The 106,324-nt window shown below is 36.1% G+C and overlaps 14 protein-coding genes and 2 long non-coding RNA genes across 27 annotated transcripts; 10 read left to right on the forward strand and 6 right to left on the reverse strand.

Annotated features, from left to right (window-relative positions):
- Nucleotides 1–1,140: 1,140 nt before the first annotated feature.
- Nucleotides 1,141–15,759, forward strand: LOC119071779. 2 transcript variants are annotated; one of them, XM_037176835.1, is made up of 3 exons: nucleotides 1,141–1,390; nucleotides 14,339–14,462; nucleotides 14,537–15,759. In XM_037176835.1, the coding sequence occupies exons 2-3, from the start codon at nucleotides 14,439–14,441 to the stop codon at nucleotides 15,440–15,442; spliced, it is 930 nt and encodes a 309-aa protein (XP_037032730.1). In that variant the 5' UTR covers nucleotides 1,141–1,390; nucleotides 14,339–14,438; the 3' UTR covers nucleotides 15,443–15,759. The 2 variants fall into 2 exon arrangements, with proteins under 2 accessions (XP_037032730.1, XP_037032731.1); XM_037176836.1 differs by having other exon boundaries at nucleotides 1,390–1,574.
- A 7,792-nt stretch (nucleotides 15,760–23,551) lies between these two features.
- On the reverse strand, nucleotides 23,552–25,701 carry LOC119071755 (facilitated trehalose transporter Tret1-like). 2 transcript variants are annotated; one of them, XR_005086715.1, is made up of 8 exons: nucleotides 25,449–25,701; nucleotides 25,155–25,387; nucleotides 24,969–25,099; nucleotides 24,718–24,910; nucleotides 24,501–24,648; nucleotides 24,016–24,431; nucleotides 23,674–23,947; nucleotides 23,552–23,629 (listed from the first exon to the last, which is right to left on the reverse strand). XR_005086715.1 is itself a non-coding variant. In XM_037176794.1 (7 exons), the coding sequence occupies exons 1-7, from the start codon at nucleotides 25,519–25,521 to the stop codon at nucleotides 23,747–23,749; spliced, it is 1,395 nt and encodes a 464-aa protein (XP_037032689.1). In that variant the 5' UTR covers nucleotides 25,522–25,701; the 3' UTR covers nucleotides 23,557–23,746. The 2 variants fall into 2 exon arrangements, 1 of the variants encoding a protein (XP_037032689.1); XM_037176794.1 differs by having other exon boundaries at nucleotides 23,557–23,947.
- Nucleotides 25,702–29,018: 3,317 nt separating this feature from the next.
- Nucleotides 29,019–31,626, forward strand: LOC119071735 (97 kDa heat shock protein-like). The gene is made up of 6 exons (XM_037176766.1): nucleotides 29,019–29,192; nucleotides 29,260–30,379; nucleotides 30,441–30,521; nucleotides 30,729–31,028; nucleotides 31,186–31,318; nucleotides 31,384–31,626. The coding sequence occupies exons 1-6, from the start codon at nucleotides 29,086–29,088 to the stop codon at nucleotides 31,518–31,520; spliced, it is 1,878 nt and encodes a 625-aa protein (XP_037032661.1). The 5' UTR covers nucleotides 29,019–29,085; the 3' UTR covers nucleotides 31,521–31,626.
- A 2,778-nt stretch (nucleotides 31,627–34,404) lies between these two features.
- On the reverse strand, nucleotides 34,405–41,134 carry LOC119071727. 2 transcript variants are annotated; one of them, XM_037176748.1, is made up of 6 exons: nucleotides 40,894–41,134; nucleotides 40,712–40,808; nucleotides 39,397–39,662; nucleotides 36,606–37,032; nucleotides 36,161–36,540; nucleotides 34,405–36,097 (listed from the first exon to the last, which is right to left on the reverse strand). In XM_037176748.1, the coding sequence occupies exons 3-6, from the start codon at nucleotides 39,616–39,618 to the stop codon at nucleotides 34,868–34,870; spliced, it is 2,259 nt and encodes a 752-aa protein (XP_037032643.1). In that variant the 5' UTR covers nucleotides 39,619–39,662; nucleotides 40,712–40,808; nucleotides 40,894–41,134; the 3' UTR covers nucleotides 34,405–34,867. The 2 variants fall into 2 exon arrangements, with proteins under 2 accessions (XP_037032643.1, XP_037032642.1); XM_037176747.1 differs by having other exon boundaries at nucleotides 40,712–41,134.
- LOC119071827 lies at nucleotides 37,981–38,777 on the forward strand. Its single transcript, XR_005086731.1, has 3 exons — nucleotides 37,981–38,167; nucleotides 38,220–38,271; nucleotides 38,333–38,777. It is a non-coding gene; the product is annotated as an uncharacterized LOC119071827 (long non-coding RNA).
- A 5,305-nt stretch (nucleotides 41,135–46,439) lies between the features above and the next one.
- LOC119071763 (ATM interactor) lies at nucleotides 46,440–48,343 on the forward strand. Of its 2 annotated transcripts, none has more exons than XM_037176807.1 (3): nucleotides 46,440–46,598; nucleotides 46,947–47,022; nucleotides 47,089–48,343. In XM_037176807.1, exons 2-3 carry the CDS (start codon nucleotides 47,015–47,017, stop codon nucleotides 48,278–48,280), a joined length of 1,200 nt encoding a protein of 399 aa, XP_037032702.1. In that variant the 5' UTR covers nucleotides 46,440–46,598; nucleotides 46,947–47,014; the 3' UTR covers nucleotides 48,281–48,343. The 2 variants fall into 2 exon arrangements, with proteins under 2 accessions (XP_037032702.1, XP_037032703.1); XM_037176808.1 differs by lacking the exon at nucleotides 46,440–46,598 and adding an exon at nucleotides 46,686–46,789.
- Nucleotides 48,344–52,844: 4,501 nt separating this feature from the next.
- On the reverse strand, nucleotides 52,845–54,793 carry LOC119071765. 2 transcript variants are annotated; one of them, XM_037176811.1, is made up of 4 exons: nucleotides 54,443–54,793; nucleotides 54,096–54,260; nucleotides 53,279–54,032; nucleotides 52,845–53,214 (listed from the first exon to the last, which is right to left on the reverse strand). In XM_037176811.1, exons 1-4 carry the CDS (start codon nucleotides 54,566–54,568, stop codon nucleotides 53,096–53,098), a joined length of 1,164 nt encoding a protein of 387 aa, XP_037032706.1. In that variant the 5' UTR covers nucleotides 54,569–54,793; the 3' UTR covers nucleotides 52,845–53,095. The 2 variants fall into 2 exon arrangements, with proteins under 2 accessions (XP_037032706.1, XP_037032705.1); XM_037176810.1 differs by having other exon boundaries at nucleotides 53,279–54,035.
- A 4,725-nt stretch (nucleotides 54,794–59,518) lies between these two features.
- LOC119071790 (sodium/potassium-transporting ATPase subunit beta-2-like) lies at nucleotides 59,519–65,383 on the reverse strand. Of its 4 annotated transcripts, none has more exons than XM_037176851.1 (6): nucleotides 64,862–64,962; nucleotides 64,581–64,798; nucleotides 64,097–64,473; nucleotides 63,903–64,028; nucleotides 63,677–63,842; nucleotides 59,529–59,674 (listed from the first exon to the last, which is right to left on the reverse strand). In XM_037176851.1, the coding sequence occupies exons 2-6, from the start codon at nucleotides 64,591–64,593 to the stop codon at nucleotides 59,571–59,573; spliced, it is 786 nt and encodes a 261-aa protein (XP_037032746.1). In that variant the 5' UTR covers nucleotides 64,594–64,798; nucleotides 64,862–64,962; the 3' UTR covers nucleotides 59,529–59,570. The 4 variants fall into 4 exon arrangements, with proteins under 4 accessions (XP_037032750.1, XP_037032748.1, XP_037032746.1 ...); XM_037176852.1 differs by lacking the exon at nucleotides 59,529–59,674 and adding an exon at nucleotides 63,173–63,606; XM_037176855.1 differs by lacking the exons at nucleotides 63,677–63,842; nucleotides 63,903–64,028; nucleotides 64,097–64,473; nucleotides 64,581–64,798; nucleotides 64,862–64,962 and adding exons at nucleotides 60,124–60,289; nucleotides 60,350–60,475; nucleotides 60,538–60,914; nucleotides 65,308–65,383 and having other exon boundaries at nucleotides 59,519–59,674.
- A 484-nt stretch (nucleotides 65,384–65,867) lies between these two features.
- Nucleotides 65,868–67,073, reverse strand: LOC119072016 (sodium/potassium-transporting ATPase subunit beta-2-like). The gene is made up of 5 exons (XM_037177134.1): nucleotides 66,919–67,073; nucleotides 66,441–66,817; nucleotides 66,265–66,378; nucleotides 66,044–66,209; nucleotides 65,868–65,971 (listed from the first exon to the last, which is right to left on the reverse strand). Exons 1-5 carry the CDS (start codon nucleotides 66,929–66,931, stop codon nucleotides 65,868–65,870), a joined length of 774 nt encoding a protein of 257 aa, XP_037033029.1. The 5' UTR covers nucleotides 66,932–67,073.
- Nucleotides 67,074–68,346: 1,273 nt separating this feature from the next.
- On the reverse strand, nucleotides 68,347–72,367 carry LOC119071838. The gene is made up of 3 exons (XR_005086742.1): nucleotides 72,358–72,367; nucleotides 69,145–69,146; nucleotides 68,347–68,383 (listed from the first exon to the last, which is right to left on the reverse strand). It is a non-coding gene; the product is annotated as an uncharacterized LOC119071838 (long non-coding RNA).
- Nucleotides 70,075–77,749, forward strand: LOC119071756. Its single transcript, XM_037176795.1, has 10 exons — nucleotides 70,075–70,385; nucleotides 73,662–73,769; nucleotides 75,994–76,027; nucleotides 76,092–76,324; nucleotides 76,390–76,526; nucleotides 76,589–76,856; nucleotides 76,915–77,013; nucleotides 77,072–77,173; nucleotides 77,230–77,487; nucleotides 77,548–77,749. The coding sequence occupies exons 2-10, from the start codon at nucleotides 73,731–73,733 to the stop codon at nucleotides 77,647–77,649; spliced, it is 1,272 nt and encodes a 423-aa protein (XP_037032690.1). The 5' UTR covers nucleotides 70,075–70,385; nucleotides 73,662–73,730; the 3' UTR covers nucleotides 77,650–77,749.
- Nucleotides 77,750–81,350: 3,601 nt separating this feature from the next.
- Nucleotides 81,351–83,873, forward strand: LOC119071796. Of its 2 annotated transcripts, XM_037176862.1 has the most exons (5): nucleotides 81,352–81,624; nucleotides 81,723–81,937; nucleotides 82,021–82,171; nucleotides 82,236–82,426; nucleotides 83,836–83,873. In XM_037176862.1, the coding sequence occupies exons 1-4, from the start codon at nucleotides 81,422–81,424 to the stop codon at nucleotides 82,393–82,395; spliced, it is 729 nt and encodes a 242-aa protein (XP_037032757.1). In that variant the 5' UTR covers nucleotides 81,352–81,421; the 3' UTR covers nucleotides 82,396–82,426; nucleotides 83,836–83,873. The 2 variants fall into 2 exon arrangements, with proteins under 2 accessions (XP_037032756.1, XP_037032757.1); XM_037176861.1 differs by lacking the exon at nucleotides 83,836–83,873 and having other exon boundaries at nucleotides 81,351–81,624; nucleotides 82,236–82,448.
- Nucleotides 83,874–84,771: 898 nt separating this feature from the next.
- Nucleotides 84,772–93,364, forward strand: LOC119071799. 3 transcript variants are annotated; one of them, XM_037176865.1, is made up of 4 exons: nucleotides 84,772–85,041; nucleotides 85,126–85,337; nucleotides 92,920–93,070; nucleotides 93,129–93,364. In XM_037176865.1, exons 1-4 carry the CDS (start codon nucleotides 84,839–84,841, stop codon nucleotides 93,289–93,291), a joined length of 729 nt encoding a protein of 242 aa, XP_037032760.1. In that variant the 5' UTR covers nucleotides 84,772–84,838; the 3' UTR covers nucleotides 93,292–93,364. The 3 variants fall into 3 exon arrangements, with proteins under 3 accessions (XP_037032760.1, XP_037032759.1, XP_037032758.1); XM_037176864.1 differs by lacking the exon at nucleotides 85,126–85,337 and adding an exon at nucleotides 92,628–92,839 and having other exon boundaries at nucleotides 84,775–85,041; nucleotides 93,129–93,346; XM_037176863.1 differs by lacking the exons at nucleotides 84,772–85,041; nucleotides 85,126–85,337 and adding exons at nucleotides 92,282–92,530; nucleotides 92,628–92,839 and having other exon boundaries at nucleotides 93,129–93,346.
- Nucleotides 93,365–99,409: 6,045 nt separating this feature from the next.
- On the forward strand, nucleotides 99,410–100,618 carry LOC119071791. The gene is made up of 4 exons (XM_037176856.1): nucleotides 99,410–99,696; nucleotides 99,785–99,996; nucleotides 100,098–100,248; nucleotides 100,310–100,618. The coding sequence occupies exons 1-4, from the start codon at nucleotides 99,485–99,487 to the stop codon at nucleotides 100,518–100,520; spliced, it is 786 nt and encodes a 261-aa protein (XP_037032751.1). The 5' UTR covers nucleotides 99,410–99,484; the 3' UTR covers nucleotides 100,521–100,618.
- Nucleotides 100,619–101,869: 1,251 nt separating this feature from the next.
- On the forward strand, nucleotides 101,870–102,917 carry LOC119071795. The gene is made up of 4 exons (XM_037176860.1): nucleotides 101,870–102,104; nucleotides 102,180–102,391; nucleotides 102,470–102,620; nucleotides 102,675–102,917. Exons 1-4 carry the CDS (start codon nucleotides 101,899–101,901, stop codon nucleotides 102,832–102,834), a joined length of 729 nt encoding a protein of 242 aa, XP_037032755.1. The 5' UTR covers nucleotides 101,870–101,898; the 3' UTR covers nucleotides 102,835–102,917.
- A 1,918-nt stretch (nucleotides 102,918–104,835) lies between these two features.
- On the forward strand, nucleotides 104,836–105,888 carry LOC119071800. Its single transcript, XM_037176866.1, has 4 exons — nucleotides 104,836–105,090; nucleotides 105,187–105,398; nucleotides 105,451–105,598; nucleotides 105,659–105,888. Exons 1-4 carry the CDS (start codon nucleotides 104,885–104,887, stop codon nucleotides 105,819–105,821), a joined length of 729 nt encoding a protein of 242 aa, XP_037032761.1. The 5' UTR covers nucleotides 104,836–104,884; the 3' UTR covers nucleotides 105,822–105,888.
- Nucleotides 105,889–106,324: the final 436 nt, after the last annotated feature.

The raw sequence follows: 106,324 nt of genomic DNA on the forward strand, positions 1-106,324 counted from the left end.
GCTTACACTTTCCAAATTTACTCAATGGGTAATGTAAATCAAAGTGTAATAGCCTTGACAGATGCATTCAAAAAGGATCTACCATTCTCAATATAGGTAAACAAAAGGAATCAATTATCAATTTCAGACAGTTTAATCGCGAAGTCAAAATATCAACTCATTGTACGGGTATAACCCGCAATCTCAGTGTTATAATGTTGAGATGCTATGAGTGTATAGGTAAACGTAAATGGCAGAAGAAACATATTGGCGAAAAAAACGAAGCTTGAGGTGTCTTTTGACTCATGTTTTTGATAGTATACGTTTCTGTATCAAAGGGGCTGTTCACATATTACGTCACGCCATAATGAGGGATACAACGAAATGTGACGGTTCTAACAAATTTGGGACAAAATTGACACTTTTTACGTGACGGAGGGGGGAGGTGGTGTCAAAAATTAGATAAAATAACGTGACGGAATTTGTGAACAGCCCTTAAGCAATGTCGTTCATCTAAAAAATTAAAATTCTCCTGGAAAATTACAGCCGGTGAAGAACATTAGATAAACAAATATATAAATTTAACGGTTGTGCTATCGTCGTTGTAGTAGTATGTCAACCGGCGGTAAGTAATAAAAGCACTGGAGGCACTCGAAGCCAGTCGGCTGGCTCAGACATTAGACAATTATAATTTGTAAGACATTTATAGCCGAAACTGAAGCTAAGAAACAAATGTCAACGTATACTTGCCCTTGCCTTTTATGAAAAATAAAAAGCTTCAATCAAGGACATCACCTATGTTTAACATAAAATACCTATGCTCCTCATGTCGAACCAGATTTCTATGAGAAAAGTTTAAATGAAGGAAATTCTATTTGTGTGTTGACCTCGCATAAATGCCATTAACAAATATCACAAGACAGCAGCATCATGTCCATCATTTGTCCCTTCGAATTTCACCCGTATCATTCACACAACTACGATACAACAAACAAGCAAGCAAACACACAAAAAAATGTAAAATCTCGTTTTATCCGGTTGTCAACATTCGCCATGTCAACCAATCTTTTTATGCATTACACGATTGCACGAAAGCACAAGTTCAAAATATCAGCCATATACATAACTCGATATACAATATATATGAAAAAGCACCAGTAAAGCAATGCGAGAAGTGAACACTGGAGCTCAGTATGGTTTGTAATGTGGAGTACAACTAACGTGAATTTATAAAACGAGAACGAATTTATTTTTGTGTGTGTTTATTAGGCTGTGTATCCACACACAGCACAATATCATTTGCTCTAGAAGTACTTGAATTTTATAGAATAAGAAGAAAAAAAAAGTATTTTTTTTGCTTTTACCTGTGTTACGAAAACCGATATCCAGAGAGTGTATCTTTTATTTAACAGTGAGTTGGTGAACTTTTATTTTTTTTTGGTTTTTTATTTTAATTTAACAGAAAAAAGAAGTTAAAAGAATAATTTTTTTTTTTGTTTCATTGATCACTAAAATGTGGTAGCTTCGTTCTGTTTAAATTTCAACTTTGAAATTTAATTTAGGGAAAAATATAAATTATTCATAGTTTTCATGTGGTGAGTAGGTATAACACCGAATTACCTTGTATGGACTGTTTCTTTTTATTTATTTAATTTAAACATTGTTTTAAACATATATCAATGTATTGTGCTTATTTTGCCTATAAACTTCGGTTTTTGTTGTTTTATTTTAATTTCATTTCTGTATAATAGTTTTGTGTGATATAGTCCAACTTTGTATACATTTAAAATGCTGTTGCCCATTTTTATATATAAATTTTATTAACAAGAAACATACATCTATAACCATATATATGCTGCAGCAGCATTATGGTGCGAATAAGTCGTTCACAGTACCGTTTTTGACATGATAATACCAATATATATTTATGTATAAACGTTGGTTGGTTTCATTTTTGCTATTCGTAATTATAATACCAATTTAACATTCAGACAAGTGGAATATAATATAAAAAGTAAACTTCTTGTTACACCACTTCTGTCTTTATGGAACCAGCTTCACCGATATACACAAATTTACACACAAAATAAAATATAAAATTTGTGTGAGATAAATTGATTAAAATAAAAAAAAAGATTTAAAATAATTCGCTGTGTGTTTCGTCGCTTTTAATTAGATTTTTGTTGTTGTTGTTTCCGAAACAATAAAATGAAAACAATTTTCGATTAGTGTGCAACCATTGAATGTTTAATATGGCTAAAGAATGGTGAATATACCTAAAAAGGTTACAAAATTAATGTAACTTTTGTTGTTTTCTTATTTTATTTGCGAAAGAGAATTTTATTGTTAAAAATAAATGAATTCTTGTCAGCAGCATAAAATTGTAATAAACATTGTCTGAGTGTTGTGTGTGTTGTTGAATATATTTTTATTGACGATTCGCTCTCTCCGTCTGTGTTTTTCTCTCTCTTCAGGTGTAAGTGTAAGTTATATACCCATTTGTAAAAGACATTGCGTAACTTTACATTGTTATTTTTATATTTAAAAAAAAAAAGAATTATTTCAACGCCTTACCTGGGACATATTGCAATTTCTTAGCGCTTTTAATAAAATCAGAATGAAATAAAAAAAATTACATTTCCATTGTATATATCAAACTTATGGGAATTTACTTTTCATTCCACTCTTGTTCATACATTTATACAACATTTTCGCGTAATAGTGAACTTGTTTTCAAACTAATGATGCGAAAAGCAACATATGGCTAATGAATCAACCATTTAGTTTAAACCCGTGTGTGTGTGTTTAACGTGTAATATATAGAAAATCGCACGCATAATGATAACACGAAACGGGCGACAAAATGGGACATTGACATAATGCTGATGATGACTACAACCAGGGGTCTTTAATCAAGCAGAATAATTGCTAAGGATGTGAGTTTATATTGAACGAAAACACAGGCTTTTGACAAGCTATCAAATTCATGTACCTGGATATAAAGTGGACAAATTAAATCACTTCAATGTTCCTCTTCACAGCTCATTTTGCAGCGTTGTGTGGTCAAGGTTTCGTGTTCGTTTTTTTTTCTTCTTCATTCTGAATCGAATTATATGGAACACATATGGTTGTGTGTCCGATGACTGTAACGACAATTTGATATTATTCTCACGCAATTCTGTTTGTGTTTAATTCAGCCCTTGCTTCTTTTTCGAACAAACAATTCGTCGATGGACAATTATTGTGGTTTTAGTAAAAAGAAAATGTCTGGTTCGCCCACAAGAATCGTCGTACCAGTTATTTTTATTAATCATTTTTCTTGTGTGCAATTGAGCATTTTACCTGCAATATTCAAGTGGCACAGCACAGACGTGTATACAATTATAATACGAATATTTCCCCAGATAATTGGGATAATTTTATTGAAATAAATCGTCATGAATACTTGTCAGGATTAGAAAGGTTGAATATTATAATATCTGTTCACTGTGCTGAAACTTTGGCGGTTAAAAGGTACGCATGCTGTGGGGGAAAAAATGGGATATAAAAACACCTCGGTCAGTTATTCAGTTTATTTGGGAGATTACTCGGGCGATGAGCTTTTATACCATAAAATTTCCCTTATCACGGCAGTTACCGAATTCGTAAAGATTTATTAGATTTTAATATGGTTTAATAAACCACCTCGGTTCGGTTTATGGTAACATGTATATATGCTGTGGTTTATTGGTTAATTCAATTTTCGTTGTTGCTAGGATCCCCTCAATAAGCCATATTTATTTTATGTTTGTAGGCGAAAATGGCCGTATAAGGATACATTTATGTGAACACCTGTGAACACACGCACGTTTTTTTTATGTAAAATTCAATACAATGTTGTTACGAACATACTTATTGTTGATGAATATGGAACATTTGTAAGAATAAGGTATGAAATTGGCCTCGTTGATCGTTACACCATAGTTCATGAAATTGTAAAGGGAAAATAAAAAATTTCTTTGGTATTCCTTTGACGAGTTTACGTAAATTGCTAGGTAGATTTCTTCAACCTATTTTATCGAGAAATGTTAGGGGACATTCATAAAGTACGTGTGTATTTTAGGGTACAGGGAGTGTCTGGCAGCAGCGAACGCTTCATACAGTTTCGAAATTTTCTGCAGAGATTTTGGCTACGTACGCCAAATACAGATATAGAATCTAGAATTCGCAACCGTCTTTTTTCACGCATACTTTGGGAATGACTCTTCATCTCCTGTATTATTCAACATGTTTACTTTGAATACAATTACTGTGATTGTCTTTCAATTGTAATTTAAAAAGTCATCTAAAGACTGAAGCTCTTTTCAACTACTTTTCTTAATCAAATAAAAATGTTCAATAGGAGCTCACTTGCGAGAAACAATCGGTACGTAACACCGTTCCCTCATTGGAATTCAATTTTCAATCTTATTCAACACAGCTGGAATTTTCGTAACATTTTCTTGTTACATTGTCGCTTAATTGAAATTCTTTGAAAATATGATTCGAGGTACGGGTCATGGATTTTACTTTAGAAATTCAATCGGGAGATATTCATAGGAAAGCACCCGACTCTTGATGAACCTTTTCAATGGAGCAATTATATGTCTTAATCGGATTTTAGATGAAGTTTAAGAAAAAATTTCGTTTTCATTTTTCAACCTTTTTTGTAGTGCCTTACCATAGAAGGTAAAAAAAGGTAACATTTTACTTGATTTAATAGAGCTGGTTACGATTAATATTTCGTTAGGACGGAAAATACTTTGAAAGTCTACCTATCAAAATAGGACTCATTTCGTCTGGGATGGCTATACACATGGCTTGAACGGACCAGTAGACAGACCTAAGATAGTCTCGAGCTACACCTGGTTGCTGGTGGAAGATCTCCGAAGATGGAAAAGAGTGTTTTTTAGACTCATTGAGGTCATGCCTAGTTTGAGAACATCCATTGATATATGTTGTAAAAAAAGTACAGCAAAAATTTTCCCTGCGAACTTCAAATAGGCATTCCGCATTCCATCGATATGTAGTGCTGGTGATTGCCCACAAAACAGATTTTTATGTTAGTACACCCGCTACTCGTAAAATTCATCAGCATTCACCAGCACTGCACTATGAGATGTCAATGGAAAGCTTAGATAATGTACGTCCACCACCAACCAGGTGTAGCACAAGACTCTCTGAGGCCTGTTTTGAGGTCTACTGTCAAAGACCTTTTAAGCCAGTAGATATCCATCTCAGACGATCCGATTTCTGTGTGGATTTTCAAAAGAATCCCTCTTTGTGTTAGCAAAAGTATTCAAAACGTAGAAATTGTCTACCCTCTCATTGCATCGAAGAGATAGATATTCCGAATTCTACAGATAAACTGCTCGTTCGACTGGGTAGAACTAGAAACATAATGGAGGAATTATGGTGAGACTGGGTGAAGGAAGTTCCACGATCTATTTATGCATTTGTTAAAAATTATCCGTGCTTATGATATATGGGTAATTCCATGGTTAGTTGCGTTACAAATTTCGTTATCTGTGAGTCATAAAGTTAATTGTGCTGGCTATGTTTTGCGGTAACAAATCAGTCTATAAATTTTCTAATACTCAGGAGACATAGTGCTTTCATACCAACAAGAATTGGAATTTTTAGCCTGCGAAGTCTGACTTGTGTGATCGCAAAAGTCGGCGGTTAGTTGCGTTACACGTTTGTGACTTTTCGAAATATTTTCACCAAATAAAAACTGATTTCGGTAAACGTTTTTTTTTTCCTGAAAGCTATGGTCAAGACGCGCAGTTTAAGCCCAATATGAGGTTGGTAACCCAAAATTTGGGGGAGATATGTCTAAAAAAGTGATATTTTTCGGAGGTCATAAATAGCCAGAAATATTTTTTTCGCAATTGGTGGTTGTTACCCAACAGAAAATGTTTCTTTGACTCAAAACCGTTTAAAAAATGGCTAGAAAATTTATCGAGATAACCTCGACGAGTTAAAATTCGAGGATGACACTTATCACCACTGGGAAGCTGTTTTCGCCTACTACACTCATCCAACTAACCTGATTGACCCAAAGTTATTTTTCTCGTGAAGTCATATGCTGTAGCTTTCGAATGACACCGATCTTCAGTTTTTATTTGAAAAAATGTAATTTCGGCAACGTTTGGGTTGAAGTGATTTTACCTTACTTCGAAGCAAAATGAACCAAAAATCTTCAAAAAAATTAATTTCGTGTCATTTGGAGCAATTGTGGAATTATATGGTCCACATCTACAGGAAAACAAATTTACAAAAATCATTTGAGATTTATTGAGAATATCTCGGAATGTCGAATACAAACAAACACTTTTTGGTCATGTCTCCCCGAGACCGCATTTTACAATAACCTCATATTGGTGTCAAACTACGCGTCTTGTCAATAGCTTTCAGCAAAAAAAAAGTTTAGTGAAATCGGTTCAGGTTTCGTGAAATAAACTAGAATTTTCAAAAATTTTCTGAAAACAAGCATACATTTTTATGGTTGTATCTCCCCGAGATTTTTGGCCAAAGACGTAATATGGGGCTTAAACGACGCGTCTGGTCAACAGCTTTCAAGGAAAAAAAAGTTTGCCGAAATCGCGTTTCAATTGGTGAAAATATTTCGAACAGTCACAAATTAGCTGGAATTACCCATATAGAGGAATAAAAGTGGTTAGCACGAATGCATTTAAGTAATACTTAGCAAGTTTAAAAACTGAATGGCACTTGCCATTCTACTGACTTAGAAAACAATTTCGTGCCGTCATATATGTAAATGGTTATCTCGTCTTTTCTCACATTGTACTACTTTCAAATCCCCGTCATCTAAGTGAAGTCCTTTATAAACAAACATTTACGACTTCCGGACTCACTGGTACAATTTGTCCTATTTTCGTGTACTCGCAGGGGTCACAACTAATGTACGATCTCTAACTAAATTGCGGTTATGTTGAAAGAGCCTGAAAATGTACAAACATTTCGGAAATTATGTTGCACACCAATTCATTGTTTCCGTAGCTTTTACGCATAGTAAAGCAAAATGGTAGGTTTGACCTATGATACCATCAAACCAATTAATTGAGTGATGTTAAGTGGAATCCTTTTGCGGTAATTAATATTTCAAGACCAAATATGTTCTAACCTTTTGCCTGGGAAGTACAAACGCATCGTCTTCATTTCATTGTCCTACATTAAATATTCAATTGGCTTGATAATAATTAATTTTTATCGTTTACATTATGCGAAACGAAACACTTTCGAGACGATAAGAATCTAATTAGCTTGAATAAGCAACTGCCAAAAATGAAAGGAACACCCATAAGAAAATGGTTAAAATCTTCTCTCTTTTGCCATTAAGCGGAAGCTAACATAAAATCATTGTAACGATGGATGTTAAAAAATTAGTGAATTAATCTTTTGATCTTCGCAACACTCTTTGTTGTTCAACAAACAATGGATGGTAAAACGTTTCACAACATTTTCTGAGAGTTTCATCTCAACATCAATTCAAGCCGACCCTTGAACGGATTTTCTTTTTCTTCTCTCCAGTAAAAGTCAAAATCAATCCATCGAATAACTGATGTCGAATATCTGGTTCAATAAATTATTCTAATGTGGTGTTTAACGAGCCACACCATATCGAAATCGAATCCAATCATTGATTGATATGCAAATAGATATCATCCTAATTTGCGTCGGGTGGGTGGGAAACATATATATACATTTGTCGGAATGCAGAGTTGGGCATCAATTTATGGTGGTCGTTAATGTTTGCAATGTCGCAGTTTGTGGATTGGATTGTGACGATTTATATGTAATCGATATCGTCGATAAGTTATAGATGGTATAGTCTAACCCGAATCTCGTAACTACGTAATCGAAATTCATTTTATTTGCTGGTAGAAGGTCAATCAGTTATTATTTGCCCAGAAATGGTACAACGTCTAATTTAAGTGTTCCATTCCAAGTTTTATTACGAAATAATCTTTTCAACGTTCTGCAATTATCATTAATCATCCGTACAGCGCGCGAATAGTCTAAAAGTGTCCTTTTGTCAGCTATAAATTGTAGAAAATTTACGACAGTACAGCAGTCCAACAAAGCAGTTATTACAGTGGATGAGCTTTACACACGCAGAGTAGACATTAAAAAATTTCCATGCAACCCGTAACGTAACGAAGGGAGACTTGAAATAAAAAAAGATAAAAAAAAACTTACGTGTACGCTGTTGTACACCTATATCATCGTATACCATAACGACCTGAGCCATAACACTCCGATATGTATCGTTGGCTTTTGATGAGAACATATAGCCAACTGTTTATTTTAATTATGATAATTACTTTGGTTTGTTTGTTTGGAAATTTGCACCTGTATAGTGTGTATAAACAACAGAGAGTGCTGTAGCTGTATGTATGTACATTATCTTGGACCACAAGAATTTCGTTGGCTATATGAATGAGTACCAAAACATAAAGATTCAAATGAATTTCCCTTTGAAAGTACACTTTCCACGGATTATTTACCCTGCTCTCGTAGTTTTTTTATTTATTTTATTTTGTGTGTTTATTGTGAAAACATAGGCTCTGAGACAGTACAACACACAGTGTGTTCCCTTTTTTTTGTTTACCCAGGCACGAAAAAAAATGGAATTAAATATTTACAAGTGTGTTTATTCTTATACCCCAACTTTTACGTGTGTTATTCGCATGCTTTATCGATTATTTTATACGTTCATACCGCAGTTTATATACACAGAGTGTGGAAGTAAGTAATAGCATTACCATTTTCAGAAGGTTGTAAACAAGTATGTCTACAGGGTTGTCGTTTTAGCGGATTGACGACGAAAAGATGAGTTTGGTTTGAGTTAGAATTAGGAAAGGTATTAATGTCTTCTGAAGACTCTAAACTCTAAAGCCAGTAATACCACGGTTGTTCGTTGCCGTAGAAATGTTTATCGTGTGAGAGAATAACATCGCGTTTTGATGTTTAAAAGAAATCGACAGCAATTGGAGATAATTCCAAGATTTATATACCTATAGTATACCCTGTCTGTACACTGTACATATTGAAGACACAACACATTAGAGAAAGCGTTCGGCTTTATACATTAAGCCTCGCAATCTTTTAAATCTTCCTCTTTCTAGTCGCATGATTTCTTAAGTTTTCGTCAGCACGGAAGCAGTTACTCCGGCGTTTCACAAATTGTGTATATATTCACAACATTTATTTATAATTATCCTTTGGAAACCCCCTGTTTTGCGTATATCTCAGACGTAGACGTATAGCTCAACAAGTTAACTTTTGAACAAAAATCGGTAAATAAAAACATAGCTAACGCCGACCCGTACGAAACACCTATTCGTATCAAAAGCCTTTAATGTGAAACTCTTCATTTCTCTTACTTCATTTTCTTCTCTGCTGAAAAACTATTCTCCCTTTAAAATCACTTACATTATCCACTCTTTGCCTTGTTATCATATACAACTAAATTGCCGGAGGCAATATAGACAGCCCCGTACGAAGACAAATTTCATAAATTCCTATTTAAACAGCTATATACCGCTATATTTAACTATATTTCACTATAAATAAACATTTCACAGATAAATATATGCTATTATATAGCTCTATATGCCTGTATATAGCTCAATATAGCTGTAAAAAGGTATATATAGATGTCCGTATATGGAATCCCTGAAACCCCACACACATAACAAATTATTTCCATGTTAACAGAAACTCTCTAAGTATCATTTTTCCCAAGATATTTCTATTTTACTAAAATCCAATATGGCCGCCGGCAGCCATTTTGTTAGGAGACCGGAAATAGTACCGACGCTTTACATTCGTTAATACCTTTCAAACAAAAAAAAATTCATGAAATTCGGTCAAAATTTACTCGAGATATTGTCAAAATACACCACGTTCACTGTACTTCCGAGTAGCCAGATAAGAGCTCACTCCAAGAGAGCTAGCTCACGCTCCGGAGAACATAATTTCATAAAAAATTTTTTCCCTGATTGGTACGGTCAATACCTATCTAATAAACCTAAAACAGACGAAATATGTTCAAATGTGGCCGACCTACAAGCAAAAACTGCTTGCCGCCCTGTGCCTGTTCCACACCAAGGGGTCTAACTCACGAGTCGGTCATCCGATTTCCATAAACTTTTTTTTTGTCGATCGGTATTGTAAATACCTTTTATTTGACGTATCACTTACAAGTTTAACGTTTAAATGTCCGGAGATATCTTCGAAAAACCGTAAAGCACTTATTGGGCCACAGCTCGGGAGGGGTCGATCCAAAATCACTCATCTTCGAACTTAGCCTGTCTTTTGACATTACCAAACGGGAAAAAAAAGAATTTTCAAAATCGGATGCGTTTTACTCAAGTTATCGTGCAGACAGACGGACAGACGGACAGACAGACGGACAGACGGACATTTTTTTTTCGCGGATTTGGCATCTCTAGACAACCACAATAGGTTTCCCCTTACTCAGGGAGTCCAATTCGACGTGTTACAAACGTATGCGTAAACCCATAAGACCCCAGTACTTCGTACGGGTCTAAACAGCTTTGTTCGGTAATGCGGACTGAAACTTCTGCAAACCATCAAACGTTTTATTTTATTTTATTTTTTTACACATTTCTATGTTGAAATGCTCCATTACAGTTTCATGTTGTTCATGTAAACTTTGCTGGAAATATTTCATCCAGTAAATGCTACAGATATATCAGAAATCGTATCACGAAACACGAAACATTATGCTAAGCGCCCAAATAGCTAGGGGAAACCACTCTGGGGGGGGGGAATCGTGTAACAACATTTACAAGAATTGCTGTGCATTCTCTGGACATATATACTCAACAATTACTTTCTGTTTGTTTCTAATACACTTTCTCTCCGTATTTACCAGCATTAATTAGCATTTTCCCAAGTCGGTTACTCTTGCATTATATCATGATTTCAAGAAACGTTTAGCCCTTTAAGAGTAAATTCGCAAAAAATATTTTTTCACATTACTTGTGACATATAATGTTTTCAAAAAGATTACCTGCAGATGGTAATGTTACGAAAAGTTAGCTAACACAGGTAATGTTATAGAAATAAATTATCTGTGACTGGTAACGTGCCCCAAAGCTTCCTGTAAGTAGGCTATCTGTGAAGCATTACATGTGACAGATAATGTATCCGTCAAATGTTAGCTGTGGCAGGTAATGTACATTATCTGTGGTGGGTAACCTACTTTAGCTGTGACTGGGTAATGTTTTAGCTTATATCCACAATAAAACTATGAAACGTTACGTACTGAATGGATCAGTGACATCGCACTAGACTCATGATCTGAGGGTCCCCGGATCGAATCCAGCGCGAACAACTTTTTTTTTATTTGCAAATTAACTGTCGAAGGTCCAGGTAGGTCAATCGGTAGAGCATAGGACTCATACCCAAGAGGTCCCGGGTTCGACTCCCGGTGCAAAAATGCTTGCCTGGTTTTATTCTAATCACTTGGTGATTAAGCACTCGCTATTAGTTATCTAATGGCTGTACGACCGTAACAAAGTCGCAAATTTCAAAGAAATCCAATATTCGATTTCTTCGCAACAATCACGCCATATTGACATAATGTCAATGACACAATTCACAATATACAACAGACTGTAGGATAAGCGCCATCTATGATCGACTAGTCGCTCATTGGGAAAATGCATGAGTCATTAGTGATGGTTGTGGTCTTCGCATACTACACGTGGCTCAGAGAATTCACAACGTATGGGACGTTTACACGGTCGATTTGTGAGCTATCTGAGTCCGAAGAGATATGATGAAAAATCACAATTCATATGGTCAAGTGACTTGTGCAATAGCACAACAGGCCCACTAGAGGCTTAGGTGCTGGGCTAACCCCCTTCCCATCTAATCCAATCCAATCCAACTGTCGAAGTTAAGCTTTTACATTACCAGTCACAGCTAATTTTATAAAAGATTACCTGTCACAGATAATGTTATGAAAATACATTACCTGGGGACGTACATTATCTGTGACCGCTGTTTATTTTTCTGTCAGTGAAATTCGCAAAATTTCGACTAATTAAATTTCGACCGCGATCCGAAATTACAGAATTATTTCTGTCCAGAAAGTCTCGCATGTCAAAGTCTTGGTGATAGGGTGGCCTAACTCGAAAATGTCATTTTAAAGCATACTGCTTAAGTGCGAATAATGTTATGTGTGGTATCCACGGAAAGGTGATAGATGAGAGATGGAAACAAAGTTGATAATTTTGAGTTTAAGATTTTCACATACATGTTTCAAATGTGTTGTCAGAAGCACCAAGAAGGATTTTCCAAACCAAATGTAACAGTATTCGGTAGTATTAATGATGCTGGTAAGATTTGTTAGTGCTGTGAGGAAATGTAAATTTTTTCACTTTATAAATGCTTCTGTATCCGTTCAGTCGGTTAAATGGAATGTTTATAATTTGAAAATAATGGAACTATTAAATGGGTCCACACATGTCTATCAATATCATCCCAATCCATTCTTCATAAGATATAGAACGAAAACGCTTTTCAAGATACCTGCGCTCGCCTGCGCTGTGTCCCTATTTTCAAATATGGGAGATGGATCTGAAATAGCGAATGGTTTTTGCCACTGTTTCGATCTGTGAGAAGTATGAAGTACGTCTTTCGATGTTTTGCATTAAATGCTGCTCAACAATACCACTTTCACATCAGGCCATGGCGACAGTGGCAAGGAAATGACAAACATCTGGGAAGTAAGTCATACATTTGTACATGTACATCTTCAGCGAATCATAAACGAAATGTTTGTACATTTTCGTATGAAAATAAACTTCCAAACCATTTCATCACCAAACATGTTATCACATGCGGGAATGTGGTGGGCCACCACTAAATCTGGGTTTTAACGAACATAATACAAGTACATAGTACAAGTGTAGGCAGAACAAGTGTCTGGAAAATGATGTCACTTTAGTACGAAAAATGACGTAATTTTCCAGGTAGATCTATCTTCCATGATTGAAAACAGGGACCCTGATATATTTTCACACGTTGCTACATGAAAGACTTCATGGACAAAAGTCATTCTGTAGCTCATGTGAGTCCAATATATCCTTACCAACAATGGATAGAATATTGAAATCGTTTCACTGTTGAGTTTCATTTTCAAAGAATTGGTCAAAGTGTTCGAAGAGCGAATTTGCTCTTAAGATATGCACAAGTTGTAATGTTGGATTAACATTCAAATTTCTTGTTGTAGTTTAGTTATTTACATTCATAATGCATCTACAGAAACAAGCACTGTTACTGACATGAACACATAATAATTGCTAAATTCGAACCACTTCGAGATAATATCTAACTCAATTAATGTCAGGTTACCACCGTTCCAGACGCTTTGATCTTTCTTAAAATTTCAAAATTCGCACATAAAATGTGAAATAGAATATCTCAGCTCAACTGTCTGGATGAAAAAACTTTTTAATTAGAAGAACGTGGCCCAGAGGATGCGAAATCAAATCTTATATAATCTTTACGATCCAATTTCATTTCGTGTCTCGACCAAATTTTCATTTCGTAAAACTTTCAAAGTGCCTGTCCTCCTATTTCATAATAATGAGAAAAGAAAATTGACCCGTCAGTTCAAGCAACAAAGAAACAGAATCTCAACTCAAAAGAATAAAATCCAAACCTCTAGATTCGTAAAATCAATGAATGACGTAAATCTTTCCCATCTGGTGCCTATACATAATTGCAATCGAATATCTTCGAACAAAAATATCTTACCTTCATTGCACTTGTACCATGTCGAGTATAGTATTACAAAGCAGAGCCCAGCACAATGTGATGTGTTCTTCACTACATTTTTCATTCCAAAATCCGTATCTCCTACACAATGCATGTTGGCTGGCATTACATTACACCACAAATATCCTGTTCCTGTTGCGATGTAGAACATAAACAATATCGTTTCACTAGCTACCTTTCCCGGTAGCTTAATTAAATTGTCACACATACAGTCTCATTCTCATTAAGAAAATGTAATTACATCAGTCAATATTATGCACTGCTAGACAGAGACATCATGTAGACTATTCGTTGAAAGTTTTTCGCTTTATACTTTAACGTAGAACTCTTCATTGTGCGCTTCAGCAAGGCTAATAATTATTAAACTGTTGAATAGCTTTTGAAACGTCTCAAACAGAGGGCGATGTCTTGAAGTTTTAATTAAAATTTTTTTTAGATTGAAACTGCAATTCAACGAGATAAGCAGCTAACGAAATTCTTCTTTTGTCTCTATTTTCAGATGTTGATTAAAGAATCTTGATTTTTTGGTTCGATTACCTTCCTACTATTTTCAAGACTGATTAGAATCCACCAACAACTCAACACTGTAGATCATCAATATGTGCAATATGACCTTGACCGAGGTAACATTTTTTGTGAAACTTTTTTCTACGCAATCTTGACTGACACTAATTGTTATTCATTTTCCTACATTCAGCAAGAGCCTTCAGACCTTCCAACGGCTAAGCTCATCATAAATGAACTTCGGCGTAAATATCGCCTTCAAACCGAACAAATCATGACTTGGAAGAAAGCGTTCAACATCAAAGAGCAGCAACACTACAAAGAGTCCCGGCGTCAAACTGAAGAGTTGAACTCGCTGACCAGCCAATTGATTCTGCTGGAATCGCGACTGAAACGAAAACAGAAACAAATAGCTAATATGCTGTACCAACGTGAACTGACAATAATGCGTCAACAGAAGTTTATTGAGGCATTATCGAATCGACTTGTTGATCATGGTATCGATACAGTGGAACCGGTCTATGATTTCGACAGTTTTAATGATTCGGATTCAGCGGTTGTTCTGGAGGACATTGATTCTGACTGCAATAGTTCGTACATAATGCGTCGTCGAAGTGGGAGCGGCGGTGAAGTGACAATCGTACGGTCGATTTCGGACGCAATCGAAACGAATTTGAAATATTCATCGACTAGAAGGTCCAATTGCTATTTGCGCAGGCCTGACATACTCGAGACGGTGTACAGTGTGGAAGAGGATCCCGAACCGGACATAGCAGAGAAGCGTGACAAATTCAAAAATCGCTCCGAGCGAATCGTATGCGAAGATGGCGACAAATCGGCATCGGAACCGGTCAATGAGGATAGCGGTGACCAGGATAAAGTGTCACCGAATCGTAGTGCTAAGCAAACACAAGTGACAAATTACAATCGAGTTATGTCCAATCATCGATCGGTAACGAAACCGAAAGACGTCAAATACAAGCGGATTAACAAGGCGAAATCGAAAAGTTTGGAAGAATTGCGGGGGCGATTAAAGGTGTGGGTGGAAAAGGGAAATGTTCCTGCGGAGTGTCCGAGACGCATTCAAAACACCACATGACAAATAGAGAAGCCCTTACAACGGGGTAGCATTTAAACAGAGAGAGAGAGAGAGAGAGAGTCCATTCTAAATGGTAACAGAAATTTTTATTTATTATTTTAGTCACTTTGATCGAGTGCATGTTGATTATAAGTTTACTGATGATTACATTAATGTATTTAATATAAATATTTAAAAAAAAAATGGTACCGGCCTATTTGTACCTTACGTAAAGAGAGAAAAAAAAGCTAAACTGTGTTAATCTGGCATGCAAGCCAAAACTGTTACCTTACTGTTTTTGTATAAACATTAACTGTATTCTACATAAATTTTAATATTAAAAAAATGAATTTGAGCTTAAGAAAAGAAGAAAAACAAAAATTCTGAGCCCTTCATTGATGTGAGGGATTCTTTTGAAAAACAGCCGACCGAAATTGGACGTATTTTCCAGTGGAATTTTTTTTATGTGCCCAGAAAGATATTCGACCCTAGAAGCCAAAACCACTTTCAAAAAAATTCTTCGAATTTGAAGATTGCGTAGGTAGTGTGAGGTAATCTAAAACCGAAAGCATGCACTTTTCTTGCAGTTTCTCGAGGCACACGAAATGTACATGGTCGTGTGGGGTGACATTATAACGGTAATTTAATTCTGTACTTTTTGATTTAATTCAAGACCAAATCGGGCCAATAAAACACTTTTCTTTAAATTGTGCTTCAACTTCAAAGAAAAGTGTTTTATTGGCCCGATTTGGTCTTGAATTAAATCGAAAAGTACCGAATTTTGTAATTGTGCTTTGTTTTCGCGCCCCTTTGTTTGTTTATATTCGAATTCCTACAGTGAACGACATCTCAAATGTCTCACTGTCAAATTTTTCTGAGAATTTTATTGTGTCATTGCAAATTCACAATGACATTCTCTGAAAAAAATGACAGTGATACATTTGAGATGTCGTTCACTGTAGTTTTTGCGAATATAACAAAATGAAAGAAAAACCAAAAGGTAATTACATGTAATTTTGTGGCAAATAGGGCTTATGGGATGGGGGTTAGGAAGCATCTACGATGAAATGTTTATTTGCTCATATTTCATCGTAGATGCTTCCAAATCCCCATAAGACCCTAATTGCCCCAAAAGTACATGCAATTACCCTTCTAATGACACCCCACACGACCATGTACGTTTTTTTGTACCTCAAGAAGAGGTAAGAAAAGTGTTCGTTTTCATTCTTTTTTCGGCTGAAAACTTCAACTGCACATATCTCAGTGTGGCTGATTTTTAAACCCAATAACACTTTATTTGCCCCGGAAGTACATGCAATTACCATTCCAATGATACCTCAAATGACCCTGTGCGGCTCGTACAACTGGAGATATTTCTGTAAGAAAATTGCATGTTTTCGATTTTTTAATAACACGCTAGCGGCTAGCCACACAAGCTTCGAAGAATTTTTTTGAAAGTGGCTTTGGCTTCTAGGATCGAATACCTTTTTGGGCCCGTATAAAAAATTACACTTGGAAATGCGTCCGATTTATGTCGGCTGTTTTACAAAAGAATCCCCTCTGTGAAGAAATGTAAAATCTTGAAAAACTATTAAAAGAAGGACAAAATGGGAGATGATTCTACTTGTAAGTACCTAATTAGTGATGAATAAATAATTAATATATTTTGTGACTTAATGGTTAGTGTTGACATAACTATACATAAAACGCTCTGGAATTGTACGTGAAATTTGTTGTTAGACAAATTCAAGGTGATGTTCACACTGAAAACGAAAAATTATCCACCACAGCCCCGACGTATCTAGGGACATTTGCCATTTGTTCATATATTTTAATGCTTTTACGCGAGTCATTTGTGATGCTCTGAGCTGGTTAAACTCACAAATAACTTGTGACTGTCATTGGACTGACTGTGTGGTGTATTTTTTTTCGTTTAAGGATTTGTAGGAAATGGTAACTAGTGCCGGACAACAACCGGTGGTAAAATAAAAATTCAAACGGAATCGAAATTTCCGAATGAGTTTTCAGAAAGATTTTACAAAAGATTGGTGCAATCGCAATTCGATCCATCATCGGTGATCTTAATAGTCTATGGACACATTTTTAGAAAAAAAATGACATTGAGCTTTTTTCAGACTAATATAGTCCATAAGAAGGTAAAAGAAACTTATCAGGATGAGTTAGTTGGTGATAGCAATAGTAGATTATGCACTTCCGTCTAAAAAATGTTCATTTTGACCGTTTGGAAGCTATGTTTCCAGTCGAAGGCATACATAATCCAAATTTGCAAATCGTCGAAATAAACATTTTAGACAGAAATATATAGCCACCCACATTTGCCCTGGAAGGATAACATCGTCATAAATGAGATCAATATTAGCAACAACCAAACAGGGCCCATTTTAAGGAATTTAATTTCCAAAAAATTTACAAATTTCACAAAAATTCTTAAAATTTCCAAATTTCGTTTTCTGTTAGATCTCATTCCGAAGTAAATCAGTTAAGCTCAAAGACATGAAAAACAACTAAAAAGGCAGTAAAAACAACATTTACGGTGCAATCTGTTGTGTTTTTAGATGAAATGACGAAAAGTGATGGAAAAATTTGAGAATTTTTGGAAATTTAATTTCCTTAAAATAGGCCCAATAGCTACGTATAGCTATGTATCGAAAAAGTCTCAGTCTGAGCCCTGAGGGGAGAATTCAAGGCAGAGTTTTTGATTGGCTATCGACAATTTGGTTAAAGTGTTCGTAAATTCATTCTTTCAAATGTACTGAAAAGCTAGGAGTACCAGTAAAGGGCTCTTAAAAGGTACTGAATTTTGGCGATATATTTACCCACCGTTATACCATCTTCATTGTTGTCCGCATCTTATGATATTTTTTTTCGACGAGTTTCTAAGACTTGTATTGTGTAGAGCGACGAATTTCGTTTCATAGTAAAACAAACGTGATATTTGTAATGAACTCAATATTTTCAATTTTTTTTATTGTTACGAGACTTTATTTGTGGAAGACACTTTTGCTGAATTACCGGAGATTTTGATTCGGAATTTTACATCTACAGGAGTAGAGTCCATTTTTGAGAATTAAATCCTATTAAATTTCTAAATCTTTTTGAAAAATTTCTAAAAATTTAAAATAAAAATTCCTTAAATGTTAGAATTGTAGGAATTTCGAGAGTTGTAAGAACTTCTAAGGATATAATTCCTATATATTCTCAAAGTTCTTACAAATTTTATTAAGAGCAATGGACCCTTTGCAAATTTGTAGCCTACATTTAGGCGGAAAATGTTCGCTTTTTGATGATTTCTCTGAACCAAAATATTTTCTTGAAAGAGTAAAACCAAATTTTCCTTTTAAAATTAACACGTTTTTTGTGCGGAAATGGTTTTACTATTTCAAGAAAAGATTTTGGTTCAGAAAAAACATCAAAAAACGAAAAAAAATTCCACCTAAATGTAGGCTTCAAATTTGCAAATTTGTTCTCAAAATTCTCAAATATTCATAAAATTCTTAATTAATTCCTAAAATCCCCGAAATTCATTCATCTTCATTCATTAATTCTTTAAAAAAATCTTTAAAAAATCTTGAAATTCTTAAAAATATCTTTTTTTTATCTAAGACATGGAAACTCAAACATCCAGAATGACTTGTAGACTTGCAAGACACTCCGCCTAAATTAGCCACGAGTTTCTTTTGTTGACTTCTCTCGCCATCAGTCAGTCGTTGTTTAGAAATGGTTATCATTTCTCGCAACACCCACACCGAACAAACAATTATAAATAAATATTTAACAATACGAATAATGTAACGCAAATAACTCTATTTATTGATACAATTTTATTGTCCTAAAATGTAAAACTTTCCAATTGTCCCGACATATCACTTGAACTTTTCAAATTATAATTAATAACAAAAGAAAATCGTTTTCGAAAGAAAAATACTGAATTTATATAAATACTTAATCCAAAATCATTTCGAGATGCTTGTTATTTATTCAATTTATTATATTGACAATCAATTTAAGTGCACAGACCATTTGGAAGAGACGAACAAAAAGAAAAAAAATTGAAATAAGACAATTAATTCGCCAAAGTGTAATCATTTTATTGTGTTTATGTGCACGCCAAATATTTATATTAAAATAAAAACAAAAACAAAAAAAACTTACAGCTGCTAGCTAACTATTATTATACAAATGTAATATATACAATTTAAACATTTAAATTTAAAATAAATGGAATGCCAACGTGTAAATTTTTGAGTTTCATTCTGATCCTAAATTAGTTTCGTTTTGATGCACAACATCGTCGGGGTATTAAGCAAAGATGGAATGAATGAAGCATGAAGCCATAAAATGCATTCAACAAAATTCGTAAAATATAAATTACTTCCATTCATAGAGTTTACATTCTATGCTTCAATTTATTGAAACAAAATTCAACTAACTTCCATTAGGATTAAGAAATAATTCCATACCAGTACCGAGCGCTTGGTATGATTACCTTTATTGGAGTTAATGGGTTACTTACGACGTATTTACTTGGCGTTTATTATAAAATCGATTTTGTATGGAAGTTGGAATTTATAAATTGTGTAAGTTAGGAGTTCTATATGGGTGGACGAGGAATATTATTATTATATTTTGCTGATAGGTCCGTTTCATTCTTTAAGAGTTTATAATCGAGAACTAAGAATGTTTATGCTCTTAAGCAAAATGAACAATAGTCTGAAACGTAAAGTGTTCGATACGTGTGTCCTTCCTGTCCTCACATATGGTGCAGAAACGTTAACGTTAACAAAAGCTTCCGAAAATAAACTAAGAATGGCACAAAGAGCCATGGAACGGAGTTACGCTCAGAGATAGAATGACAAATCAATGGATTTGATAACAAACAAAAGTAGTTGATGTCATAGAAAGAATATCATGTTTAAAGTGGAGCTGGGCGGGACATATTGCAAGAAGGATGGACGAACATTGGACCAAAAAGATCATGAACTGGAGACCACCTAAAACAAGACCTAGAGGTAGACTACCAGAGAGATGGAATAATGGTATAAAGAGAATTGCAGGCGTAAATTGGCAACAAGTGGCAACGGATCGTTTGAAATGGAAGAGAATTGGGGAGGCCTACGTCTAGCAGTGGATAGAAACAGGCTGAAAAAGAAGAAGAAGAAGAAGACTGAAACATCGAGAGCAACCGTTTTTCGTGATTCTTTTTGTGTGTGTTAGAAACAGATGGGAGTAAAAGAAAGAGTACTGGCACTGGCCTAAAGAAAAAAAATATATCGAAAATACGTAAACTATCCCCATTTGTTAGACCGTCCATGAATTTTATCGTGTTTAGTATCAATCGAAAGGTAATATCAATAGCTTTCAAACGAGCCACATGTTGCTATGCTTCGACTGCTCTTTATGGCCGTCCAAAGCCAGTGAACGGTATCGGACTTCTTTGTACTCTATAATTCTCCCATCTATTCCTTACACAACAAAAAAAAGAATTACGAAAAACGTCTTTACGTCATTTTTTCGGATTTTTAAAACACTGTGCTACACACAGATTCGTTTTCGGACATTATTACCACGTAGGTCAAAAATATATCTTTTTGGTCCTAGTGACATCATATACTATTTTAGGCACACGATGTGCATTGTCGAACTTGAGTGACACTCTACATATCTAATCTAGTTAATTGTTTAGTGACAAAATTGGAACTTGCATTTTCTAGGGTGACTTTTAACTCTCTTCTACTCGCTGAAACAACACCTTAAAAATGCAATTTCCAACTTTTTCACTCTGTGAACAAATAACTGGATGTGTAGAGTGTCACTCAGGTTTGACAATGCCACGATATGCATTTTGACAATAGAACCAAAAATGAGACGTTTTTGGTCGGAGCTATATAAACTATTTTGTATTCAAGAGTACTAAAAAGTCGCATTCTGAACAAGAATTGACAAAACTGGGATGAAAAGTGGGAAAAAGTGTTTTCGTTTTCATTTTTTATCAGATGAGATAATTTGACGCCTCTGGTTGGCATGAATATAAAAGCATTTTACCAAGTTGCATTGAAAGTTTTTCTTAAATAAAGTTTTACTTTCTAAAATATTTATCTTTCGTGTTAAATTGGTTGTACGGCGACGACAATACTGCGTCTCAGCTATATTAATAGAACACGACCCATTTATTTACTTACATCGCAAATAGCATAATACATTCAACATGCATCATACTCATCCAATATCCATCAGGTCCTCAAAACTACCATCATGACTATTATTACTCATACATATTTTTACGAAAATATTACCAGGAATTCATAAACGTAAACGTAAATCGAATCATTCGAATTGTATACAATTTACAATGTCCTCAAAACTACCTCTTCATATAATGCCATCAGGTCCTCAAAATCATCGTTCCATGTGATGAAAATATACAGAGATTTTGACTCATTTTTATGTGCTCCTGTTCAGAAATTCGTACATGTATGAAAGCCAGCGTAGAAATGGTTGTTTTGAGGACCCGTTGTTGTTTCTATTTTATAGATGAAACGATGGTTTTGAAGACTTGGATGTATATACAAATTTGACGCTGTGGTTGTTTTCATGTTAGTGTACCGTCATCATCGATTAAAACATTTAGTGATAACGTCCAAATTGTTTAATAATTTGAATGGAGAAATGTCATTTGGGCAACCCTTCCCAAAATGTTGCAAATCTTTCTGATAGAAGGTTGCCTCAACGTTAACTGTTTTGTAACTTTTCGGACGTTATCTTCCACTTCCACGATTTAATAGTAAAATCGAACTAAATATTGTGAGTGATGTAAACTTAAACAACTTAAAAACAAGCCATAGGCGATTTTTGGAGGGTATACATTAATTGAATCGGGGGACAATCCTGAGTCATTTGCAAAAAAAAAAATCCTCGAGGTAATTATGTTTTCACGCCAGAAATCATGAAAAAATGGTCTTCACTAGGGTGACCAAAATAGTTTTTGTTGCATATTACCTACAATAAGTAAAGGCCAACACACACTAGCATCTAGTTTCAGTTGGGAATATGATATTTCTATTGTTAAAACCGGTTTTAACCGATTTTAGCTGATTTAAAAACGAAAAAAAACGAAATTTCCCCAAGCGTAAGTTGGCAGTAAGTCCAGCGCTGTCTCATATGTAAGGAAAATTAAAATAGACGCGAAGAAAAGTAAAATTCTAGAGAATTTGTGTTAGTGCACTTCAATCAAAATTGAAACTCAACGAAAGTCGTGCCGCGGTAGGTTTATGGTGTCATTGATAGTAGAGGTTACTACCTACCCAACGACACTCATATCTTCCAAGTCTATCATTGTAACTTGTTTTAAACACTCTCCAAAAGTTGGAATTTTTATCCCCTAAAAGAGCTGCTGGACGACTTACACGAAAACTTTCTAAATTTTTTAAAGGTCAACATATGCGTCCTCAACACCTCTGCCAACCACCATAATTTCAGATAAATGTATTGTCGGTGATATGCAACAAAAACTATTTTGGTCACCCTAGTGAAGACCATTTTTTCATGATTTCTGGCGTGAAAACATAATTACTTCGAGGATTTTTTTTTTGTTGCAAATGACTCAGGATTGTCCCCCGATTCAATTAATGTTCTACCCTCCAAAAAGCGCCTATGGCTTGTTTTCCTGTTTCATAAAACTTGTTCGAAGTTTTGACAAATTGACTCTTAAACAATGCAAGGATGGTGTATGACGTGTAGGATGGTAATAACACCGATCTGGTCCGTCTTGTAATTTACCTTCTCCTTATTTGAATATGGAAATTGGTTAAGTTTTGATAAAGTTGATGATTACTAAGGGGTCATTCACAAATTACGCACACGGTTAATTTCTAAAACTAAACTAACTAAACTAAACTAATTTCTGACCCCCTCCCCCCCGTTTCGCACGCGTTTTTCATATAAAAATATCAAATTCCTGGAACCCCCCTCCCCCCTTAGGTGAGTGCGTAATTTGTGAATGGCCCCTAAGCAAATATTTTTCCCTTAATTTGAGATCCGAATTTTCAATAATTTAGACGCATAGACGCGACGCAAAGGTTGTTTATGGGACAGAAAACGATAAGTGTTGGCGCTGAAAATTTTATTTTCAAAAATAAATTCTAATTGACCTGTACAATCGAGCTTTGTAAATTCGAAACTATTTTTTGTCTGGCTGCTATAGGCATATTATACAAAACAACTGATTTTAGCTTAAACAAATAATAATAACTTACCAACAACGGCATAAATTACCATTCCTCATCGGATACAATAGGCCTCAGAGATTCATTCAACATTTATGTTCTTTCCTTTGGTCTCTTCCAGCATAAACAAACCGAATAGCACTCCTAACACGCTTATCGCCGAAAATATCCACATGCACCAATGTAAATGAATAATGGCCGCCAATGTGGGATAGAATTTAACGATTGTGAACAAAAATACACTGACCAGCAACAGGCAGTACGATGTGCCTAATGAACGGATCTACGAAATTGTTGCAAGGAAATATTAAAATCTTTTTAAAAGACTCCAGAATATCGTCATTTCTTCACCTTCACCGGGAGAACTTCCATCAAAAGAACGAATAGCAACGGCACCAGTCCAATGTAAGCCATAAACACACAAAATGAGATACTGGTCACGGGCACCCAATCATATCCGTCCAATTCGTACTTGTTATACGACAGATAGGCGTACGCTCCCATCATAGACAGACCAATGGAAGTGCCCAGTGACGAAACAATCAGTAGAAATCGTCGTCCCACATTATCGATCAAAGTTGTGGATATTGTCGTTGCAATCAATTGTATCGTAATCATGATGATGGACGACAAACTTGGGTCTAGTTTCGATCCGGAGTCTTTGAAAATGATGGTGGCGTAATTCATTAGAACCGCTGAACCGCTGAACAGATTCAAACCGATGATACAGAATGCTTTCAGTAGTCCGATGCGGGCTTCTTGAGTACCTGAAACAATAGTGGGATGTTTGTTTTACTCGGTTCATGGTTGTTGTAGATGTAGGTTGGCACACTCACAGAAATCACCAAGCGAAACTTTCTCGCCTCTGTCTAAGGATTGTCTAGCTATCAGTTCAACATTATCCCATTCTTTCAGGAATCTCTCGTTTTCTTCTTTGGTGTCTTTGTAGCAGTTCTTGTAAAACCGTAGTGACTTCGCTGCATCCTTAGTGTATCAGACACTTATTAACACTTGTTATGAGAACGGAAAAGCTATTCCGAGAGGTCAACTTACATCGAATCGTTTCTGCTTCATCAAATCGTTTGGAGATTCCGGCAACAGTAGAAATGAGATCGTGAATGCTATCGGAAATATCATTATAACATACGGTGTCGTGCTATAAGTTAAATACGCGCCAGCGATGTAGGAAATCATTACTCCAAAGCAAGTAGAGATGATCAGAAAAGATCCCAGAACACCTCGAATGCTGATGGATAATAAAATGGACGCTCAATGATTGGGTCTAGAAGGTCGAGTTAACTTACTGATCGTCAGCGATTTCTGCCACAAATAATGGGACACAAACAAAAGTTCCGCCGCATGATAGTCCGGCTAAAAAACGACCTAAACACAACAGTTCAATCCGAGTAGTAATTGTTACGGTGATCCAGAATGCCTTAAAACAAAGAATTAGAAAATTGTGTGAAAACGATCCAACTGACGCAGCTCACCAAATTAGGCAACGCCAGTACACAAAAAGTTTTCTTTCTGCCGAAATATCTCAAAATTGCCATAAAAATAAAGTTTCCGCAAAAGCCTCCAATGTAGGCAGATGCTCCGAGCCATGATGCCATTTCATTGTTTATGGGACCATTGATGAGCGGAGTACTATCCGATTGCAATACTAATAGAGCAGGTGAAAGCCATCCCGATGATCCACCATGCGCCACACAAGCTAGATTTGCTGGATTTAGGATGTCCTTTCGATTATTGCATGACATTTAAAACGTTGACAATAATTTTACCACAAATCACAGCTAGGAACTGGTTCTTTAGATGACAAAATTTTATGATTTTAGACGAGCTAACGGAAGACATTCTCTTTTTGTTGGGCTACAGCTTTAGGCACATCCTCATTTCCTCAATAATCTTTAGGTTGAGGCCGCAATTTCGTGATAAACCGGAAATTTCGGCTGTTTAGAATAGACGAAATTGACTTGAAGAAGAGTGACGGCAAAAGGAACTGTGTTCTGTCATATTTGACGGCACGTATTCAGTACCAATCAGTGTCCATAGATGGAGGCGTGATGAGCGCGTGTGCAAATTATGTGTATCCGCGGTATCCAGGATACCGGGAAATTTTTCCGGAAAAAATTCGGATACCGGGAAATCGAATGATAGCTGAACAAACCAGCGGGAAATGTATGTGCGGGAAGTCACTTTTACATTTTTGGATACTGGGAAATTTCGACTCGGATACCGCAAAGAAAACATAACTTGCATACGCGGCATACGCGGTGATGAGTTGCATGCACCTCCTCAAATATTTATTATGTCTTCGTTTTATTTGCTGAGAACGATGATAGCAAGGATTAAAGTTGGAAATTTAGTCGTCGCATCACATCGAATGTTATAAATCTCTTCTTTGATCAAGTTCTAGACTTTCGTTAAATTCTTGAAAGTTTTTCTTTTTAGCCCCGTACGAAGTACGAAGGGGCTTATAGGATTACGATGCCGTGTGTAATTGATGGAATTCGAAGCAGACGGTAAGGGCAAAGTGTTTGCCTATGTTTATAGATGACGAATCCGCAATAAAAATTTTGGCCGTCTGTCCGTCCGTCTGTCACGTCGATATCTTGAGTAAATCCAATCCGATTTCAAAATTTTTTTTCCCTGAAAGATAGTCAGAATAGTGAGGCTAAGTTCGAAGATGGGCGATTTTGGGTCGACCCCTCCCGAGCTGGGGCCCCATAAGTGATTTAACGTTTTCCGAAGATATCTCTGGCCATTTAAAGGCTACACTTGTAAGTGATACGTCAAATGAAAGGTATTTACAATACCGATCGACAAAAAAAAAAGTTTATGAAAATTGGATGACCGACTCGTGAGTTAGACCCCTTGGTGTGAACTAGGTACAGGGCGGCAAGCCGTTTTTGCTTGTAGGCTGGTCAAATTTGAACGGATTTAGATATATTTTGCTTTATTAGATAGGTATTGACCGTACCAATCCGGGAAAAAAAAGTTTATGAAATTCGGTTTACCAGAGCGTGAGCTAGGTCTCTTGGAGTGAGCTTATATGTGGCTACTCGGTACAGTGAAGGTGGTGGTTTTTATCTCGAGTAAAATTTGACCGAATTTCATGAATTTTTTTGTTTGAAAGATACTAACGAATGTAAAGCAGCCGTACTATTCCACCTCCTAACAAAATGGCCGTCGGCCGCCATTTTGGATTTTTGTAAAAACAATATAAATCGATGAAAATGATAATTACAAAGTCACAGATCAGTGAGAAGTGCAGTTTGTGTTACATGTGCTATGCGCAATTTTTAAGACGTACACATTTCATAAGAATTTAGGGCTAGGGTCACGTGCGCAATCGATTTACGGGTTTGTACGGGGCTCAGTCGCAGCAAACGCTCCGACTGTTCTGACGGCTCGTTTTTAACGAAATTTTCCATAAATTCAACGAATTTTTGGTAGACTGCAGGATATTCAAGAAGTCGAAGAATTGTTACAATCTCCAAGATTGTAGAAAGAAAGAATTCAAATGACGGAGTTTTAGTTAAGTCAACGCATTTCAAGCATGAATGATCAAAGTGGTCAGCTGCAGAAAGTACTCTATTTTACATGAAAATGTTTGTAAGTTTTACGTTTGTATGATACACTCAGTACTCTATTTAGAGTACCACTCATGCTTGAAGTGCGTTGGTCAGTGAATGTATCATTCTCTGCCCACAATTAGACAAACTTTCCGACCCAATCCACTATTTTGCTTACGTTTCTCAGACTCTTTTGTAAGCGTTATCGCAAAACATATAGTCTATTCCATCTCTGTTTGTGTTCTTATAAGAATAAATTCACGAGTGTTTGCACGTACCCTTATGGTTACTCTTCATTCGTAATGTTTATTGGATAGTCAAATTTCAACATTATGAACTCCTAGCATACAAATCTGAAGTGAAAGAATATTTCCTAATTCTTCTGCGGTTTGGTTTGAACTAGCAATATCTGGCTGGCGAATCCAACAGCATATTCAACTCTGGCACTGAGACGATCAAAAATGTAAGGTAAATATAGTGGGGAGAGGTAATGTCATGTATAACCTATTTTGGGAAACACAAGTAAATCGTAGACAACCATTTTAAAGAAAGGTGTCATTACACTGACAAAAAAGTTTCGAAAAACTCACCTGCAGCAGGTAACTTTGTCTCCAGGTACCTCAAGTTATCTGTAGTAGGTGAGTTTTTCGAATCTTTTATGTCAGTATAGCATCGAACTTATGTGTTAGGCCGCGCGTCTCACAGTGTTTCCAAAAGTTTTCCACAGTGTTTTCTGAAAAACGGCGTGAGTAAAATATCAGGGAAAAATCAACCGTTTTTCATTATTCTTTTTTTGTTTGCACCTTAGGTGCCGGCACTGGCACAAAAATATATCGAAAATACGAAAATCATCCCCTAAATGAAATGATTATATAGTTAGATGTGGTGAAATTTCAGCATTAATATGCTTCACTTGAGACTGTTCATTAGAGGTGTGCGGGCCGATGTTTTTTTGAAGCCCGTCCGGCCTGAAGCCCGGTCCGAAATTCATTTTTAAAGCCCGGCCCGTACTGGCCCAACGTATTTATAGCCCGTCCGGCCCAAGACCGATCGGGCCGGATAAAAACTCGGACGGGCCGACATTTTCGGGCGGCCCGATAGCAAATTTCATATGAAAAAGTGCGCGAAACTTTGAAAATCGGGCCAAAAATTTGATTTTTTAGGTCCGATCCAAGCTCGGCCCGACAGATTTGAGGCCCGCCCGGCCCATGCCCGGTCGGGCCGGATAAAACCCGGGCGGCCCGCACATCTCTACTGTTCATTACTTCTTTACACGTCGGGCGGCCCGCACATCTCTACTGTTCATTACTTCTTTACACGGTTTAACCAATGCCACGCGCGTGCAACTTCTACCGCTTAAACAAGGATAAACAAAGCCGTTTTGATTGTATGTGTGAATCAGCTGAAAAACAGCAGAAGCAAATTCAAGCTGAAATTTCGTTGCCTCTAACTGTATAAAACCAAAAAAAGAGACTTTTGTACTACAAAGTCTCAAGACTATATTGTCCCTTAATGACTCATCGAAGATTTGTATGAAAAGTAGAAGTACATATCGATATCTCATGTGTCTCATTAATCCATTTACAAATTATTTCAGTAGTTTTATGGTCGACAAAATATCTATTCAAATATTTGCTGAACATCTGCTCAACTGTTATTCTGAAGACAAATTTACAGATAATGATACTTTAATGACTCACCCCCGACGCCAGTTCAACCCGAAGAAGAACTAATCCACCATGACCGTAATTATCTCTTATTCGTTTTAACTACCCCGAACGCAAATATTTTCTGCAAACCATTGCTGAATGAAAGATCAGTTTAGCGTTGTACTCGGTTCGCAATGGTTGTGATTGGAATTGATTTTGGAAACGATTCGTGTGTAGTGTCAGTATGGCGAAATGGACGCATCGATATTGTAACGAATGAATCCAGCGGTCGTTACACTCCGTAAGATTAATTAAAATTCACGCAGGAATCGTGTTTGAAGTAATAGTAAATGATCTCTTTGATGTAGGTCAGTGGTTGCGTTCGATGAACGTATGCGACTCTTTGGAGTTTCTGCCAGGAAGCAATGGCCAGCAAATCCCAACCACACTATTGTCGACTTCAAGGGGGTATTGGATGTGAATAAGATGAGAAAATGGAAACTTGATGTGTGCAATTTCACCAAAAATAAGCGATACTCCACGCTAACGTATAATACACAATTAATGGGAGAGAAGCTTAGCTTGAGTCCATGTCAAATACTATCGATGCTGTTCGTAAAAATCAAAGCTGAAGCTCAGGCATTCATGCAAATAAATGAACGAATACTTGGATGTGTTATTGCTGTGCCAGCACATTTCAATAATCAAGAACGGAAGGGTGTTCTAATGGCAGCCGCAATCGCGCGATTAGATTGCCATTTTCTCATCAAAGATACGACAGCCGTTGCGATCAACTATTCTCTTTACAAAAAGTTTGCGAAACCGATCACTGTGGTGTTTATCGACTTTGGTCAATTTTCAATTCAGATCTTTGGATGCAAATTTTATGAAAGAAGACTGGAAATGACTGAGGAAATATCCGAACCGATTGGCGGTAGAGATATCGACGAAACAATAGCTCTGTATCTTAATAGAACTTATGAAATATATGGTAAAAACAGCAGAGAGAAAGACTTCTACTCCCAGCTACTGTACGAAGCGGAAAAATTGAAAAGGAAGATGAGTTCCAGTGTTCAGCGTCATCAACTGATGAACATGAAACAAGTACACTCTGGCGATCCAATTTTTATGTGCCGATCAGACATGGATAGGATATGTGAGCCAATGTATGTGAAGATCGAAAGCTTCATGAGACGCTTTTTGCAAAATACCAACCTACAACTTGACGAGATCCATTCAATTGAATTGGTTGGCGGATCGAGTAACATTCCGATTATGCAAAAAATGGTTGAAAATGTCTTCAACCAACTACCAATTGCAACAATGAACCGCGATGATGCTGTGGCCCGTGGTTGCCTATTGAAGTCAATGTTAAATAAGAAGAGAAGGGGCTACAAAATCATGGATAGACCGTTTGCTGATGCAGTTGATAATTTCGATGGTAATTTTAATGAAAGATCAATGAAAGATCTTGTCAGGGTGTTTCAGGTAGAGATTTACTTTTACTTGGTTCAAATGGACAAAAAAAATTAAGATTTCATTTCACCAGGTCCACAGATTTCTAAAATGCGACCGCCGCGATTCATTCCAAATAACAGAAGCTGAGTTCATGGGATACAGCGAAATGGAGGTAATTTCAAGACTCACTTTGAAACCAGTTCTTCAGACGCTTGGACTTTCTTTAATTATTTATTTAAATCCACCACAATATTTACCAATTTTAAAGCTAAAAGTGATCTCTTCCTAAGAACTCCACCCATAGCTCCCATAGTTGTAATTTGTAGTTGTCCTTTCGATATTTGAGACTCGAAACATAACTTCGATTTTACATCTTCAGAGAAAACTAGCCAGATACGACATAGAAGAGGGAAAGCGACGGAAGGCACGCGACGACCTTGACAAATATATATCGGAGCACATGAAACCTGGTGGAGTGCTGGAAAATTGTAGTGAAGCCATCAGAAACGAAATAAACAAAACGAAGGTGTGGATGTACGGCACAAAAGAGCAGTATGAAGACCTGATTTACTATTGGCAACAAAAGGTAGAAAAAATGAATAAAAAACAAGTGATGCGACAAGTTGAAGAGGAGAGTGTCGATGATGCGGATTGCGTTACCATCGATGTTACGACACACGTAAGTAATTCGAATTTTATATTTTCGTAAAACTGGTTGATTCTTCCGTAACTTTTGTGACTATTATGGTCTCGATAGTCCAGTTTGGACTGTCCAATACAATAATAAATTTTGGACGACACTTTTACAATACCACCGCAAATCTAATATCTTTCAGAGCCTAGTCAACCGGTGCAGTTCAATTTTTGTTAAACGACTAACCTTTAGCGACTGTGATGAGGTGACACTAATTGAGTCGAATCGAAGCAACAATGCCAATTCAGAATACGGATCGCGAGTCCATCGACAAGGTAGATAATTTTGTGATAATCACCTGCATTTTGCTGTAGTAAACACATTCACTGTTCATTTGTAGGTTTTCGTTCTCGCTGCCGTCGACTGAAACGTAAAGCAAATCAGAGTCACGATGCAGTCCTTGGAAACAGTGATCAACCGAAGATCTCATTGTGTGGTCAAAGGGGAAAAGGAGTCCCGTGGTGTTGTTTTTTGTAGGTTATCGATACGGTGCACTCATTTGTATGAGAGTTTTTTTTAACGTGGATGGCATTTCAAACTTACTTGAAAATGATCCACGAATAAAAATGATGAAGCTAGTGTTAGCGATCGAATATTTGTTATTTAATATATTTTTATGAATACAAAATTTGACGTTTCTTTTATTGGGGGAGAGAAGACTTTGTGTAATTTATACCAGATCGTTCAGTCCATTTTTAACGGATGATTTTTTCCTAATTTTATGGAGCAAGAACAAATTGAAACTTTCATTAAAATAATGTCTGTCTTAGACTGGAGAGCCGTGATAAAATTGAAGGCATCGTCTAGCCGTTGAAAAAAGGTCGGCGGCTGGCGGCTAGCTCGGCTAAGCCGATGAAAAAACGATGGCGGCGGCCAGAACCGCCGGTAAAAAAGTCGGCTGGCGGCGGCTAAATGAACATTAAAAAAATCTTTTTCTGGCCTCTGCTGAAAATTGTTCCGATAGTTCAGCAAGTCTGGGTGTTGATGTTATTTTTTGTGCGATACCATATTACCTTAGCGTACCTTTCTAGGACGTCGGGATCCAGAGACATTCCCGTTTTAAGTTAAATGGGAGTTGCACTGATGCGAGCGAGATATGGTGACATATTTTCTTCTCGCTTCCACTAATGCATTTAAACCGGGTTTATCTCATGATCCTGACGACCTAGGATGTAGTGCTTTAGTGATTTAGAATCGGCATGAAAAAGTGCCTGCATGTTTTCGAACTCGTAACTGCTACGTACGAGGTGGCGAGTAGTGAACCGCTTTGTTGAATATTGAGTGTGATACCTAAGCGATTGGATGTTCTTCTATCGAATTTTTCATTTATTTTAAGGATAAAGGTAAAGTATTACAAGCATTACAAATGAAGCTGCATTTATTAAAAAATCAGCAAGAACAATTGAATCTTTAAAGAAAACTTGAAATTTTTTAAATTGCATCTCCGTGAAGAAAAGTGAAATCAAGAATCCGAATTTTCCAGAGGACGAATTAAAGAAAAAAAAATTAGAGCGCGGGTAGTCTGTCGAGCGATGCAAGGTATCAGGCAATTTACGTTAAAAAATTGAGTTGTTTAATAGATTTAATCTAACAAAATTACTCCAGCCGCCGAGTCAGCCGACCTTAACCTCTGGCGGCGGCTAACGGCGGCTAGCCGAACTCCGCCAACTAAAATCCTCGACGGCGGCGGCGGCCCTTTTAGCCTTCAGCTGCCGTTTTTCGGCGGCTAAAAATCGGCGACTCTCCAGTCTGTAGTCTGATGCATAGAATCTGGGAAACCGAAGAAATAAAAAAGGAAAGGAAGTCAAAGCACCTAGCATAGTAGTAGAATATTGCTTATGTTAAATAGAGTAATAAATTACGACAGTAATACCGTACCATGTAATTTTTACATTGTTCCAAGGTCATATCACTATGTTTAACATAAGAAATATTCTACTACTATGCAAGGTGAGACGAAGAAAGAAAACACTAGATGTGTCAGGTCAATCGACAATTCAATAGCGTAGTGTATTGACAAAGATGCGTACTGAGTTGCTAGTTCACCCTATGCTTCTCGTCCTCTCGTTGTTCTAGGCGGTATATGTCTAGTATATCGTTTGTATTGTCATTCAGTCAGTTAGGCCAAAGCACCTTGCAGAATAATAGAGTTTGTACCACGTCAAATAGAACAGTATTTTGATACCAATAATACCATTAGTAGCCTTAATGGTAATTTTGCAATAACATTATGAAAAAAGGAATGGAAAATGCAAACAGATTTCAATACAAGTCCGACATAGTAATGTAAACCAGGCAGAACCAATCGATTTGACGAGGGATATAATCTCGGGTAAGTTGTATTACCGCACTTGATATTCTCGGATTTTTCAAGTAATTTTCATCTTCGATTCAACGACTGCGGTTGAGTAATTTGAACAATTTTTGTATATAAAAGTTTTCGTGTTAGAGCAAGAGTGTCTGACCGGTGAAAACTTCTTTGCACGACTAGCTCGAAAAGTGTTTTTCTGTTAACTTCCGCAAAATAATTCCGAACTGAATACACTTTTAGTAAATTTTCTCACAATTATAGCGGAGTTTCGGATGGATTATAGCGGTTAAATTTTTTTTATCTACCTATCTATCTTCGCTCATGCAATAACTCCCCAAGTGTCTAAATAAACATGTGGACAGAGGTGAATAATTTACTAATAGGAACATAGGGTAGACGAACAGTTCTGACACTATAGGAGAATGATGTTTAGAAACTAAGAAGAAATGTAATAGAGTTTTTCCATATTTTAGTACATTCTGTCTAAAAATTACTGCTGTCACTGCGCTTATTTTCATGTGAACGATGTGAACCAACATCTGTAATAACAAATATGAACAAATATTGGTTCACAAGAAAATAAGCCGCAGAGAATGAAGTAACTATGAAAAAAATGTGGCGCCTCTACAGGCCAACCCACTTGTCCCATAGATCATATTATGGTTGTTATATATTCACAGTAAAACTTATGTTTAATTGGATGAAGTAATAGATTTTGCGTCGATCACAACATCGTGAATACATGATGTACGCTCCCTCGTCAAGTTAGTTACTACCTTACTGTGTATATTTACCATGTCGTAATCAATCTGTTGAAAACATTTAGACCGAAAGATGTAGCAGATTTTATGGATGGTATACAGCGATAAGCGTATTGCTGTTTCTACTTCGTGCGAAGCTAAAAATTGAAAAAATTCGTCTCTTGTAAAAGGATCAGAGGCATTTCATTCGCATTTTCAAGGAATTTCCAAGTGATGATCCACGATGTTCACACTACACACAAGAACAATGAAAGAGACAATTTAATGAAGCAATAAAATTTATTGTTCTAATGAAACAAAAACTGGATAATTCGTCACTGGAGATGCATTCATTATAAATAAATTTGAAGGAAAACAAATGCAATTCACAAAATAAATAAATTTAAAAATTAAATAGAACTATCTACCATCAATGCACGCACATCTGCTGTAAGAATGATAAAATTTTGATATATTTGTTTTGCTATTATCTTACGTTGACCGATCGTATACATACATTGCTCTCATTTCTCAATAAAGAAATATTATCCGGATATGACATACGATCATCCAATGAAAAGACAATAAAAATGAACTCGAACTGAAACAGTTCGTAATTTTGAGGCACAAATTTACTTGTGACTAGCATGAAAAATTCATCCCAAAAGCGAATTGTCACTCCTGTTCCATATTCTCAGCACCATAAACAGTTAACATAAGTCCCATTTGTTGGACAGAACTTCCCCCCGTGTTACACACCGGTATATCATGTATCAAACAAACGGCGCCGTGTAGTAAATCTTCCGCTTTCTCGGCAACGGCTTTGTAGTCAGTCCCGTGTCGTCCAGAAACGTTTGAAATGATTTCTTCTTACTGATGCAGGGATCGGTTGAATTGTCATTTAACGTTTCGCTCTCGTCCTCCTCATGCACTGACACCACCCCATTATCCATATTAAATTCCATGTCTAAATTGTATTCAATTCCTACGTTGTTGTTGACATGGCCGTTCTGAGAGTCCAGTTCCAGCAAAATATCGGCATCCTTCGTAGCACCATTTTCCGTCGATTGGGTGAATTTTCCGTATTCAGCGTCCAAATTGTACCAGTCGAATTCTGCCTGGATCGGTAGGTCATTGCTTGCAATAGCAGTGTGTGGTGGAGTAGATGCCGGAGCAGCAGTTAATTTAATATCCACCGTAGTCATCGCTTTAGGTGTTGCGGGCTTAATTGGAGTCGGTTTTTTAATTCGTATGTCCACCAAATTCATCGAATTCGGTGGTCGGTTTTGAATCGGTAACTGTTTCGCTGGCGACTTTGTAATGTAGTTGTCCTGCGATATAAATGTACTGGAACTAGTCTTCTTCGGTGAAATGATTGCCTTGACATTCGGTAATTTCGGAATATCGGCAAATGATTCGTCCGTCATCTCGGTGTGGGTATCACTGCTTACAGATATTGAATCGGCACTCTTATGCACGTCGACTACAATTTTCACCGTTTTTATATTGTCCACTTCTGAAATGGAACAGTAATCCGGCTCAGTATGGTAATCTGGCTCGGACTCCGCGTCTGGCTTCAGCTTATTTTCCAGTTGTTTGATCGGTACATTATTGTCGTTTCGCATGCCGAGTACATGCTTAAGTTTCATTAAGTTTGCTGGTTTCGGTGGAAGAGCCGGTGGTATCTTCGATTTTTCAATTTTTTGCGCTTCCTCGTTGGACGACTTATGTTCCATGTCCACATAATGGTGGGACGACACATTTTCCGATCCAATCGGTTCATATTCATTGCTATAAACGCTCTCATAGCTGAACGATTGCTCCCTCTCGCGAGATGGAGTCAGATGATTCTGGTGATTCTGGTTGTCACGAGGAACTTGTAGCATACTATTCTGAGTGGAAAAATGAACTCGCTTCTGACGAAGGTTTACATCCTTCGGTAAACTGTCGGGTGCTTCGTTGCTCTTTTCCATCATACCGTCAAAAGATTGTTGGAGTAGAATCTGTGAAGCAGAAACGTTGAAAACACGGGTGACGATACCGTTTGAAGGTCTCATATTTCATACCTGATTGACACACTCAAGCACGGGGTTCACAGCATTCGTTCCGTATGGTTTCGATAGAGCATTGTCGGAATCATCCATGTCACTTGCACTGGCATACCAATCTTCAGTGGATTCGAATTGCGTTGTCTTTCCCAACGTGTTCGATTTGAATGGTTCTACGTTTCCTTCGGTTTCAATAGCGGATGGTTGTTGGATGGATGAACTGCTGTCTTTTGTGGCATTGGCATCAGTCAAATTCACACTTCGTGAGCGGGCATATTCTTTGAATGTCCCGGAAGTGCGTTTACTGGTGTATCGCTTGCTGCGTCGTGCCTCAAAGAATGAAGGATTACCATCTTCGCTGGTTGACATGTAGTCAACGCTAGGCGTAGATGACTCATCTGAAGGAAGGAATAAGAAAGATCAATTAGACTAACCACTCCGTCATAGTGTTGAACAGACTTACCGTCAATTTGACTCTTTCGACTCTGTGTACACGCATTAGCCATTTCAGATCTGTAGTATTGTTTACGGCATGATAAACAGTATTGAGCTGCCTCACTGACACTGATCTTGCAGTTTAGTCCATACTTTTCGCTCAAAATTACCAGCTCACTAGCCAGTCTGTTTATTTCGTTGTCTTTTGTGTAGAGTTGATTCAGAATGATTTTCTGATCGTTTCGCAGTTTCGTTTCGAAGCTCATCAGAGCTTTAACGATTTTCGACAGTTGATTCGTTCGCCATGACTTCTCGTGTTCCAGTTCGTCGGTAAGCGTTTGAATTTGATTGGTGAAGAACAGAATTAGATTCTCGCATTTCTTCACCTGAACGGACAGACTCTGCTCGGTTGTTTTTAGCTTTTCGCGAAGATTTTGATTTTCAGCGGACATCATCTGGGTGAAGGAAATGTGGAAAGAATATTAGTGAACGCGGGTCAAAAGATTCGAACGTATTGATGGATTATTATCGGAGAAATAAATCGTTTTAATTAGTAGAACGATTGAAAACAATTTTTACATCAACGTTACTGGTGTACCTTCGTTATATACCTGCACACAGTTGTAAAAATGTTAAAAGCTTTTTCTAGTCGAAACCATTGCTATCAAAAATTTAAATTGATTTGATTTTCATTAAGATTTAACACACAAAAGTAGGGTGTCATGCAAAGAGAACCGAGTTGGAAAATTGACAATTTTCATTGCGTCGCTGTTAATAGTACATTATGACCCGACCTGAAGGGGAGGGCTGTATTCCCATTCACACTCGTCAAAAGTAAAAATTCGAACGTACTGGTGGGTAAATGCAAAAAATGTATTCAAAAAATTGCATTTACCGACCAGAAGCACGGAAAAATTTTTAGCCTCCCGCTCCCGCACGAAAATGTTCAAAATTTATCTAAATTTTCTTGAACACTCAGCTTGACGTCATTTGTTTACGACCCCCATAAGTTTACATTTTTCTTCGTCTGGAATTTCCCAACGAAGTATCTACATCTACAAGTGTTGTGCAAGAAAAAATTAACGACAAAACCTACTTCTGCTCTACACTTTGTTTGAATGTTGAAACAACGAAGTGCTTCTATATTGTTGGTTCAATTGGTTGTGTTTATATACTTTCGGTTCAGTTAACCAGAATGTTTACTAAATTAACATCGCTTTTGGAAAATGAAGGCGCAATACACAAAACGTTCAACGATACACGGTGCCACAAAGCCGATAAATGAATGATCGAATGCTGTTCGAATTTATCAAAAATGAACAAAATTTGGCTTTTCCAATAGAATTATGTGACACCCTAAATAAAAGCAATTCGTATACTCTACATTTCATATGCAAGTGCAAGTGTAGACTATGGCTGAAATTGATAAGTTATTAGGTTTTGAATTGTCGATCATTTAGAATAAATTACAAAATTGCAACGACTACAATCGTGGCTTGCTAGTCACCAAATTATAATCATTGTAATGGAAAATTCACTGTAAATTAGAACGGCAATGCCAATAAATCTGTCCCAGTCTGTTTCAAAAATGTAAAAAATTGCTTTATTGATTCAGACATATTTTACATTAATTACGTTGCAGGTATAACAATCACGCAAACAGACATCATGGTTCAATAGCAGGGAATATTTTCGTAAGTGTTGTACGGCTTCATTTACCCTCTAAATGAAAACTGCATTGATTTTTTCTATCAGAAGACAGACTGGGTATAGTGGCTGCTGTGTCCATGATATTATCGACCCATATTGCGATACGGAGAAATATATTCGGAGGCAGAGAGTTGAATTTATGGAAATTAGATAACAAAACTAACAGTCGTGGTTTATCACTGATAAAATCCTTTCTTAACACCAGTGCTGTTAAGGATTTGCACCAAACACTAAGCGATACTTTTGGGTAGTAAAAGTCACAGGTTTATCGGTTCACGGTGAATATAATTGTTTTTTGTGAGGACTAGTCTTCAGCTGAACCTCATCATTATGATTCTACTAGAGAAGCCAGTCAAAAAATTATTAGACATGAGTCAAAGTTTCAGAAGACAACCTCTGAAAAATGTGGCTTTAAACAGCAGAAAGAATGTTATTGAAAATTGAAGTAAAGGATTTGAAATCAATTTCTTGAAAATACTTAGTTTAAATGAAGATTCGCTAGAAAAACTTTTGATATTAAAAGATATAGAGAAATTTAGAAAATTGAGTGTGTAGTCTTGACTACTAGAACACAATTGTCAATTATTCCAATTGTCTGCCCTGTTGACTGTCATATCTATCATCAACAAAACTCACGAAAGAACTACAACATTCCAATTTGGTTTCTCCCCATTATGTTCAAATCAAAATTTTCCATTTCTTTGCCAAAATACTGCAAAATTGCAATGCGAATAAAATGTGTTATTCACCCGTACATGTAGATTCGACTTGATATAAAAATAGCGAAGATTCACTTCACGTATGTATCTTATCAACAAAAGAGATTACGACTTTCCTAAGTGGCCGTAATCTACATTTGTCTCTTAGATAGCAAGTAAAAAGCTATGAGTAATGCATGCCTAACCTCATCTCAGTGAATACAATTGTTGGTTCTGAACTAGAAATTTTCGTTGAGGAAATTCTAAACATTGACGATCTACAATTTCCCTGGAAAAAGCATCACAACACGTATACTGAAATTAAGTTATTTTCCACGCACATTCGTTTATTGTGTGTTGAAAACGTGAAGGCCTTGAACGTAATATTAAAGAATTATGCGGATAAATTACCTCATCATTTGTGATTGCATTTGAATCCGTGTAAAATGTACTCTTCCGATCTTCTCCAGAATACAAGGCTGTGTTGTAAACGAAATTGTTGGTCCATTTGAAGGAATTTTTGCCATTGTAATTGTAATTGTTGAGCACATTCTCCTTTATGCGCTCAACCAAATTCATCTTACTGTTGGACACTGCTTGATCGTAATATTGCATGTTAGGTGTGCCGAACATTTTGTACCTGTGATTCCGTTTCTACGTTCGTTGCGAAGGTTGTCCTAGAAGACACCGGAGAAGTTAATTAGATTTTTATTAACACCAATGGTGATGTTTATTAGGTGCTTGAAGATCTTGTGGAGGCGTTGGACAAAAGAAACCAATGTCTACAATGTCGATTCAAGGCGAATGAGTAATGGTCATAAACGATTGCAGTAGTAGCCATAAATTAATCTTTGCTTAATCAAGCATAATCCGAGAGTAGAAGTTCTCTTTGATAAAGAATAAGGCCGATTTTATCGTGTCGAGGTTACGCATCAGTTTCAGTTTCGCTTTATTAAAATTTTGAGTCAATAAACACACGTCTAACCGAAAAAGGTTTTTGGTAATTAAAATTTGAAGAAAAGAAACTTGAAGAAGATGATTCTCTCGTCTTAAGACTCGATATAAATTCACTGAACGGTTACACACACACACACCATTCGATTGAACGTGCATGAACAAGTCATTGTTTGTGCAATTTTCAAATGCCAACTAAACGTTGAATTAATTATTTTAATTATTTTTCTGTTTCTTTATAATATATTTTAATGGTCGTTGTTATCTATTCTGGAAGTAAGTCATGCCACGAATGTTAGCGAAGTCTATATGCAAAAGGCAAAGTAATTTTTTCTCTTACGATTCGTCAATTGGCTCAGTTTATAAATTTATGGTTTGCATTTCTCTTAAAATTTCTTTTTCATTTTAATTTGTTTTTATTCAAATTACTTGAACTAATTGGAACACTTTAACGAAAGTATGAATTTCAGCATTCACATCGACTATATGAAAAAAAATTTCTTTTCTTTTGATATAAAATACGAATCTTTTGATATGATGGAGACTTTGGCGTATCCAACAACATTCGGTTCATTATAATGTAAATACAAGAAAACATACGAATATGGTTAAGGCCCATCGAACTTAAGAAAAGACCAAAAGACCAATGAACAATAAACCATTGGTCGTCAACACTATTTTACATAAGATATCCATATTGTAACCAAAAACTTGATTTCGACATTAAATGAAAGAAATGAATGGCCAAAATGAATCAATGAATTCCATTTACCTTCGATACAAATTGTTTTCTATTGCTCAAAGTGTCCTTGATGTACATAATATTAAGTAGCTCACTGTTCCCAAAAACGACATTCGAATAGTTTAACCTATTTCACACAAACAACGTATAATTTCAGAAATTAGTTCACCACAATATTATCCATCACACAATGCACAATGTTCGTTATTTACTTTACGTTTTTCTTGACTGGAATAATTTAATAAAACATTTAAGTTAAGTAGGTGAAACTACTGAAACATTCGTTTGGTCGAAATTTTTTTTAAATTTTTTTACACAAAACTTTTTAATCTAGTTCAGTACGCGTCGTCGAAGCACTGTCTTCAACAATTTGTATTGTCTGACTTAATGGAAATGAAAGAACACGAAATTTTTTTGTCGTTGTTTGAGTTTAGCCTGCATTCCACAAAAATAACCAAATTCATTTCAATGTATTCAGAAACTTAAGTCCGCAAAATTGTTCCGCGTGTGAGTATAGTGTGGTACCGTCGTGTGTATGTATACGTGGATCGTAAAAAAACGTCTTCAGACTCTTACCACGTTTATATGAGTGGTGTATGTGGTGATGTAAGAAGATTTTCTCCATGTAATGCGTTGAAAGTACTTTGGTTTTGATTTCAGGAGTTATGTTAGGATTTTTCAACTGCCGTTTCTAGGAAGACGCAGAGGGATTAAGAGTGTTATTTTAGAGGAATGTGGGTCATTTTTTTGTTGTTGTACATAGGTCATTTTAAACAATCTAACTAAATTCTGTTGAGCTCGCATAGAGCTCCCTTTTTATTAACTAATCTAAGCGACGATTCTCGTATTTTCGTAACTTCAAATATTCGTAACTTGACAGTTGTGTGTACAAAATTTCATAAGAACTGTCAAGTTACGAATTCTTAAAGTTACGAGAATTCATGCCCTGTACAGGTAATCACCAGAATAGTTTTGAGGAATCCCATATAACCGACCCGAACAACAAATCAATTCAATCAAACTAACTTATCGAAATTGCAAATGAAATTAACTCATTTCGATCATCTTGCCTATAAACCTACACAGTCCATTATTCACACAATGAACCTTTTTTTTACTTTATATATATCTAACAACGGGCATATCATCCAACACTTAAGAAATGTTTTTAATAAATATAAACACAATACCATTATAAGCCTTTGATACAGGTAAAAGTGTATAACTTGAACAATTCAAAGAGAGACAGTTACAAAGAGGTTGTTGTGCCAATGTAAAATAGGTAAAAGAGAAAGAACTTTAACACCGAATGAGTTAGAGAAACAACAAATTATTTTTTTTCCTTCTGCACAGTCCACAGTCGTAAAGGTTATGTTGTCGTTTTCCGTTTCTATACTTACTTGGAAGGTATATAAATATAATAATAACTAGAAATAACTTGTAATGGGTTTGGAGGTGTAATACGACGTCCCAAGAAACATAGTTTTGACGAATCACGGTTAAGGGATTAATTTTAAAGAGTTACGGGAAAATAGATGCAATTTCCAACTTTATAAATTTATAGTAGTAGATTATTGAACTAGCCTACTAAATGCGTTATTAAACGAATATTTTTCTGTATATTCGGGTTCCTCTCCAAATATAATTTTTGTTTATATTGTATTGGCGTATACATAAAAACATGAGTTGTTAACAACGCATTTAGAAGACGTAAGGGCATCGCCGGGTTTTTTTACGTTACGCTTTAACAACGGACTAGAAGTACATTTAAGTACTACCCGAAAATCATAGCTAAACAAAAGAAAAACTCAAATCAGAAAAAATTCAAAAAAATTCAAAAAACTCCCGAAACCACAAAGCTCAAAAACAAAAACAATTCAAAGACAAACTTCAAGATCACTAGCAAAAGACCAACTGAAATGACTCAAGAAAACATAAACATAGGAAGCTGCGGGAATTTGCTCATAGATAGGCCTCACAGATAAATGGAATTTTTGGCTAATACTTAAAACATATAATTCCAGTCATTGAAAGTGTATTTAAAATTCCACGAATCAATGCTAACTTTTTGCATTATTGTTCTTTGAAGAACGAATTAAGTACAATGACGCTCTTAACGATAAATCGAAAAATTAGAACGAAGTTCTGTGAGATATGTAATATCTCAATATTCCCATCTGCGTAACAAGCGCTTTTTGCAATTAAACCAAAAAATTCATTTTATTATACGAGCCTATCACGCAATTTTTTTCGTTTTAATAATTTAAAATTAAACCTACCAGCTACCAGTCTAAATAAAAAAGACAAAATTTCGATTCTGTGAACAATAATCATTCAAAATCAAAATTATACACAAAAATGTGCGCCAACAATGCGAATTGAATGATTAAAGTGTGCGCACTCCAAACGTTTCAGATGTATGCATTGCACAGTGCTTTCTACGGCAATAAGATAGCCGTGCCTTTTTGCCCACAAATGTTCTCAGTGATATTTTGACCAAAATATCCGATTAATCTTCACCAAACTTTAGAGAATGAAAGTTCCACACGACTTTTAGCGGTACTCCCCAAAAAAAGTTCAAAAAGTTTTGTTTTTGTTCCCGTACGGACTCTCTCAAAAGGGCATTTGGGGTGCTATATAGCACCCCAAATGCCCTTTTGAGAGAGTTCGTTTTCATAGTAAATATTAACTTTTTGATTTGTTTTTTGGAAATATCGTTAAAAGTCGTGGGGAACTTTCATTCTCTAAAGTTTGGTGAAGATTGATCGGACATTTTGGTCAAAATATCACTCAGAACATTTGTGGGCAAAAAGGCACGGCTATCTTATGGCCGTAAAAAGCACTGTGCAATGCATACATCTGAAACGTTTGGAATGCACACACTTTAATCATTCAATTCGCATTGTTGGCGCGCATTTTCGTGTATAATTTTGATTTTGAATGATTATTGTTCACAGAATCGAAATTTTGTCTTTTTTATTTAGACTGGTAGCTGGAAAGGTTTAATTTTAAATTATTAAAACGAAAAAAATTGCGTGATAGGCTCGTATAATAAAATGGATTTTTTGGTTTAATTGCAAAAGGCGCTTGTTACGCAGATGAAAATATTGAGATTTCATATCTCACAGAACTTCGTTCTAATTTTTCGAGTTATCGTTAAGAGCGTCATTGTACTTAATTCGTTCTTCAAAGAACAATAATGCAAAAAGTAAGCATTGACTCGTGGAATTTTAAATAAACTTTCAATGACTGGAATTATATGTTTTAAGTATTAGCCAAAAATTCCATTTATCTGTGAGGCCTATCTATGAGCAAATTCCCGCAGCTTCTAGGATAAATCATTCCCAAAAATTTAAAAAAATCCTTTTAACATTAATAAAAACGGAATCAAAATAAAAATAAAAATAAAATAAAAGCTAACAGCAAAAATCATCGGAAAATCAAAATAGCAACAACCAGTGATACAAACACAAACGAAAAATAAAAATGAAAACAATCATAAAAATAAAAGAGACAGAATAAAACTTAACTGAGTATTTCAACTCATCCCTTACCCTCAAACCATTTCACGTTAAGTGAGTCATGATAGAAAAGCTATCGAAACAGAAGCTGTTTCGGCCTCAAGTTGTAGCAGTGGCCCAAGGTCAGCGTGGTCCGACCATCATCAGTTGCTTATGCTACAACTTTTCGCAATACAGCCATGAAAACCTACAATTGAACTAGTAGCAGGGTTTTCATTAACACAATGGACAAAATTTCATGAATTATCATGAACGGCCTGATAAAAGGAAATGTAACATGAAACAAACCCATCGCAAACAACATTAAAACACGTCAGCAAGTAAAATCATAACAAAATCAAAAATCAAAAAATAGTGCCGTTGACCGGAGCAAAAGAAAAACAAAAATAAAAATAAAACAAAACTCTCGTCTCACAGATCACAAGAATCGCTAAATACCTTGTTTTTATCCATCTCGATTCGTTCACCGCAAGCTTCTTCGCTATTTAATCAAAATTAAAACCAAATCTACTTTAACTGAAATAAATAAAATAATCTCCAAAGACGGCCAAAAACCAACGTACAACGAAACCAGACGGCTTTACACTCAATGACTGAAAACTCCAAAGTCTCCTTTAATTATAAAAAATAGGGTCTTATGGGGTTTGGATGCATATGCGATGAAATATGAGAAGTTGAAATGTTTAAGTGCCCATATTTCATCGCATATGCATCCAAACCCCATAAGACCCTATTTGGCCCAAAAGCACATAAGATTACCTTTCAAATGATACCCCACACCACCATGTACGGCTCGTGTAACTAGAGAAATATTGGTAAGAAAAGTGCAAGTTTCCTGTTGAAAACTTCAACTGCACATATTTCAGTGTACCTGGAGAAAGTTTGGCAAATTTTCGGCTTTCGATCACCTTTCACCAGCCATAAAAGCTTCGAAGATTTTTTTTTAGAGTGGTTTTGGCTTCTAGGGTCGAAGTCCTTTCTAGGTACCTATTAAAACGTCTATTTCGTGACAAACTGACGTATCTTCCAAAAACACAATGGAATTTCATTGTGTTTAAAAGTCTACGCAAGTTTGTCGTGAGACAGACGAAAAGTTCCACTAGAAAGCACGCCCGATTTCGGTAGGCTGTTTTTCAAAAGAATCCCTCAGTGTGATTGGACAATGGTATTGTTCATACAAATTCCATGAATTTTTATTCGTGCAGTCTCTCAGAAGAATCAACTTAATAAGCATCTGACATCCATCGAAACATTTAGGATTAGGATTTCTCACACTATCTGTTTATAAAATTTGGTGTCAACCGCATTCGTGGTTGTCGTAACCTGTTCTTTCAGAACTTTTCTTGAGCCAAACCACATCGAAACTTTTTGTCGTGAAGTGACAGTTTTGACATTGACATATTTGACGTTTTAATTTTTGATATCTGAAAAAGTTCGCGTCATAAACTCAATTGAAAACGTGAACTGTACACAAAACTTGTCTTTAAACAATTAATTTTGAATAATATTACAGTGTTATAGTAGCCGTATTGTAATATTTACGATAATACTTTAATATCAATCAACATTAATTGTTTAAAGACAAGTTTTGTGTACAGTTCGCGTTGTCAGTTGAGGTTATGACGAAATTTTTCAGATGTCAAAAATGTCAATGTTAAAACTGTCACTTCACGACAGAAAGTTTCGATGTGGTTTGGCTCCAAAGTATGTAAACACTGAAGGTACCGCAGATTCGTAAAAACACGCGAACTACTTTCGAGTGAATATAATTTTCATAACGTTGGACACAAGTAAAATCGAGAAAAAGTCAGTGTTTATATACTTTGGTTTGGCTCTATAATGCGATTTCATACAAAGAAACTCACCTCTCAATGATTTTCGTTGAAAGATGAGTTTGTTTATATGAAATCGATATTTCCTCCGGGCTGTATGGATAGACCATACCTGGTTTGTACATTCATGGCCTTATTTGACATCCAAGAAATGAATCGCACCTGCCTGTATTTACTCTATCGTGGCTATTATTTTCTTTGCCAGCCATACCTCCTTCAAATAACCAGTTCTTACTAGTGTCTCGAAGTCGAAGGTATGTACTTAAATACAAGCGTACATTCAAATTCGATGAACACTTTCTTGTGCATGGAATTTAGAAACATAGAAAAAAACATCGAAAATAATCTCTGGTTATATGGCTGTAAACAATCCGCTGAATACAAACGTCACACAGCAATTGAAGAATAAGAAATAATTGGTAAAAAGTAAATAAACTTTTTAAGAAAGTAGAGTTTTGTGACACAGTCACAGTGCAATTTTCTCCGTCGGATAATGTAGAACGTTTCTTTTAATTTTAAATTGCAAATGATGGTTTGTTTTTCTGTAACGCGGACATTGCAAAGGTTTGTTGTTTATCTCGAATACGGTGCTTATAAATTAGTCAGAGAAACATTATGTAAATAGCCGGGTGTAGCAGAAGGAACAGAACGATATAGTGATGTCAGGCGACAGCGACGAGAGTACCTCCCGTATCATGACAATAAAATTTAAACAATTTATCACAGGGGTTGATGGTCCACCTATGGCACCTATGGTAAAGTGTTTATCAAAAATTCTAGCACACATCGAGATATGAACATGATGTTGCTCTGTATGCTGGTATTTCCATCTCGTCTTCCCCTTACAAACATTTTGATTTATCTAACCAACAACCTACATGTTGTAATACGTTCCATCTTTGATATTTATAGACTCTATCGTTTGATTCATTGAGCCGAAGGTCAGCAACTCACGAGTTCTAAAAGCAGCAACAATCAACATGCCTAAGTAGTTACACTCATTTCTTCGATTGAAACATAAATTCATTTCCATCCATTTCGGTCTTCTTTCCAGATCAATTCCACAAATAGTCATATCCAAAATTCCTACAGCAGCCGAGCTGACATCACCGACGCTACCCATTCCATGTTCAGTTAAAAATTGTGACAGTGTGTTAACCAACACCGGAACGCTGTACTTGCACATGCTGAAGCACCATAACATTGATACGCGGGAGTCTAACTCGAAAGCGGTCCGATTCTTTTGTCCCGAAGAGACGTGCAAGTACAGTGAGAATGTGCAGCCGAATGCAAAATCCTTTTCGTCGAAAAAGTACCTAAAGCAACACTACATGAAAGTTCATGCTAAGAAGACCCTGCCATGCAGTCGCTGTGATAAAATATTTTCTAGTCAGTCGTTTAAGAGTGCACACGAATCAATTTGCGGACAACAGTTCATTTGCTGCGAATGCAACTGGACGTACAAGTCGAAAGAGGCGTTGATGACGCATTGCAGGCGAAAGAATCATCCGTATATGAGGCCAATCGAAAATGGCAAGGAACTTATTGTCCATTCCGCTGTCAATAAATTGGTTGAAATTGCACCGAAACCATCATCCAGTACGTCTACAGATAAGTCTGTAGGATCTTCGGCATTATTATGCACGAAAACTCAGAGTACGCAAACACTTCCTGTCGATAACTCCGATACGAATTTCTTGGACCATTGGAACAAACTAGCCACCGAACCTAGTCCGAACAAAGACAGTAAACTGAGTAGAGTAAAGCCAAAATGCGTGAAAAGTGAACAGACCAGTACCAGCAACAAAACATTTCGTAATTTGGACATTTTCGATACAGAAAGTAGTACATTGATGACCATAAGCAGTTACGCACAAACCGACAAAAATCTGAACAATTTGAACTACGTCGAAGACGACAGTCTGTCGTACTTCGGATCGGAGAATTTCCAAACAGAACTGTGTCATAACGAAACCCAGACCGAATACCGACTGTTCCAGGAAAATATTAACGAATCCACCAGCAGCGATCAGTTGGATCAAATGCTTTACAGCAACATGCATACGCAGACTTGTGACGAAATACTATCCGAATTGGGTCTTGCCGACATTCAAACTCAAACGAATTGGCCAGTAACGGATTACAGTGACTTGTTGGTGTCGACGGAGACACAAACTATTGATTCAACGTTTCTGCTGGGAAATTCGTCGTCGACGCAAACGCAAACCATTTGGGAGAATTTTTGATTTAGCGGAATTGTTAAAATCTCATTTTTATGTTTAATAAATCTGTGACTCTTCCTGGAGAAACCGAGACTGTTTTCAAAGTGACTACGTTAACTACCCCTACGAAGCTGTATCATCTGAGTAAATCGTGGAGTGGCAGTGTCACGGTGATGTATACTTCTTTACCTAATTGAAAAAGCACGTCCTCGTAGTAGATTCTGTTTCCGTTTTCCTATTAATTTAAGGAATAATAGTTCTGGTTGATGGAGAACAGGGGACGTCAGTGAAATTTAGACAAGAATTTCTTTTCACCTGGTCCACTCATACAAACAAAAGTGCTTGTAGTTTAACGAGTGAAATAGTTGCATACACTCGTGTGGCAGTTGTGAAACCATTTAAAGACGTATGGGTAGATTTATTTATTTGAACGGATCAGCTGAAAAGCAGCTGAAGTAAATTGATGTATAAATTTCAATGACGTCCCCTGCATGAGACCAGGACTGATTTTATACATTTCGGCAAACGTACAGTCAAAGGCAGTCAATTTTCAGCATAAATTAGCTTCAGCTGTTTTTCAGCTGATCCATACAAACAATCACAACCGTTTATACGTCTTTATACGGTTTTACCACTATCATGCGCGTGCGTGTAGCAGTTTTGATTGTATGTGTGGATCAGCTGAAAAACAGCTGAAGCAAATTTATGCTGAAAATTGACTGCCTTTGACTGTATCACTGATCACTTATATTCTTACTTCGACATGACTATATGGTTTCATAGTCAGACGAAACTGCACATGGCTAAATTGTTGCCTACATTTCGGGGAAAAATTATTATTATTTTGATGATAATGTTGGACTCGCACCCTTTTTCGATAAACGTAGGCAACAATTTAGCCATGTGTAGATTCGTGTTAAAGCAAATATTCGTATCCAAACAACTTTGTACGTTTCATACGCTCTCAAACAATAACATTTATCTAGCCTACATTTAGGCGATATATCAATTAGTCAGATGAATTCTTCCTAGTCGTAGTTCGGAAGTCACGTTAGGTCGGTGGAACCAAAACATAAAAAAAAGTAAAACTGTTAAAGCACTTTAAGAGGCACCGGTACTTTTCCGAAAAGCATACATTAGGGCGATTTTTAAATACAGGATTTTAGTTTACTTTTGATGATATCTTTCCATCAGAATCCTTTTTCAAAAATGTACGACCGCAATTCCGACCACGAATGTGTTAGCTTTTAACAGAAAATAGATTTGGTTGTAACAATTTGACCAGCTCTGAGAGCAATGAGCAGTTTATGAAAATTTCATGAAACTACTCACTTTTCTCAGAGCTGATCAAACGACTACAACCAAAACTAATTTTTATATAAAGCTAGCAGATTCGTGGTCGGAATTGCGGTCGTACATTTTTCAAAAAGGATTCTAATGAAAAGATATTAACAAAAATGAAATAAGAAACACGCAAATGTAGGCTACAATTTTAGCTAAGTGCCGGTGCCTCTTAAAATGTCTTACTTATAAATCTCTGGGTTTTTCTTTTTTGTTCATTTTCAAACTAATTGTTCTCTTTGAAAAAACGTAACAAAAATGGGGCACAAAATTCAGCACAATTATAAAACATCCGGTACTTTTTGAAAGTCTTTTAGGGATATTCACGGGTCAGTAAAACCACTATTCTTGAAACTTTGCTATATTTTTTTTGCCACCTCGCTCCACTAGTAAGAAGAACTTGGGTCTAGTGCTGAAAAAATCAACATTACAATACGTGTAACACAACATACTATTTCATAACCGACCACGGTTTCGATTGCTCAGCAATTATCTTCAGAATTCCTTGAATGATTCATGGTCATTAAAAAAACCGTGAAGATGATTGCTTGGCAATCGAAACCGTTGTCGGTTATGTAAATAAAAATAGCACAATTTCATGAATAGTGGTTTTATTGACTACTAGTGACTCGCTAAAAGGCTTTCAAAAAGTACAAGATTACTTTTGAAGGAAAACTTGGTATGTGAGTCATAACTTACCCCACTTCGAGAAACCTTTGCAGATTGTTTAAATTTATGTAATCTGCTCCAATGAAAGTATAAACCAGGTATGGTCTATTCACACAAACCGGAGGACATAGCGATTTCATATAAACAAAATCACCTCTCATGAGAAGTATGTCCTCCTTCTTCTTCTTCTTCTTTTTCAGCCTGTTTCTATCCACTGCTGGATGTAGGCCTCTCCAACTTCTTTCCATTTCGTACGATCCATTGCCATTTGCTGCCAGTTTGTACCTGCAATATTCTTAATTCCGTTTGTCCATCTCTCTGGTGGTCTACCTATAGCTCGTCTTTTATATGGTCGCCAGTTCATGATCTTTTTGGTCCAACGTTCGTCTGTCCTTCTTGCAATATGTCCCGCCCAGCTCCATTTCAGAGATGCTATTCTTTCCATGACATCAACGACCCTGGTTTGTTGTCGAATCCATTGATTCGTCATTCTGTCTCTGAGTGTTATTCCAAGCATACTCCGTTCCATGGCTCTTTGTGTCACTCTCAATTTATCTTCGGATGCTTTCGTTAAAGTTAACGTTTCCGCTCCATAAGTGAGCACTGGAAGGACACAAGTCCTCCGCTACATAGAAAGTTTGACATTCGACCATTCCTTGTGTTGACGTTCATTGATCTGCACAGGTTTCTCCAAGTGGGTTAAGTAAGTTATGACTCACAAACCAAGTTTTTCTTTTAAAATTAACACATTTTTGCGTGCCTTAATTGTTGTACTCTTTCAAAAAAAAAAACGAGCCGTCAGAACAGTCGGAGCGTTTGCTGCGACTGAGCCCCGTACAAACCCGTACATCTATTGCGTACGTGACCCGAGTTCGTCCGTCGCCCTACTCTTACCGTAAGCCTACTGCGCCCGTAAACGTCGGTAAAGTAAAATTCTTATGAAATGTGTACGTCTCAAAAATTGCGCATAGCGCAATTACGAAGCCCCGTCCGACGTTCCTTTCAAATGTAACACAAATTTCGAATTGACCTAAAATTAAGTAAGTATCATTTTCACCGATTTATATTGATTTTACAAAAATCCAAAATGGCGGCCTACGGCCATTTTGTTAGGAGGTGGAAAGTAGTACGGCTGCTTTACATTCGTTAAAACCTTTCAAACAAAAAAAAAATTGAAATTCGGTCAAAGTTTACTCGAGATATTAACAAAAAAACACCACCTTCACTGCACGGCCGAGTAGCCACATATAAGCTCACTCCAAGAGACCTAGCTCACGCTCCGGTGAATCGAATTTCATAAACTTTTTTTCCCCTGATTGGTACGGTCAATACCTATCTAATAAAGCAAAATCCATCTAAATACGTTCAAATTTGGCCAACCTACAAGCAAAAACGGCTTGCCGCCCTGTACCTAGTTCACACCAAGGGGTCTAACTCACGAGTCGGTCATCCAATTTTCATAAACTTTTTTTTTGTCGATCGGTATTGTAAATACCTTTCATTTGACGTATCACTCACAAGTGTAGTGCTTAAATGTCTGGAGATATCGTCGAAAAACAGTTAGGCACTTATTGGGCCCCAGCTCTGGAAGGGTCGACCCAAAATCGCCCATCTTCGAACTTAGCCTCACTATTTTGACTATCTTTCAGGGAAAAAAAATTTTTGAAATCGGATTTGATTTACTCAAGATATCGACGTGACAGACGGACGGACAGACGGACGGACGGACGGACGGACAAAATTTTTATTGCGGATTTGTTATCTATGAACATAGGCAAACACTTTGCCCTTACCGTCTGCTTCGAATTCCATCAATTACACACGGCATCGTAATCCTATAAGCCCCTTCGTACTTCGTACGGGGCTAAAAAGATTTTGGTTAAGAGGCACCGGTACTTACCTAAAATTGTAGCCTACATTTGAGTGCCTCATATTTCATTTTTGATGATATCTTTCCATCAGAATCCTTTTTGAAAAATGTACGACCGCAATTCCGACCACGAATGTGTTAGCTTTCAACATAAAATACATTTGGTTCATTGGTTGTAGTCGTTTGACCAGCTCTGAGAAAAGTGGGCAGTTTAACGAAATTTTCATAAACTGCTCACGTTTCTCAGAGCCAGTCAAACTGCTACAACCAAATCCATTTTCTTTCTAACTATCTAACAAATTCGTGGTCGTTGTTGCTGAAAATGAATTCTGGTGGAGAAATATCATCAAAAGAAAACTAAAATCCATTCTTTAAAAACAGCAAAGCATCGATGCCTCTTAAATAAACAAATCAGACAAGGACTAGGATAAAAACTACTTTTGAAAGTATTTTCTATTGTGAGTAGCCCAGCCAGTTGTGTATACGTTGATGAGTACGTAATTTTTAACAGAATGTGCTGTACTGAATGAGCACAGATTCAACGAACCTCTAAGTAGTACGTGAGCCTTTCAGTCTACCTCAGCAAACGTATGCCATGCACCGAGACGGAGGAATACATTTCGGTTTCAGTCAACTGTTTTAATCTTGAGTTTGATTTCCATGAGTAAAGAAGCTTTTTGTCGACAAATCAAAATGTTTTTTTACGTTTGATGATCTGAAATTTATTGAGCTTTCGTTTTTCCAACGGTACAACTATAGTTCATGAAGCCTTTTATTTCAGTTTAAAAAAAAATTAATTTCAATTGAATTATTATCATAATTCGTCTTATTATAACGTCGTCACGTAAATATTATGTAACTATATTGTAATTATACCAAGTTATTGGTATGTAGATTGCTGTAGTTAAAGATATATTTATGTTTGCATTCAAATAGTGATCGCACTAAGTCGTGAGCACTTAATTGACAATCCGCAACAATTCCACTTGTGATTGTCCGCCGTTTTCGCCCCGAACTTCGCTCGCAGTTGGGACGGTTGAATGTCCAGCAAACGGTCCGCAAGAGTATGAGTTGACATCTAAACAACGATAATTGTGTGTCGTCTGATTGCATTCCGAAAATTAATTTCATAAATTGTATACCTGAGTGGCTCTTAATGTGCTTCTCGAAATTAGATTCGTGCGTGAAAATGAAATTGCATTTTGTAGCGGGGCATGCAAACCCTGGCCCGGAATATTCGTCTACGTGATTCAACATTTTGGATGCTGAACTGAAGTTCCGATTGCATAATTTACACTTGTTCGCAGCGTCAATTGACTCTGCTGTACGGCTCCGCTTTTTCTTTGATTTCAACTCGCCGGTGGTCTTCAGTTTAATCAATGGCAATGAGCCGCTAAAAGTATCTCTCAACTGAGGATTCTGATTCTCCACCGAACCATCCGAACCATCCAACCATTTCTTCGATATCAAAGACGAGTTCAACTCGTCAACTGTTTTCGGTTTAATCAACGGCAATGAACCGCTAGAAACATCTCCCGAGTGATGCTTCTGCTTCGAATAGTCGACTGACTCTGCTGACCGACGCAGCATTTTCTTCGGCCTCGATGTGAAAGGAGAGCTCCAATCACTGACAGATTCCGTCGATGAAAATGAATCACTCAGCTCATCATCTGGTTCAGATTTCACTTTGTGATTCGATTCTAGCTGAAGTCGCAAACTTTCGCACTCTGTAAAATCCGGTTCGATTGGGCAATGTATCACGACGGTTGAGTCAAACGGAACTATCGTTTCACGCCGCAGAATTTCCAATTTTGGTTCGGTCTTGCACTCAACTACGGCATTTTGTACAGTTGACTCGTACGACAGTATTAATTCATGCGATTGTGATGGCTCAACCTTCTAACGAAACGGAACTATTTTCAATTGTTTGCCTCAAAATGGAACAAATATTTCAGTTACCTCACACTTAATGAAATGGTGTGGAGACTCATCACATCTTGTCGCTTCCCGCTGTTTCACTGCCAATGTGTTGGTCCGCAATCTCATGATGAAATCGTAGACGGAGTCAAGACCACCTCCACATTCTATACAAAGCATTGGAGATTGGCCATTGAACCGTATCATCTGAAAAAGTATGAGCTTAGAACGTTGTTCGTTTACGAAAAAGTGATATGTGTGTAGTAGTACATATTCAAAAACGTCAAACGATCAGAAGTACAATGCAGCAAAACAAAAACTACGAGAATCGCACATGGTTGAACAATTCAGCCAAAAACAATAAATTAATTTCCTTTGAATTTGCTTACCTTGTTGGAGTCTCCAATGAACGAAAGCTTTTCCATTTGAGACCGATTTACAGACAACATTTCTGGCTGTGGTCTGCTCGTCAGGCATACCCGACACAAATTATTTATATTGTCCAAGTTGTCCATTGCGTATCGAACGGCTTGTCAATTTATTATCGCTGAAACACACGACCAATTGTACTAAATCGCACTTCGAACCTCTTTGTCTGAACCTCTTTCAGCGTTTAAATGTGTGTTGTTTCATCGTCATGGCTTGGCTTTGGATTTGTATTTCTGTTAAAATTTGATGGACTAGAATGTTTCCAAAGAGGAAATTAGACGATGTGATTTGATTGTTTACATCGAAAGGAAACTAGGTCCCACCTTTTGGGCGGGTCAGGTCCCTTGACTGACACTTTTCTAAATGTATTTTTGATTTATTCATAAAAACTTGTCAAATTTAATACATATTATATTTACTATAGTGTTATGATGAAAGAGAAAAAGATATTTTGACAAGTACACCAATGCAAGTTATAATAAACTAGTCTTCGGTTCTCTCGCTCTCAACGTACCACGTTGAAAGAGAAGTAAATCTTTTGACAAGTACCCCAAGGCAAGTTATAATAACTAGTCTTCGGTTTTCTCGCTCTGATCATAACAGTCTATAGACAGAACATGTTACGTTGAGAGCGAGAGGACCGAGTCTATTATAAGTTGTCTTGGGATACTTGTCAAAATATTTCTTTCTCTTTCATCATAACACTCTATATTAATGACTCCACGCAAATGACAGTAAAATCTGACAAAAAACTTTTTTTAAACCATCGAGCGTAAGGTGGAATGATTTTTGACCACTTTTTGAGTTCTCAATTTTCTTATAAATTTTCAATTTTCATCATTTTCAATCAACTGTAAATCATAAATAAAATATTGTACTCGTGTAGATTGTGTAAACTTTCCATTCGTATGAGCTGTCTATTATTCTGTTTGATTGCCTTTTTGTTACATCAGAGTAGATTCGAAGTGTGTTTTGGAACGAGGACTATTTCACAAAATAAAAAAGTGCGATAGATGTTCTTCTCTTACACTTTTGCGTAAAAAAAAGGAAGTCTTCGGTACTTAATATACCTTCACGTGGTAATAAATGAACTTTATTAGTTTTTGGTTGATCGTTAAAAATAACTCAGCTTACCGAGCTTACCAATATTTTCGGTACCAACCAATTTCGACTCTATAATGGTAAAGGGATTTAAGTTATTTGTAAATGGAGAAATTTATTGGTACACCGCGAAAAAATAATCCCTCGAAAATAATTTCCCATTCACAAAACCTTCAATCGTGAATACAATATCACGACTCGTGTGAATTACGGCCCTCGCTTCGATCTGTCCGCAAACTTCACACTCGTAAATTTTTTACAATATTCTCTTTGATTCATTTAATTCCATGTATTTAAAAAAACTCTGTGGAAATTAGTTGAGATAATTCATCTTCTATTGCCTGCAAAAATGTAACTTTTTTATTAAAGTTTCTTTCACTTTTTGGTCAAAGTGTGCTCATTTTATAACAGGCATTATGCTGGCGTAAGATGTGGTTGTAAAGGGAGTAAAAAACTACCTACTTGATAAATGACAAACAACTTGATAGTCAACTATCAAGTTGTTAGTCAACTATCAAGTTGTTAGTCAACTATCAAGTTGTTAGTCAACTATCAAGTTGTTAGTCAACTATCAAGTTGTTAGTCAACTATCAAGTTGTTAGTCAACTATCAAGTTGTTAGTCAACTATCAAGTTGTTAGTCAACTATCAAATTTGATAGTTGACCAACAACTTGATAGTTGACTATCAAATCTGATAGATGACTATCAAATTTGATAGTTGACTAACAACTCGATAGTTGACTATCACATTTGATAGTTGACTAACAACTTGATAGTCATGTTGCATTAATATGCAATGCAGTTCAAAAATACAATTTTATCAATATACCAATATCAAGTTGTTAGTCAACTATCAGATTTGATAGTTAACTATCAAGTTGTTGGTCAACTATCAAGTTGTTGGTCAACTATCAAGTTGTTGGTCAACTATCAAGTTGTTGGTCAACTATCAAGTTGTTGGTCAACTATCAAGTTGTTGGTCAACTATCAAGTTGTTGGTCAACTATCAAGTTGTTGGTCAACTAACAAGTTGTTGATCAACTATCAAGTTGTTGGTCAACTATCAAGTTGTTGGTCAACTATCAAGTTGTTGGTCAACTATCAAATTTGATAGTCAAGATATTAGTAGTTTACGAGCAATAGATGTGTACACGATAAAAGCTGTGCATCGAATGATGAAATTATTCTTCCTACTAGTTTCATGCACATCCAAAACAAACTTATATGATTTACCCACACTAATCACCAAATCAAATTTCATCAAAGTAATTTTTTTTAATTGAGACTATGATCAACAGTATAAAATCCCGGTTTTCTCGGATAGCTTCCAGATCCTTCGTCCCACATAGCCCATCTTCGAACTTAGCCTCGGGATTTTAATTGCACGTATCTAAAAAAAAGGAATAATCTAAATTGGTTGCGAATTACTCAAATTATCGTGCCCTCAACGAAAAACTGTTACCCACATTTAACGTTTTTCATAGCATTTCATACATTTTCAATCACAGTGAACCTTTTTGTTACCCACATTTTTCGGTATTTCCTGGTGTAAGACCCTGACTTTCAGTCAAGGGAATAATTTGGATAATTGGTGAACTTTATTTACAGGAAATAACAGGTAAACTGTAAACGGTGTTAGTTTCTTCTCGGATCTCGTATTTTAAAAGTTAAGTCCATACACATCTCACTCGTTTCGCACACAGACAAAAAGATGGAATTAAAATTTTTAGGTTCGAGCGGATTATTTTCAAAAAGTTATTTTTCGCAAAAATTGAAAAAACTCAATTCCTTCAGGGATTAAAAATAGGTTTACACTATTGGGACTCAGTGCCAATGGTCTCTTCTTCACTCAGTGCCAATAGCCACAGTATGAGAAAGAGACTATTCACAAAATGCCGATAACCACAGTATTATAATGTGACTATTGGCACACAACTTTGAGGACTGAAAACTTATTTGATTTTATTTCGTATTGTAGGTCTAAATTCGATTCAATCGATCTATAGCATATTTGAATATTTTAATCGGAGGAGAAGGAACCCGGAAAGACCATGCCACAATTTATTGGTTTTGTCTCATTTCGATTTAGTGAGATGAGAAGTGATAAGAAATTACTCATTTAAATCTGCGTCTCTTCTGTCCCCACCCCACGGTTTTATTTTGATTTTGAAAATTTCACAGACGGCAAGACTGTTCATTTGAACTAAGTATTTTGAAGAGATTTCTATCAAATCTATTACTTCATTTTTTGAACATTCTTTTTGCTATATTAGAGCGATCGCTGAGATGTTACATTTATTTTTTTAAAGTCAATCTGTTTGACTTAAAGCCCTGTCATAATCCATTTTCTCATACCCATTCTATCGCAAACGTTCACGTTACATTTTTTTTTAAAACTTAACATTCAGTATCATGTGAAATAGTCCAACTACTCTGCTGAATCAAGTTTACGAATCAATGAATCTAATAACAATTTTGCATATTATAATAGACACATAAAATTGTCCGTTACTGTTTGTACACGCTTCATGTAATCCTCAACTCAATACAGTTTTGTGCAGTTATATTTAGTTTATTTATTGATGAAATTACCTTGCAACTACTCGTGTTTGCTTAATAGATAGTGGTTTCAGATTTTTTATAGCTGAACCAATTGTACAATTTGAGCATACATTCAACCAAAAATGAGGTACACATAATTAACGAAAAAGTGTTTATTGTGATGAGAACGTAAATAGCGAAAATATGATCATTAAATAACCTGAACATATTTCATGTAACATATAGCATGTTGTGTATCAGCCACATACCTACGAGCATAATACATTTACCTCTGCAGTCCGTTATGGAACAATAAAATTGAAAAGAAGAAACTCAATTTCATTTTTATTCTTTTTCTTTAATTTATCTTACAAAATATTAATCATATCATCGTCTCTTGAGGTCATTTCAATCGTTATATTAACCGTACTGTATACACCATACACTCATGTTCGAATCAATGAAAATAGAATACAGACTTTTGTATTGGTCAGACATATCGGAAGGAAAATGATGGTTTTTCTTATTGAGAGTGTTATGATATTAAGTTCAATTGATTTTGTGGTATTGAAGAAAAACTGAAAAACATTCGCCTCTCTTACTCTCGCCTTCGTTTGCTATAGTTAGTTTCTCATTTTTTTTGTTTGGTTTTGCGGAATTTCCAATGGGCGATTCGTACGTGTAATTTTTTGAATGCTTTCCCGTGACCCTTGCTTACATCAAAGGCTTGAGGCCCCAAATATTCGTAAAATAAAAATCAGAATTATGGTTGCTAATGATTTGACGCCAAATAACTACTCACATATCAAACTCTTCAGAGACGTTGTGGATGGCCAACAACATCCCCAAGAATTTAAGCCCATTTAAGAATTTTTAAGTCTGAGATTCATTTAATTATTGACGGCCGTCAAATTCAAGTTACCTTGCTAATGAGGGATTCTTTTGAAAAACAGCCTACAGAAATCGGACCCATTTTCCAGTGGACTTTTTTATATGTGCCTAGAAAGGTATTCGACCCAAAGCACATAAGACCATATTTGACCATGTACGTTTTGTGTATCTCGAGAAATTTTTGTTGAACAGTGTAATTCTTCGATTGAAAACATTAAATGCACATATTTCAGTGTGGATGAATTTTAAAATCAATAAGTCCCTATTCGGCTCAATAGTGCATTACCTTTCTAATGACACCCCACACGACCGTGTGCGGCTAGTGCAAATGGAGAAATTTTTGTAAGAAAAGTGAAAGTTTTCGATTTTTTTGAAAGTGGTTTTGGTTTCTAGGGTCGAAGTCCTTTCGGGACATATAAAAAAATCAACTAGAAAATGTGTCCGATTTCGGTAGTATGTTTTTCAAAAGAATCCCTCTATCTGTACACGAAAACGACACACACACACAGACTAAAGAGGTGATTTACGATTATTTCCCCACATGAACATTATTCTCAGTCAATAAGTAAATGAATTTTTGCGTATCCCAATCCTTTCTCCTCGTCCAATGGAATATTTTTCGCCCATGCCTTACATATGATGGTGATAACGACACCTCCTAAAAGTTGACAGAAAATAGAAGTTAAGGAGGTTAAGAGCAATGAACCCTTTACAAATTTTTAGCCTACATTAAGGCGGAAAATATTCGTTTTTTGATGATGTCTCTGAACTAAAATCTTTTTTTGAAGAAGTAAAACCTTTGAAGCACGCAAAAATGTGTTACCTTTAAAGAAAAAAAAATGGTTTGTGGAGGATAACTTATCCCACTTGCAGATTGTTTAACTTATTTAATCTTCACAGGCTTCTACAAGTGGATTAATTTATGACTCACAAACCAATTTTTCCCTTAAAAGTAACACATTTTTGTGTGCTTTAATGGTTTTACTTTTTTCAAAATATTTTGGTTTAGAGAAATCATCAAAAAAATATATTTCCGCCTAAATGTAGGCTACAAATTTGAAAAGCATCAATTGCATTTAATGTTCTCTAGAATCTAGATTTACTTACTCACAGGCCGTGCGAAATGCACACCAACGATTGGGGATAAATATCCATCAACATTATTGAATGGGAAGTAGTAAGTGGGAAAACCGTTTTGCGGATAATAGTTGACGGGGCCAAGGAACTCTTTATCGGCAGCAGTGTCACCCTCGCAAGTAAACCAAATGTATTTCTGAAGAAGAACAAAAAGTAAGTCCATTGCAATTCAAACAATTAATCAATCTGATCCAACCTCTATAGAATTCTCTCTTTCGGCTAGGGTTATCGACTGATTCACTTTTGCAGGTATGGTTGAAAATGAGTTTGTGTTATCTTGAATATCGCTTCGGTTAAAAACAGTTGGTGTCCAGTTAAGTACCTGGAGTTCCAAGAATGCATCGTTCTAATTATATACAACCTGCGACATAAATCTAAACTTGCCTGGCTGAGCGTAAACAGCAAACATGGACTATCTCTGCGGACACTGTAATCGTTTTCTGGCGTACAATAGTCAAGACTTTTTCTATCAAAATGGCAAACTCTGCCTTCTGGTGGTGGATTATTGAAGTCACAAATGTAAAGATTTTCCCCGTGAATTGGTTTGATATACGGTTCCAGGAACCTATTCATGGAGTCGATGTATACTTGGAGGCTTGATTCGTCGAAATGTTTGATATGGATAAAGTTGCCATCGGTTTCTGGAATAACTTTCACACTAGGCGTTGTCTCCTTGTTTATATTGAATGGCCAGAAGTCCCAAAAACCAGCGCAATGTTGTATAGTGAAAACGAAGAATAAGCAAAACAATGCAGTCCGACCTAAGAGAAATTTTAAAAAGCGAGCAGTGTATAGGACGTTTCTTACAAGCTTATCAAAATAGAGCACTTGAACCTGACCCAAACTAATCACACTAATCATTATGCGACTTACCACAATTAGCCATTTCAATGTAGAAAAATAAATTTAGATGTTTAGCGTCAAAATACAATTTGTTGACTGATTCAAATTATCAAATTATTATTTTCGAAAAGATGAACGAAGTGTCCAGAGAGATTTTTTTTAAGTTTGTGGATTTAATGGAGATCAGTCAAAAAACCCTGAAAGGGTAAATGTGACGCAAGTGCTTATTTTACTTACAAAATAACTGATATCGCTGAGGGTGACGCATTCTGCGCCGTACATAAAAGTTTTATCGACAAAAAATTAACTCAAAAAATTTGTGAAAGAAATTTTACAAAAAGAAATTTGCGTCACAAGTGGCGGATGATTCGGTTTTCTTCCGTTTAAATTCTTTCAGTACATTTTTTAACCATTTTCCTAACAATAGGTCCCTCAATATCTGCCACTTGTGAATCAAAATAATTTTTGTAAAATTTTCTTTCACAAATTTTTTGGGTTCATTTTTTATTGATAAAACTTTTTGAATCCAGTGGAATCATCTGTTATCCCAAAATTTAGGAACCAACATTGGACCACATCAATTATGTCGAAAATAACCCAAATCCATCTAAAAAAAACAGATGGAAGTTAGGAAGTGCCAGAGGAATCATCTGTCATCCCAAATTTTAGGCACCAACCTAGTGGAAGTTAATACTTAATGATCCACACAATTTCCAACAAGAAACACATCCCAAAACAACACAATATACAATTTGGCTTTTATATGGCATTTGTATGAAGACTTTGGAGAGCTCCAGCTACCAAGATATGGGTTTTTCCAACTTTTGAAAATTCCATTCTTTTTTTGGGCCATTATTAGCCTACAACCAAAATTTCAGGAAAATCTATAGAAACGTTTAGGAGTTGCAGGATCCACTTTTAAGGCCTCTCACACAGCCTCATTTCCTTATTTTTATAAAAACCTCCTTATTCCTCCTTACTTTATTAAAAAATACTTATTTTCCTTATTTTTCGCAAATTTCATCGACGGAAATCAAAATTAAGAAAGAAAAAATTCGCTGCGCGGCAAAAATAACAATTTTTATTATTTGACACATAGAACTCTAATAAAAAGGTTGTGTCGTTGCTCATGATCGTTCCAACATAACTGGCTTAACATATATTTTTGTGGTTCCATGCCGCCTCTCGGCTCGAGAGTCTCGAGTAGAACTATTTGATTTAACATGTAAATCACCCTTAACATTGTCTCAGACATGCGTCCTTATTACAAACAGTTCAAGGTTTTAGCCTTATTTACACTTTTTTTTATTAGTTTATTAAGAAAACATCAATTTTTAACAAAACAAAACATCAAGTTATAATAAAAAGATTTCACTTACTTCTTTCAAATTTATACTTTTATACTTTCACCAATTTATTATTTTTTTCGAAATTCGAACGGGATAACAAACAACAGCTTTTGCAGTTAACGAGATCAAAATTTAATCCAGCAAGTTTTTCAAATAAGAATTCGAAAGTACGTCTTAAATTTCAAAAATTTTGTCGCATTGAAAACTGTCTGAAAACTGCCAAAATAAACAGTGATGCGTTTCATTTTGAATTTTGCAGCGCACTTACAGTGATAATTGGTAAAGCTAAGCTTTGCTAAGAATCTAATTAAAGAGATAAGATAGTACATTTTGTTACGAGTGATGAAAAGTTGAATTTTTCGGTATACCAGTCGTAAGCTTGTCCTAACGGGACGGAAAATTTCGAAAAATTTCTCCTCATTTTTCCTTAATTTCAACTAACAATTTCCTTATTTCTCCTTATTTTTGTGCTAAAACCTCCAAATTTAGAGTGAGAGGCCTGATTTTTCCATAGGAACTAACTAGCTAATGTAGCGATTTCAGTTGTCTGAAAAAACGAAATTTTGCTTATTTTCATACAAAAAGCCAAATTTTAAAATTCAATACCTCAGCCAAACCGTAAGCTACTGTAACGTGTGATAACTCGTTGAACTCGTATGGATGCCTAGATTCCAAATATCTTAGTTTAACGTTTAAGAGTCGTTGGAGGTAAGGGAGGAAGTCAAAGAGTTGCTACAAATATGCTCCGTCGTCCCCAAAAGATTTTTGTAAAACATTTTTGGTAGTGGACTTGCGTCACGCCCGCTTACTAACATGCGGGCATGATAAATTGATTAAGACAAAGTTTGTAATTAATAATGTTTATTAAGCACACAAGCATTTAAAATTTCATGGATCCAGCCTTTTATAATATTGAATAGAAACGTTTGAAGGCAACCAGGGCCATTACATGCCAACGTAGGTAGTCTCAATATAAGAGTGTGAATTTGTAGGTATATGGAGAAAATTATTTTCACAACAAAACCAGCAACAAGAGAGCGAATTGACTCCTCCCTCGTATGAATAGAGAATCTATTTGGAGCAGGTCCCTTATATAGCAAAACGTCGATTTCGCTCCTTGTGCTGTTTGCGCCTAAAACTTCATTTGAAAATTATTTTCAGTCCATAAGTAAATGAATTTTTGCGTATCCCAATCCCTTCTCCTCGTTCAATGGAATATTGTTCGCCCATGCCTTGCATATGATGGTGATAACAACACCTCCTAAGAATTGACATAAAAGACAAGTTAGGAAGATTTATTTTCTGTACAGCATCTAAACGGATTTACTTACTCATGGGCCGTTCGAAATGCACAGCAACGATTGGAGACACATGGCCCTTCACATTTTTGAATGGGAAGTAGTAAGTGGGAAAGCCATTGTACGGGTAATAACTGACGGTGCCGATGAACTCCTTATCGGCAGCGGTGTCACCTTCGCAGGTGAACCAGATGTATGTCTGAAGAAGAACAGAAAGTAAGTCCATTGTAATTCAAACAATTGATCAATCTGATCCAACCTCTATAGAATTGTCTCTTTCGGCCTGGATTATCGACGCATTCACATTTTCTGGTACAGTTGAAAATGAGTTTGTGTTATTTTGAATATCGCTTTCACTTAAGACAATTGGTGTCCAGTTGGAAACCTAGTGTTCCAAGAACGATTGTTTACGATTAAGATTAAACGCAACTTCAGACTGAAATTTAACCTTACCTCGCTCAGCGTAAACAGTAGACACGGGCTTTCTCTGCGGAAGCCGAAGTCGGTATCTGGCGAGCATCGGTCAAGATCTTTTACGTTAAAATCACAAAAGCTATTAAAAGGTGGTGGTCTGGTAAACTTGCAATTAAAAATGTTATCCTTATAAGCTGTTCTGATGTACGGTTCCAGAAACCTGTTCATAGAGTCAATGTGCACTTGGAGACTTGATTCGTCGAAGTGTTTGATATGGATAAAGTTGCCATCGGTTTCTGGAATAACTTTCACACTTGGTGCTGTTTCTTTGTTTATATTGAATGGCCAAAAATCCAATGAGCCAGAGCAACTTTCAATGGCCAAAACGTAGAATAAGCAAAACAATGCTTGCCTACCTAAGAAAAATATGAAGAAATGAGCAGCGCAAATATTGAAGTCGCATATTAAATCCTTATCAACGTAGAGCAATTGAACCTGACCCAAACTAATCACTCGCATTTACCACAATTTAACATTTTAATGCACAAGTAATTGGATGTGTCTCGTCAAAATACACTTTGGTGACTGAATTAAAGTAAAATTTTCAAATTAAAATCTTTGAAACGTTGATTGAACTGAACAGAGTCTTGTAAGTTTCTGGTTTCGCGGGTAGTACGTGACGATTCCCAAGTCTTATTTATCGGCGGCAGTGTCGCCTTCGCCAGTGAACCAAATATACTTCTAAAGAAGGAAAGGACAAAAGTCCTTCGACATAAAAAAAAAAATTGATCGATTTGATTTAACCTGTACAGAATTCTGTCTTACCGAAAGAGCTATTTTCGCATTAACAATTTCTGGCATGGTTGAAAATGAGTTTGTGTTATTTTCAATATCGCTACTGATTAAAACAATTTTGGTGTACAGTTACCAACTTAACATTCCCAGAATGAATTTTTCTTATTAAATGCAAATTGAGTGAGACTGAAATTTAGACTTGACTGGCTCAGCGTATACAGCCAACATGGACTTTATTTTCTGGTTGGGGAAACTTAAAACCACAAAAATTAAGATTTTCCATTTTTACTCCAGCGCAATTTTCAATAGCGTCAACGAAAATCGAGCAAGACCCATGGCAAGACCATAACTTTCCACCTAGGAGGAATATTAAAAAGTGCAACGCATTAGATCAGTAATAAGCGCTTATCAACTTGAACCTGACCCAAACTAATCACTCGCATGTTACGACTTACCACAATTTAACATTTTGATGTACGAATAATTAGATGCTTCTTGTCAAAATACACTTTCGTGACTGATTTAAAGTTTAATTTTCTAATTTTAATTTTGAAAAAGATAAAGTGAACTAAAGTTGGTGTTTGCATTTGTGATGTATGTGAGGAACATCCAATCATCATTTAAGGGTTTATTTGGATAAATTTGTCATATATTCATCCGATTAAATCCTTAAGAGCGCTCACCCCTTGGCAATTTTCTAGCCTACATTTGTGCGCAAAAATATTTGTTTTTGATGATTTCTCTGAACCAAAATCTTTTTTTTTAAAGCAAAGCCATTAAAGCATGCAAAAATGTGTTACTTTTAAGAGAAAAATTGATTTGTGGATGACAACTTATTCCACTTGGAGATACCTTTGCAAATGTGTAAATTTATGTGTTTTGCAAAGGTTTCTCCAAGTGGCTTAGGTTATCGACCACAAACCAATTTTTACCGTAAAAGTAACATTGTAACAACTTTAATAAATCGGTTATAGTTATACATTAATGACCGTTTTAGTTCACATGAAAATTATTTTTAGTCAACAAGTAAATGGATTTTCTTGTATCCTGAGCCACTTTCCTCGTCCAAAGGAATATTGTTCGCCCATGCTTTGCATATGATGGTGATATTTACACCTCCTACACAAAATAACAGAATGACGGAGATAACTTGATTCATTATCTGTATAACATCTAGACTGTGTTGCTTACTTGTTGGCCGTTCGAAATACACACCAACGATTGGGGATTGATAGCCTTCAACATTGTTAAATGGGAAATAATAAGTGGGGAAGCCATTTCGCGGGTAGTAAATGACTGGCCCCAAAGCCTCTTTATCGGCGGCAGTTTCACCTTCACAAGTAAACCAAACGTATTCCTGAAGATGAACAGAAAAAAAGTCCATTGTAGTTCAAAAAAAAAATTGATCCAACCTGTATAGAACTTTCTCTAATCGATGCATCCACTTGTGCAGGTTTGGTTGAAAATGAGTTTGTGCTATTTTGAATATCGCTGCCGCTTAAAACGGTCGGTGTCCAGTTAGAAACCTAACGTTCCGTGAATGAATGTTTCTGATTAAATGCAGCTTAAGTCTTGAATTTCAACTTGCCTGGCTCAGCGTAAACAACAAACATGGACTATTTTTGCGGAAACCGAAATCGTTTTCAGGCGTACAATGAAATAGATGTTGCACGTCGAAAACGCAAACTTTGTGTTCGCGTGGTGGAGAATTGAAATCACAATGATATAGATTTTCCATTGCAACTTCAGTTGGTTTGATATACGGTTCCAGGAACTTATTCATGGAGTCAATGTACACTTGGAGGCTCGATTCATCCAGCTGTTTGAGATGGATAAAGTTGCCATCGGTTTCTGGAATGACCTTCACACTTGGGGTCGTGCTTAAATTGAATAGCCCAAAGTCCGAAGAACCAGCGCGAGTTTCAATAGTGAAAACGAAGAATAAGCAAAACAATGCACTCCTACCTAATAGAAGTAATAAGAAACGAGCAGCGCATAAGATCGGTTATTAAGTGCTTATCAACTTGAACCTGACCCAAACTAATCACTCGCACTTTATGACTTACCATAATTTAACATTTTGATGCACAAATAATTAGATGCTTCTCGTCAAAAGACACTTTGGTGACTGATTTAAGTTTCAATTTTCAAATTAGAATTTTTGAACAGATAATTAAACTGAACAGAGTTTTCTAAGTTGGTGGCTGTGCAAAGGAGATAAAAATTATAGCAAATTTTTTGTCGATTTCTTCCCTGCTAGGAAAACTTATGTTATGCCCAACCCATACATAAACATCATTTTACTTGTCACATACAGCTATTCATCTGTTATCAATAAAATAATGACAAGACCTGGGTAATATAATACGGTTCTTTTTATGGTAAAATGCATGTTAAAAAAATTGAAGTACAAGATTTGAAATCAGCCGATTAAAAATACTTTGATAGATGGAAGTCTATGATAATAATACTGGTCATATCGACGGGTAACCGACTCGGGTAATTGACTACACACCCTTAAAGGAATTGCCGAAGTATCCGGTAACTAATTGTAATTGATGGAAATACGAGAAATTGATGGAATTATAAGTAATTGACCGGAACTGGCTGGAAATACGTTAAATTGTAAGGAATTGAAAGTAAATAAGAATAAGTATTTAAACGCGCAAAAAAAGGATAAGTATTAATATATTTCCAGTCAATTAAACTTATAATTCCATCAATTTCGCGTATTTCCAGTCAATTCCTCATAGCTCCATCAATTTCTTGTATTTTCAGTCAATTACAATTTTTACTGGAGTATCCGGAAACAGTTTAAGATAGTGTCAATTTTTGTGTTGCTAATTTTTGTGCTGGCACAAATTATTTGGGCTATCACAAAATTTTTTGAAATTCGTTCAGTTTTTCGTTGTAATACAAATATTTGTGCCATCACGAATATTTAGGCTGACCAAATAGTCAGGTGCGAGTTGTCCTTTCGCTCATATTGAATGTAAAAAGCGATTTTATGGTTGATTATCGTAGGTGGCCGACCCACGAACTCGAATCGCAATGTTGTGAAGCTGGTACCGGCCTGGCCTGGAGAAAAAAATCCTGTGTTCCTTGAACCTTTCTGCATACGAGAAAAATATAAGTGATTAAAAAAGTATGCAGGTGGCGTTGGTATTCAAGATGGCGTCCATCAATACAAAAAAGTGTGCAAATCTGGAAAATCTGGTAAATGCTTTTTTTAAAGTAATTAATGTTTTTTACATATAAAATAAAATAGACACCATTCGGAATATTTTCACCCGTGGAACCATGTCAAAAATATTTCATTTTATATTTTTTAATAAATTTTCAAAAATCAAAATTTCATAGAGCGAAAAGAATTGTTGGGCAACGTCGGCTCCCTAGACCAAACCAAGCCAATCCTAGCTTGGCAACATCGCGATTCGAGTTACTGGTCGATCCATCTACTATAATCAACCATAAAATCGCTTTTCAATATGATTGAAACGGCTTTTTTGGACAACTCGCACCCGACTAATACTTTTTTTTTAGTTCGGTTCAGTTTCATCTAAGATCTCAACTCAATTTAAATTTACAGGACCAAATTATAGACGGTAACTGAATTCGCCCTACAATAAATTGTATTAGGTAGGTGTTTGGGTTGCCATAGAAAGATAAAAAATGGGTGCTGGATATAAAACAAATAAAAAAGTTAAGATAATAATTTCAGAAAAGGAGATAACATAAGAGAATGATTCTTTATGGTTCTAGTGCACATGAAAGTCGACTAATATTTTCTTACAAAATTTTCGACTTGTGCATGTATTTCGAGTGCGGAGTGCTGTAACTTTCTTATTTCAGGGGGTCGGAAAAATCTGTGTTCACTCAATTTGAAAGTTGATTTGTGAATAATCCGACGACTTTCATGTCACTTACAGGAAAGTCACTTAAACCACCACAGATGTATTATGCTGAAAACAAACGAGGCATTCAAAACGTGTTTTGGTCCTTGTTTTCATGACGAAATTGTCGCAACTGTCAAATAAAGTTAGAAATTTCTCTATCGAAAATTGCGATTGCTGCATCTGTCAATGAAAACTAGGACCAAAACACGTTTTCAATGTCTCGTTTGTTTTCAGCATAGCCTTCAACAGAAAGTAGATTTGGTTGTAGCAGGTTGACCGCATCTCTAATGCTCAAAACAAACGAGGCATTGAAAACGTAATTTGGTCCTATTTTTCATGACGAAATTTTCGAAATTGTCAAATGATGTTAGAACTTTTTCTATTCAAAATCGGGACTGCTGTATCTGTCAATGAAAACTAGGACCAAAACACGTTTTCAATGCCTTCTTTTTTTTAGCATAAGCCTTTCTTAGAACTGGTCGAACGACTACAGCCAAAACTAAATTGTACTTAAGGCTAACACAATCGTGGTCGTTTTTGCGGTCGTACATTTTTCAAAAAGTATTCTGATGAAAATTTATCATCAAAAATGAAATTCGAGACACGCAAATGCAGGCTACAATTTTAGCTAAGCACTCAGCACCAATGACTCCTAACACTATTACTCTATGTTCAAAATATTTCGAAGATCGTTATCATATGAAAGAAACGTCGATCTGAAAAGTAACAAAATATCGATACTTTGATAATTGTCGAAAGAAGTTGAAAGTGCCTCAGATCAACCTTTCATAACAAATACGCAAAAAAATCATGTAGAAGGAGCTAAAACGCTTTAGAAGAACCCTCGTCTCAGGCCCCGAAAGACGAAAAGCTTATAAGAATTTTCTAAATTCAGTTTTTATAATAAATTAGTACTCGTAGGTATCTCTCCTCAGAGATTTTAAAATTAACAAGAAAAAACCATAAGTCGTAAGTAATTCAATTAATAGCAAAATTATAACTTACAGCCCAACACTCAGTTTTTTCTTTCACGTGAAGATATATCTTCAATATCAAAAATTGTTAGTTGAATAGGAAAAATCCAATAAATGGAATTTATTGTATAAAAAGCAGAGCACAAAAATAATATTCTTTATATAGAGGTAAATTCTATAAAGACGCAATTATGCCATATACCGATTGTTATGCCCATCTTTATTTTGTGATACGGTAAATTTAATGAAAAATTTTCTGTAGCACACAAATCAAGAACTGACTAGAAGTGTAATGTTTAGCTGAACTACCTGCTTTCATATTATGTTCTGTTCATTATTATTTTAAACGCCATCGAGTGCGGTAAGAACACTATACTTAATGCCAACTTGTTTCTGTCTTATGCAATTCTGCGGAAGATACATACATGTAATTCAAAGAACTTGCCGTGTGTAGCTTGTGTAGTTGATTATACCGTATAGCTGGAGAACAGGTGCAACATTATTCAATTAACGATAACGCACTTGATGCGAATGAAGTGATGAAGTGAAGTTATATGGAATTTTATAACGATAAATGATTAGTGAATTATGTTAACGAGTGTGAAGACATAGACTGTTACAGGCTGCCAAATAAAAAGGATTATTAGTGGAAATAGCACCGTTGTAAGTAAGGCTTTGTTTTGTGATAATATTATAAATCTTGATCCAATCGTATCCTCGGTTACTGGAGGGACCTGGAAGTCCTTTACCATTTTCTTTTTTAACTGTCCATTCCCTTTAACACAAGAGAGATAACTAACGTTGTTTTCCAGGAAGACTGTTCCATAATCTCTCGTGTATTTAAATTAGTATTCCACCACCGGGGATCATTACATTCAACAAAATAAAAGTGTCACCTTCTCGGCCACTTATTGATCTCCCGGCGTATTGATCGTTATTTCATGAAATTCTGAATAACAAGGCTTGACCAATCGCAACTCGCTTCAGTAAATGTCGTCATAATACCTCTGGTCTGTAGCTTTTACACTTAACATTTTATGAGGGATTAGGGACACGCCTAATTATCGCTAAGTCCGAATCTTTCAACTTCTTGATCTTGATATGTTTAAAATTGATGTGTGGTTTAACCGAAATTCCTGTTTTTACAAATAACAACCGGTACCGCCTATCAAACTCTGTTACTTCGTCGTATCAATTCTTTTACTTCATTAGTTTAAACATACGTTTTGCTATAAGAGGACACTAGTCAGACCTCAGCTCTCATTTTAGTCGACCATTGTCAATAACAGTTTACACAAACGAAGCGTGTTTCAACCATGAATTAACAGCTTAAACGCAAAATTAAAAATTCATTTTTCATCATTCCGCAAAGGAATTCAAAGAAAATTAATTGGAAATGGAATATTTATGACCAATGAGTGACCACTGAAATTGCACTGATTCTGAATTAATCTTTTACAAATCGAATCAGAAGCTGTTAGTTTATTAATTTAATTGTTTTATTTCGTTTAATTCCGACTGGATAGAATATAAAATAAAAACGAAATTTATGGATGCAAATTCATACCTTGCTTCGATTCATTTGGAAGAACTTTCACGGTTCTAAAGAAGAAAGCAATTACGGAAAATTATATGGTACATACCATTGTGTTATATGGTAGGTACCTTGTATGTGCATTACTTGCACTGGAACTACGATGCAAAATTTATTTCATTTTTATTTCGCTCTACGGAATTATAATTCTGGTTTCAGCTTGAACATTCAATTGGTTTAGTTATACTTTTTCTGTAATGTATGCTCGGTAGCACAACCCCATAATACTTTTGAAGAGGAAATTTATGGAATTTTGGTAGAATATTCGCTATGTCTTTCAACTCGACGACGATTAATGATTCCAGTTTTATCTACCGTAAATAGATTTTCATTTGACTAAAATAAAACACTCTCGTACTTGAACGGTTATGGTTCATTGAATTTGAGTAATGGTTGTAAAAGAACAGTTGGTGGATTGACTTGTCCTAAAGTTTTTTGCTTTAATTATTTAGACTACAGCAACCCACACACTTAGTTTGAATGGATTGAGATGTATACCCCAGGTCGGATAAACTAGAAAATCATTCATCAACCAAAACAAAATTTGTTAAAATGTTTTGAAAACTAAACCTTATTTCATCAGATAATCCTCAAAAATCTTCAGAAAACTAAAAAATCTTTGGAAATGTAAAAATTCTCAAAATTAAAAAAAAAACATTTAAAAACAATGCAAATCCTTAAAATCCCCAGAAAATTAGTGAAAAACCTTTTTCAACAAAACTTACAGATATCCACCACTCGTGATTACCCCATATAATTTAGACAACACTGAAGTCGAAGGAGAATCAACCTTTATTTTAGTGCTAAAATTGATCGAATTCTCTACGACTCATTCAATAATTTCTGTGAGTCTATGATGGACAATAAGAACATACAAGGAAAAATCTCGACTGTTAAGTGGATTGACAATTTCGCTCCACCTGAAACCTGTCGAAACTAGGCAACATCAATTCATAAAACAAATCCTCGATATTTTGTACTACGAAGCTCTACCCGTTCTAAGTATAGGAGTGTCACGACGAATACTACCAATCAAGTCACTTTGAGGCAAGGGGTAAAAGTAACAAAAACTTTAAAATTAGAAAAGTAACCCAGACCCTAAGAGTAATTATACCTAGAGAGGAAATTAGAGGAAATGAGAGGAAATTGCGAACTAAATTACGTAAAGTATGTGGTCGCAACATGAAATCGAAATGTTTTTTGTTATGTGTGTTTGCCCTCTTAATTAAGAGGCCAAATTGAACTATCAAAAACGTCACGCATACATGTATTGGTGTAAAATTGTACGAAAAGTGTATCTTATACAAACTGATGTTGGGACCACATTTTGTCGTGCAAATTTCCTTTCTAGTCAAAATTACTCTTAGCCCAGACCCAACAGAAACTAGATCTTTTACATACAGGTCGTGCCGTGTTTTTTAACGTTGTGAAGCAACGGACTAATAGCAACACTAGAACTCACCCACAGCGCGAGGCTATTATACTATAATGAAGCGACTTCAGGACCACCTCCTTTCACAAATTTATTTACAGAATCAAAAATCAAACTCCTTTTAAAGAAGTAGATCGCCACCGGTTCCTGGTGGGTTTTGATCTTTGTTTTTTAGACGTTACCACACGTTATTGACACTTTGAAGATATCTTAATTGGGAAAAAGGACTTCACCTAGCACAAATTAAAGACCTTGGACATAACATGTCCACACATATTATGTGTGCAACATTTAGAGACCTAATTTCAAAACCCACCGAAACCCCGTGCTTCCAGCTGATTTTCAAGTGATCCCCTCATACAAACAAAAAAGTCTTTTTACGAATTTGAAAGGACTATTCGCGTGCGTGTAACTATTCGCGTGCGTGTAACTATTCCACTCGTGTAAACAAGTATAAGAAGTTTTGTTTTGTATGAGTGGACCAACTGAAAAACAGATATTTCACTAAATTTCCCTGACGTCCACTGTATATTCCAAAGAAAGAAAAACCAAAATCTCTTAGAAATATTTATCGAGGACTAGTGTCCAATCAAGCAAAATCACGTTGCTATGAAAACGCCCTAATGGCCAGGTAATTTATAGTTAAAGTGTGTTGTTACTTCCGTCTAATTCAGTGGGTTGAACCAGTCTACATTCAACGGATAGACCTACATCGATATAACGATGATGCCCGCTAATCTGTGCCACGATGTAAAACATCTAATTTACTGATTATACATCTCCGTGGCTGATTTTATCTGCATTCAACATTCCTCACTTATCATTATCTTTTTGAAACAATTTTTCGTTAGAATACAATCCGGCTAAATAATAATTCTCACCATTAACCTGAATTGGCTTGTTTTGTTCACAGTTAACGTTTCATTGAATTTGAATCAATATTAGTACTTTGCATGCAGAGGCATAAGAAGACACCGTGGAAATGTATTGTGTACAAAAACTAGCACTTATTTTGTCAACGGTAAGTTCAATTATATGCTATGTGAGCACCTTTCAATCATTTATGTGTACACACAATTTTAAAAGTCATTTCTTTTTATTCAAATTTAATTTCGCATTTAATCTTATTGCTGTCGCTTTTTTCTCTGTAATTCTAGAAATCAAGTAAAGTCTTACCATAGGGTGACACTTGCGCACTAGCCGGGATTTATTTAAAAAATAATTTATCATTTTGCAATGTGTGTGTTTTATGCTGTGTTAATTTTGTAGGTCAGACATCAGTTCAGATTTACATGAACATAGATTTTTGCAAACAGAATTTGAGCGTAGTTTTTAGCAGCGGCAGCACCCTGTTCTAATTTCGCCCATTTTTGTATGTTGTGTACCAAATAAAAAGTGCAAGACCAACTTTAAAAGAAAATATATTTAATTGGACAGTGAACGACTAGAGAAATGGTTTCGTTAGATTGGTATTAGCGGTCACTGATACTGATAGTAATAAATGGTGATTCCCTAACACAGATAGCAGAGTCATTGTAATTTCACTCATTCCTCCATAAAACAGTGTTCCTTCATTGATTGCATAATAATGCATGTCACGGTGCGGCTGAGCAACTTTTTTTTTGAAAGATCATGAGCCATCGATACTTTTGCATGAAATCACTAGAGGGGATCTCCACAAAGAGTTTTGACATGAATTTAATAATGATTATGTAGCTGCTGCAATATAACGAGAATTACGCTTCTGTACATAGCACGAACGAGCGTAGCGAATGTGTGTGTTATGTACAGAAGCGTAATTGAGGGAGCCTTTTGAAAGACGACCTGCCGAAATCGAACACATTTTCCAGCGGACTTTTTTATATGTTTCTAGATAGGTATTGGCCCCTAGAAGCCAGAAATATTTTTTTGAAAATTAGTTGATGCTTGTGTAGCTAGCGAAAGGTGATCGAAATCCGAAGCATGTACTTTTCTTATGGAAATTTCTCCGACTACACGAAACGTACAAGGCCGTGGGATGTGTCATTAGAAAGGTAATTGCATGTACTTTTGGGGCAAATAGTCGATCATGGGGGGGGGGTAAAATGCACCCCTGACGAGTTACGAGTTTTTGCTATGTTTTCACTTACACGATAAAATCATATATGTATCAGAAGGTTTACACTCAAACGCTGCTGCTCTGCTGTACATTCCACATACACTCGCTGACGCTCTTTTGTGTTATGTACAGCAGAGCAACGTTTTCGTTAAACCTCCTAATAATTATTAAATTCATGTCAAAACTACTTGTGGAGATCCCCTCTAGTGATTCCATGCAAAAGTAGCGATGGCTCATGACCTTTCAAAAAAAAGTTGTTAAGCCGCACCGTGATGTAGTACTTTGCCACCTCGTCTCAATGCTGATGACTGATCTAAGCTAAGTCTAAGCCTTGAAAGTTCAACATGTTTTTTACATTTGAAAGTTTTAACTTGTGTCAATAGTCATCAATCAGGCATATTATACCACAATTTCATCACACATATCGCATTTGACTTCGGTTTCACTTCCTATAAAAATCGTGTTTGGCACTGCAAGTCTATATTTGTCTATGAATCCAACTCGATCAAAGCAAAGTTATATTTTAGCCAAAGAATGTACAACTTCCTCTGCAGTAACAGTGCCAGTGGATAAATCTGTTACTTCTTTTGTTTAAAGTGTTCAAGATACTTTTACTTCATTGGGTTCGACATACATTTTGCTATAATAAGAAAGCCCTAGCCAGAGATCATTTCTTTTTAGTCGTAGTTGTCGATAACAGATGCGTTTGTGGTCTTTTTTAGTCGTTAATGGGGAGACATAATTAATTTGTTGTTTTGGTTGGTTTCGTTTCTTTCTTTTATTTGTTCCACACTTATTCCACCACACAAAAATAGCACTTGTCTTTATGTTTCTTTAATTCCACACGTACGAGTGAAACGACTCTCTTTACGCTTCTTCTGTTAACAACATGTGGTTCAACGTGGAACAATTAAAGTTTTAGAATGCTAACCAAGTAAAAACTGATGATGATGTCCGTTAATCTTCCTATTTTATGTTTGGAATTTAACAGTCAATTTAAGAAACTCATTAGCTGATCAGTTACCCTTTTAATTGTCTTAATATTTAGCACAATTGGCCCGGACACATTTTTTTTTAAATGCGGGTATAGAATGGGGTATTTCCAAATGTTTTCACAAATATTTTTCATAATAATCTCGTACTGCAGGTTATTATCGGGACCCTTGCTCAAGATTACGATGGTAAGACAACTTTACCGAACAAAACACACAAAAAACTGACAGCTAAAATCATTTAATGTAACAGTTAGCGAAATTCAATGCACATTCTCATCACAAGGCTCCACTGAGGATTCAATAACAGCAATTCTAAGAAAGCCGTCTGGCTTCAAAGGCTCACCCCTTTTCGCAGATGATCGAACAGTTAATCCGGAAATTGATCGAACATGTTCCATCGAAAAAGATCGAAGCGATCCATCGGAACAGCTGTTCAATTTGAAGATTCTCGATTTTACGAAATGTGGAGTACTGAAACGAAATGTAATTTGAATGTGAACGTTCAACGTTATCACAATGCAACTAAATAATCGAATACAAATTTCTAGGGTTTTGTGCACGTACGCATTTGGTTTCCACAGTTTCCAGGCGTTGTGATGCAATCCGATCAAGAATTGATTATAATGTGCAAGCCACCAGAACCAACCATAATTCAAAATAAAGCAGCCGGTTTCGCCGGAAGTTTGTAATTAACTGGGAGATAGTGAACATTTAGACTCGATTTTAACTATTTCTTCTAATATATAGTCCGCATGGGGCACGGGTTTCTGGAGTGGTGGAAGAAACGCCTGGTCGTTTGGAGTATGAAGTTGCCTTATACAAAGAAGCTCCTCCATCAGCTTCAACAGTAAACGGAAATCCAATTTTGGGTCTTCCGCACCATTTAAAAAACCAATCAAATCAAATAAATGAATTGCCGTTAGACCAAGCAGTTCCCATTGGCACAAAATTACAGCTACGCGCAAGAATCAGCCATCAAAGTGTTTGGAAGTACGTTAAATTAATGGAAGTAACGGTAAGTTCATGACGAGATGTACAGTAGAACGTTCGTCCATTAATGAATTATATGACAGGTATCTCCAGACGCAGATAATCCCCACGCTCTAGGTTCAGTGTCCTTGGTGAGGGATGGGTGTCGGAACAGAGATTTCTCAACAATAATTCCACATCAGGTTTGTACAGGTCAGATTCATATTTAGTAATCCACCTTACAATAACTGATGATTACAGCCAGCTCGATATCGCGAAAGGCCAAACGAAGTATTTTTGGACTTTGAAGCATTCTTGTTGAGCTCAATGAAAGAACGGAGTACGTTATGGATCCATTCACAGGTATGACAATTGTCAGTCATTTAAGTATCTTTTTCAACTAAACGCGATATTGGTAGATAAAAGCATGCATGGAATCTGCGGACTGTCAACCAGATTTCTGTCTAGATTTATACGAACCATCGGGTCATGGTCGAAGAAGAAGGGACCTGTCGAATAGCAGCTTAACGGAGTATACAAAATTCAAAGAGAACATTGAGTATACCGTTATTATGCCTGGAGACTACAGTACATTGGACGCGAATTCCGAGCAGTGTAAACATTTTGTACTCATTTCGCTGCTGCTTGCAGTACTACTGGCCTTTGCAACTATTTTGGTAAGGAGACGAGAGAAGGGACTTGTGATATCAGAAAGTAAAATGACACGAAATTTTCAGGCCTGCACTTTGGTATTTAAGATACAGTCTATCCAGCATAAGACCATCAACGATCTGAAAATATCACCGAATGGCTACTCGGGCAGGGCTACAGTGCAATAATAAAAGTTTTTTTAGTTTTTTTTTTAAACAAATAGAAATCAAGCCGTAAGTTTTATAGGAAAGTGATGCATTTGATTTAAAGGCTCTTTATAGCTATGTAAAACGAAATAGGTCACAACAGAATATTCCTACCGATTTGCAATTCGATTTTGGACTCGTTGCAATAAGCGCATGGAAATGAGAACATTTGTCGCATTAAATTCGAAATTGAATTTTTCCGTAAAGAAAAAGTTCAATCATTCGGAGAACAGGCCTGTGATTAGTTAGAGCGGCAATATTTCTCATTTCCGATTAACTTTGTAGGATCTATTTCGTGTAGTTTCTAAGTAAATTTAATAAGGTTAGCATAACGGGAGTGATGCGACTATGATGCGAGGAAAATATAATAATCAAAAGCTGGCCAAATCTACATATATCCAATTGTCATTCATTCCACGACAGGATTACTACAGGATTACGACAGTCTACTTAACTTTTCCCACACGGCAACCTTATCGTCAACATATTTATCGACAGTCAACATATATTATTAGGGTGTGATGGAGTGGCCGTATTGACAATTTCAACGTATTTTCAGCAGATTGATGCCAAATCTTTTACTCCGTTTGTTATGTATCGTGTATTTTGCTATGTAAGACCACATTAGCCACAGCTATTTTTGTCGTTGCTGTCGTTAGTTGATGACATTCACACACCACCCACAGTTAAACTAAAATGCACTCAGACTAAAAGTGTTGATCACATAGCACGTGGTGAGTATCTAAGGATTCAGTCTATCTGGTTATGAGATCTTCCTTTCTAGATCTTTTTACTAAATAGACTGCAAATTTGATTGGAAATATAAACGAATTTTCCTAACTACTGTTCAAATATTAGTCAGGTGCGAGTTGTCCTTTCGCTCATATTGAATGTGAAAAGCGATTTTATGGCCACGAACTCGAATCGCAATGTTGCCAAGCTGGTATCGGCCTGGTTTGGGACATGGAGCCGCCGTTAGCTAGAACTTCTTTCGGCTCTATAAAATTGAATTTTGAATTGAGTGGGAGAAAAATCATGTGTTCCTTGAATCTTTCTGCATACGAGAAAAATATAAGTGATTGAAAAAATATGCAAGTGGCGTTGTCATTCAAGATGGCGCCCATCATTACAAAAAAGTGTGAATATCTGGAAAATCCGGTAAATGCTTTTTTTAAATTAATTAATGTTTTTTATTTTTAACATAAAATAGACACTATTTGGAATATTTTCGCCCATGGAACCATGTCACAAATATTTCATTTTATATTTTTAAATAAATTTTCAAAAATCAAAATTTCATAGAGCGAAAAGAAGTGTTAGGCAACGCCGGCTCCCTAGATCAAACCAGGCCGATCCAAGCTTGGCAACATCGCAATTCGAGTTACTGGTCGATGCATCTACGACAATCAACCATAAAATCGCTTTTCACATTCAATATGAGCGAAACGGCTTTTTTGGACAACTCGCACATGACTATATCGCGACTTCGTTGCGTATTTGCGTATTCAGGAAAACCGGGTTCCTAATAGGTGCCTAACTTTTGGAATTTTTTTAGCGTTAAAAACAAAGTCTTTTGGAATGCGTTAGGAAAATAAGTATTTAAATAGCTCGTTGGGTAATTATATATTACACACTTGTCACGAAGAAGTCGAATATATAAATGAATGAACCAGAAATTTTGTAGAATATTTTGACGGAAATCGTTCTTTCCTTCCCTTCTTTCCTATGTGAACATTAATAGTTAACGAGCTGTAAGAGGTAGATTTAGTTTCCTAGGCAGTCTATAGCCCCCAATTAATTACGTTAAGGTTAGGGTATTTGCTGTGAGCTCGCAATCCAAATAAAGTACATTGACGACCGGCGTATAGTTGATTACGGGTTTCTTCACAGTGACAACACTCCTTTATACTTTGTTTTTCTAAGAAAAATGTAAAATTTTTAGGCTGCTTACGGAAACATTAATTTTTTCGTTACGAGTGAAATAGAGAGATTACAACAAAGTCTTACTGTCAACCTTGAAAATTCTCTAAATATTTATGAATGCAAGCGACTTGTTATTGATAATTTTAATCAGCAATCATTAGACTTAACCTGCGATCTATGTACACTTTTTACCAAATAAAAATTATTTTTTTTTCAATTTTTTATATTAAAATTGAGTTTTGATAAAATTGATCAGAAAATAAAAGATGGAATTTGTTTATGTACTGTCCGTTTGACAAGAGAATCGCCACGGTTCAGCAGGGGGTTTTGAACATTTGTTTTTTACACGTTGGCACACGTGCTCTTTGTCAGATTCAAGATTCTTTTTACGAAGGTTACGCTGATTATACTTTGTGAAAAAGGCCAATACCTTGCAAATATGTCACATCTTGGACCGAATTTGACACTGCAATATCTGCAACATGAAAAAACTAAATGTTCGAAACCCCCTGAAACCCCGTGTTTACGTAATACAACCTACGTAATATACACAAACTAGGTGAGCCAATCTTAATTTATCGTAAAATTTCCTGTATTTTGCTGAGAGTGTTCTTCAGCACATGTCTCAAAATGATAATGATGTCTCTATTATGATCACTATATCAATTAAGAACTGGCTTTTCTTCTATTTTTAAAACTGTAATTTGAAATTAATACGAGATAGCAGCCAGCAATGGTAGCCAGTTAGTAATTCATTACCTCATCAGCAACATCAACGGATTGTTGTTGTTGTTGTTGTTGTATAGTTTGTACAGAGTTGATAAAAATTCCACGTATGTATTACGTTACGCAATGAGCTTTACGTTTCCTTAGTGGTCTCACGCATATCGCTGGCATTAAAATATGACGCAGAGAATGTTTTCTGTGTAAATGTTTTAGTAAGAACACAAAAGAATTCTCTCCGAAGTTAGTGAAGGCGCCACTGGCACATTTCAATGCCACCAACTTCGTGATCAACCCAGAGGTGCTGACTGTTCTTTCTTACAAAGTATAAAGTTCCATCGTTAAAATTGACTGAATGGAAATTCTCAAGACGGCAGTTGTGCACTGTTAATCATGCAAATAATTCTGAAAACTTGTACTAGTTTTTCAACTTAGTTTGCAAACATCATTTCTCGATTATTTTAATGAATATTAACAACATTTGAAACATTCACAACGTAGTTGATATTGTTTTGTTTGAGAAAGACTATCTGCCCCATTTTCCCATTTTTCACCAAGAATTCTGTCTGAGGAACACACCTGTTCACACAGAAATTGACAATTCAAGACGAAGTAAATGAAAATACTATCAAGATAAATGTTATAAATGATATTTGACTTTAAATGAAATAAAATACCCGCAAGTAAAAATAGAGAACCCGCTGAAACGTAAAGGGGTGAAAAACACCTTTTTCATACATATAACATTCAATATGTCGTTGGGTGGACCTGGACCCAAGTAAAAAAGTTCACAAAAAGTGGGACCAAATTGATCAGGAAGCAAATAAACTAAATATTAAGGAAGATTATTCCATCGCAAACTTTGGCCCAAATATAGAAACTAGATCCCACCGCCAAACGCCCAATACCTTCAAATTTGCACATCATGTTGCACGAGTGACGGTCAATTACCTTCAATGCTATATTTGAAAATTTAATTTTGATCGTACACAAATACGATCTGAGCGAACAAAAAATACTCAGATGGATTGTGTATATAAGTTTTCTCCGATGAGCACACACTGTCAGTAGCGCTCATTCCGCCGTTCTGTTATCTACGAACTAAACAATGAATCATTTAGTATTGTTTGTGCTATCAGTGAGTGCCATGGCTTTTACGTCTAATGCATGCCAATTTGGAAGTGAGGCCATACAGACGGTCTACGATAGATTTGAACTATTTAGGAAAACGAAAGCATTCGATCCAGCTGATTCGAAAATTCCATTGGAACAATATCAATTTTACAACAACGATGGTGAAAAGAGATTAGCGTAAGTTTTGTTGTGCGTTTTTGTTGTTGTTTGTATTATTATCGGAAGGTCAGTTTTTGTCCCTGATAATGTAATCGTTTTGTTTGATGTGATTGCAGTGTGAAAATCGACGGTGTTTATATGGTGGAATATTATACAACCGACGACACCGACAATAAACTACAAACAAAAAATGGACAATACCATGTCAAGGACGGTGTGATTCTCAATTATAAGCGTGACGAGAATGGTGAATTTTCATTTGATGATTGGTCGAATCAAAAGAAATTTAAGTCATCACTTCGTAGCATCGATGCTGAGCTGCCAAGTGATTGTAGGTTTAAGTTCATTGAAGTGACGCGAATCTTTCACTTCCTAGTAGAAATTTTGTTTGATGATGCTTGAATTTTATTTCAGTCGAGGAGGACTACAAACAAGTTTTGGTTGATTTGAATGCAATGAGGAAGAAAATGTTCGACTACCAAAATGGTTTAAGTAAGGAAGACTTCGAGCGTGTTCAGTTGTTTGAGTTTACTCCATTTTCGAGTGGCGATGGATTCTATGCGCAGTGAGTGTTTATCACTAAAGTTTCATTTATTGGACAACCGATTAGTGAAGTGTAACTTCCTCAGGTATATTGAAAGTGATGGAGGAAGTCTAACGGTTTCGAAGGAAAATGGAAGCGATAATATTTCGGGACGACTTTCGTGTGATTACAAGGACCAGAAATACAACATTGTCGATGGCAAGGTTGTTGCCGATGGGGAACCATTTGTTCCAGTGTACCATTAAATCGATTGTATGTGCAATGAGTTAATTAAAATTTCTTCACAGTCATTAAAAAATTGTATTTTATCCAATTTGGTTGACCCGAGTGTTGATCATATAAATATTCATTAGCGGTTTTTACAAAATGTGTTAGTTCTTTTAAGGCTCAGCCGGAAATCCACTCAGCTGGTCCATCTGATCATTTTATGGAATAAAAAAAAATCAAACTTTAACTTTAACTTTGTGCTGCCGCCAGATCGATTTTCGAAAATTTCGTCGTTTTCGGTCCATGTCATATATATCGAGTTTTTACGGTGGGCTCAGCGTACATAAAAAGTTGAGTCAACATGGTAATCTAATCTCCAGGCTTCACAGATTATTTTATAAAAATGATCAAGTCTAAAAAATATTTTTTGAGTTCATGACTGATTGTCAAAGTTCTTCGAACTTTTTGACTTTTCCCCCTTTGCTCCTACTACCCCCAAAGTATTTTATTCGTAATCCGAGCTATCAGACGCCTCATAAGGTTAAGATTTGGCCGATATATAAATTTTTAAAATTTTTAATTCTGTATAGGTTTGTTCCAAGTAACGGTAAACACGAACTTTGACAACCCGAACAACGACAATTTCATCCATAGCAACGTACGTCGCTTACGTGATATTTCATACAAATCGAGCAACGTCGCCTACGCGATTTACACTGAGATATTATTGAGGTTATGGTTATATGGATGAAATTTGACAATTCATATGGCCTTGGAACAAACCTATGAAAAAATGTTTTTTAATGCATTTTGAAATTGATGAATTTTACCAACCTTCGTTACTTTGTGAGTTTGTTACTTTGTTACAACGAAACTTTTGAATTTACCGGTGGATTTGGCTGAAATTTTCAGGGTATGTCAAGGACGCAATTCTAAGAAACTAATTTGAAGTAATTCTCTTAAAAGCTTATAATTTCGGAGCTATGAGCATGTTAACCTATTGAGCTATGTCATCCATAACTCGGAAAATATGGCAGATAGAAAGTTCGTTTAAAAGACAATTTTATAGAGTTTCACATTCTAGTCGACACATGTTTCATGGTTTTCCTAAAAAGTCGTCTATTTGGAAGCTATGAGCGTTTTAAGTGCGAGCTATGTCATCCACACCACTTGATTGCAAATAGTTCGCAGTTGCTTTTCTCATCATTTTTTTTTCAATTTTTCTTTTAGTCGAGGAGGATTACAAATAAGTGTTGGTTGAGTTGAATACCATGACGAAGATAATATTTGACTATCAATATTTCGACTGGTGATTCTATGCGCAGTTAGTATTTAACACTTGAGTTTCATGGGAGAACCGATTAGAAAAGTGTAACTTCCTCAGATATATCGAAAGTGATGGAGGCAGTCTATTCGACAAGGTCGTTGTCGAAGGGGAACCCATCATTCAATAAATGGATTGTATGTCCAATTAGTTAATTCTTCATAGTCGTTGTTATTGGATCGATAAAATTGTCAAAAACAAAAATTTAAATTTATTTTATTCAATTTGGTTGAAGGGAAAGAATTCAAGGCGCTCGCTCCAAACCGAATTCGATGGCGACAATTTGTAGACTCCCTATGCTCCCTCGAAGAGTTATTCCCATTTAGTTAATTTTGTTTTATGAGCTTATTACCCATCGTTCGTTCGCTCCATCATTCACAGTCGGACAGCTTAAAAGAGCTTAGTACGGGCGTATTCACAACACTCATTCTTCTTTGTGTTCCACAAAAATATTTACTCCGAAATGTCTTCTACTTTTGGCCTTGAAAATTCTCAAAATATTTATAAATTCAAGCTGCTTGTTAATTTTAATCAGCAATCATTAGACTTAATTAGCGATCTGTGAACTCTCTACCAATGATGTAAGTTCTTTATCTTTGACTTTTAAATGCAATAAAAACCTCATCGCTGGCTGGAAAGAAGAGGGGTCATTCATCAGAAACGATACACTTTTTACTTCCGCGCCGTATTTTTTTTTTTTTGAAGCAATACAGAGATTAAGTAATTAATTATTTTAAATACCTGCCTGTTAGGGCATCTGTTTTTATTCACTACGTGTAACATCAAATGTGGTATGTCACACAACACTTCGTTGACAACAGTTCCATCCCATTATTGTGGGATTATTATTATTCCTTGATGAAAATGATTCCGTGAAAATTAAGTCTTGGATAAACAAGCTATAATGTAGAACTTGCAAAATTTCGGTTGCTAGAGTATACTGCCATGCCATGCCGCCCATTTATGATTGAATTCCCTCATTTATATTGTACGAGTAACGGTCAATTACTTACCCTCCACGCTAATTTTGATCGGACAAAAATACAATCCGAACGAACCAAAAGACTTAGATGGATTATGCGTATAAAAGATCCATCTAATGAGCACACATTGTCAGTAGCGATTAGTCCGCCATTGAGTTATCTACGAACTAAACAATGAATCATTTACTATTAATTGTGCTATCAGTTAATGCCATGGCGTTTACGTCTAATGCATGCCAATTTGGAAGCGAGGCCATACAGGAGGTCTACGATAGATTTGAACTATTTAGGAAAACGAAAGCGTTCGATCCAACTTCACCAAAAGTTCCATTGCAAAAATATCAATTTTACAATGACAACGGCGATAAGAGATTAGCGTAAGTTTCACATGCAAAATCTTTTCTTGTTGTTGGAAACCCTAATTTGATCATAATTATTTACATGTTGGTTGTTACGTCTAGTTTGGAAATCAACGGTGTTTATATGACGGAAACTTCTGAAACCGACAGCGATCATAAAATTCAAGTGAAAGATGGACAATATCGTGTCGATAACGGCGTGATTCTAAATTATAAACGTGACGAGAATGGTGAATTTTCATTTGATGATTGGTCGAATCACAGGAAATTTAAATCTTCACTCCGAAGCATCGATGCTGAGCTGCCAAGTGATTGTAAGTCTAAGTTCCATGAAGTGACGTTGACCATCCTTTTTTTGGTGAAATTTCTTTGACCCACGCACGCTTCAATTTTATTTCAGTCGAGGAGGATTACAAACAAGTTTTGGTTGATTTGAACGCAATGAGAAAGAAAATGTTTGACTTTCAAAATGGCCTGAGCAAGGAAGACCTCGAGCGTGTTCAGTTGTTTGATTTTTCTCCATTTTCGACGGGTAATGGATTCCATGCGCAGTGAGTATTTAACATTTAAGTTTCATGGGAGAACCGATAAGTAAAGTGTAACTTCCTCAGATATATCGAAAGCGATGGAGGCAGTCTATCTGTTTCTAAGGAGAATGGAAGAGATGACATTTCTGGACGACTTTCGTGTGAGCATAGACATCAGAAATACAACATTGTAGATGGCAAGGTTGTTGTTGATGGGGAACCCTTCATTCCAGTGTACCATTAAATCGATTATATGTGCAATGAGTTAATTCAAGTTATTTCAGTCGTCATTGGATCAATAAAAAAATATATTTTATTATTATATTATATTATATTATTATAAAAAATGTTATTGACATTCGTGACAATTTTAACTGGTTAGAGTATTCCGTATCAAAAGATGCAGCATTCTGTTTTCCATGTAGAGCATTTGGGGTTCCCGGAAAATTTACGATGGAAGGATTTACAAACTGGAAAAAAAGCTCTGGATAAGAAGGCGGGCTTTTATTACCACGAACAATCAGAAGGTCACATTAAAGCAACCCCTTCATGGGAAGAGAAGCGAGTAAGAGTTGGGAACGATACAGTTGTCACTTCATTACTGTCAAAGGCAACTCTTGAAAAACGCAGATTTTATGTCAAGAGCATCATCGAATGTATTTATTTTCTTGTCGAGAATGAACTCGCATTTAGAGGAGACTGGGACATAGACGAGCAACGAGAAGTCGGCATTTTCCGCAATTTGTTTGAATTTAAGTTAAAGGACTCCGAGAGCCTTCGTAATTGCCAGAAAATTATGCCAAAGAACTGTACATATTTGTCGCCGGTCATTCAGAATGAATTGATTTCGATTATTGCCAAACTAATAGAACAGAAAATAGTCAACGAAATCAATTCACGCCGTAAGTGCGGTCGAAATTCAAAATGGAAAGTGCGGAGGTCTTTCTAACGTAGCGTCATTTTCATACAATGAAGCGTTGAAATGTACTTTTCGGTTCACTTTTTCATCGAATCGTTCACTTAAAATTCAAATTTTAGGCACACTTACGGCGTGAATTCGGCGGATGTAGCTTTTTTTACGATCCTCGTCGACGGTACAAAGGACAGGAAAAACAAAGAATGGGTTTCAATGGTAGCCCGTTACGTGCTGAACGGAAAAGCAATTGAGACGCTAATTGGTCTCGAGAGTACTGAGGAACTAGATGCGATCAGTCAGTGCTACTATGGAGCTAATGTTATGAGTGGAATGAATGCCGGGATCCAGACAATATTACAGCAAATTCTGAAACGTACCATTCCATATGGCCATTGCTTTAATCACCGGTTGCATTTGGTGATAATATCTACCCTAGCCCTCGTTTATTTGGCAAGAATATTTTTCAAGAACATCAAAGTTGAATACACATTCTTCCACCGAACTAAAATTCAATCAATTTATGGGGGAACATCCTTATTGAAATTAATTGAAACTAGATGGGCTGGACATGTAAGAGCGACGAACGTTATTTTTGCCAATTATACAGAAATCCTGGAAAATTTGACCGGACCACTCGCTCAGCTTGGCATAAAAATTCCTTCGAAGGAGGAATTGGTGGTAGCTGAGTCATTCATAAAGAGAAGAAGAGAGGAACATGAAGTAACACAAAAAGAATTGGAAAATTCTGGCGAAAAACGTTTATTTAAGAGGGCAGACTAGGTGTGAAGTAGGCTATATATTGAAAAATCGGTTTTCTTCCAACTGTTGCCTATTGTAAATCGTTTTTCATTTTTTAGAGATAGATAAACATATTGCTCATCTAATTGCTGGAACAGATTTTCATTAAATGGTCTACATTAATTTTAAAACCAATTTTTCAATATATAGCCTACTTCGCACCTAGTCTGCCCTCTTTAAGAACGATTTAATCTACTCCATGAGTTATTTACAATGAAAGATGCGTTCCCTGATGTGTATAACATGATTGCCGCGGTGGATACTTTTGGCAGTAGCACTGCTGTTTGTGAGTGCTCATTTTCAGCACTAGATAGGATAGGAACTCCTAAACGAATATCTATGAAAAATGAGCGCTTACGATATCTTACCTTTTTAGCCTTTGAAAAAAAAACGTCTATCGGATTTACCGATTGAAGAAGTGTTGAAGACATTCGATAAAAATCCGAAACGTAAACTACAACTGTACTAATTACTAGTATGGCCATTGAATACATTGAATAAAATGTTGTTTGAAAATTTGTGTGTAAATTCATTTGGGGCACTGCCCCCCCTGTCAGTTCATCCTGGCTACGGGCCTGGAGTCGCTTGTAAAAAACCATTTCTTTCGTTGCTGAATCAGTTAAAACGTTTGAAATTCGCTCTTAAATATCAAAACTGGCCGCATGTTAGTTTTCTTGACGAAAATACCATACAGACCTATGCCAATGGAAGGGTATTGGTTAAACAAAGAGTAAAGGAAGGTACGACCCTGACAAGCTAGCACAATTTGAAACCGGCAATTCCAAAAATAAGGTAAACCTTGTTGGTCTTGTTTCGTACAATGGTCCGAATAAGCTGTATTCCGTTTCTACAACACTAAATGGCAATCAGTTTAATCAACTAATTCAATTAAGAATCAAAAATATTGTTGAAGGTTCAACAGTTCTGATGGACAACGCCACAATTCACTCTAAAGGAATAAAACGACTAATGGAGTCGGGCGTTCGGGTGTTGCTTGATTTTCCGCCGAAGAGCCCCGATATAAATATCATCGAAAATGTATGGGGCAGACTACAGCAAATTTTAAACGGAAAGTTAAGAAATGTGATTGTATCTACAAAGGCGGAACTGCTCAAGTACATTGAGGAATCGTGGAAAGAAATTCCTGTTGATTTTATCAATAATTGCGCGCTATCCATGCCGAGTAGATTAAGAGAAGTTATAAGAAAGAAGGGAAAAATGACACGCTACTGAACTATATAAAAATTTCAATTGAACAAACGCAATTCATTATACTGAACTGAAAATCCTTTTCCTTTATTTGCAATACATTATTTGTTCAACAACAAAAAGAAGTTTGAAAATGTAATTTCTCAGAACTCTCCGTCTGAAACTTGATACTCCATATAAGACGAATTTCCTTGTCCTCCGTCAGCATGCGTGAGTGAGCCGGTTGGTACAGTGTCCGTTGGGCCTTGTGGTGAAACGATAGCTACTGGAAGTGAAGTAGTCTGAGTAGCTGCACGGTACGCCTCGGAAAGTGGTAGTGTTTCTGGATCTCTATCCATCTGTGTTGGATCAGTGGGTGATTTTGCAGCAAGTGGCATTGTTGGACCAAACACTTCAAGCATTCTTCGTGCCCGTAGATTTTGATAATATTTATCTGCTTCTTCCATTCTCGCCGAAATCTTCGCATTTTTCATCTCTATTTTTTGCTCTTTGTTACGGGCGACTGTGATGCATCTTTTCATCGAATTCTTTGTTAACCATCATGTTGCAAACCTTATCAATTTGTCCATCAACTGAAGTTAGGGGACACCCTTTGAATGTAGCCACATTTCTTTGAAAATATTCGAATTTAAATTCAGACACATCCACACGAATTGTCTTGCTTCTTTTGACGTTGGCAGCAAGCACAATTTTCTGCATTTGTTCACAATGTCGGTGAATTGGTTGATCGTGATGCTTAAAAAAGTACTCATTCTTTCCAGTGTCAAACTTTTCGACCAACATACCCCGATATTAATCGCTGCGCACAAAAAATTGGATTATTTGACTGTCCTCGTTTTGAATCATTTTCAAGATTGAAATTATTTGGCAAATCGATGTTTGAGTAGTCTTAATATTTGTGTTTACTCACGACAGAGTAAAGTTAACCAGGCAGGAGCGCTTGTTTGACTAGGGACCTGAATAATCTAGTAGCCCTACATTTTTTGCGAACAAAATTTTTCAATTTATGTCAGTGTTCATTTGAGTTCATTTTCATCCAGTGTATTATTATTTGACGTTTCGAAAATGAACCGCTCCTGCCTGGTTTATTTTACTCTGCCGTGGTTTACTCAACGTATGTGCTGTTCAATTACTTGACAGGAGATGCCATAATTTGATAATGAAGTTAGGGTGATCCAATTGTTTAAATTTTAATGAACAAAAGCTTCTAATACAAAGTTTACAAAAACTATCTCAACAGAATGATAAATTTGGACGGAAATATATATAAATATTGAATAAAATCAAAATATATTCGAAACTAAACAATTTTTTTATATTTATTACCGAAAGAAAAAAAAGAGTTTCGAATTGATCCATCCTACTTAAATCGTTCATGTGTTGATTTAAAAAAAATTCAATAATCATTTCATTTCTTCTAGATTAAATGCACCTGCGAAGAATTTAAATCTTTCTATTGAAGCTCAAAATCTTCCGATATAATTCTCGAATTAAATTCTATCCCATTTAAAGTAAAATTCGATAAACTGAGATGATTTAAGAGAGATTTTTATAAAAAATATGCGTTTGTCATAACAAATTTTGAATTTTGTGTGAAGTTGCAGTGGACCTTAAGTTCTCTTTTGGTCAATCAACGTCGTATAGATGACGCTATTGTTATTTGAAATTTGTAGGACCTAAGAAAAAATAAGAAATCGCATAAAAATTGCTAACTATTCTGCGGTCGCTGTAGTACATAACATGAAATATGGTCCTAGTTAAACCAAAAGTAAAATCACGACAGAGTAAAGTTAGCCAGGCAGGAGCGCTGATTTGACCAAGGTAAATATATCACTAAGGACCTGAATAATCTAGTAGTAGTAGTAGTAGTAGTGCGAATAAAATTTTTCAATTTATGTCAGTGTTCATTTGAGTTCATTTTCATACAGTGTATTTGACGTTTCGAAAGTGAACCGCTACTGCCTGGTTTATTTTACTCTGCCTTGGTTAAAATGTATCTCTTACGTGGTCGCCCTCTCGGTCTAAGTCCTTCAAATTTCCTGTCGAGGGCTTTCTTGGCAGTTCGGTCATCATTCATCCTAGCCACATGCCTCGCCCATCGGAGCCTCACTGATTTTACTGCAGCTGTGATGAAATTCTTCCCAAAAATTTCGGACAATTCCATATTCGTTCGTCTTCTCCAACCATCCGCTTCATGTACTGGTCCACATATCGATCTTAAGTTTCTTCTTTCAAAACAGTTCAGCAACTGCTTTTGTTTGGATGCCATGGACCACGTCTCACAACCATACATGACGATGGGTCGAACTACAGTTTTGTTGCACGGGATACAAGTGAGCTTTTAAACAGGTGTTTCAGTGCATAGACGCTTCTGCTTCCTTGCGTAATTCTCATTTTGATCTCCTCCTCTATATCACTGGTTACGTTTAATGTCGAACCTAAATACTTGAATGACTGCACGACTTCAAAATTGTACGTATCCATGGTCACGTTTTGCCCCACACGAGATCCTTGACTGCGCTCTAATGCCATATACTTGGTTTTCTCTTCGTTTACCACGAGTCCAACTTTACACGCTTCTCTTTCCATTTCTATGAAAGGTTCCTTGACTGCTAGTGTCCCGTCCTTCTTCCTATCAGGTCAGCATCGTCAGCGAAAGCCGTTAGCTTATTACTCGTATAGAAGATGGTGCCAGTCCAGTTCATTGACATGGCTCTCACAACTTTCTCTAACGCCAAGTTAAACAAAATAGTTGAGAGCTTGTCAACGGTCAAATATCGAACAAAGCTTGTCGATCTATGGAATCGTATGCTTGTTTGAAGTCTATGAACAGTTGGTGAATATTAATGTTGAATCCCCATGCTTTTTCCATTATTTGCCTCAAAGTGAAAATCTGATCCGTGGTAGATCTACCGCGTCTGAAGCCGCACTGGTAGTCACCTATTATTTCCTCCTCTGGTACAATCTTTTATATGATACGTTCAGCAGACATATTCCTCTATAATTTCCACATTCCAATTTGCTTCCTTTCGTATGAATCGGTATTCATCAGGAAGCTTTTCTTCTTCCCACACCTTTTCTGTTATCTGGTGTATTCGATGCCACAGTTCCGGTCCTGCTGCTTGGATCAGGATCAGTTCAGCCGGTATGTTATCCTCACTAGGTAATTTCCGTGTTTTCAGTCTGTTAACTGATTCAATTACCTCCTCATAAGTTGGTGCTTCAATTAGTGGCTCCGCACGCTGATACGCGTTGTGCCTAGCTCGTGGTATTGGTGGTTTGTTCAGCAAATTTTGGAAGTAATCTTTCCACCTCCGTATTATACCATCTGTATCACCAAGTAATTGTCCGTCATTGTCCTTAATTTTGTTCGTTCGTGTTTGAAAGCCTTTGCGATGTACTTTGATAATTCGGTAGAATCCTCTCACATTTCCGTTACGATTCAGCGATTCCAGAAATTGAATTTCACGATTCAGATGTTCTCTTTTTTTTCCTTCGAAGCAGCCTGTACGCTTCAGTTTTTCTTCTGGAATACTCTTGCAGGCTACGTCGTGTTCTTCGTTGGGTCGCTTGGAGTCGGGCGTTTTTCTTGGCTTCTACAGCAGCTTTACATTCATCATCAAACCACACACTATGTCTTCGCGACGTGATCTCACCTAGAATTTCGTTTGCGGCGGTTGCGACGATATCAACGTTTTGATCACTTACATACCCACGCTAATTTTGATCGTCCACAATCACGATCTGAACGAACAAAAAATGCTAAGATGGATTGTGCATATAAAAGTTGCATGTGATGAACATTTTCTGTCAGTAGCGATCAGTCCGTCGTTCTGTTATCTACAAACTAAACAATGGATCATTTTGTATTATTTGTGCTATCAGTGAGTGCCATGGCGTTTACGTCTAATGCTTGCCAATTTGGAAGTGAGGCCATGCAGCCGGTTTACGATAGATTTGAACTATTTAGAAAAACAAAAGCATTCGATCCAACTGATTCGAAAATCCCGTTGGAACAATATCAATTTTATACCAACGATCGTGAAAAAAGATTAGCGTAAGTTTTTGTGTGTGTGTTTTTTCGGTGGTTATATTTATCAGAAGGTCAGTAGTAGTTGTCCTTGGTTGATCATCGTTGCTTGATGTATTTGCAGTGTGAAAATCAACGGTGTTTATATGGTGGAAACTTCTAAGATCGACGATGACAATAAAACCCAAACAGTAAATGGGCAATTTCATGTCAAGGGCGGTGTGATTCTGAATTATAACCGTGACGAGAACGGTGAATTTTCATTTGATGACTGGTCGAATCAAAAGAAATTTAAATCTTCACTCCGAAGCATCGATGCTGAGCTGCCAAGTGATTGTAAGTTTAAGCAACGCTTGATAGCCTGATTGCATTCAGATCGCGTTGCTTTTCTCATCAATATGGAATTTTTCTTTCAGTCGAGGAGGATTACAAACAAGTTTTGGTTGATTTGAATGCAATGAGAAAGAAAATGTTTGACTTTCAAAAAGGTCTAAGTCAAGAAGACCTGGAACGCGTCCAGTTGTTTGAGTTTACTCCATTTTCGAATGGTGATGGATTCGCTGCGCAGTGAGTATTTAGCACATGTTTCATAGGATAATCGATTCGTAAAGTGCAACTTCCACAGATATATCGAAAATAATAGACAAAGTCTATCCGTTTCTAAGGAGAATGGAATCGATGACATTTCTGGATTATTTTCGTGTGAGCATAAGCACCAGAAATATAACATTGTAGATGGCAAAGTTGTTGCTGATGGAGAACCCTTCTCCGTTCCATTGTACCATTAAATCGTCTGTATGGTTATATGCTATAATTGAAGTTATTTAATGCGTTAATGGATCAATAAAATTGTTGAAAACGAAAATTGGAATCGGTTATTTAGTTGACCCTAGAAGTGCGACATAGTCCAGGTGCTTGTGTCAGAAAAAGTAGCTCCGCTTGATTGATTCAATGCTGAAATATTATGGAAAAAATTTTGCTTTGAAAAAAAAACAATATGGCGGCGGTATTCATGTTCCAAGAAAAAGTGTCCCGGAAAATTCCTCAACTTTGTGGACTGATAACTTGGCCAAATCCTAGCCCATTTTGATGAGCAAAAATGATTTTGAAAGGTATAAGTAAACTCTTTCGGAATCTTCCGAGCCGATTCGTGGTTCCCAAGATGTGATCCAGGATTCCCACCTACCTCCAAATTTAACTATTCGTTAAATTTGTAACATTTTTCCTTGGCATTATTGTGACAATTTGAAAATAAAAACTCGAAATTTTTGAAGAGCAATTACGTCGGCATCATTTTTCATCCAGGCAACGCACCGTCTAGCACCGAAGCTGACTTTGACGTCACTCAAATAGAGGACTGAACCGATCAAAGTTGGCGATTCTTTTTCATCTATGGCTATCAAAAATAGTACATTTTCTACCTTGGTGTATATTTCGAGAATAACTTCGTATGTACAATTGTATATAACGAGCGCCAGCGAGTGTATATACAATTGTACATAAGAAGTGATTCGAGAAATATACACCAAGGTAGAACAATGTTTTATCTCCTGCAAGCTGATATTTCATACATTATACCGATATCAGTTCTTTTGTAAGTGGATAACAGGACTTGCGTCACACCTCCACTGTAAGTGGTTTTGGGCGATATCAGCTCTTTTGTAAGTTGTTATTTTTTAGAATTTGGTCGCAGATAATAGACAATCATTTCGTTTTAACGAAAATATTCGTCTTACAAAACTGTATAACTTTCTCTTTGATCTGAATCTTCCAGCTTTCATTTGAAGAAAATCGAAAATTTGACGAAATTCGAGAATTTGACGGAATTCGAAAATCTGATGAAAATCGAAAATTTGATGAAAATCGAAAATTTGACGAAAATAAAAAATTTGACGAAATTCGAAAACTTCATTTAGTTTATTTTGTAAAAATTTGAAATATCTTCAACATTTTTGAGTTTTTTTCTCAAAACTTTTTTTTGCTGAATAAGAATGCCAAATACAACTGAAAAAAATTACAAACCAAGCTTATTAGTGGGTTTCTAGGGCACCGGTTAAAGAGACATTTGGTCGATTTTTTCACGATAGCTGTCAAAAATGTCACAAAATTGTAACACGAGCAACGCCTGTTTTATGACGCTAAACTCCGTTAATCTAGGTCAAAACTTTATCCTGCGCCGTTTTTTTTTCTTTGGAATCTTATTAGGAAAAGGAAGCGAAATCTACTACTTCATGTTGTTTGCTTAACATGATACTGATACAGGTCTGCAACACATGTCAAAAAATGCCTAAAATGACATAGTGTGTGTGATTTAGGCATACCGTAAATTTCAATTTAATTTATTGCATACAAACAACAAGGATTTCTCCTTATACAAATGTTTGGAAGAAAACAATATTACAGAAAGTTATAATAGTCAGAATAGAAAAGAGTGAAAAACAAATAGTGTAAATAAGAAATGCCTCGACTGCCTGATTACTATCAAAACGAAACGTACAATTAAAAATATGGACTATATATAATATAATACAATTAAATATGGACTGTACGGAAAAGGAGAATGACAACGTATAAAATGACGATAGACTGTAGGCTACAATGCTTGTGTGATTTAGAGCGTGATTGGTATGCAGTGGTAGGTATGAAAATCCATGTTACGAGATCAAATGATCGAAATAGCATCTTTTGAAACTGTTGATAGCTCGGCACATCTTGATGGAATTCGGCAGCATATTATAACTAACAGCAGCACTAACGAAGAACGACTTGTTGTACTGACTCGAATTGTGCCGTGGCAAAATTAGAAGTTTTGATCGAGACGACCTCAGCAGTTTGTTAAAAAGATATGCCGGTTCTTTGTAGGTGAGCAGCTTAAACATGAAGACAGTTCTGCGGTAACTGAGGAAATTGACAAGTGGGCATCCAACAATTCGCTTGACATACTCGTCGATGTTGTCTCGTCTCCCAAGAGCAAACACAAAACGTGTACACGCAGCAAACGCTCTCTCCAGTACATGTTGTGATTTGGCATTCAAGTTTGTGGAATAGACAGAGTCACAGTACATGAACAGTGGATAAATGGACATCTATATACAACTATATACAGCGATATACATCTGTGGGTAAATCCATCGTGAGCTATGTTACTGAAAAACATTTCTTTCTAGTTCGATCTACGAATATGCATCAAAACAAAATGAGATAGAAGATACCGTGAGCTATGTTACCAATTGTGACAATGCATATTGTAGAGCGGTTTTTCACAATACCATATACCAATGGTAAGAGAGTGAAAGAGAAAGCTATTATAACACTTTACGTGGATTTACCCCATACAACTATATTGAGCTATATTAGGCCATACTAGACTATAGTTTAGCTGTAAAGTCGTAACTTATAACTATTATAAAGCCAAATATAGTGGTATATAGGTCAACAATATAACTGTGTATAGCTGTTTGTATAGTGTTTTACTATATAGTGCGTGGGTACTTCGTGCGGGACTTTCAGTATTGCTTTTAGCAATTTAAATGGAATATAGTTTAGAGATTGGTTTAAATGGGCAGACTTAAAAATTAGGGTGTAGCGGTTTTACAAAATGTGTTAGTTCTGTTAAGGCTCAGCCGGAAATCCACTCAGCTGGTCCATCTGATCATTTTATGGAAGAATTTTTTTTTCAAACTTTGATTTTGTGCTGCCGCCAGATCGATTTTTGAAAATTTCGTCGTTTTCGGTCCACGTCATATATATCGATTTTTTACGGTGGGCTCGGTGTACATAAAAAGTTGAGTCAACATGGTAATCTAATCTCCAGGCTTCACAGATTATTTTATAAAAAAGATCAAGTCTAAAAAATATTTTTTGAGTTCATGACTGATCGTCAAAGTTCCCCGATGGTGATTTTGAGACTTTAATCTCGCCACAAAATTTGATGAAAATGTGCAAAAATGTAAATTAAACTTTAAATATGCTAAATGGAACACGGTGAGTCAAATATAACATCTGATTTGAATTGGGACACCTAAATTTGATATTTATCCGACAAAAAGTTGTGTTTTTGGTACATGGAATATTGGTGGCGAAAGTCGAATTACCTCAAATCAATAATTTTTTAGCTTATAATGTATTCCCAGGTTCTGACAATGCGAAACCTTCAATTTTAAGCGTTTTCTAAGCTAATTTACGTACTGTTGACAAGTTCTAGAGCCAGTGGCTACGTCTCTTTACATTTTCAAATTTTGATGTATTTAATGTTGTAAATTAGCTTAGAAAACGCTTAAAATTGAAGGTTTCGCATTGTCAGAACCTGGGAATACATTTTAAGCTAAAAAATTATTGATTTGAGGTAATTCGACTTTCGCCACCAATATTCCATGTACCAAAAACACAACTTTTTGTCAGATAAATATCAAATTTAGGTGTCCCAATTCAAATCAGATGTTGTATTTGACTCACCGCAGTCCATTTAGCATATTTAAAGTTTAATTTACATTTTTGCACATTTTCATCAAATTTTGTGGCGAGATTAAAGTCTCAAAATCACCATCGGGGAACTTTGGCGATCAGTCATGAACTCAAAAAATATTTTTTAGACTTGATCTTTTTTATAAAATAATCTGTGAAGCCTGGAGATTAGATTACCATGTTGACTCAACTTTTTATGTACACTGAGCCCACCGTAAAAAATCGATATATGTGATGTGGACCGAAAACGACGAAATTTTCAAAAATCGATCTGGCGGCAGCACAAAATCAAAGTTTGAAATTTTGTTTTCTTCCATAAAATGATCAGATGGACCAGCTGAGTGGATTTCCGGCTGAGCCTTAAAAGAACTAACACATTTTGTAAAAACCGCTACACCCTATTAAAAATGCAGTTCTGCAGTGTGGTTTTAATATTTGAGATTTTTTTCGAAAAATATTTACATACAGCTGTAAGTATGTAACTATAATTGGTCATCTTACGGTTTCTCATCAACCAAAATCATTGCTTCATTTATTTTGTTTATGTGCATTATATTTGCTTGTAATTAGAAAAATTTGTGAGACAAATAGTATAAATCGAAAAGTCTGTAACATTGTCTTTTAAACGAATAAAACAATTAAATGGGCGACTTTTGGGGAAAACCATGAAACACATGTCGACTAAAATGTTGAAACTCTATCAATTTGTCTTTTACACGAAGTTTCCATCTGCTGTATTTTCCGAGTTATGGCTGACATAGCTCGCACTTAAAACGCCCATATCTCCAAAATAAGCGACTTTTTAGTGAAACCATGAAACACGCAATGACATAATAGTGGGATAGACAGGCCTTCTTTGTAAATATTTTGTTCAAGCGCTGAAGCAAAAGCAAATACGAAATATTCAGTAGTGTGTGTGAGTACCTTAAATTTATGGTACTTACGTATTTTCGTACATATTTTGAAATGTGGGCGCGAAGGAAATTTGCATTTTCACTCTTTCTTCGAAATTGGTTTAAAGCATTTCTTTCTTCTAAAATTAAATATTTATCGAACTGAAATTTATATTTCATGTAAACAATCTCTCACTGTCCCCAAAATTGAACTAGTTTTGTGATTTTCTCCTTTTCGATCGAATAATTTTTTAGTAGAAATCTTGACGATCGGAGAATTCAATCAGTTGGCTGAATTTATTTCACGTTCAGTAGTCACGCATAATAAAAGTGTCAGCATCGTCAGTATTAAAATTTCGGGACATTTCTTTTTAAAAATTAAAAAATGTGTTGGAAAATTGTGTAATTAGGTAGTGACCAGTTTGTGCGAAATTGATAGTTGCAGCTAATAAAAGAATTTTTGTTTAAAGTGGTTCAAGTTAATTTCGAAAAGTCTGCAACAGTTTCACCAAATTGTCAAAATTAAGTGGAATGTGTAAGTGTGTGTGTCTCAAATGTATATTACACAAAGTTTAATTTTGCTTCACGATTTCGTCTACGTAATTCCTGTCTATCCCACTATTATGTCATTGGAAACACGCATCGACTAGAATCTAAAACTCTATAACTTTGTCTTTTACACGATCAAATTTTTCAGTGTGAACGGACTTGCGTCATTGATAATATCCTCAGCGGTTGTCAGTGTAGTGTAATACAATAGTTTAGAACGAATCTCTTCGGAATAATATCACTCATTCTTCTTTGTGTTTCACAAAAATATTAACTCCGAATTTTAAATTGAGTTGGCTTACGGAAATGGTAATCTTCTTCGTTGCAAGTAAAATACCGAGAAAACAACATAATCTTATACTTTTAGCCTTGAAAATTCTCAAAATATTTAAAAATGCAATCTGCTTGTTATATAATTTTAATCAGCAATCATTAGACTTAATTGGCGATCTGTGAACTCTCCGCCAATGCAATGATGTAACTTTTTATGTCTTTGACTAAAACTGTAATAAAAACCGCGAGAGTGAAAATAGAAAAGAATCTGTAAAGTAGAGGGGTCATTCATACAAAAAGACAAATGTTTTACTTCCGTGCGCGATTTTTTTTAATAACTTTAAGTACCTGCACACAATGGGCCGGTTGGTGACCTCTGTACATGTTGTGACTTATGAGGGAAGCTATTTTTATCCTTTCCTTGGTGCTTGGTGAATAGCTCCAAAGAAATGACTTCGCGAAGAGTAAGTCCCATTTCTTAGAATTATACCTGTTGGTGAAGAACTATTACCGATAGTCGATAGTTATAATTAAACTTATCCCATCGTCATGCTTCATTTTTTTTCATGTTTTTTCCTGCAATACAGAAATCTACATACCGCCCGTATTACGATCCCTCATTACATTGCACGAGTGACGATCCCTTTTACTTACCCTCCACTCTAATTTTGATCGTACACAAACGCGATCTGAACGAACAGAAATACTTATTTGGATGGTGCTGGTGCATATAAGTTCCTTCTGATGAGCACACTCTGCCAGTAGCTTTTAATCCGCTGTTCTGCTACCAACGAACTAAACAATGAATCATTTAATATTACTTGTGCTATCAGTGAGTGTCATGGCGTTTACGTCTAATGCCTGCCAATTTGGAAGTGAGGCCATACAGACGGTCTACGATAGATTTGAGCTATTTAGAACAACGAAAGCATTCGATCCAACTGATCCAAAAGTTCCATTGCAACAATATTCGTTCCTGCATTCCTACAAGGATGATGGGGAAATGAGATTAGCGTAAGTTTGTTGTGTACTTTTGATATAATATTATCAGAAGGTCAGTAGTTTTCCACGATTACGGTTAGGTTATTTCATGTGTTTGCAGTGTGGAAATCAGCGGTGTCTATATTGTGGAATATTTTATATTCGATGGCGATAATAAACTCCAAACTAAAAATGGGCAATATAAAGTCAAGGGCGGTGCGAATCTAAATTATAAGCGTGACGAGAACGGTGAATTTTCATTTGATGATTCATTGAATCAAAAGAAATTTAAATCTTCAATCCGAAGCATCGATGCTGAGCTACCGAGTGATTGTAAGTTATAGTGCACAAAATTAGAAATTTGTTCGAGTTCCTACGAAGTTCGCAGTTTGCATTTTTCTGGTCGAATTTTTTTATTTTGAAATTCCTTTCAGTCGAGGAGGGTTACAAACAAATTTTGGTTGATTTGAATGCAATAAGAAAGAAAATGTTTGACTTTAAAAATAGTCTGAGCAAGGAAGATCTCGAGCTTGTTGAGTCCTTTGAGTTAACTCCATCTCCGAATGGTGACGGATTCACTGCTAAGTGAGTGTTTAGCACTTAAGGTTCATTAAGGATACCGAATATTAAAGTGCAACTTCCTCAGATATCAAGAAAAAGATGGGCTAGGTGTAACCGCTTCTAAGTACAATGGAAGCAATGACATTTTTGGACTATTTATGTGCGAGAATAACGACCAGAAATACAATATTGTAGATGGCAAGGTTGTTGCTGATGGGGAACCATTCGTCCCATTAAATCGTTTTTATGTGCAATTAATTAAGCCGATCCCGATCAAGCAAGTGGAACAGCAGTAAATTTGATGCCGAAATTCACGGTGGTACTGAAATTTTCAATGCGGCTATGATGTGATGTTATGAGTTATACTTTCAATTTTCCAATAAAGTTTTTAAAATGACAATTAGAAAAAACTTTGCTGTCAAAGGTATGAACGGTAAGTAAATATTGCAAGATATGGCACATCCAGTAAGATTGTACATTGTCTGGTTTACATTACTCTGCCGTGAGTATCGACATTCGGTATAAATAAACCCTAAGATTTTGCTGTAAAATACGAAAAATGAATTTCTGCAATACCCTCTCACGTTGCATTTTTAACACCTTAATAAATGTAGTTAGGTTGCTAGAGAGGGTATTGTTTTCTGTGTTATTACTGACGAAGAACGCCTAAAACATACATAAAGGGAAATGTCCTTAAATGATCAATTACAGTACGTATAATATTGGAATTGCATAGAATCAACACTCTAAATCAACATGACATTGTCTACCCAACTCTTTAAATCTTGTGCTCTTTAATTTATATTTGTGTAAAAAGACACAGACGAAATTAGCAGTTTTTCTTAATAGTCCAGGCCTTGTGTCCTTGTGTCCTCGGAGGATCCGACTAAAAAAAGTTCTTTAATTTAAGATTTAAGATTAACTGTTAAATGTTAAATGTCACGTTGCTTGGCCTTCACACGGTCATTTCATTATTTTGCATCTAGTCATATATGTATTACATAAGCTTGTACCACCGGTTCAAAGTAAAAAAAAGACTCAGCCAAAAAAATCTTAAGTTATTCCCATAAAACACAAAACAAGACAATAAATTTAAAACTGTCAACAAGTGAATTTTCAATCTAGAATGTTTTGATAGGATACACTCAACTCTTAGGATGAATTGTTTAGAATAGAGTGAAACAATCGGTTCTCAAATCAATGCTATATTGAAGGAAAATACTGTACATCAACCTTACCTGTCGAAAATAATTTGAAATCAGTAAAAATAACAGATTCGATAGTTTACACCACGGCAGAGTAAAATAAACCAGGCCGTAGCGGTTCATTTTGAAAACGTCAAACGGGACCTAATACGCCTAATACACTGTATGAAAATGAATTCATTTATTTATTTGCCTGATTTATTTTACTCCATCGTGTTTACACTGGTGGTATTCTTGATGTGTGAAAAATTATGCGAACTTTTGTTTCTCGGGAGGAGTGCCTCTGACATAAGAATATTTTCTATAAGACTCGAGCAAAGGAAGGTAGACTATGCTAATTAAATGCTAATTTTTATGGCATACAAAAACAATCTGATAAAAGAAATGAAAAAAGTGGAAGTTGCATAAATGGTTTGTGTGATGAACTTTTGCTGTCAGTATCAAATAATCTGTTGTTCAGTTTTGAACCATGTATTTTTCTTTTGTTCTACTTGTCTTATCAGTGAGCTCCTTGGCTTATTTGACTAATGCATGCCAATTTGGAAGCGAGTCCATACAGGAAGTCTACGATAGATTTGAATTATTCAGAAAAACTAAAGCGTTCGATCCAACTGATCCAAACGTTCCATTGAAACAATATCAATTTTACAATGACAATGGCATTAAGAGATTAGCGTAAGTTTCACATGCAAAATGATTTCTTATTGTTGTCCATGATTACGTGCTGTTTTTTTTTTAACGTGTGTCTAGTTTGGAGGTCAACGGTGTTTATATGTCGGAAAATTCTGAAACTGACGGCAATCATAAAATTCAAACGAAAGATGGACAATATCGTGTCAATAATGGCGTGATACTCAATTATAAGCGTGACGAGGATGGTGAATTTTCATTTGAGGATTGGTCGAATCAAAAGAAGTTTAAGTCTTCACTTCGAAGCATCGATGCTGAGCTGCCAAGTGATTGTAAGTCTAACTTCCATGAAGTGACGTTAACCATCGCTTGGTGAAATTTCTTTGACCTCCGCTTCAATTATATTTCAGTCGAGGAGGATTACAAACAAGTTTTGGTTGATTTGAATGCAATGAGAAAGAAAATGTTTGACTTTCAAAATGGCCTGAGCAAGGAAGACCTCGAACGTGTTCGGTTATTTGAATTTACTCCATTTTCGACTCGTGATGGATTCTCTGCGCAGTGAGTATTCAAATACTTATAAGACAACCGATTAGTAAAATGTAACTTCCTCAGATATATCGACAAGGATGGAGGAAATCTATCGGTTTTTAAGCAGGATGAAAGTGATCCCATTTCTGGGCGACTCTCGTGTGAGTATAAGCACCAGAAATTCAACATTGTAGATGGCAAAGTTGTTGCCGATGGAGAACCATTCGTTCCAGTGTACCATTAAATTGATTGTGTTTGCAATGAGTTAATGCAAATTTCTTCATTCGTCATTGGATCAATAAAAAATCTTAAAAACAAAAATTGAAATCGCTTTTTTAGCTGACCCGAGTGCAGGGACTATTATACAGAAGCAACACTTAGCGGCCGTACTAATTACATATACGGGTAGGAAATTATTAAGAATCGACAGTCCAATTCATTGCAATATGATGCCATTTCGACGTGATTTCACATACACATTCCTTACATGCAAAGCAGCTCTTAAATAAAAGTAGCAGGGCCCGGTTTTTTAACGTTACGCCTGTGCAACGGACTACATGCAAAATGCGACACTAGAACTCACCCACAGAGCGAGGCTGTTAGACTAAAAATTATCCTTAAGCATAGGGTGAACGATTGAAAGACATCACTTAACATAGCAGATGCTCTTCCCTTTTCCAAACGGATCACGTAAAATGAATTTAATTTAATGAAGCAAAGACGCTGTTTCGATCTAGTGAGTCAGTGGCGGCTAGCGTGGTCTAGCCATCATCAGCTGTTTTAACTGGGGTCTTCCCAAGACAGCAATACACTTTCAGGTGAACAAGTTTCGAAAGTTTACAAGAACAAGTTCATCTTCTGATGGAAAATCGGGAAATGTAGCGGAAGACTGCTGTGAAAACACCCAAGCGCAGCAAAAAAAACACAAGAAAAAATTCATTCAAACAGTATCAACAAACAAATAAACAAAACAAACGAACCCAACAAAACTAAACTCACACCAAATTTCGGATCTTTCTTCCCATGCATTGAGGCCAAGTCACATATCATCCCATTCATTAGGACTTTTCTCGTTCTTTTCGTACTCCAAGCACCAAATTTTGCTTTTTTTTTCTCGCATGACTTTAAATTGTCTTTCCGTCGAATGGCCAACCCCTTTACTCGATTAAAATCCTGTGTAGAATCAAAGCGTTGCGTCCTAGTACAGGACGTTTGGAATAACTGAAAATAAAATTCTTCCATTTTACCAAAATCCTATGTAGATCAGATCGGTAATGAGGAATCTCGCGCCGGCGTGATTCACAATGATAAACAAAGTGACATGTTCCTTATACAAAATGTGTCATTTTGTGTATCATTGTGAATTACGCCGGCGCGAGATTCCTAGCAGCCATCAGATCCTATTTTAATCGTATCCGACCAATATTTCAGACTAACAGCTCTTTGTAATCTTTTTAAAATTTATTGAGCCAAACCTTATCTTCTCTTCATTAGAAATTTACAGTTGAAGATAAGAAGTTCTTTAACATAGTGTTCAATACCAATATAAAAAGGTCACACACTCGTCTTTCCGGAAATTTCGCCTTCAGACAGTCATTTCATTTATTTCTGCGTATTGCATCATTTAAGCTTGCAGCACCGGTATCTCTTGCTGTCTGTGAAAGACTAGTTTTAAAAAATTTCGCGAACTTTTTGTTTCTCGAAAGGACGGTCCAATACCCTCTCTAGCAACCAAACTTCGTTTTGACGCAGTCAAAATACCACCTTATTTTGACAAATGTGCCACTGACTTTTTCTTGTAATAGAGTTGCCGTGCCGCGCTCCTTTATTAAGCAATATTGGCGTCACTCGAACAAGACAAACTTTAAACTTTATTTCATTTTTGCACACCAAAATAACGGAGCAACACAAAAAAAACACGTCACAATCACAAATTATTCATTTTCGAACACCGAGATGGTTAATCAAGACGTAATATTTTCAACACAAAAAATTAAATAGCTGCTCATACTTCATTTAATTTATTTTTAAAAGTGTAAAATTTTCTATGACAGAATACACTGTAAAGTTTTACCACCTTAATTTTCCTAGTTTGGTTGCTAGAGAGGGTATTGGACGGTCTATATCGTACGAATATATTTTAGAAGACACGAGATAAACTGATATGCTAATTTGGACGGCATATAAATTCAATCTGGTAAAAGAAACCTACGAAAAAAATTGGAAATTGTGCATAAAAATGTTCCGTGATGAGCTCTTGCTGTTAGTATCAAACTGTCGCTCTGTTCTAAACCATGGGTTATTATTTAGCTCTGCTTGTTTTATCAGTGAGTACTCTGGCGCATTTCACTAACGCATGTCAATTTGGAAGCGAGGCCATACAGGAAGTCTATGATCGATTTGAAATATTCAGAAAAACGAAAGCATTCGATCCAACTGATCCGAAAGTTCCATTAAAACAATATCAATTTTACAATGACAACGGCAATAGGAGATTAGCGTAAGTTTCGCATGAAAATGATTTCTTGTTGTTGGTATGTAGTCAGAAATCCTAAGTTGACGGTCATATCATGTTGGATGTTTCATGTGTCTCTAGTTTTGAAGTCAACGGAGTTTATATGTCGGAACATTATACCATCGACGGCGATAATAAAATTCAAACGAAAAATGGACAGTATCGTATCGATGACGGTGTGATTCTCAATTATAAGCGTGACGAGAACGGTGAATTTTCATTTGATGACTGGTCGAAACATAAGAAATTCCAATCATCACTACGGAGCATCGATGCTGAGCTACCAAGTGATTGTAAGTTTAAGCCCACAAAATTGGAAATCGACTTTTTCGAATTTCCTTTCAGTCGAGGAGGATTACAAACAAGTTATGGTTGACTTAAACGCAATGAGAAAGAAAATGTTCGACTTTCAAAAAGGACTTAGCCAAAAAGACGTCGAACGCGTTCAGTTGTTTGAGGTTTCTACACTTTCGAACGGTGGATTCTATACGCAGTGAGTAATTGGAAAAAATTCTATTGTAAAAGAAAGACTAGAATATCGTAACGTCGTCAGATATATCGACAATGATGGGGGAAGTTTAACCGTTTACAAGCAGAATGAAAGCGACTCCATTTCTGGGCGACTCTCGTGTCATTATATGGACCAGAAATACAAAATTGTGGATGGGAAGGTTGTTGCCGATGGGGAACCCTTCGTTCCAGTAGTGTTAGATTGAATAACGTCGGTTCTACTTTTTATGAGTGCATTCAATTAATCAATACATTTTTTAAATTGCAACACTGAATTTGTGTATTACATTTACTTAGTTGGACAGTGTGTTTTCTTTCTGACCTGACTTCCCCCTTGACCCAATGACCTTACAAACTTGGATGTTTGGCTTAATTTGATAATTAAATGCATGTCAACAAAGCCAAATACACCTGTTTTTGACTAAGATGTTACTAACGAATTCACGATAGTATTTTTTTCACCTAAAAAATGTAAAAACATAGCTAACGCCGACCCGTACGAAACACCTATTCGTATCAAAAGCCTTTATTGTGAAACTCTTCATTTCACTTACTTACATTTTCTTTTCTGCTGAAAAACTATTGTCCCTTTAAAATCACTTGCATTATCCACTCTTTGCCTTGCTATCATCAACAAATAAATTGCTGGAGGCAATATAGACAGCCCCGTACGAAGTCAAATTTCATAAATTCCCATTTAAACAGCTAT

Source organism: Bradysia coprophila (genome assembly GCF_014529535.1).
Source record: "Bradysia coprophila strain Holo2 chromosome IV unlocalized genomic scaffold, BU_Bcop_v1 contig_5, whole genome shotgun sequence".
In the NCBI taxonomy this organism is placed as follows: Eukaryota; Metazoa; Arthropoda; class Insecta; order Diptera; family Sciaridae; genus Bradysia; species Bradysia coprophila.

Coding starts and splice junctions, on each gene's coding strand:
- LOC119071779 (XM_037176835.1), top strand. CDS start 14,439: ATGTGCAATATGACCTTGACCGAG. Junction 14,463..14,536: donor GCAATATGACCTTGACCGAG/GTAACATTTTTT, acceptor TCCTACATTCAG/CAAGAGCCTTCAGACCTTCC.
- LOC119071755 (XM_037176794.1), bottom strand. CDS start 25,521: ATGTCTTCCGTTAGCTCGTCTAAAATCATAAAATTTTGTCATCTAAAG. Junction 25,100..25,154: donor TACTGGCGTTGCCTAATTTG/GTGAGCTGCGTC, acceptor CTTTGTTTTAAG/GCATTCTGGATCACCGTAAC. Junction 24,649..24,717: donor TGAAGCAGAAACGATTCGAT/GTAAGTTGACCT, acceptor TGATACACTAAG/GATGCAGCGAAGTCACTACG.
- LOC119071735 (XM_037176766.1), top strand. CDS start 29,086: ATGGTTGTGATTGGAATTGATTTTGGAAACGATTCGTGTGTAGTGTCA. Junction 31,029..31,185: donor CCATCGATGTTACGACACAC/GTAAGTAATTCG, acceptor AATATCTTTCAG/AGCCTAGTCAACCGGTGCAG. Junction 31,319..31,383: donor ATCGCGAGTCCATCGACAAG/GTAGATAATTTT, acceptor GTTCATTTGTAG/GTTTTCGTTCTCGCTGCCGT.
- LOC119071727 (XM_037176748.1), bottom strand. CDS start 39,618: ATGTTCGGCACACCTAACATGCAATATTACGATCAAGCAGTGTCCAAC. Junction 37,033..39,396: donor ATGCAATCACAAATGATGAG/GTAATTTATCCG, acceptor TCCTTCACCCAG/ATGATGTCCGCTGAAAATCA. Junction 36,098..36,160: donor TGCTTGAGTGTGTCAATCAG/GTATGAAATATG, acceptor TCTGCTTCACAG/ATTCTACTCCAACAATCTTT.
- LOC119071765 (XM_037176810.1), bottom strand. CDS start 54,568: ATGGACAACTTGGACAATATAAATAATTTGTGTCGGGTATGCCTGACG. Junction 54,036..54,095: donor ACCATTTCATTAAGTGTGAG/GTAACTGAAATA, acceptor CCGTTTCGTTAG/AAGGTTGAGCCATCACAATC. Junction 53,215..53,278: donor GCACATTAAGAGCCACTCAG/GTATACAATTTA, acceptor ATCGTTGTTTAG/ATGTCAACTCATACTCTTGC.
- LOC119071790 (XM_037176855.1), bottom strand. Junction 60,476..60,537: donor TGCTGTTTACGCTCAGCCAG/GCAAGTTTAGAT, acceptor TTGGAACTCCAG/GTACTTAACTGGACACCAAC. Junction 59,675..60,123: donor GCATTTCGCACGGCCTGTGA/GTAAGTAAATCT, acceptor GTCAACTTTTAG/GAGGTGTCGTTATCACCATC.
- LOC119072016 (XM_037177134.1), bottom strand. Junction 66,379..66,440: donor TGTTGTTTACGCTGAGCCAG/GCAAGTTGAAAT, acceptor ACGGAACGTTAG/GTTTCTAACTGGACACCGAC. Junction 66,210..66,264: donor TTAGAGAAAGTTCTATACAG/GTTGGATCAATT, acceptor GTTCATCTTCAG/GAATACGTTTGGTTTACTTG.
- LOC119071756 (XM_037176795.1), top strand. CDS start 73,731: ATGTATTGTGTACAAAAACTAGCACTTATTTTGTCAACG. Junction 76,527..76,588: donor GCCGGTTTCGCCGGAAGTTT/GTAATTAACTGG, acceptor TCTAATATATAG/TCCGCATGGGGCACGGGTTT. Junction 77,174..77,229: donor CGTTATGGATCCATTCACAG/GTATGACAATTG, acceptor CGATATTGGTAG/ATAAAAGCATGCATGGAATC.
- LOC119071796 (XM_037176861.1), top strand. CDS start 81,422: ATGAATCATTTAGTATTGTTTGTGCTATCAGTGAGTGCCATGGCTTTT. Junction 81,625..81,722: donor GATGGTGAAAAGAGATTAGC/GTAAGTTTTGTT, acceptor ATGTGATTGCAG/TGTGAAAATCGACGGTGTTT. Junction 82,172..82,235: donor GGCGATGGATTCTATGCGCA/GTGAGTGTTTAT, acceptor TAACTTCCTCAG/GTATATTGAAAGTGATGGAG.
- LOC119071799 (XM_037176865.1), top strand. CDS start 84,839: ATGAATCATTTACTATTAATTGTGCTATCAGTTAATGCCATGGCGTTT. Junction 85,042..85,125: donor AACGGCGATAAGAGATTAGC/GTAAGTTTCACA, acceptor TGTTACGTCTAG/TTTGGAAATCAACGGTGTTT. Junction 85,338..92,919: donor TGCTGAGCTGCCAAGTGATT/GTAAGTCTAAGT, acceptor TTTTTCTTTCAG/TCGAGGAGGATTACAAACAA.
- LOC119071791 (XM_037176856.1), top strand. CDS start 99,485: ATGAATCATTTAATATTACTTGTGCTATCAGTGAGTGTCATGGCGTTT. Junction 99,997..100,097: donor TGCTGAGCTACCGAGTGATT/GTAAGTTATAGT, acceptor AATTCCTTTCAG/TCGAGGAGGGTTACAAACAA. Junction 100,249..100,309: donor GGTGACGGATTCACTGCTAA/GTGAGTGTTTAG, acceptor CAACTTCCTCAG/ATATCAAGAAAAAGATGGGC.
- LOC119071795 (XM_037176860.1), top strand. CDS start 101,899: ATGTATTTTTCTTTTGTTCTACTTGTCTTATCAGTGAGCTCCTTGGCT. Junction 102,392..102,469: donor TGCTGAGCTGCCAAGTGATT/GTAAGTCTAACT, acceptor ATTATATTTCAG/TCGAGGAGGATTACAAACAA. Junction 102,621..102,674: donor CGTGATGGATTCTCTGCGCA/GTGAGTATTCAA, acceptor TAACTTCCTCAG/ATATATCGACAAGGATGGAG.
- LOC119071800 (XM_037176866.1), top strand. CDS start 104,885: ATGGGTTATTATTTAGCTCTGCTTGTTTTATCAGTGAGTACTCTGGCG. Junction 105,091..105,186: donor AACGGCAATAGGAGATTAGC/GTAAGTTTCGCA, acceptor ATGTGTCTCTAG/TTTTGAAGTCAACGGAGTTT. Junction 105,599..105,658: donor AACGGTGGATTCTATACGCA/GTGAGTAATTGG, acceptor TAACGTCGTCAG/ATATATCGACAATGATGGGG.